The sequence below is a fragment of the Rhinopithecus roxellana genome, chromosome 16 (assembly GCF_007565055.1).
Source record: "Rhinopithecus roxellana isolate Shanxi Qingling chromosome 16, ASM756505v1, whole genome shotgun sequence".
Classification (NCBI taxonomy): domain Eukaryota; kingdom Metazoa; phylum Chordata; class Mammalia; order Primates; family Cercopithecidae; genus Rhinopithecus; species Rhinopithecus roxellana.
This window is the reverse complement of record NC_044564.1, coordinates 58,030,109-58,173,875: the sequence shown is the minus strand read 5'-3', so window position 1 is coordinate 58,173,875 and position 143,767 is coordinate 58,030,109. Positions and strand designations below refer to the sequence as shown.

The window sequence follows — 143,767 nt, the reverse complement described above, 5'->3', positions numbered from 1 at the left end:
ACAAGAGCAAAACTCTATCTCAAAAAAAAAAAAATTCTGAGACTGAAGAATTGATGGCCTTAGCAAGAGGAAGCATAAGGACTCTGATGGCAGCAGCAGCATATGTGGAGAAATGATAACGAAAGTTGCTCAGCAGTTTGAGGATTTCATGCTAAACGGTTTTATAGTAGTTTTATACCTTCAAGTATAGGAAAGAGGGGCATTTCAGGGTAGAAACTCTTCCATCTCACCATAGCCTCTGAGGAAGACAGGGAGATGGGAGAAATGGCCTCACAGTAGCTCCTCACAAGCCTCTCACTGTCTCATATTCTGGGAGCATCATGAGGCAGTTTACCAACACTTAGCTCAACTGAGGTTAAGTCCTTTCTATGTGGTCTATATGGATACATGCAAGGTCATTAGGACACCTCACAGAGCAGTTTCCCTACTACTGCACTTCCTGTCCTTTTTTTAAAAAATTAATTTATTTTTTTCTTTGAGATGGAGTCTTGCTGTGTCACCCAGGCTGGAATGTAGTGACATGATCTCAGCTCACTGCAACCTCCACCTCCCGGGTGGAGGTGATTCTCCTGCCTTAGCCTCCGGAGTAGCTGAGATTACAGGCGTGCACCACCACACCTTGCTAATTTTTGTATTTTTAGTGGAGGTGGGGTTTCACCATGTCGGCCAGGCTGGTTTTGAACTCCTGACCTCAGGCCAACCTCAGCCTCCCTAAGTGGTGGGTTTACAGATATGAGCCACTGTGCCCAGCGTGACCTTTTTTTTTTGAGATGGAGTGTCAGTCTGTTGCCCAGGCTGGAGTGCAGGGACGTGATCTCGGCTCACCACACCTGACCTTCCCTTTTATTTATTTATTGATACGAAGTTTTGCTCTTGTTGCCCAGGTTAGAGTGCAATTTCAGCTCACTGCAACCTCTACCTCCCGGGTTCAAGCGATTCTCCTGTCTCAGCCTCCCAAGTAGCTGGGATTACACACCTGGCTAATTTTTGTATTTTTAGTAGAGATGGGGTTTCTCCATGGTGGCCCGGTTGGTCTCGAACTCCTGACCTCAGGTGATCCACCCACCTCGGGCCTTCCAAAGTTCTGGGATTACAGGCATGAGCCACGATACTCGGCCGTGTACTACCATCTGATACGTGTAAAGGACAGGTGTGAGCCACTGCCCTGGCTGCAAATTGATATACTTCTAAATAATAGTCTAATTTTGAATATATTGAAGTACATTATGCTTTTTACAAATATAAAGAATCGGACCAGGCACAGTGACTCACACCTATAATCCCAGTACTTTGGGAGGCCGAGGCAGGAGGACCACCTGAGGTCAGGAGTTTGAGACCAGCCTGGCCAAAATGGCGAAATCCTGTCTCTACTAAAAATACAAAATTAGCCAGGTGTGGTGGCACATGCCTGTAATCCCAGCTACTCAGGAGGCTGAGGCAGGAGAATTGCTTGAACCTGGGAGGCAGAGGTTGCAGTGAGCCCAGATTGAGCTACTGCACTTCAGCCTGGGAGACAGAACAAGACTCCATCTCAAAAAAGAAACCCAAAAACCCATAGATGGATAAAAAGATTAAGGCAATTCTTTTAGTAGTGCAAACATGATTGTCAGTGATGAATGGCACCTTGGGAGGTAACCTCGGAGGAGGAGGAGGTATTGATGGGACCACCTGCCCAAGAGTGGAGAAAAGCAGTGTGGAGGGTGACCATGGTAACCAATGAGAAGCGGAGGAAGGCGAAGGTGTTTCCAAGACAGGAGAGCACTGTGGTCTTGAAGCATTCCCTGGTGAAAGTGGTTGAGGAGACAGCTTTGAGCTGGTGGCAGCCAGATGTGTTATCACTGACTTAGCTGGCCAGAAGGACAGGGAAAGAGAACTTGCTGACAGTGGGACTGATTGAGCGAGCAGTCTCAGGTGGGCACAAAACTATTAGAGATTCTTGCTTACATTGAGTCAGCCAAGAAAACCTTCAAAACATTTACACTTCAGACAAATAGAGAATCTCGGAAGTCTCTCTGAACCTATTCTGGTTTGAGGGGCTGACCAGTTTTAAAAACAGAATCTGGGCTGGGCGCAGTGGCTCACACCTGTAGTCCCAGCACTTTGGGAGGCCGAGGTGGGTGAATTGCCTGAGGAGTTTGAGACCAGTCTGGCCAACATGGTGAAACCCCATCTCTACTAAATATACAAAAAAAATAGCTGGGTGTGGTGGCGTGCGCCTGTAATCCCAGCTATTTGGGAGGCTGAAGCAGGGGAAGTGCTTGAACCAGGGAGGTGGAGGTTGCAGTGAGCCGGGATCATGCCACTGCACTCCAGCCTAGGCAACAGATTGAGACTCTGTCTCAAGGAAAAAAAAAAAAAACCATCTCTACTAAAAATATTTTTAAAATTAGCCAGATGTGGTGGCAGGTGCCTGTAATCCCAGCTACTTGGGAGGTTGAGGCAGGAGAACTGCTTGATCTGGGAAGACAGAGGTTGTAGTGAGCCAAGATGATGCCATTGCACTCCAACCTGGGCAAAAAGAACAAAACTCGTCTCAAAAAATAAATATAAAAAAGAGAGAATCTGTGACATACGACAGAGAAGATGGATAATTAGTCAACAAAAGAAACATTATACAAGGCAATTACCACTATCCAGAAAAATATCATAAAGGTTGATAGGCAAGTCTCTGATACTAGAGCAGAAACAGAGAAAATCACACATACACTAGATGCACTCCAGCAAGAGCCCAGTGTATTCACCCTCAGTTGCTACAAGTCAAGGTCGTCCCTTCTGCACCATCTCCAAACACACTGCTCTATCCCTCCAACATGCTACCTGGTGGAACATAGTCACAGCAGCCTTGGCCTCGATCTTCCTCAAGGATAAGTGAATCACATTAGATTTTTTAAAACAAAGAGGCAGAAGGAGATTCGACTCCAAAAGAGGAAGTAGCAGATGTGAGGATGAAAGCAAAAGATTGAAACAATGTGAGGAAGGTGTCATGACCCAAGAAATGAGGAGAGCCTCCAGAAACTGGAAAAGGCAAGGAAATTGATCCTCCCCCACAGCCTCTGGAGGGAATGCAGTCCTGCCAACACCTTGATTTCAGCCCAGTGAAACTCATTTTGTACTTTTTTCAGGACTGCAAGACAATAAATTTATGTCATTTTAAGTCACTAAATTTGTAACAGTGGCAATAAGAAAGTAATATACCCAGTGGCCGGACGCTGTGGCTCACGCCTATAATCCCAGCACTTTGGGAGGCCAAGGTGGGCGGATCACGAGGTCAAGAGATCGAGACCATCCTATTCAACATGGTGAAACCCCATCTCTACTAAGAATACAAAAATTAACTGGGAGTGGTGGCGCATGCCTGTAGTCCCAGCTGCTCAGGAGGCTGAGGCAAGAGAATCACTTGAACCTGGGAGGTGGAGATTGCAGTGAGCCAAGATCACACCATTGCACTCCAGCCTGGGTGACAGAGCAAGACTCCATCTCAAAAAAAAAAAAAGTAATACATCCAGTTTACTTCTTTCTTGGATATACCATTTCCATTAAAAAATGATGCTTGCTGAACATTACCTCCTTTGTTGATGTTTTCATTTTTGATCCATCCAAGAATGGACATGTCAGAATATAACAATACCTGCTGATGCTTTGTTAGCTTCTAAGTGTCCAAAAGGACTCACTAGCAAGCCAACAATTGCTGCTTAAATGGAGTATACCAGGCAGCAGTGTCAGGCAAATGCTGTACCCAAAACCCCATATGGCACTTACTGCTTATTGCCACAGGCTCCAGTCAGCATAACTGTCAGTCACCATCACTTGCAGATGAAAAGGCTCATTAGAACTGTTCCAGGCCGGGCGCGGTGGCTCAAGCCTGTAATCCCAGCACTTTGGGAGGCCGAGACGGGCGGATCACGAGGTCAGGAGATCGAGACCATCCTGGCTAATATGGTGAAACCCCGTCTCTACTAAAAAATACAAAAAACTAGCCGGGCGACGAGGCGGGCGCCTGTAGTCCCAGCTACTCGGGAGGCTGAGACAGGAGAATGGTTTGAACCCGGGAGGCAGAGCTTGCAGTGAGCTGAGAGCCGGCCACTGCACTCCAGCCTGGGCGGCAGAGCAAGACTCCGTCTCAAAAAAAAAAAAAAAAAAAAAAAAAGAACTGTTCCAAATGAGAGGTCAGTCTCAACAGCCTGCTGGATAGTTTCCTTAAGCACTCCTCTTTCTTCTAGCTCCTTCATCAGTATAGTGATATTATCCCCTCTCCTCCCTTCCTTCTGGCATCCTGTACTGTTTTACTAGTATGAAGGTAAGTTCTTCATACTAATATTCATCCCACAATCACTGTTTTAATTATGGAATTTCCCCACTGGGAACATTCCTTACAATCAAAAGAAGTGTTATACATACTTAACACTTCTGTTCTTACAATATATTCAGCAGTATCAGTTACAACCATTTGGGTATGTGAACTGTTCACCAAATAAAACATAATACAGTAAGTTTCAAGGGCCACAGTGGTATGGCCTCTTCTACCACAGACAAAAATACTAATTTTGGCAGGAGTTGGAAATCTGGCAGGTCATGGTAGCTTCATCAGAAACATGCAGTCCTTTCCTTTGTAAGAGGCGTCAGTTCTTAGACTGCTGGAGGGCTTCAGTGTAGTAAATCTATCCACCTAGTCCCCATTCTTTTTTTTTTTTTTGAGACGGAGTCTTGCTCTGTTGCCCAGGCTCTCTTCAGGGAGTGCAAGGCAGTGCAGAAGACACCAGCAGTGGGGTTGACTGGAGCAGAGTGGACATTTCTTTCCTTAACGGAACAGAGGTCAGGGTAAGAGAGAGGAAGAGATCAGGGGGTGTGACAGGAGCAGTTCCACACCAGTAAGCACAGTTTTGGACTTACTTTCAGATTTAAGCTGCCTTCTGCTCAGCATCTACAAACTTTTTTTCTTCTTTTTTTTTTTTTTTTTTTTTTGAGGAGTTTTGCTCTTGTTGCTCAGGCTGGAGTCCACTGGCGCGATCTTGGCTCACTGCAAGCTCCGCCTCCCGGGTTCACGCCATTCTCCTGCCTCAGCCTCCGGAGTAGCTGGGATTACAGGCGCCCACCACCATACCCGGCTAATATTTTGTATTTTCAGTAGAGACGGGGTTTCTCAATGTTGGGCAGGCTGGTCTCAAATCCTGATCTCAGGTGATCCACCCACCTCGGCCTCCCAAAGTGTACAGCACCCGGCCAAGCATCTACAAACTTTTACAACTAAGACACCATCAGGCAGCTGCTTCAATCCTACCACTGTAAATCTCTTGTTTTTTGAGTTTTGTTGTTTTTGTTTTATTTTTGTTTTTGAGACAGTGTATTACTCTGTCGTATATTGCTCTGTTGCCCAGGCTGGAGTGCAGTGGTGCGATCTCAACTCACTGCAACCTCAACCTCCTGGGCTCAAGCAATCCTCCCACCTCAGCCTCCCAGGTAGCTGAGACCACAGGTGTGTGTCACTACACCCAGCTTAATTTTTAAAATATTTTTTGTAGGCCGGGTGCAGTGACTCATGCCTGTAATTCCAGCATTTTGGAATGTGGAGGCAGGCAGATCACCTGAGGTCAAGAGTTCGAGACCAGCCTGACCAACATGAAGCCACATCTCTACTAAAAATACAAAATTAGCTGGGCACGGTGGTGCATGTCTGTAATCCCAGCTACTCTGGAGGCTGAGGCAGGAGAATCACTTCAATCTGGGAGACGGAGGTTGCAGTGAGCCGAGATCGCGCCATTGCACTCCAGCCCGGAAAATGAGCGAAACTCCATCCCCAAAAAAAAAAAAAAAAAAAAAAAAAAATGTAGAGATAGTGTTTTGCCGTGTTGCCCAGGCTTGTGTCAAACTCCCGGGCTCAAGCGATCTGCCCGCCTCAGCCTCCCAAAATGCGAGGAATACAGGCGTGAGCCACCGACCCCAGCCTCTAAATCTCCAAATATTCGCTGACGGGTAGTATGTACTATCAGATCCTGGGAAATCTTTTCATTTCATCTAACCCAGCCCACACAGTCTAGTAACAACTAGGACACTGGGAAGAAACTTAATCCTCCCAATTCACTGTTTAGACAAGAGCATGCACTACAAGATCCCAGGGAGTCTTATCATGGCGCTTAATCTGGCCCGCATCCCTCTTTCTTCCAAAAAGTCTTCGTGACCTTACCAGGCTCAGGTTGGATGCGAAATTTGTCAAGGCTAACAGAGTTGTCCAGTAATAATATCTAGGCTGTTGGGGAACCAGCATGGAGCAGTTCCTCTATAACTACAAAAACAATTTCTAATTTGTAATTGGATTTAAACATTGCTTTTAGGCCAGGCACGGAAGCTCATGCCTGTAATTCCAGATCTTTGGGAGGTCAAGGCAAGAGGATTGCTTGAGCTCAGGAGCTCAAGACCAACCAGGGCAGCATAGTGAGACCCAATGTCTACAAAAATTAAAAAATGGGCTGGGCGGCCGGGCGCGGTGGCTCAAGCCTGTAATCCCAGCACTTTGGGAGGCCGAGACGGGCGGATCACAAGGTCAGGAGATCGAGACCATCCTGGCTAACCCGGTGAAACCCCGTCTCTACTAAAAAATATAAAAAACCAGCCGGGCGAGGTGGCGGGCGCTTGTAGTCCCAGCTACTCGGGAGGCTGAGGCAGGAGAATGGCGTAAACCCAGGAGGCGGAGCTTGCAGTGAGCTGAGATCCGGCCACTGCACTCCAGCCTGGGCGACAGAGCGAGACTCCATCTCAAAAAAAAAAAAAAAAAAAAAAAAAAAAAAAAGGGCTGGGCACGGTGGCTCACTCCTGTAATCCCAGCATTTTGGCAGGCCAAAGTGGGCAGATCACAAGGTCAGGAGTTTGAGACCAGCCTGGCCAACATGGTGAAACTCAGTCTCTACTAAAAATACAAAAAAGTAGCCAGGTGTGGTGGCAGGCGCCTGTAATCCCAACTACTCAGGCAGCTGAGGCAGGAGAATTGCTTAAACCTGGGAGGCGGAGGTTGCAGTGAGTTGAGACCGTGCCACTGAGCTACAGCCTGGGCAAAAGAGAGACTCTGTCTCAGGAAAAAAAAAAAGAGGGCCGGGCATGGTGGCTCATGCCTGTAATCGCAGCACTTTGGGAGGCTGAGGTGGGCAGGTAGCTTGAGGCCAGGAGTTTGAGACCAGCCTGCCCAACATGGCAAAACCCTGTCTCTACTAAAAATACAAAAATTTGTCAGGTTGGTGGCACATGCCTGTGGTCCCAGCTACTTGGGAGGCAGAGGCACAAGAATCGCTTGAACCTGAGAGGTGAAGGTTGCAGTGAGCCCAGATTGCGCCACTGCCCTCTGTCCTGGGCGGGAGAGAGAGAGAGAGACTCTGTCTCAAAAAAAAAGAAAAAAAGGCCGGGCGCGGTGGCTCAAGCCTGTAATCCCAGCACTTTGGGAGGCCGAAACGGGCGGATCACGAGGTCAGGAGATCGAGACCATCCTGGCTAACAGGGTGAAACCCCGTCTCTACTAAAATATACAAAAAAACTAGCCGGGCGAGGTGGGGGGGCCTGTAGTCCCAGCTACTCGGGAGGCTGAGGCAGGAGAATGGCATAAACCCGGGAGGCAGAGCTTGCAGTGAGCTGAGATCCAGCCACTGCACTCCAGCCTGGGCGACAGAGCGAGACTCCGTCTCAGAAAAAAAAAAAAAAAGAAAAAAAAATTGTTAATTTAAAATTAAGAAAAAAAAAAAAAAGCCAGGCATGGTGGCATGCACTGGTAATCCCAGCTACCTGGAAGACTGGAGTGGGAGAATCACCTGAGCCTGGGATGTTGAGAGTGCAGTAAGCTGTGATTGCACCGCTGCCCTCCAGCCTGGGCAACAGAGACCTTGATTCTAAAAAAATAAAAATAAAGGCTGGGCGCAGTGGCTCAAGCCTGTAATCCCAGCACTTTGGGAGGCCCAGGCAGGCGGATCACGAGGTGATCAAAAACAACAACAAAAAAGAGGTTCACCATGGCAATGCAAAAAAAATTTTTTTTTTGAGACGGAGTCTCGCTCTGTCGCCCAGGCTGGAGTGCAGTGGCAGGATCTCGGCTCACTGCAAGCTCCACCTCCCGGGTTCATGCCATTCTCCTGCCTCAGCCTCCCGAGTAGCTGGGATTACAGGTGCCCACCACCACACCTGGCTAATTTTTTTTTATTTTATTTTTTTTTGGTATTTTTAGTAGAGACCGGGTTTCACCACCTTGGCCAGGTGATCCACCTGCCTCAGCCTCCCGAAGTGCTGGGATTACAGGCGTGTGCCACTGTGCCCAGCCAACAATGCAAATTGATAGCTTATCTTTACAGGTGCGGTCACCCCAGCTCACCAGACACAAATGTATACCTGATTGTTCCCATACCCCATTTTGTCCGTATTGTCTTATGTAAAAAAAAAAAAAAATCCACATTTTTTCCCAGCCTCTTTTGTTTATGTAAAAACTGTGTGCTTCTCAATATCCTGCCCTTTCCCCTTTAAATTTGGAACCCTCAAAATCATCTTCGGAGAAAGCACAGACCAGTCTCCTGGGCGCTTTCTTAACTTTGGCAAATAAATCTCCTAAAATGATTGAGACTTGTCTCATCATTTTCCTCCACTGACATCTGGTAATCAGGAAGGGATCCTAGATGAAAGTGGCCCAGCCTGCATCAGTTCGCCTCTTGGTGCTTGGTGTTGGCTTGGGCACCTTATAGCCCAAACTGACAAGACAATTTGCCAAAGTCCAGGACCTCTTTCCTCCAGGAATCTCTGATCTTCCAGCATTTTCCAGGTGGGGGTCTGAGGTTTATTTGCTGTTAAAAAAAAAAAAAAAGACCTCCCTTTTTGTGGGAGTTTTTCCACTCGCTTCCACCAAGGAAGGCGAGTTCATCTGCTTCTGCGTCAGTGGAGAGCTTGGGCCCCATCACTAGATAAGAAACTGGTTTGGGATTCTGTCTTCCTGCAAATTCTCTTAAATGACTAAAATTAGCATGAACAACCAGCTGGTGTTAGCTTCTGCTTACACTTAGAGCACTCAAAAATAGTATAATTTGTGTCATCATTGTTAGTTGTGCTTAACTGTTTTTGTTGTTTGTTTCTGTCTTGGTCAAATCAGAAGGGGAACCCTAAATTACTGGGAACAAGGCCTCTGAAATGGGAGGAAAACAGTCAACAAGAGGGGAAAAAGTAAGAGAAAAGAAAATATTTTTAATTTTAACTATTAAAGGGGCTTTATTTACATAACAAGGCCACCTTTTTTGCCAGCCAAGACCAAACTGAAAGAGCAATGGCTGTATCTCTGAAATAACAGCATTTTGTCCTAGCTGAAATATGGTAATAAGATTTTAAAAAGACCGGGTGCAATGACTCACACTTGTAATCCCAGCACTTTGGGAGGCCGAGGCAAGTGGATCATGAGGTCAGGAGTTCAAGACCACCCTGAGTAACATGGTGAAACCCTGTCACTACTAAAAATACAAAAATTAGCCAGCCGTAGTGGCGCACACCTGTAGTCCCAGCTACTCGGGAGGCTGAGGCAGGAGAATTGCTTGAACCCAGGAGGCAGAGGTTGCAGTGAGCCGAGATTACACCACTGCACTCCAGCCTGGGTGACAAAGCAAGACTCCGTTTCAGAAATAAATAAATGAAATAAAAATAGCTAGGCATGGTGGCATGCCTGTAGTCCCAGTCACTTAGGAGGCTGAGGCAGGATTCTCTGAGCCCAAGAGTTCAAGGCCACAGTGAACTATGATTGTGCCACTGCACTCTAGTCTGGGAGACAGAGTGAAATCCTGTCTCTAAGAAAAAAAAGAAAGGCCTGAAAACTTTTTTTTTTTTTTGAGAGTTTCATTCTGTCACCCAGACTGGAGTGCAGTGGTGTGATTTCGGCTTACTGAAACCTCCACCTCCCGGGTTCAAGTGATTCTCATGCCTCAGCCTCCCAAGTAGCTGGAATTACAGACGTGTGTCACCACGCCCGGCTAATTTTTGTATTTTTAGTACAGACACAGTTTCACCATGTTGCCCAGGCTGGTCTTGAACTCCTGATCTCAAGTGATTCGCCCGCTTTGGCCTCCCAAAGTGCTAGGATTACAGGAATGAGCCACTGTGCTCAGTCAGTAATTAAAATTTTTAAAAAGAACACACACACACACACACACACACACACTAAAAAGAGCCAGGAATGCTACAAGTGTATTATAGTTTATTGAAGTAAAAATTATATTTCTGACATCATGAACAACTGTCTTATGACTCAGTGACAAGGCTTGAAATTTAAAAAAGCAAAAAAGGGAACAATTGACTGTTTGCCAGTCCATTAACATACTGCTGGCCGGGCATGGTGGCTCATGCCTGTAATCCGAGCACTGTTAAACCACTTATCTCTTTTTTTGATAAATTAATAAATCACATTTATTCATTCCAGCTACTTGGGAGGCCGAGGTATGAGAATTATTAATGAATGTGATTTATTAACGAATTCCAGCTACTTGGGAGGCTGAGGTATGAGAATTATTAATGAATGATTTATTAATGAATAAATGTGATTTATTAATGAATCACATTCTCTAAAATATTCCAAATCAGAAAATGTTGTGTTAAATACTTGTCAAGTTTCACAAGGTGATTAAACAGACAATTGTAGGGTCCCACTCAGAACACCGGAGTTAGTATAAAGATTATTTTAAGCTGAAGACATCTGAGATGGAACAGATGCAGCAAGAAGCTTCCTTGGGACTTCCCTTATTTGATTAAAAGTAGAAACTTCTGAGAAATGAGGACTGACATAAATTTCCTGTTTGGGGTGGCTTCTACTCCCAGGGGAGAGACCAAGAGTAAACCTACCATAAATTCCGTCTCTGGCCGAGTTTTATGACCCTGAAAAAGACCACTCACAGCTATATATGAAAGTTTGTGATAATGTTTGCATGTCTCCCATTTGTTCTTCTAAAAATACATTTGTCTTTTTTAGAGAAACCTATTTGTCCTTCCTATAGAAGTCCTTTTTTTGGCTAGGCATATCGGCTCACGCAGGTAATCTCAGCACTTTGGAAGGCTGAGGCAGGCAGATCACCTGAGGTCAGACGTTCAAGACCAGCCTGGCCAACATGGTGAAACCCCGTCTCTACTAAAAATACAAAAATTAACTAGCCATGGTGGCGGGCACCTGTAGTCCCAGCCATTCAGGATGCTGAGGCAGGAGAATTGCTTGAACTTGGGAGGCAGAGGTTGCAGTGAGCTGAGATTGCGCCACTGTACTCCAGCCTGGGCAACATAGTGAGACCCTGTCTCAAAAAAAAAAGAAGTCCAGGCCGGGCACGGTGGCTCATGCCTGTAATCCCAGCACTTTGGGAAGCTGAGGCGGGAGGATCACAAGGTCAAGAGATTGAGACCATCCTGGCCAACATGCTGAAACCCATGTCTACTAAAAATATAAAAATTTGCTGAGCACCTGTAATCCCAGCTACTTAGGGGGCTGAGGCAGGAAAACTGCTTGAACCTGGGAGGCAGAGGTTGCAGGGAGACGAGACGGTACCACTGCACTCCATCCTGGTGACACAGTGAGACTCCGTATCATAAAAAAAAAAATTAGCAGGCCGTGGTGGTGCGTGCCTGTAGTCCCAGCTACCTGGGGGGCTGAGGTGAGAGGATCACTTGAGCTCTGGCAGTCAAGGCTGCAGTGAGCCGAGATCACACTACTGTACTCCAGCCTAGGTGACAGAACAAGAGCCTGTTTAAAAAAAAAAAAAAGATAAAAAATAATTTAAAAAGAGAGAGAGAGGGTTCCCACTCTCTTGCCCAGACTGGTCTCAAGTGGTCCTCCTGCCCCAGCCTCCCAAAGTGCTAGGATTACAGGTGTGAGCCACCGTGCTGGGCTGTGAGACTCCTGTTTTTACAGAAAATTAAAAATTAGCCAGCATGGTGGCACGTACCTATAGTCCCAGCTATTTGGGAGGCTGAGGTGGGAGGATTGGCCAGGCCCAGGAGATCAAGGCTGCGGGGAGCTGAGATTGCACAAGTGCACTCCACCCTGGGCAACAAAGCAAGACCCTTCCCAAAAAATAAAATAAAAATAAAAATGAAAAATCAATTGGAGTCAGGCAAGGTGGCACATGCTTGTAATCCCAGCACTTTAGGTGGCTGAGGCAGGAGGATCCTTTGAGCCTGGGAATTTGAGACCAGCCTGGGCAGCATAGTGAGACCCTGTCTCTATAAAAATAAATTTTAAAAGTTAGCTGGCCACGATGGTGCAGGCCTATGGTCTCAGCTACACGGTAGGCTGAGGTGAGAGGATTGCTTGAGCCCAGGAGATCTAGGCCGTGGTGAGCCATGACTGTGCCACTGCAAAATCAGACCTGGGCGACAAAGTGAGATTCTATCTCAAATAAAATAATTGATGGCTGGGTGCAGTAGCTCACGCCTGTAATCCCAGCACTTTGGGAGGCTGAGGCAGGTGAATCACCTGAAGTCAGGAGTTCAAGAACAGCCTGGCCAACATGATGAAACCCCATCTCTACTAAAAATACAAACTTAGCCAGGCCTGGTGGCGTGTGCCTATACTCCCAGCTACTTGGGAGGCTGAGGCAGGAGAATAGCTTGAACCCGGGAGGCGGAGGTTGCAGTGAGCTGAGATTGTGCCACTGCATTCCAACCTGGGCAATAGAGTGAGGCTCTATCTCAAAAATAAATAAGTAAAATGAAATAAAATAAAATAATAGTAACTGCTATCATGTCTGTTGATTCAAAGTTCTATTTTGGCAGTATTATAAGTCTTGTGATTAAAACAAAGTGAAAACCATAATTATTTTCTAAGTTGTGCTTCTTTGGGTAGTCAAAAGTTCTTGAAATCTGCTGCATAACAATAAGATCAATAAAAACAGTTCTTGGGATAGAAAACCTCAAGATTAGTGTGTCCGGACATATTTTCAGAAATGAACACTAGATGTCAGCTTTCAGGCAAGCTTTTCTGAGTCACTGACCCATTTTTTCCTCCTGACAAAACCCAAGCCAAGTCTTTTCTGAACGTAGAAACTTTCCTCCCCAGGGAACCCCACTTCCCCAGGGCTCTCCCACTGACACCCCTGTTAGGGTAACAGTTGAGCTATTAAAGTTAGCAGGAACTAAACTAGAAAGTGAAGCACCATGGAGGTTTCCAGGGAGACATTAACTAAAAAACAGAGAAACAAACAAAAAATCTAACCTGCAGTTCCCTCCCTCTCCCTCTACTTTACTATCCTTTAAAAGAATAAACACAGGGTGTGTGCATCGGCTTATGCCTGTAATCCCAGCAATTTGGGAGGCCGAGGCTGGAAGATCACTTGAAGTCAGGAGTTCAAGACCAGCCTGGGCAACATGGCGAGACCCCCATCTCTACAAAACATAGAAAAATTAGGCAGGTGTAGTGTTGTGTGCCTGTAATCCCAGCTACTCGGGAGGCTAAGGCACGAGAATTGCTTGATCCCAGGAGGCAGAGGTTGCAGTGAGCCAAGATCATGCCACTGCACTCCAGCCTGGGTGACAGAGCAAGACCCTGTCTCAAAAATAATAATAATAATAATTTAAAAAATACACGCCTGTAATCTCAGCACTTTGGAATGCCAAGGCGGGCAGATCACGAGGTCAAGAGGTTGAGACCATCCTGGCCAACATGGTGAAACCCCGTCTCTACTAAAAATACAAAAATTAGCTGGGCGTGGTGGTGGGCACCTGTAATCCCTGCTACTCGGAAGGCTGAGGCAGGAGAATCGCTTGTACCCGGGAGGTGGAGATTGCAGTGAGACAAAGACAGTGCCACGGCACTCCAGCCTGGCAACAGAGCAAGACTCTATCTCAACCATCATCATCATCATCATCATCATCATCATCATCATCATCATAGGCCACAGCTGGGCATGGTGGCTCAAGCCTGTAATCCCAGCACTTTGGGAGGCCAAGGCGGGTGGATCACCTGAGGTCAGGAGTTTGAGACCAGCCTGACCAATATGGTGAAATATGGTGAAACTTTACTAAAAATACAAAAAATTAGCCGGGTGTGGTGGCAGGTGCCTGTAGTCCCAGCTACTCAGGAGGCTGAGACAGAAGAATTGCTTGAACCTGGGAGGAGGAGGTTGCAGTGAGTGAAGATCACATGACATTGCACTCCAGCCTGGGCAACAGAGCGAGGGTCTGTCTCAAAAAACAAAAACAGGCCGGGCGCGGTGGCTCAAGCCTGTAATCCCAGCACTTTGGGAGGCCGAGGCGGGCGGATCACGAGGTCAGGAGATCGAGACCATCCTGGCTAACACGGTGAAACCCCGTCTCTACTAAAAATACAAAAAACTAGCCGGGCGAGGTGGCGGGCGCCTGTAGTCCCTGCTACTCTGGAGGCTGAGGCAGGAGAATGGCCTAAACCCGGGAGGCGGAGCTTGCAGTGAGCTGAGATCCGGCCACTGCACTCCACTACAGCCCGGGCGACAGAGCAAGACTCCGTCTCAAAAAAAAAAAAAAAAAAAAAAAAAAAAAAAAAACAAAAACAAAAAAAGCCTAGGTGCAGTGGCTCACGCCTATAACACCAACACTTTGGGAAGGCAAAGGTGGGTGGATCACCTGAGGTCAGCAGTTCTAGACCAGCCTGACCAACATGGCAAAACCCCATCTCTACTAAAAATACAAAATTAGCCAGGCATGGTGGTGCATGCCTGTAATACCAGCTACTTGGAAGGCTAGGCAGAAGAATTGCTTGAACCAAGGAGATGGAGGTTGCAGTGAACCAAGATCATGTCATTGCACTCCAGACTGGGCAACAAGAGCAAAACTCCATCTCAATCAATCAATAAATATTCGACACAAAAATAATTTCATCTTTGTAATGAAGAGGGTGGAGCATGGGAAGAAGGAAATCTTCCTGAACCAATTCCAAAGACCTCATGTCGTGCGTGCAGGGTAACAGCAAGTTTTATCAGCATTTGCTCTTTTTTGTTAAAAAACCAAAACAAAACAAAACAAAAAAAACTCTACTCTCTGCCAATTTATGCCTTCAATAACTATTTATGAAGTATTTACAGGGTACAGCTTAGTACACGTGTCAGTCTATGGCAGATGGTGGAAGGCTAGAAAACACATTTGGACAAGGTCGATCCTCTACACTTCAGACCACTGCAGTCTCATGGAGGAAATAAGACAGTTACATAAAATGTCATAGTGTAAAGTACAGTTTCTGGCATGCACATTTTTTTGGTGGCACAGCACAAATTAAGTATTTTTTTTATTTTTTAGAGACGGATTTTTGCTGTGTTACCCAGCCTGGAGTGCAGTGGCGCGATCTCAGTTCACTGTAACCTCCACCTCCTGGATTCAACTGATTCTCATGGCTTAGCCACCTGAATTGCTGGGATTACAGGCACCACCACCACGCCTGGCTAATGTTTTTTGTATTTTTATTAGAGATGGCGTTTCACCATGTCGGTCAGGCTGGTCTCGAACTCCTGACCTCAGGTAATCCACCTGCCTCGGCCTCTCAAAGTGTTGGGTTACAGGTGTGAACCACCGTGCCCAGACAGAAATTAAGTCTTACTAAGAGGCATTTTAGGCTGGGTGCAGTGGTTCACACCTGCAATCTCAGCACTTTGGGAGGTCAAAATGGGTGGATAGTCTAAAGTAAGGAGTTTGAGACCAGCCTGGCCAACATGGTGAAACCCCCTCTCTAATAAAAATGCAAAAAAATTAGCCAGGCAAGGTGGCAGGTGCCTGTAATCCCAGCCAGGCAAAAGCAGGAGAATCGCTTGAACCTGGGAGGTGGAGGTTGCAGTGAACCTAGATCACACCACTGCACTCCAGCCTGGGCAACAGAGCAAGACTCCATCTCAGGAAAAAAAGAGAAAAAAAAAGAGGCATTTTACTATTTTATATTGGGTAAGCGTGGAAAAGGAGGTAAACTAATTTATTTGAGTGTGCAGAGAAGAAAAAGCAAGTTTTCCTTACCCATCGTAAGGCTCATGGCTGAGACTCCTATAACAAAATACAGATTAACAAGAGAAAAGCATATACATTTGTGTAATATAAGTTTTACATGATGGGGATTTTTCCTAAGGAAATAAAGACCCAAAGAAAAGTCTGTGTAAGCCGGGCGCGGTGGCTCAAGCCTGTAATCCCAGCACTTTGGGAGGCTGAGACGGGCGGATCACGAGGTCAGGAGATCGAGACCATCCTGGCTAACACGGTGAAACCCCGTCTCTACTAAAAATACAAAAAAACTAGCCGGGCGAGGTGGCGGGCGCCTGTAGTCCCAGCTACTCCGGAGGCTGAGGCAGGAGAATGGCGTAAACCCGGGAGGCGGAGCTTGCAGTGAGCTGAGATCCGGCCACTGCACTCCAGCCTGGGAGACAGAGCCAGACTCCGTCTCAAAAAAAAAAAAAAAAAAAAAAAAAAAAGAAAAGTCTGTGTACTTTTATGCATAGGGTTGAGAAAGTGGATAGTTGTGCAGAAGTATGACTGAACAAAGTGGGTATGACCTCATGGTAATAAATTGGGGGCATGAGATTAGCAAGACCTGTTTGTTCAGATTCTTCTTGGCATCCCTGTATGACATTCTTTCCACCCTGATACAGGGCAGGACACCTGTCACATGAGGGTTTTCAAGGGAGATAAGAGGATGACCTTCCTAGGCTTTATGGCCTGCTTCAGAGAAGGATGAGGGAGATGTGACAGTGGCCTTCCAGCGTATGCTGTTTTCTCAACTTCCAAGGTGCTATGCTTGGGGGTTGAGTTTCCTATGCCATATCAGTGCTTACAGTATGACAAGCAGCATGATGAGTGCTTTACAAAGCCTGTAGTATATATCAGGTAGTTTTTACTCATTTGTAAGATGAGCAATCTTCTTATCTTCATTTTAGAAAGACTGATCAAAGGCCCATAGTCATACAGACAGATGGCAGAATCCGGAATTGAAACTACTTTCCTTTTTTTTTTTTTTCTTTTTGAGACAGAGTCTCGCTCTGTCGCCCAGGCTGGAGTGCAGTGGCCGGATCTCAGCTCACTGCAAGCTCCGCCTCCCGGGTTCACGCCATTCTCCTGCCTCAGCCTCCAGAGTAGCTGGGACTACAGGCGCCCGCCACCTCGCCCGGCTAGTTTTTTGTATTTTTAGTAGAGACGGGGTTTCACCGGAAACTACTTTCCTATGCTACCATGGAGTGATGCAAAAAAAGGAACTAAAACTAGGTCTAGGCTCGTAGGCTGGGTGCAGTGGCTCACGCCTGTAATCACAGCACTTTGAGAGGCCTAGGCGGGCAGATCACCTGAGGTCAGGAGTTCAAGACCAGCCTGGCCAAGATGGTGAAACCCCATTTCTACTAAAAATACAAAAATTAGCCAGGTATGGTTGTGTGCGCCTGTAACCTCAGCTACTCGGGGGGCTGCGGCGCGAGAATCACTTGAACCTAGGAGACAGAGGTTTCAGTGAGCTGAGATTGGACCACTGTATTCCAGCCTGGGCAGCAGAGTAAGACTGTCTCAAAAGCAAAGAACAGAAAAGAAAAAAAGAAGAGAAAAGAAACTAGGTCTAATGCTTCCTAAGACATATTAATGTTCTTTGTATTTTTTGAAGAGTTTTTCTTTTTCTTTTTATATATATATATTTTTGAGACGGAGTTTTTTTCTTGTTGCCAAGGCTGGAGTGCAATGGCACAATCTCAGCTGAGCCTCTCAAGTAGCTGGGATTACAGGTGCCCGCCATCATGTCTGGCTAATTTTTGTATTTTTAGTAGAGACAGGGTTTTATCATGTTGGCCAGGCTGGTCTTGCACTCCTGATCTCAGGCAGTCCACCGCCTTGGCCTTCCAAAATGCCGGTATTACAGACGTGAGCCACTGCTTCCGGACATGACCCTTATGAAAAAATAAACTCTTGTCCGGGCGCAGTGGCTCATGCCTGTAATCCCAGCACTTTGAGGAAAAAAAAAAAAGTCTTAAGTGTTTGTCTTAGGACACATCACAGGTCACAGGTATTTGTGTGTGTGTGTGTGTGTGTGTGTGTGTGTGTGTGTATGTGTGTGTGTTTTGAGAGGAGTCTTGGCCAGGTGCAGTGGCTAACGCCTGTAATCCCAGCACTTTGGGAGGCTGAGGCGGGCGGATCACGAGGTTAGGAGTTTGAGACCATCCTGGCCAACATGGTGAAATCCTGTCTCTACTAAAAATACAAAAATTAGCTGAGCATGGTGGCGCATGCCTGTAATCCCAGCTACTCAGGAGGCTGAGGCAGGAGAATCGCTTGCACCAGGCAGTCGGAGGTTGCAGTGAGCTGAGATCGAGCTACTGCACTCCAGCCTGGCAACAGAGTGAGACAAAACAAAACAAAAAAAAACAGAGAGAGAGGAGTCTTGCTGTGTTGCTCAGGGTGGAATTCAGTGGCTCGATCTCAGCTCACTGCAACCTTCGCTTCCTGGGTTCAAGAGATTCTCCCACTTCAACTTCCCGAGTAGCCGTGACTACAGGTGTGCACCACCATGCCTGGTTCATTTTTGTATTTTTAGTACAGACAGGGTTTTGGCACGTTGGTCAGGCTGGTCTCAAACTCCTGACCTTGTGATCCACCTGCCTTGGCTTCCCAAAGTGCTGGGATTACAGGCACGAGCCACCGCACCCTGCAGTCACACAGACTTTATTCAATACTATCTTGATAGATCTAGGGACGACTGCAATGGGATTTTGCAATGGAGAGACGGGCTCACCCTTATAATCCCAGCACTTTGGGAGGCCAAGGCAGGTGGATCACCTGAGGTCAGGAGGCGGGTGGATCACCTGAGGTTGGGAGTTCAGGCCAGCCTGGCCAACACGGTGAAACCCCGTCTCTACTAAAAATACAAAAATTAGCCAGGCACAGAGGCTCACGCCTGTAATCCCAGCACTTTGGGAGGCCGAGGCAGGTGGATCACCTGAGGTCGAGTTCAAGACCAGCCTGACCAACATTGTATAACCCTCTCTCTACTAAAAAATACAAAAATTAGCAAGGCATGGTGGCGGATGCTTGTAATCCCAGCTACTTGGGAGGAGAATCACTTGAACTTGGGAGGCAGAAGTTTCAGTGAGCCGAGATCACACCATTACACTCCAGCCTGGGTGAAAGAACAAGACTCTGTCTGAAAAAAAAAAAAAAAAAAAAAAAAGTTAGCCGGGTGTGGTGGCGGGCCACTGTAATCACATTTACTTGGGAGGCTGAGGCAGGAGAATCACTTAAACCTGGTAGGTGGAGGTTGCAGTGAGCTGAGACCATGACGTTGCACTCAACATTGCACTCTAGCCTGGGCAACAAGAGCAAAACTCCATCTCAAAAAAAGAAAGAAGTCTTGGCTGGGCATGGTGGCTCATGCCTGTAATCCCAGTATTTTGGGAGGCTGAGGTTGGGGGATCACCTGAGGTCAGGAGTTTGCCTGAAATAATTAAGTTCCTCTTCAAATTCCCTTGTTGGTTGTAACCGCTAGTGTCATTTCATGCTGCTAAAAACAGTAAGTCCTTTTTCTGTAAACAACCCTTCCTGCCTTTGCCGAGCCCAAACATGCCTTCCCAGCTAATTGGTAACAGACATTCTCTTCCTCCCCTCCTCTCTTTGCAAATTATGCGTTCACCCTATTTGGAAAAATTTAAGTCTTAGCTAATCGGGTTAACTTGGATTGTGGGTTCCAACTCCAGCCAATGGGGAGAGGACACAGAAACTGGAGCTGTGTTAGGGATAAAAATCCTTCTCTCCTTTGTTTGGTGTGTTCTTGCAATCATGACAGACGCAGGCAGCAGCCTTCTGCAGAAGTAAGTTTGCCTTGCTGAGAAACTTTCTAAGTGCTGATTTTCTTTGTGGCATCGAGCACTTGTTCCTAACAAGTTAGAGACCAGCCTGGCCAACATGATGAAACCCCGTCTCTACTAAAAATACAAAAATTAGCTGGGCATGGTGGCAGGCACCTGTAATCCCAGCCTCTTGGGAGGCTGAAGCAGGAGAATAACTTGAACCCGGGAGGCAGATGTTGCAGTGAGCCAAGATGGTGCCATTGCACTCCAGGCTGGGTGACAACAGCAAAACTCTGCCTCAAAAAAAAGAAGTAAGTCTTGGCGGGGCACAGTGGCTTGCACCTGTAATCCCAGCGCTTTGGGAGGCCAAGGTGGGAGGATGACTTGAAGTCAGTAGTTTGAGACCAGCCTGGCCAACATGGCGAAACCCAGCTCTACAAAAAACACAAAAATTAGCCAGGCATGGTGGCGTGTATCTTTAATCCCAGCTACTTGGGAGGCTGAGGCACGAGAATCGCTTGAACCCTGGAAGCAGAGGTTGCAGAGAGCTGTACACCAGCCAGGATGATAGAGTGAGATGCCATCTCAAAAAAAAAAAAAGAAGAAAAAAACCTATGGCATTTATTTATCTAATGTGAAATATAACACACATACCAAAACTGCATAGAACAATATGAACCATAATAACTATAAAATATCACCCTCATAAACACTATTTATATATATACCAGTTTTGTGAGCAGCCCCAAAATGCGCCCCCTCCTCCCAGGATCACACTCCATTTCTCTCCTCTAGAGGGAGGTAAACGCCACCCTGACTTTCTCACAAATTACTTTCTTGCTTCACTACACCCATTTTTTTTTTGGCATCTTCACTTTATTTATTTATTTATTTATTTATTTTTTTTTTGAGACGGAGTCTCGCTCTGTCGCCCGGGCTGGAGTGCAGTGGCCGGATCTCAGCTCACTGCAAGCTCCGCCTCCCGGGTTTACGCCATTCTCCTGCCTCAGCCTCCCAAGTAGCTGGGACTACAGGCGCCCGCCACCTCGCCCGGCTAGTTTTTTGTATTTTTTTTAGTAGAGACGGGGTTTCACCGTGTTAGCCAGGATGGTCTCGATCTCCTGACCTCGTGATCCGCCCGTCTCGGCCTCCCAAAGTGCTGGGATTACAGGCTTGAGCCACCGCGCCCGGCCGGCATCTTCACTTTAATGTGCATACCTAAACAATGTGGTTTTGGTTTGACTGTTTTTTTGTTTGTTTTTTGTTTTTAATAACAAAAGACAGGGGTTTGCCATGTTGACCAGGCTGGTCCCACTCAGCCTCCCAGAGTCCTGCAATTACAGGCATGAGCCAGTGAGCCTGGCCAGTTTTGTCTGTTTTTGAAGTTTACATATTTAGACTTATACTCTATGTATTTTCTTTATGTATTGCTCTTTCCCTGAACATCGTGATATTTATGCATGCTGTATTCAACTGTAATTTGTTACTTTCTATTGCTATTCTATTACATTAATACAGCACACTTTATCTCTTATGTTCATGGATAATGGGTTTCTGTTTGGGGCTATCAAGAATGTTCTTGTCCACCTATCCTGGGGCACAGGTGCTTCTCAAATATTAGTGTATATATGTATCACATAGGGATCTTGTTGAGATACAGATTCTAATTCAGATGGTCTGCTGCTGGGCCCATGGAATTTTTTCCTTCTCTGTTGCCCAGGAATGCCTGCCTGCCTGCCTGCCCGCCCGCCCACCTGCCTGCCCGCCTGCGCGCCTGCCTGCCCGCCTGCCTGCCCGCCTGCCTTCCTGCCTGCATTTCTGCCATCCTTCCTTCCTTCCCTCTCTGTGGCCCAGGCTGCAGTGCAGTGGCTCACTGCCAACTTCCACCTCCCAGGTGTGTGCCTGCCTGCCTGCCTGCCTTCCCTCTCTCTCTGTTGCCCAGGCTGCAGTGCAGTGGCTCACTGCCAACCTCCACCTCCCAGGTTCAAGCAGTTCTCCTTACTCAGTCTCCAGAGTAGCTAGGATTATAGAAGCCCACCACCTCACCCGGCCAGATTTTTTGTTTGTTTGTTTGTTTTTAGATGGAGTTTTGCTCTTGTTGCCCAGGCTGGAGTGCAGTGGCACAATCTCAGCTCACTGCAACCTCTGCCTCCCAGGTTCAAGGGATTCTCATGCCTCAGCCTCCCAAGTAGCTGGGACTACAGCTGCCCGCCAACATGCCTGGCTAATTTTTTTGTATTTGTAGTACAGGTGGGGTTTCACCATGTTGGCTAGGCTGGTTTTTAACTCCTGAGCTCAAGCGATCCACCTGCCTTGGCCTCCCTAAGTGCTGGGATTACAGGCGTGAGCCACCTTGCCCGGCCTGCAAATCCTTTTAATAGGAGGCAGAATTAATATTTAAAACTAATCTATAGGCTGGGCACAGTGGCTCATGCCTGTAATCCCAGTACTTTGGGAGGCTGAGGCAGGTAGATCGCCTGAAGTCGGGAGTTCGAGACCAGCCTGGCTAACATGGTAAAACCCCCTCTCTACTAAAAATACAAAAAAATTAGCCAGGCATGGTAGTGGGCACCCGTAATGCCAGCTACTCTGGAGGCTAAAGCAGGAGAATTGCTTGAACCTAGGAGGTGGAGGTTGCAGTGAGCCTAGATCACGTCATTGCATTCCAGGCTGGGCGACAGAGCAAGACCCTGTCTCAAAAAATCAAAACAAGCACAAAAACCTAATGTATAAAACAAACGCATAGGTGGGCACCCTTGTAGCCTCAGCTACTCTGGAGACTGAAGCAAGAGGACTGATTGAGCTTAGGAGTTCGAGGTTGTAATGGGTGATGATGACACCCATGAATAACCACTGCACTCCAGCATGAGTAACACAGCAAGACCCTGTCTCTAAATAAAAAAAAAAGAGAGAGAAAAATAAATGTATTTATGTTTCCTTGATCATGCATAAACTGACTCGAAATAGTTGCCTCTGGATGCATTGGGAAGTGGACAAATGGGTTACGATTTTTCACTATAAGCTCCTGAGTGCCTGGGATAATAGGCTCCTGCCACTGCACCTGGCTAATTTTTGTATTTTTAGTAGAGACGGAGTTTCTCCATCTTGGCCAGGCTGGTCTTGAATTCCAAACCTCAGACAATCCACACACCTCGGCCCCTCAAAGTGCTGGGATTACAGGCATAAGCCACCCAGCCCGGCCTCAAAGTCTTATCTGTATTGTTAACATAGGAATTTCGCTGTTGCACATCTGAAACAGAGACAACTTTGCTTTAAAATAGTCGTGCAGCTAATAAAAACATTCTTGTGGCTGGGTGCGGTAGCTCACGCTTGTAATACCAGCACTTTGGGAGGCTGGCAGACCACCTGAGGTCAGAAGTTCAAGACCAGCCTGGCCAACATGCAGAAACCCCGGCTCTACTAAAAACACAAAAAATAAACCTGGAAAGCAGAGGCTGCGGTGAGCCGAGATCACATTCCTGCACTGCAGCCTGGGTGACAGAGCAAGACTCTGTCTCAAAAGAAAAGAAAAATTATTGCTCTTGTTAGGGATATGTTTGAATTGTTGAAAATGACAGGGTAGCGAAGGGAAAAGTATGTGCTAATAAAATGGCAAGCCTAATTACCAGGGTAAATATTTTCAAGATTTTGAAATGTGTTTGAACGGCACAGCTGGAGAAAGTTATGTCAAATGTCTTGAGGACATGGAATGCCAAACACAAGGATCTAAAAATGGTAGTAGTGCTTTAATCCCACTGCCTTGGGACAGTGACAGAAATCAGGGACAAGAAGAAACACATTTCTTGAATTGGGCAGCTGAAAACCTAAACAAATCACTATCAAGTCCGTTTATTTGTGTGTGTACATTTATTTATTTGTATTTTTTTTTTTTTTTTTTTTGAGACGGAGTCTCGCTCTGTCGCCCGGGCTGGAGTGCAGTGGCCGGATCTCAGCTCACTGCAAGCTCCGCCTCCCGGGTTTACGCCATTCTCCTGCCTCAGCCTCCCGAGTAGCTGGGACTACAGGCGCCCGCCACCTCACCCGGCTAGTTTTTTGTATTTTTTAGTAGAGACGGGGTTTCACCATGTTAGCCAGGATGGTCTCGATCTTCTGACCTCGTGATCCGCCCGTCTCGGCCTCCCAAAGCGCTGGGATTACAGGCTTGAGCCACCGCGCCCGGCCTATTTATTTGTATTATTATTTGAGACGGAGTTTCGCTCTGTGTGCAATGGCTCAGTCTCGACTCACTGTAACCTCCGTCTCCCGGGTTCGAGCGATTCTCCTGCCTCAGCCTCCCGAATAGCTGAGATTACAGGCAGGAACCACCACGCCCAACTAATCTTGTATTTTTAGTAGAGGTGGGGTTTCTCCATTTTGGTCAGGCTGGTCTCGAACTCCCAAACTCAGGTGATCCGCCCACCTCGGCCTCGGGAAGTGTTCGGATTACAGGTGTGAGCCACTACGCCTGGCCTGCATTATTATTTTTTAATGAGACGGGGGTCTCACCATGTTGCCCAGGCTGGTCACTAACTCCTGGGCTCAAGCAATCCTCCTGCCTCGGCCTCCCAAAGTGCCATTTGTATTTTATATACTCTTAAGGACCACGGGGCAGATACAGCACAAGTGGAAAGTTAGCTTTGAGTTAAGCCAAACATCTGTTGGAGATGTAGCAATACCACGCAGAAACACAGAAAGATGGGGCGTAGGGCTGGGTGCAGTGGCTCACGCCTGTAATCCCAGCATTTTGGAATGCCAAGGCTGGCGGATCACTTGAGACCAGGAGTTGAGACCAGCCTGGGCAACAAGGCGAAACCCTGTCTCTACCAAAAATATAAAATTGGCCGGGCACGCACCTGTAGTCCTAGCTACTCAGGAGGCTGAAGTGAGAGGATCGCTTGAGCCCGGCAGGCGGAGGTTACGGGGGGCCAAGATCGCGCAACTGCACTCCAGCCTGGGTGACAGAGTGAGCCCCTGTCTCAAGAAGGAAAGGGGAAGGGGAAGGGGAAGGGAAAGCGAAAGGGAAGGGAGGGGAAAGGGAAAGGAAGAAAGAAATGGAAGCGGTGTAGGACCGAAGGCAACTGGGACGGAAGCTCACCCCCTGGAAGGCCTAGGGAGAGAGGCGCCGGCGACTTGTCTCCACCACGCGTCACCAGCACGCGCGGTCCACACTCCAGCGCCGGCTCTTGCGATAGCCCCGAGCAAGAAACCGAATCTGCAGGTGGTCCACCCTTTGCCTGCGGCACCCTTCCTCCCGCTGTCAAGGTGATGGTCGCGATAGTTGCACCAGCAGATGAGGGCGAAAACCTCTTGTGCTGCCTCCCAGTGACTGCCAGTTCCCGGACCACGTTCTCCCCAGGAGCCCAAGAAGGGCGGACAACCAGGCGCGCTTGGCCGGTCTCGGGAGGAAGAAGTGGCGGAAGTGGGATTTGGGAGACAATCCTGGAGTCGGTGTGCTACGCATGCGCCGATGGAAGCTGCCAGGCGGGTGGAGGCGGTGACCGCTGGCAGGCACCAGCGTCCCAGAGGGCTATCGTCTCGCGCGCAGAGCCGCGCGGTACGCGGCGTCACAGCACATCCGAGCTAGAGTCCAGTCAAGTGACCCGCTCGTGGCAGTCCGTGTGGGGCGTTGTAGTAGCATTTAGTGAGTCAGGCGAACCTAGCGGGCTGCCGCCCTAGATCAGTTTCTCCGTCAGATTCCATTTCCTCCAGCGGCATCTGAACCGGCGCGGCCCTCTGTGTCTTCTTGCTCCCTGGGGATGGGGCCCATAGCCCCCTTCTTCACAGAAGGGAACCATATTTGAAGAGGTGCCTGGGACGCTGTCCCGACGCCCACACGATGCGCTGAGACCTGAGCTTACCCTCGCGTGTCCCATCGTGCGGTGGTTCTGTCGCGGCCCTGTGGGGACTCTGCGTCTTTTGCGGTTTTCCTTAGTCCTGTAGCCCGAGACCTTTGCAGTCTCCCTCCCGCAATGGAGACGTCCTAGGAGGGTCTTCTGTTTCCATGTTTAGGGAAATGGAAAACCTACATAGTGTAGTAACGAATTGAAAAAGTAGTCCAAAGTCTTCCCACAAAGACGACTCCAAGCCACCATGGCTTCCCTAGCAAATTGAACGATATATAAGAGGAAAACATAATTCCAGTATTAAATAGTTCCAGAATAAAAGGGGGAAGGAAGACGAAAGCGGGGAACACTTTTTAACTTTTTAATGGCCTAGCATAACCCTGATAGGAAAACCTGACAAGAACAGCGAACGGAAGGAAAAGTGTATGCAAGTTTTGCTCATGAGTGTAGACGGAAAAATCTGTAAGCAAATATTAGCAAAATCTAGTATTATGTGAAAGAAATAATACCATACCCAAGTTAAGTGGTGTTTTGTTTTTCTGAGATGGAGTCTTGCTCTCTCTTGAGGCTGGAGTGCAGTGGCGCGATCTCGGCTCACTGAAACCCCCACCTCCTGGGTTCAAGTGATTCTCCTGCCTCAGCCTCCCGAGTAGCTGGGATTACAGGTGTGCATCACCATGCCCGGCTAATGTTTTTGTATTTTTAGTAGAGACGGTGGAGGGGTTTCACGATATTGGCCAGTCTGGTCTGGAACTCCTGACCTCAAGCGATCCAACCTCCTGGGCCTCCCAAAGGGGTGGGATTATAGGCGTGAGCCACCTCGTCCGGCCAAATTAGGTTGTTTTTAACATTAGAAGACAAATTACTGTAATTCAAGATATTAATTAATGGAGAAAATATCATCTTAGTAAATGTAGAATAAATTATTAAATTTAACACTTATTCATGATAAACACTCATGGAAAACCAGGAATAGAAGAGAAATTAATCTTATAAAAGGTATCTGCAAAACACCATACACCAAACATCCTACTTAATGGTAAAGGATTGAAAGCGTTTATCTTTAAGAACTTGGGGCCTTTAACTCTACAGAGTTTCCCCCAGTTGTGACTTTGCTGATTCCATATACATAGATCATTTCAACATGTTTCTCTGTCCTGTTTCCTGCTAATTGGTATGGTTGGATTATTTTATTCCTTGGAACATAGTAATCATAATTATTTTGTAATCTGTATTATGATAATTCCAGTGTCTGAATTTTTTTCAAGTTTCTTTTTTTTTTTTTTTGAGACAGAATCTCACTCTGTCACCCAGGCTAGAGTGCAGTGGTGTAATCTCAGCTCACTGCAACTTCTCTCTCCAAGGTTCAAGCAATTTTTGTGCCTCAGCCTCCTGAGTAGCTGGGACTACAGGTGTGCACCATCACAGCTGGCTAATTTTTTTTTTCTTCCTGAGACGGAGTTTTGCTCTGTTGCCCAGGCTGGAGTGCCGGAGTGCAATGGCACGAACTTGGCTGACTGCAACTTCTGCCTCCTGGGTTCAAGTGATTCTCCTACCTCTGCCTCTCAAGTAGTTGGGATTACAGGCGCCTGCCACCACACGTGGTTAATTTTTGTATTTTTAGTAGAGATGAGGTTTCACCATGTTGGCCAGGCTGGTCGTGAGCTCCTGACATCAGGTGATCCACCCACCTCAGCCTCCCAAAGTGTTGGGGTTACAGGCGTGAGCCACCACGCCCGGCCTTTTTCAAGTTTTTTTTTTTCTGCTGCCTGATGTTTATGTTGTGTATCATCCATGGTGTCTTTTCATTTTGCCCAAGCTGGACTCAATCTCCCAGGACTCAAGAGATCCTCTTTAGCTTCTCAAGTGGCTGGGACTACAGGTGCATGCCAGCACACCCATAGTGTCTTGTTTCTTTGTGTGTTTACTTTTTGTTCTTGAAAAAGTATTTATGAGAAAAAGTACTTGTGGCTTCTTTTGGAGAAGATCTTTGTTTGCTTCTGCTAGGTGCCTTGAAGTCCTTTCAGTCTGAGACTAGCTTTCATGGGTTGAAGTTCATTGGGTCAAAGCAAATGCAGGTTACAAACATGGGCGAAAGCTGCCCAGTGACCACATCTACTCAAAGATGGGATTTGATTTCTTTATTTATTTGTTGAGACAAAGTCTCACTCTTTTGCCCAATCTGGAGTGCAGTGGCGCAATCTCGGCTCACTGCAACCTCCCAGGTTCAAGCAATTCTGCTGCCTCAGCCTCCTGAATAGCTGGGACTACAGGCATGCACCACCATGCCAAGCTAATTTTTGTAATTTTATTAGAGATGGTGTTTCATTAGTTGGCCAGGCTTGTCTTGAACTCCTGACCTCATGATCTGCCTGCCTCGGCCTCCTAAAGTGCTGGGATTACAGGCGTGAGCCACCACACCCGGCCAAAGATGGAATTTTAAAAATTTTGCTTTGCCTCCTCCCCACTCCCATTATAGTCAATGCAAAAGCAACCTTTCCCAATGTTCTGAGATGCTGGTCCACCTTCACTCTTAGGGCATAGCCTATGGAGTCCCAACTTAATATAGAAAGAGTCACCTAGTAGCATTTTTACCATGGAAAGCCCTAGACGTTGGATGCTGTTTCCATGGATGCTGTTTCCATGCCCTGTGAGGCTACCAAAAACAACTAGATGTTGCCTGACTGCCAGATATCCTCAGGGTAAGAGTAGCTTTTGTGCTCTTCTGTTCCATTTGCTTCTCTGGGTTCTCACCTTCTCTTAGCTTTTATCCTAATAATTTCTTACTATCAACAACTTGATGTTTTGGGAAATGTGCCTTATATTTTATTCAGTATGTTTATTTTATTTTATTTTACTTTTTTGTTTTGTTTTGAGATGGAGTCTCACTCTCTCACAGTCTGGAGTGCAGTGGCGAAATCTCCTCTCACTGCAACCTCTGCCTCCTGGGTTCAAGCGATTATGCTGCCTCAGCGTCCTGAGTAGCTGGGATTATAGGTGCCCGCCACCACGCCTGGCTAATTTTTGTACTGTTAGTTGACACGAGGTTTCACCGTGTTGACCAGGCTGGTGCTGAATTCCTGACCTCAGGTGACCCGCCCGCCTCAGCCTCGCAAACTGCTTGGATTGCAGGTGCAAGCCACCATGTACAGCCTGTTCAGCACCTTTAGTCATTATCATTGGGCACATTGGTTGAATAAACCAGCTTATCATAACTGGAAATAGATGTTTGACATTTCATTCATTTTCTTCAGTCTGTTTATTTTATATCTGAAGATACATTACTGAAGGCTAAGTTCCTATATCTTTTTTTGGTTTTTGTTTTGTTTTTTGAGATGGAGTCTCGCTCTGTGACCCAGGCTGGGGTGCAGTGGCACGATCTCAGCTCACTGCAACCTCCGCCTCCCTGATTCAAGCAATTTTCCTGCCTCAGCCTCCTAAGTAGCTGGAATTACAGGCATGTGCCACCACACCCAGCTGATTTTTGTATTTTTAATAGAGTTGGGGTTTCACCATGTTGGTCATTGAATTTTGATAGGGAGATAGCCAAAGTCAGACTGATTTTCCTTATCCTTTTTAGTTGACACGTTCTTTTTATATGGATAGGCCATTTTTTTCAGGGTCAGACATGGAGAAGATTTACTGTAATTAGTCTCTTAGCTATTGGGTCCCTCTCCCACTAGCTAAGTAGGCAAAGAACAACCCCCAACTTCCAGGGAGAATGCAGGAAATCAGCTAATTTTTTTGTGTTCCAGTTTTGTATGTTTTAGTGTTCACATGTGCATATACACATAGATATGATTGACGATGCAATATGGGTGATTATGGACATTCGTTATTTACCGCATCCCCACTATGTGCCTTAAACTCTGCTGTGCGCTTGATTTATACCTTTGAATATAAGTTCTTGGACTTACGAAGCATATGGTCAATTAAAGAGCTAGATTTTTGAGAATAGTGAAGCAACCAATTTTTTTCTTTTTAAGAGAGGGTCTGGTTCTGTCGCTCAGTCTGGAGTGCAGTGGTGCCAATCATGGCTTACTGCACCCTCGACCTCCTGGGATCAAGTGACCCACCCGGGCCTCCCATAGTGATAGGCATGAGCCACCACACATGGCCAAGCAACGGTTAATTAGAATTGTCATAAGTGCAGCCGTGACAAAGTACACAGTGTTATAAAAGTATAAAACAGAAAGACATAACCTAATTTGGGAGATTTGGGTAGGTTTCAATGAATAAGTTACAAATAAATGAGAGAACTGAAGGAGGAACTGGCTAGGTGAAAAGTTGTGAAGTGAGCCTTGTGGGCAGAGGGAATGTAATGTGCAAAGGTCCTGAGATTGAACAGAGCTCAAAAACTTACAGAAATTGAAAAAAGGTTAGTTGCAGCATTCTGAGCACAGAGGAGAGTTGCCAAGATGAATCTGGCCACATCATATAGGACTTTGTGGGCAATGTTAAAGAACTGTGACATTGGCTGGGCATGGTGGCTGATGCCTGTAATCCCAGCACTTTGGGAGGCCCAGGTGGGCGGTTCACATGAGGTCAGGAGTTCGAGACTAGCCTGACCAATATGGTGAAACCCTGTCTCTACTAAAAATACAAAAAAATTAGTGGGACGTGGTGGCTCACACCTGTAGTCCCAGCTACTCAGGAGGCTGAGACAGGAGAGTTGCTTGAACCCGGCAGGCAGAGGTGGTAGTGAGCTGAGATTGCACCACTGCACTCCAGCCTGGGTGACAGAGCAGGACTCCCTCTCAGGAAAAAAAATTAAAAAAAAAAAAAGGAATTGTGACACCATCCTGTTAATATAATTATTAGAATTTTTTTTAAAGTAGTAAGTTTTTTTAATCCACTGAAAAATACAAGAGCACAGGCCAGGTGTGGTGGCTCATGCCTATAATCCCAACACGTTGGTAGGCCAAGGCAGGTGGATCACGAGGTCAGGAGTTTGAAACCAGCCTGACCAGCATGGTGAAACCCCGTCTCTCTGAAAATACAAAAAAATTCGCCGGGCATGGTGGCGTGTGCCTGTAATTCCAGCTACTCAGGAGGTTGAGGCAGAAGAATTGCTTGAACCCGGGAGGCGGAGGTTGCAGTGAGCCAAGATCGTGCCACTGCACTCTAGCCTGGGCGACAGAGCTAGACACCCTCTCAAAAAACAAAACAAAACAACAACAACAACAACAACAAAAAACAAGAACACAAATCTACGTTTATTTATTGACTTTTCATTAGTTTAAATCCTTGAGGGATCCAGCATCACTCGGATTCTGTGTCCAATAGCCTTAGCAGGAAGATTGCTTCGGAATTTGCCACGAATCAGGTCACTGTTTCCATGGGCCCAAGTTGCCTTCTCCCAGATTACTCTGGTTTTGTTTGGTTTGCTGCCAGGAGTCAATGTATTGTTCTTTGCTTTGTGTACATAAGTTCATCTCTTGCCCAAATAGAATTCTGTTTCATCACGGGCATAAACATCTTCAATTTTAAGAAGAGTTGTCTGCTCCCTTAGGTTCTGGAGATGCCGCTTATAGCTGGCAAAAATGACCTTGGACCACAGCTTTCCAGACATAGTTCCTTTTAGAAGTCCTGTTCCCAGCAGACCTCCACAGGAACCAAGATGGTGGGAAGAGAATTATTAGAAATTTTTTTAAGGCAGGGGGAGATGTGCTCAAATTATGTTTTTTTGGTGTTGTTTTTTTGAGATGGAGTTTCGCTCCTGTTGCCCGGTCCGGAGTGCAATGGTGCAGTCTCGAGTCACTGCAACCTCCTCCTCACGGGTTCAAGCGATTCTCCTGCTTCAGCCTCCCAAGTAGCTGGGATTACAGTCATGCACCACCATGCCAAGCTAATTTTGTATTTTTAGTAGAAGTGGGGTTTCTCCATGTTGATCAGGCTGGTCTCGAACTCCTGACCTCAAGTGATCCACCCACCTCAGCCTCCCAAAGTGCTAGGATTACAGGCATGAACCACAGTGCCCGGCCAAATTTTGGTTTTTATAATGCAGTATTACTTAGCAAATGGAGGATGGGCATGGGCACAAGTGGAAATGCAGACTCCAGTGAGATGACTGAGAGTCTAGCAAAAGATGAAGGCATTTGATAGTGAAGTCTAAAGAAGTGTATAGATTCACAAAGCATTTAAAACGTAGCATCAGGCCGGGCGTGGTGGCTCATGACTATAACCCTAACACTTGGGGAGGCTGTGGTGGGAAGGTTACCTGAGTCCATGAGTTTGAGAATAGCCTGGGCAACATAGAGAGACCCCCATCTCTACAAAAAAATAAAAATATTAGCCAGGTGTGGTGGTGTGTGCCTGTAGTCCCAGCTACCCAGGAGGCTGAGGTGAGAGGATTACTTGAGCATGGGAGGTTGAGGCTGCAGTGAGCCATGATTGTGCCACTGCACTCCAGCCTGGATGATGCAGTGAGACCCTATTTCAAAATAAAGTAAAATAAAATAAAAAGGTAGGATCCTGGGAGTGTGGGGATAAATTTGATATGATGAGATGATCAAGAGAGCTGCCGTACTTTTCTGAAGGAATCTAGGTTCCTCTCACTCCTCACAGGAAAACGAAAGATTTATATTTTCTTTCTGGAATAAGGCTTTATACTATTCAGGAAGCAGAAAGTAAACATTGAAAGTTTGGTCAACATGACACATAACCTAGGCAAACATAGTTGGAGGAAAGAGGGAAATGCCTATAAAAGGAGCTAAGTAAAAGCTATACAGCTCGGGGGCTTTTTGGGGGAATCAAAGGAATTAGAGGAGTTTCCATTAAGGACCTACTTTTTGGACTCAACCCATGGCTGTGCTCCCCTGTGTCCTCTCACCCTTCCTGGGCCTCATGGGTCACCCTGGTTTCTGAGACCTAGCCTCCCATGGTCTGACCCTCACCACTGTCACCTGCATCCCTTTTGTGAACCTTGGGATTGAGGTCTATCTAGTTTCAGCCTCTGAGGCCAAACCACAGTGCCTCTTCTACCCTAATTAGATATAACTGTGTTTCCTGGTTAATAGCTATCAGTTATTGAACACCACACTCCATACCATCCGCTTTACTCTGCATGGAAGCTATCCCATATCACGTTTAATCCTTCTAACAACTTTGAGGAAGATTCATTACCATTCTGCATTTTAAGATGAGGAAATGTGGAAAAATGAAGGTCAAGGAGTTTAAATATCTGGCCCAAGTTAATAATTCCTGTAATTGGAGGTCTGAGATTCCAACGCTGATCCACCCCACTCCATAGCCCTGACTTTACAGGGTACTGTGTCTGGTTTATCCTCTCTGCTTCACCTCAATCTTAACTCTGCCTAAGATTTGTGAGCCTGTCTGGAAACATCACTTGGATTTCTGATCATTTCGTTTGCCTGGCAGTGTTGAGAAGTGGGGCCTGTAAGAAGTGATTATGTCATAAGGGCTGTACTCGTGAATTGGATTAATGCCATTATCTCTGGAGTGGGTTAGTTATTAAGGGGGTGGGTTTCTGATATAAAAAAATGAATTGGGGCCAGGTGCGGTGGCTCACGCCTATAATCTCAGTACTTTGGGAGGCCGAGGCGGGTGGATCACCTGAGGTCAGGAGGATGGTCAGGCTGGTCTCAGGTGGATCAGCTGACCAATATGGTGAAACTCCCGTCTCTACTAAAAATACAAAAGTTGGCCAGCATGGTGGCGTGTGCCTGTAGTCCCAGCTACTAGGGAGGCTGAGACAGGAGAATTGCTTGAACTTGGGAAGAAGAGATTGCAATGAGCCGAGATTGTGCCACTGCACTCCAGCCTAGGCGACAGAGAGATATTCTGTCTCAAAAAAAAAAAAAGAGTTGACACCACTTCCTCTCCCTATCTCTTGCCCATCCAACAAGGCCCTCACTGGCACCTTGATACTAAACTTCCCAGCCTCCGGAACTGTGAGAAATAAATTTCTTTTTAAAATAAATTACCAGTTGGTGGCATTCTGTTATAACAACACAAAGCAGACTAAGAGAGCTTGCCATTCTTGTACTGCATCCTGATTGCTTCTACCTTTGCCATGATGGGACACAGGAAGAGCCAGAGTCCAGTCTCTGAGAAAACAATTTCTGTCAGTGTAACTTTGATTGGGACATTTAGGGCAAGAGGATTAATTATTGGGCAGCTTTACTGCTTAGTTTACTTTTCTTTTTAAGACAGAGTCTCGCTCTGTCACTCAGGCTGGAGTGCAGTGGCGTGATACTGGCTCACTGCAACCTCCACCTCCCGCCACCTAATCCCGCTCCTGCTTAGTCTGCTTGATTATTCACTATTTTTCTCTTAAGTCTTTTCTTGTATGCTTGGTTTTCTTCAAGACCGTTTTGATTAAAGCCACTTTTTGTTTCACTGCTGTTTTTCTCTGAATGTGAACACAGAAATATGTGTTAGGTTTATATATGCAGCTGTTTATTCCTGCATTATCTTGTATTTGTAAAAATCTGAAATAAACTACATGTCCGTATTGAGTCTGGTTAAATAAAAGATGATAACATATGGCCCAGAGTGGTGGCTCACGCCTGTAATCCTACCACTTTGGGAGGCCAAGGTGGGCTAATCACTTGAGCTCAGGAGTTCAAGACCAACCTGGCCAACATGGTGAAACCCCATCTCTACTAAAAATACAAATATTAGCCGGGCATAATGGTGCATGCCTGTAATCCCAGCTACTCTGGAGGTTGAGGCAGAAGAATTGCTTGAACTCGGGAGGTGGAGGTGAGCCGAGATAGCACCACTGCACTCCAGCCTGGGCGACAGAGTGGGACTCCATCTCAAAAAAAAAAAAAGAAAAAATTAGCCGAGTATGAAGGTGTGTGCCTGTAGTCCCAGCTACTCCAGAGGCTGAGGTAGGAGGATCGCTTGAGCCCTGGAGGCAGAGGTTGTGGTGAGCCAGGATTGTATCGCTGTACTCCAGCCTGGGCAACAAAGCAAGGCCCTGTTTCAAAAAAAAGAGAGAGAGGTTATTGGACTTTAGATTGATCGGAGCTTCGAGATTTTTGTTATTTTTTTTAAGTTTTCTTTACCCCTTAAAAAAAAATTACCATTGAGAGTAAGCTTATTTTAAAATTAGATTTGTTTGTTTTTTTTTGTTTTTGTCTTGAGACGGAGTTTTGCTCTCGTCACCCAGGCTGAAGTGCAATGGTGCAATCTCAGCTCATTATAACCTCCGTCTCCTGAGTTTGAGAGATTCTCCTGCCTCAGCCTCCCAAGTAGCTGGGATAATAGGTGACTGCCACTACGCCTGGATACTTTTTTTTTTTTTTTTTTTTTTGAGACGCAGACTCGCTCTGTAGCCAGGCTGGAGTGCAGTGGTGCAATCTCCACTCGCTGCAACCTCTGCATCCCAGGTTTAAGTGATTCTCCTGCCTCCGCCTCCCGAGTAGCTGGGATTATAGGCACCCACCACCACGCCCGGCTAATTTTGTATTTTTAGTAGAGAGGGGGTTTCTCCATGTTGGTCAGGCTGGTCTCGAGCTCCTGACCTTAGATGATCCGCCCATGTTGGCCTCCCAAAGTGCTGAGATTACAGGCGTGAGCCACCGCACCTGCCTGCCACTACTTTCATTGCTGAAAACCACAATTACTTTTGCACCGACTACACCTAGCAGCTACTGTTTCTAACTTACATATCTAAAAGTATTGGTTCAGGTCTCAATGGTACAATGTATTCAATGACATTAATATGCAAAGGGTTTTGTGTTTCTGTGGTGCAGTGGGTTCTCAAAGGACATTGTCAAAATCTCTAAGGAGATTAACCCAAGTTTGTGGGCTGTTTCTGGGATTTCCAAAATGTAACAGGTGCTGGGGTACAGAAGAAAAAGCATAAAGGTAGAAGCTGATAGACATGGGTATAAATCCTAATTCATCTCTCAGTTAGTTTCAAAGCAGAAGCAAAGTTAAACAGTCTAGGCTTTATTTTCTCATCTTTAAAATAGGGAAAGAAATATTAACTCAGAGGGTTGTGGGGAGACCGGAATTAGAGTATGCCCATGGAGCAACTGGTGAATGGAAGGTGCTCAAGTCCACAGGTGTGTCCTCACCTCCTCTAGTAACAAAACAGTGCAGTAGGCCTGCCACACTTGCAGTTTACATCCTAGATCCAACCAACTCCAGATCAAAAATGTTCAGAAAAAAATAAAAAGCAATAATACAACAATAAAAACCATACAAATAAAAAAACAGTATAACAACCATTTAAATCGCACTTACATTGTATTAAGGTATTATAAATAACCTAGAGATTTAGAGTATTTGGGACATACAAATTTGACACCATAGTATATGCACCAGAGTATATTAGGGACTTGAACATGCACAGATTTTGGTATCCGTGGGGAAAGAGGAGGGTGTCCTAGAACCCTGGAGGCTTGTGTTAAAAATGCTGTTTGCAGGCCGGGCGCGGTGGCTCAAGCCTGTAATCCCAGCACTTTGGGAGGCCGAGACGGGCGAATCACGAGGTCAGGAGTTCGAGACCATCCTGGCTAACACGGTGAAACCCCGTCTCTACTAAAAAATACAAAAAAAAAAAGCTAGCCGGGCGAGGTGGCTGGCGCCTGTAGTCCCAGCTACTCGGGAGGCTGAGGCAGGAGAATGGCGTAAACCCGGGAGGCGGAGCTTGCAGTGAGCTGAGATCCGGCCACTGCACTCCAGGCCGGGCGACAGAGCGAGACTCCGTCTCAAAAAAAAAAAAAAAAAAAAAAATGCTGTTTGCGGCTCGCCATGTTGTGCGGCAGCGCCGGCGGCCGTGGGGCCTGATGAGTCTGGCTCTGGCTTCCGCCAGCGGAGCCCCAGCCTGAGGCAGGAGCGTCAATGTCTCAGGCTGTGCAGACAAACGGAACTCAACCATTAAGCAAAACACGGGAACTCAGTTTATATGAGTTACAATGAATACCTCAGTGGCTCTCTTACAGGAGGCAATAACACATGGCTTAGAAATTGTGGTTTCAGCTGGGCGCGGTGGCTCACGCCTTTAGTAATCCCAGCACTTTCGGGGGCCGAGGCGAGCGGATCACGAGGTCAGGAGATCGAGACCATCCTGGCTAACACGGTGAAACTCCGTCTCTACTAAATATACGAAAAATAAGCTGGGCATAGTGGCGGGCGCCTGTAGTCTCAGCTACTCCGAAGGCTGAGGCAGGAGAATGGCGTGAACCCACGGGGCGGAGCTTGCAGTGAGCAGAGATCCTGCCACTGCACTCCCACTTGGGCGACAGAGTGAGACTCTGTCTCAAAAAAAAAAAAAAAAAAAAAAAAAAGAATTAGAAAAGAAAAAGAAAAACAGAAATTGTGGTTTCACCTCGAAGTCTACACAGTGAATTAATGTGCCCAATTTGTTTGGATATGTTGAAGAACACCATGACTACAAAGGAGTGTTTACATCGTTTCTGTGCAGACTGCATCATCATAGCCCTTAGAAGTGGCAACAGAGAATGTCCTACCTGTCGGAAAAAACTAGTTTCCAAAAGATCACTAAGGCCAGACCCAAACTTTGATGCCCTCATCAGCAAAATTTATCCAAGTCATGATGAGTATGAAACTCATCAAGATAGAGTACTAGCCAGGATCAGCAAGCACAATAATCAGCAAGCACACAGTCACAGCATCGAGGAAGGACTGAAGATACAGGCCATGAACAGACTGCAGCGAGGCAAGAAACAACAGATTGAAAATGGTAGTGGAGCGGAAGATAATGGTGACACTTCACACTGTAGTAATGCCTCCACACATAGCAATCAGGAAGCAGGCCCTAGTAATAGACAGACCAAAACAACTGATGATTCTGGGCTTGAGCTTGATAATAACAATGCAGCAATGGAAACTGATCCAGTAATGGATGGTGCTAGTGAAATTGAATTAGTATTTAGGCCTCTTCCCACACTTACAGAAAAAGATGACAGTGCACAGGCAAGACACAAAAAGACTTCTGGTAATGCCACTGTTGATCACTTATCCAAGTATCTGGCTGTGAGGTTAGCTTTTATATATATATATATATATAATATATATATAATAATATATTATATATATATATATATTTTTTTTTTTAGTAGAGACGGGGTTTCAACGTGTTAGCCAGGATGGTCTCGATCTCCTGACCTCGTGATCCACCCATCTCGGCCTCCCAAAGTGCTGGGATTACAGGCTTGAGCCACCACGCCCGGCCGAGGTTAGCTTTTTTTTTTTTTTTTTTTTTTTTTTTTTTTTGAGGCGGAGTCTCGCTCTGTCGCCCGGACTGGAGTGCAGTGGCCGGATCTCAGCTCACTGCAAGCTCCGCCTCCCCGGGTTTACGCCATTCTCCTGCCTCAGCCTCCCGAGTAGCTGGGACTACAGGCGCCCGCCACCTCGCCCAGCTAGTTTTTGTATTTTTAGTAGAGACGGGGTTTCACCGTGTTAGCCAGGATGGTCTCGATCTTCTGACCTCGTGATCCGCCCGTCTCGGCCTCCCAAAGTGCTGGGATTACAGGCTTGAGCCACCGCGCCCGGCCCGAGGTTAGCTTTTAAAGAACTTCGAAGCAGGGCTGGGCATGGTGGCTCACGCCTGTAATCCCAGCACTTTGGGAGGCCGAGGCAGGTGGATCACCTGAGGTTGGGAGTTCAAGACCAGCTTGACCAACATGGAGAAACCCTGTCTCTACTAAAAATACAAAATTAGCTTGACATAGTGGTGCACGCCTGTAATCCCAGCTACTTGGGAGGCTGAGGCAGGAGGATCGCTTGAACCCAGGAGGCGGAGGTTGCAGTCAGCCAAGATCGCACTATTGCACTCCATCCTGGGCAGCAAGAGTGAAACTCCGTCTCAAACAAACAAAAAAACTTCGAAGCAAAGGTGAATCAAACCAGATGAACCTTGATACAGCCAGTAAGAAGCAGTATACCATTTATATAGCAAGAGCTAGTGGCCAGTTCCCTCTATTAAATGGCTGTTTTTCTTTGGAATTGGTCAGTGAGAAATACTGGAAAATCAACAAACCCATGAAACTTTACTATGCACATACAAAGGAGCACAAATGAGCTTTTAAAAACCAATTCTGAGACTGAAGTTTTTTATAGCCCATTTATTTAATATTAAAGATGTACTGGCATTACTTTTTTTTTTTTTTTTTTTTTTTTTTTTTTTTTTTTTTGAGACGGAGTCTTGCTCTGCCCCCCGGGCTGGAGTGCAGTGGCCGGATCTCAGCTCACTGCAAGCTCCGCCTCCCGGGTTCACGCCATTCTCCTGCCTCAGCCTCCCGAGTAGCTGGGACTACAGGCGCCCGCCAGGTCGCCCGGCTAGTTTTTTTTTGTATTTTTAGTAGAGACGGGGTTTCACCATGTTAGCCAGGATGGTCTTGATCTCCTGACCTCGTGATCCACCCGTCTCGGCCTCCCAAAGTGCTGGGATTACAGGCTTGAGCCACCGCGCCCGGCCTGGCATTACTTTTATGGACAGATCTTGGATATGTTGTTCAGTTTTCTTTCTGAGCCAGATTTGTTTACGCTATTCAAATATTTTCCCCTTAAGATTTCCTTTTTGGAAGGGACTACAATTATTCAGTACTTTTTTCTTTCCTTTAAAAAAAAATATCTAAAGTTTCTTGTGGTTTTTTTCCCCCACAAAGTGTGGTTCCACTTTGAGCACCCTTTGACCCAGGAATTTTTTTTTTTTTTTTTTTTTTTTTTGAGACGGAGTCTTGCTCTGTCGCCCGGGCTAGAGTGCAGTGGCCGGATCTCAGCTCACTGCAAGCTCCGCCTCCCGAGTTTATGCCATTCTCCTGGCTCAGCCTCCGGAGTAGCTGGGACTACAGGCGCCCGCCACCTCGCCCGGCTAGTTTTTTGTATTTTTTTAGTAGAGACGGGGTTTCACCGTGTTAGCCAGGATGGTCTCGATCTTCTGACCTCGTGATCCGCCCGTCTCAGCCTCCCAAAGTGCTGGGATTACAGGCTTGAGCCACCGCGCCCGGCTGACCCAGGAATTTTTAATAGTTTCTGTATTCTTGGCCGGGCGCGGTGGCTCAAGCCTGTAATCCCAGCACTTTGGGAAGCCGAGACGGGCGGATCACGAGGTCAGGAGATCGTAGACCACCCTGGCTAACACGGTGAAACCCCGTCTCTACTAAAAATACAAAAAACTAGCCGGGCGAGGTGGCAGCGCCTGTAGTCCCAGCTACTCGGGAGGCTGAGGCAGAAGAGTGGCGTGAACCCAGGAGGCGGAGCTTGCAGTGAGCTGAGATCTGGCCACTGCACTCCAGCCTGGGTGACAGAGCGAGACTCCGTCCCAAAAAAAAAAAAAAAAAAAAAAAAAATAGTTTCTGTATTCTTAAAGATTCAGTTGGCTGTCCTTTTCCCGCTCCCCTCAAAAGATTTTCAGTCATACAGAATGTTAAATATTATGTATTCTGACTTTTTTCCCCCCAGAGTCTTGTATATTTATACTTTTCTATATAAACTGTAGTATCTTCTTGAAGACCCAAGGCTCAAATTTACTGTCCTGAAAAACAATTCTCATAGGATTATTCTTTTCCTGGTATTTTCTTCCATAATATCTCATTTTAAAAAGAAGTTCTTTATGAACTTAGTGTCCATTGTCATGCAATGTTATTTTTTTTTCCATTCTTTTTCCCTGTAATTTTGGAATTTCTGGTCCTGGAAAGAATCAAACAAAATCTTTTTTTTTTTTTTTTTGAGACGGAGTCTCGCTCTGTCGCCCAGGCTGGAGTGCAGTGGCGCGATCTCGGCTCACTGCAAGCTCCGCCTCTCGGGTTCACGCCATTCTCCTGCCTCAGCCTCCAGAGTAGCTGGGACTACAGGCGCCCGCCACCGCGCCCGGCTAATTTTTTGTATTTTTAGTAGAGACGGGGTTTCACCATGGTCTCGATCTCCTGACCTTGTGATCCGCCCGTCTCGGCCTCCCAAAGTGCTGGGATTACAGGCGTGAGCCACCGCGCCCGGCCAGAATCAAACAAAATCTTAAGTTCCATGAGAACTTGGTTCAGTGACAGATTTTGCCGAGGAAAGAAAAATTAAATTGGTAGTAAAATATATTCAATATTATTCAAGTATTTAAAAAAATGCTCTTTGCAGAGGGAAAACACTGGATTAGTTAGCGTGCATCTAATTTTTTAATGTGACCATTAGATGGCAACGTTCAGGAGGGATTTCCTGTATCAGACCAAACAAGTTCCTCCCCTCTCCCCACTTCCACCAAAAACACAAAAACAAGCTATGCTTCTGAGTGCCTCAGTTGGAACAGCAATTGAGGGATCCTGTTTAGGAATGCAATTGCCAGAGAATTCTACCTAAAAGAATTCTCCTAGGTAGAGTTATAGTATATAATAATAAGAGTTGATAGTATTTACATGAGCTAGGCATTCACTGTTCTAAGCACTTTTACATATGGTAAAATAAAGAGTAGGTAAATACATTAACAAAACTCCAGTTCACAAACCCCCCTCTGATATAGAGGGGAACTATAAATTTTTTGTTGTTGTACAGACAGGTCTCACTCTCACCTGGGCTGCAGTGCAGTGACATGTGATCATAGCTCATTGCAGCCTCCAACTTTTGGGCTCAAGCAATCCTCTTGACTCAGCCTGCTGAGTAGCTGGGACTACAGGTGCCTGCCACCATGCCGGCTATTTTTTATTTTATAATAAAATAATAAAGTACATAATATATATTTCATATTGTTAAATAGAATATTTATATTATATATAAACATAACATTTATAAATATATTAACATAACATTTGATATAATTAAAATAATATTTACATAATTATTATATAATATAATAATAAGACTGGGGGCGGTGGCTCATTCCTGTAATCCCAGCACTTTGGGAGGCCGAGGCGGGTGGATCACTTAAGGTCAGGAGTTCTAGACCAGCCAGGCCAACATGGTGAAACCCTGTCTCTACTAAAAATACAAAAAATAGCTGGGTGTGGTGGCAGGCACCTGTAATCCCAGCTACTCTGGAGGCTGAGGTAGGAGAATCACTTGAACCTGGGAGGTGGAGGTTGCAGTGAGCCGAGATCACACCACAGCACTCCAACCTGGGCGACAGAGCAAGACTCCATTTCAATAATAATAATAATAATAATAATAGCCATCATGGCCGGGTGCAGTGGCTCACGCCTGTAATCCCAGCACTTTGGGAGGCCGAGGCGGGCTGATCATGAGGTCAGGAGTTCGAGACCAGCCTGGCCAACATGGTGAAACGCCATGTCTACTAAAAATACAAAAATTAACTGGGCATGGTGGCGCGCACCTGTAATCTCAGCTACTGGGACAGCTGAGCCAGGAGAATGGCTTGAACCCAGGAGGTGGAGGTTGCAGTGAGCCGAGATTGTGCCACTGCACTCCAGTCTTGGTGACAGAGCAAGACTCCATCTCAAAAATAAATAAATAAATAAATAAATAAATAAATAAAATAGCCGTCATGGTGCCAGGCACCTGTAGTCCCAGCTACTCAGGAGGCTGGGCAACCACCTTTGCGAAAAGGCTGTCTAGTCACAACTGCTTTTTCTTTTTTTTTTTTTTAAATAGAGACAGAGTTTTGCCATGTTGCCCAGACTGGTCTTAAACTCCTGGGCTCAACCCATCTGCTCGCTATGGCCTCCCCAAAGTGCTGGAATTACAGGCTTGAGCCACTGTGCCCGGCCTACAAATATTATTATTATTTTTTTGAGGCAGAGTTTTGCTCTTGTTGCCCAGGTTGGAGTGCTATGGTGTGATCTAGGCTCACTGCACCCTCCACCTCCCGGGTTCAAGCGATTCTCCTGCCTCAGCCTACCGAGTAGCTGGGACTACAAGTGCGTGCCACGACGCCCAGCTAATTTTTGTATTTTTAGTGGAGACGGGGTTTCACCATGTTGGCCAGGCTGGTCTCGACCTCCTGATCTCAGGTGATCTTCCCGCCTCGGCCTCCCAAAGTGCTGGGATTACAGGCATGAGCCACCGCACCCGGCATGAACGAGTGACCTTTGGAAACTGACTGAGACTGTTCCTCTTCTTGGGAGCTCTTTCTTTTTTTATTTTTATTTTTTTGAGACAGAGTCTCGCTCTGTCACACAGGCTGGAGTGCAGCAGCATGATCTTGTCTCACTGCAGCCTCCACCTCCACTTGGGAGATTCGTATTGCTCCTCTGCGCTGAGAGGGAGAGATCCTAGGCCAGGCCCAGCTCTTCTCCAACCCTGCTTCTGCCCCGGAAAAACCACTGCCTAGAATTGGAGAATCCTAATCCTCTGATGCCCACCGATTCAGAGACCATGGAGCCTGAGAATTATGACTGGATGTTGAGGAGCTAGAATGCCACGATGGATTAGCCCACTCAGATTCCAAGTGAGATCTCAGTGCCCAGGGCTGAGGCGGAAATGTAGCTTTGGAAATGACTGACCTGGTTCAGGTCCCAAATACCTCTTACTTCATCCCTGACCCTCCCCAGACTCAGATTAATCCACTAATCTGGTCTCCAAACAGGGGAAATACTTAGGCATCTTGTTTTCCTGCTTAGTACAGGGTGGGGGTAGCAATGAGACCTTGTTTCCTGGTTCCAGTAACCGGGATTTTGCCTGGAATGAGGGTCTGCCTTTTACCTCGGTTTACTAAAGTGGACACTCTATCATTCAGTGATCCCCCACCCAAATGATCTGCCTCTCTGAGTGTTCTTCAGTCCAGTGTCTCTAAGGTCTCACCACCGGTTTCTCAAGTGTCTGGACCTTTCTTCGGAGTTACTGCTTGCTAGAACCTCTGCCTAGAACAGCTTAAAAGACAGAAAAAAAGATCACTTGACACCAAGTTCGGGCTGCTGGTTGTGAAAGATGTTCTCCCCACCCCACAGTGGATGTCACTAACAACCGAACCTCCCAGATTCCAACCTCCTAAAGGACCCCCACCCACACCCTTATGCAACCCTGTGAATTCTAAGCTGGCCCTATGACCCTCCCCATCTCACAGGCTTTCCAGGCCCCTCTGCCAGAGGCCCTACTCTCACCACCATCAGCTAGTAACAGCCTAACAGAGGTGCTTCCATCATGTGTCTGCAAAGGTACCAGAATATGCCACCCCAAAATATGCCTCTTTAGCATGTGGATTATTTTGAGCTAAAGGCCATTGAAAACCAGCAGATGAAAGAAAAGTTCTAAAAGCAGGGCACAAGTTTTCCTCTTGAAAAGGAAATTTACATTTATAAATTATCATGGTAAAAGTTGCCTCCCTCTTCCTATAAGGAAGAGGAAGAGGCCAGGCACCATGGCTCGTGCCTGTAATCCCAGCACTTTGGGAGGCTGGGGTGGGCGGATCACCTGAGGTCAGGAGTTTGAGACTAGCCTGACCAACATGGCGAAGCCTCATCTCTAGTAAAAATAGAAAATTAGCTGGGCATGGTGGCACATGCCTGTAATCTCAGGTACTCGGGAGGCTGAGGCAGGAGGATTGCTTGAACCTGGGAGGCAGAGGTTGTGGTGAGCTGAGATCGCGCCATTGCACTCCAGTCTGAGCAACAAGAGCGAAACTCCCTCTCAAAAAAAAAAAAAAAAAAAAAAAAGGAAGAGGAAGACTCTTAACAAATCTTGTCAATTGGAAAGGCACTGACTCAAATCTGCAGAACAAATCTTACCAAACAAGCATTGTTTACTATGCTTTCACTGGTCATCTCCCCACTGCTTGCCTCCCCACTCCCAGAAACCCAAAACTCCTTTTCTTCTGTTTAGTCTGAGATGTTATATTAGTCCAAGTTCTAACCGGCCCTTTGGATTACTAGTATGGGTGTTTCCACGTGTGCATGCAAGACGCACAAGTTAGTGAACTTCTGTTTGTTTTACTCATGCTAATCTGTCTTTTGCCGGACTAGTTTACGGGAAATCACCTGGAGACCCTAAGATGAGTAAAGGAAAATTACTTCTTTTCTCCCATACATGTTTCATCTTCACTCTGCTTGACCTTTTTCCTCTTCACTTTTTGTGAAGACTGTATTTGTCTGGGCTTTAATATTTTCAAATGTATGGATGAGTTGTTCGTCTTCTTGCAGTATTTTTTTTGATTTTTGTTTTGTTTTTTTTTGTTTGTTTGTTTGTTTTGAGATGGAGTCTTGCTATGTCACCCAGGCTGGAATGAAATGACATGATCCTGGCTCACTGCAACCTCTGCCTCCCAGGTTCGAGCAATTCTCCTGTCTCAGCCTCCTGAGTAGCTGATATTAAGGACACCTGCCATCATGCCCAGCTAATTTTTTGTAATTTTGTAGAGATGAGGGTTTCACCATGTTGGCCAGGTTGGTCTTGAACTCCTGACCTCAGGTGATCCAACCACCTCAGCCTCCCAAAGTGCTGGGATTATAGGTGTCAGCCACGGCGCCTGGCCATTGCAGTGTCTTTATATCCAATGCACTCACTTTCTAAAATGCATGGAGGATGTTCTATGTGCTATTCCAGAGGTCATTTTTGCAGAGATAATGGCATTTGAGATAAAACACCCATGGTTTATTTGCTCTTTTCACAAGCTGGCCACTGAGTGAACTTTGGAATTCACTCTGATATCTGTTGGTGCTGTCCAGGCAGTGCTGGATTACAGCAACGCCAGGAAACTCCATGTGGAAGGGAAAGGCCTCTAGTGAGGTGACCCTCTTAAGTGTATTGCCCAGTGCCACAAGGGGGGTCAAAGTCTGACCCTTCCGAAAACTTGTTCCTGTTCCCTTGAGCCACTGTGGGATTTCTTCCCGTCTTTAATCACTGGCCATCATAAGCAGTGATTGGAATCGGGTGCATCCCTTCCTTGTCATTCGCTCTGTAGCCTTGCACGAATGGGCTGAGCTGGGGGTAGTTGTTATCTCGGAGGTCACAGGGATCTCCTGGGCACACATTCTGTGGAGTCTTTTCCTATTTCCCTTCCCTCTGACCTCACCGGGTTGTCTGGTCACAGTGTTCCCACCCCATTTATGACATTTTCTCCTCTTTGGTCTCCAGGACTCTATGCTGTCCTGCCTCCTCTCTCTCAAGACTTCTTTGCTTCCTTAAGGAGCTTTGCTCTCTCTCCTCAAATATAGGTGACCCTCAAGGTTTGGTTGGATCTGTGTGGTTGAATCCTTTCCCAAATAGCCTGCTTGAACACTGTATAAACTCACTTCCCCTTACCCCACCCCTGGGGATAGCTCTGAAGCTCAGATCCCTCGACCTGACCTCTGACCTCCACCACACAGTAGCACTGACCTGCTCTGTCCTTCCCCTTCTGTGCTCCCACCAACCCCCAAGCTCACCTTTCTAGATCTAGTCAGCTTCCTACACCCTGGACCCACTCTCTTTATGGACAGCCCTGTTTCCATTATGGTGGCCAAAACCCTCCCATTTGTTAGACTCAAATCTCAGGAATGACCTTTGATCATTCACCTATAAGTAGTAGTAAGGATCTTCATTGCATTTTACTAATATCAAGTAACTGTTGTTTGTTTTGTTTTGTTTTGTTTTGTTTTAGACAGAGTCTCACTCTGTTGCCCAGGCTGGAGTGCAGCGGCGTGATCTCGGGTCACTGCAACCTCCACTTCCCAGGTTCAACCAATTCTCTTGTCTCAGTCTCCCGAGTAGCTGGGACTGCAGACACTTGTCACCACACCTGGCTACTTTTTGTATTTTTAGTAGAGCGAGGTTTCACCATCTTGGCCAAGCTGGTCTTGAACTCCTGACCTCAGGTGATCTGCCTGCCTTGGCCTCCCAAAGTGCTGGGATTACAGGCATGAGCCACCGCGCCTGGGCAAGTAACTGGTTTTTGTTTGTTTGTTTACAAGTAGGACATTTTGTCACTATTAAAAGTCTGAATTTTAAACAGATACTTGACTTGGTGGTTCATATGTATCAGCTCATTCAACGTTAGCACCTGTCTTGTCCCCAGGAGCTTTTCCAGAACTACTACCTTGACCATGAAGCTCCATGAATTTTCCCAATTCAAACTTAGGCTTCTTCTGCATTTTCATTTTTTCTTTCTTTCTTTTTTTTTTGGAGATGGAGTCTTGCCCTGTCACCCAGGCTGGAGTGCACTGGTGCAATCTCGGCTCACTGCAACCTCTGCCTCCCAGGTTCAAGAGATTCTCTTGCCTCAGACTCCTGAGTAGCTGGGATTACAGGCGCGCCACCACACCCAGCCAATTTTTGTATTTTTAGTAGAGACGGGGTTTCACCATGTTGGTCAGGCTGGTCTTGAAATCCTGACCTCGTGATCTGCCCATCTCGGCCTCCCAAAGTGCTGGGATTACAGGTGTGAGCCACTGCGCCCGGCTGCATTTTCACTTTTCTAATCAGAACATCTGGGAGAGTATAAACAGACTGGTAAGCCTTCTCTTTGTCTTTTCCAATGCTATCTGGAATCAATTTATTGATTACCTTTTCAAGTCAATTTTCTGCACCTCTCAGGCATGGTTTTAGTCATCTCTTTGGCAGTTGGTATGAGCATAAGAGGTCTTCTGTATCTGACTGTTTTTTTTGTTTTTTTTTTTTTGAGATGGAGTCTTGCTCTGTTGCCCAGGTTGGAGTGCAGTGGCACGACCTTGGTTCACTGCAAACTCTGCCTCCTGGATTCAAGCAATTCCCCTGCCTCAGCCTCTCAAGTAGCTGGGGTAACAGATGTGTGCCACCACACTCGGCTAATTTTTTTTTTTTAGTAAAGACAGGGTTTCACCATGTTAGCCAGGCTGATCTTGAACTCCTGACCTCAGGTGATCCACCCACCTCAACCTCACAAAGTGCTGGGATTACAGGTGTGAGCCACCGCACCCGGCCAACTGTTGTGTTTTTTAGTAAAACCAATACAGAACAGACAAATCAAATAGTAGTAGTCTTGGTAAGCAAGACATTGGTAGTCTTGTCATTAACACGAGCTGCAATCATTGCCCTTTTTTGACCATGGAACACATTTTGTCACTGGTAAGATCCATGCCATGCAAGCTGGGTGTTTTTGCTCTGAACATCCTCAATAATAAACTTGAGTTTTCTAAATGTAACTTCATCATTCAGCAAGGCTCACTTCAAACAAATGACCCTTGAGCCAACAGAGACAATTTTTGTTCCTTGAGTCCTGGTGACTAGTATTTCCCAATATTTCTCACATTGAACATAGCAGGTGCTTCTGCATCATACCAATCTTTCTTAGAAGATGGATCAAATACCTTCTTCTTGGCTCCCTTTTTGCTGCCTTTCATAAGGAGCTTGTTCTTGCCAACCACCAGGTCGTTGCCCAAAGAGCCAGAAAGGTGGAAATGCAACTCATATGAGAATTTAGGCATAGAGGGCAGGGTGTGCCATCTATGTGACCTCTCATGTAATATTTTCATTGTTAAATTTTTATTTGTACTTTTTAAGCCTTGCCTAACTAAGCAAGATCTTAAGAAATTTGGCTACCAACTCACAACTGTTCCTTTCAATATTTTTGTATACAAAATTTTTTCAGGAGTGTATTCCTCCACCACTAATATTAGGCTTAATTACATACATTTTAAAACTTAATTTTGGCTGGGCGTGGTGGCTTATGCCTGTAATCCCAGTATGTTAGGAGGCCGAGGTGGGCGGATCACCTGAGGTCATGAGTTCAAGACCAGCCTGGCCAACATGTTGAAACCCCCGTCTCTACTAAAAGTACGAAAAATAGCTGGACATGGTGGCGCATGCCTGTAATCCCAGCTACTAGGGGATGCTGACACAAGAGAATTGCTTGAACCCAGGAGGCAGAGGTTGCAGTGAGCCAAGATCACACCACTACATTCCAGCCTGGGCGACAGAGCAAGACTCCATCTCAAAAAAGAAAAACCCAACTTAATTTTATCTATTTTTTTTCTTTTTTTTGAGATGGAGTCTCGTCTCTGTCACCCAGACTGGAGTGCATTGGTGCGATCTCGGCTCACTGCAACCTCCGCCTCCCAGGTTCAAGCAATTATCCTGTCTCAGCCTCCGTAGTAGCTGGGATTATAGCCACCACACCCAGCTATTTTTTGTATTTTTAGTAGAGAAGAGGTTTCGAACTCCTGACCTCAGGTAATCTGCCTGTCTCAGTCTCCCAAAGTGCTACGATTACAGGCATGAGCCACTGTGCCTGGCTTTTTTTTTTTTTTTAAGAGACAGAGTCTCACTCTGTTGCCCAGGCGAGAGTACAGTGGTACAATCATAACTCACTGCACCCTTGAACCCCTGGGCTCAAGTGATCCCCCACCTCAGCCTCCCAAGTAGCTGAGACTACAGGTGCATGTCACCATGTCTTGCTAATTTTTTTCTTTTTCTTTTCTTTTCTTTTTTTTTTTGAGACAGAGTTTCACTGTTGATGCCAAGGGTGCGATCTCGGCTCGCTGCAATCTCCGCCTCCCAGGTTCGAACAATTCTCCTGCTTCAGCCTCCTGAGTAGCTGGGATTACAGGCACCTACCACCAGGCCGGGCTACTTTTTGTATTTTTAAGTAGAGACAGGGTTTAGCCATGTTGGCCAGGCTGGCCTTGACTTCCTGACCTCAGGCAGTCCGCCCACCTTGGCCTCCCAAAGTGATGAGATTACAGGCATGAGCCACCGCACCAAGCCAATTTTTTCTTTTTTGTAGAGATGGGGGTCTTTCTCTTTTTTTTTTTTTTTTTTTTTTTTGAGACGGAGTCTGGCTCTGTCGCCCAGACTGGAGTGCAGTGGCGCGATCTCGGCTCACTGCAAGCTCCGCCTCCCGGGTTTACGCCATTCTCCTGCCTCAGCCTCCCAAGTAGCTGGGACTACAGGCGCCCACCATCTTGCCTGGCTAGTTTTTTTGTATTTTTTAGTAGAGACGGGGTTTCACCGTGTAGCCAGGATGGTCTCGATCTCCTGACCTCGTGATCCACCCGTCTCGGCCTCCCAAAGTGCTGGGATTACAGGCTTGAGCCACCGCGCCAGGCCAGGGGTCTTTCTCTATTGCCCAGGTTGGTCTCCAACTCCTGGCGTCCAGCAGCTGTCCTGCCTCAGAGCCTCAAAGTGCTGGGTACAGGCATGGGCCACCATGCCTGATCAATCTCTCCTTTTTAAAATGATTTAATTATTAGCATTTAAATATATAACCATATTAATTTATTCTGACCTAAGAGAGTCCCAACTTTCTTCTCCTTGACCTATCTGTAAATACAGAGGCTAGAAAAGTACAACCCGAGGCCAGGTGTGGTGGCTCACACTTGTAATCTGAGCACTTTGGGAGGCTGAGGTGGGCAGATCACCTGAGGTCGGGAGTTCAAGACCAGCCTGACTAACATGGAGAAACCCTGTCTCTACTAAAAATACAAAATTAGCCAGCGTGGTGGCGCATGCCTGTAATCCCAGCTACTCGGGAGGCTGAGGCAGGAGAATCGCTTGAACCCGGGAGGTGGAGGTTGCAGTGAGCTGAGATTGCACCACTGCACTCCAGCCTGGGCAACAAGAGCAAAACTTCGCTCCAAAAAAAAAAAAAAAAAAAAAAAAAAAATAGAAAAGCAGAACCTCCCCAGCATGTAGGTGTGTAAGTAGGTCTTTTTGAAAACCTGTGTAAAAGGATGCCTAAGTGCTGGTTTGTTTCTTCCTCATGGTCCAACCTCTAGGATTCGTGCTCAGGCTAGGGTTTGAGTGGCTCCTCTTGACCTGGATCTTGCAGGAGGAGTTTGCAGAGGTTGCACAACTTGCTGAATACCTAGGTGACTGGCATCAAATCAGCTTGGGGCTGCCCATCAATGATGTTTAATATAAAGATATGTATCAGAGATTTGGGGGTGGCTAAAGTACCCCCTAATTCTCTTATTCTGTACCAGACATTATTCTGGATTTATAATACTCAGATCTTTTGAATGATATAGTTTTTGCCATTTGATATCTTGTGAGCATTTATTACAAGATTTCAGCCCAGTAAATGACCAAAGAGGTCTTGATCTTATTGCATCATGTTGATTTACCCAAGTTAGGACACTGTGATAAAAGCAAATAAAAATAGCAGTCTCTTTAAATATTTGAGTTTGCAAAGACTAACACTCTGGTAGTATAAGAAGAAGAAGGGAAGGAAATGATGACTTATTCAAAACTCACAATGACTGTATTTTACAAATGAGAAACAGAGGCAGAATAAAGTTAAGTAATCTGTTACAACGTACATTTTCAGTAAGTGGCAGAGCCCGGACTCATCCACAGGGATCTTGGTCAGGACCGAGATCCAGCTCCCATTCCCACAGCAAATCGCCATTTACTTGGGGTAGCCCCCTGGCTTGGCCAGGGCATGAAGGTCTTCTGTGTGATTCTTTTTTTTTTTTTCCATTAAAAAACACATTGGGCCAGGTGCAGTGGCTCACACCTGTCATCCCAGCACTTTGGGAGGTCAAGGTGGGCTGACTGCTTGAGGCCAGGAGTTTGAGACTAGCCTGGGGAACATGGTGAAACTCCATCTCTACAAAAAATACAAAAATTATCTGGGCATGGTGGTGAGCACCTGTAGTCCCAGCTTCCCGGTGGGGAGGGCAGGTGCTGCTGAGGTCAGAGGATTGCTTGAGTCTGGGAAGGCAAGGTTGTGGTGAGCCAAGATCGCACCACTGCACTCCAGCTTGGGCAATGGAGCAAGACCCTGTCTCAAAACAAAACTAAACTAAAAAACCCATTACATTAAAAAAAGTTTTATTAAAACGACAACAACAACAACAAACTTCAAAGCTGGGAGTGGTGGCATGTGCCTGTATTCCCAGCTACTTGGAAGGCTGAAATGGAAATATCTTTTGAGCCTAGGAGTCAGAGGCTACAATAAGCTATGATCATGTCACCGTACTCCAGCCTGGGTGATGGAGGGAGACCCTATTTTTAAAACCACACAAGGACGGGCGCGGTGGCTCAAGCCTGTAATCCTAGCACTTTGGGATGCCGAGACGGGCGGATCACGAGGTCAGGAGATCAAGACCATCCTGGCTAACATGGTGAAACCCGGTCTCTACTAAAAAATACAAAACACTAGCCGGGCGAGGTGTCGGGCCCCTGTAGTCCCAGCTACTCGGGAGGCTGAGGCAGGAGAATGGCGTAAACCCGGGAGGCGGAGCTTGCAGTGAGCTGAGATCCGGCCACTGCACTCCAGCCCGGGCGACAGAGCGAGCCTCCGTCTCAAAAAAACAAAACAAAACAAAACCACACAAAAGGACGGGCGCGGTGGCTCAAGCCTGTAATCCCAGCACTTTGGGAGGCCGAGACGGGCGGATCACAAGGTCAGGAGATCAAGACCATCCTGGCTAACCCGGTGAAACCCCGTCTCTACTAAAAATACAAAAAACTAGCCGGGCGAGGTGGCGGGTGCCTGTAGTCCCAGCTACTCCGGAGGCTGAGGCAGGAGAATGGCGTGAACCCGGGAGGCGGAGCTTGCAGTGAGCTGAGATCCGGTCACTGCACTCCAGCCCGGGCGACAGAGCAAGACTCCGTCTCAAAAAAAAAAAAAAAAAAAAAGAGAAAACCACACAAAAAAATTGGTTGGGCGTGGTGGCTCACACCTGTAATCCCAGCACTTTTGGAGGCCGAGGTGAGCGGATCACCTGAGGTCAGGAGTTTGAGACCAGCCTGGCCAACACAGTGAAACCCTGTCTCTACTAAAATACAAAAATTAGCCAGGTGGGGGGGCATGGGCCTGTAGTCCCAGCTACTCAAGAGGCTGAGACAGGAGAATCATTTGAAACCGGGAGGCAGGGGTTGCAGTGAGCTGAGATCATGCCACTGCACTCCAGCCTGGGCAATAGTATTTTTTTTTTGAGACACAGTCTTGCTCTGTCACCCAGGCTGGAGTGCAATGGTACGATCCCGGCTCACTGGAACCTTCGCCTCCCAGGTCAAGTGATTCTTCTGCCTCAGCCTCCTGAGTAGTTGGGATTACAGGCACCCACCACCATGCCCGGCTAGTTTTTATATTTTTAGTAGAGATGGGATTTCACCATGTTGGTCAGGCTGGTATCGAACTCCAGGCCTCAGGTGATCCACCCGCCTTGGCCTCCCAAAGTGCTGGGATCACAGGCACGAGCCACCAGGCCCAGCGCTAAAAAATTTAAATGTAAATAAAGTTTCAAGGAAAAGAGCTAGAACCAAAAAAAAAAAAAAGTCTATTTTCCATTGGATGTATAGAAAGAGCAGTACCTATTACGCAGTGAAACTTACAATTTGAATGAGACAGTTCAGAGCCAGGGGGTTGTGCTGAGCCACTGGCCAGCTGTGCATTAGAATCCTGATACACAGACACACACAAACACACAAAATAATAGCCAGGTGTGGAAGCAAATGCTCTATGCACATTGCCTGTGTGTCCTTAACAGTACATTAGTGGCCTCTGGGCTTTGAATCGGTCTTTGGCTTTCTGTCCTTTCACAATCCTGTGCTGGTCAACGAGATACTTGAAGGCGGGTTCTCCTCTAGTGCATTTTCTCTACCACCTATGACCACAGTCATCTTTTCGAATCTGCCTTCCCTCTTTAATCGTAATAAATGAAGACGTATCTACTTCGTAAATTTGCTCTTCGGTAAATCCAGGGACTCGAGCTGGACCCTCACAGGGCCAGTTAAGAGCTGAGTGGATTGTCTGTTTAAAAGAAGTCATACTGAGTTGTTAATGAGGCTTGACATGGCAGTAATTGCTTTCAAAGGAGAAACTAGTTAACACAAATGTATCTTTAATTAGTTTACAGTGGGAAGTGATATTTTTGGACAGGGCCCCTGGTATCCCTACATTCCCTCCTTCCCCACTTCACACTTAGCCAGCCAGGGAAGAAAATTAAGGTACCGACCTTGCATCTAAATCTTTTGTAATTCTGCTTCTCCTGGGAAAGAAAGTATCACCTGGGAGCCAGTCCTGCTTGACTGTTTTATTAGGAATCTAGAATCTATATATGTCATATCTCATCTTTAGTAAAAGAATCTGAGAGGTCACAGCATGGCATTAAACCTAGTGCAATAACATTGACATTCATGTAGAAACTTCACTTCTGGCTGGGTGCGGTGGCTCACCTCACTGTGGGAGGCTGAAGCAGGCAGATCACTTGAGGTCAGGAGTTTGAGACCAGCCTGGCCGACAGGGTGAAACCCCATCTCTACTAAAAATATAAAAATAAGGCCGGGTGCGGTGGCTCACACCTGTAATCCCAGCACTTAAAGGAGGCAGAGGCTGGCAGATCACCTGAAGTTGGGAGTTCGAGACTAGCCTGACTAACATGTAGAAACCCCATCGCTACTAAAAATACAAAATTAGCTGGGCGTGGTGGCACGTGCCTGTAATCCCAGCCACTCGGGAGGCTGAGGCAGGATAATCACTTAAACCCCGGAGGCAGAGGTTGCAGTGAGCTGAGATCGCACACTGCACTCCAGCCTGGGAGACAGAGCGAGACTCCACCTCAAAAAATGAAAAAGAAAGAAGCTTCTTCACTTCTGCCTGGTATCTCACACTCATTTAGGAGCACTCTTGGAAAAATAAAAAAGGGTAATGTGACAGAAATTGTAAGGCTTGGGATCTACATGCTAAATCCTGGTTTCCACCCCTCCTTCCTGGCTTTGTGGTCTCAGAATCTTAGGCAAGTCACTTCATTTCTCTGGAATTTATTAATATGTTTGAAAGTACTGGGCACATAGTAGGCCCTTTGTAAATATTAGTTTCTTTCTGCCTATAATTGGGATCTGCCAGGAAATACACGCTAAAATCAGGAAGGGAGATTGGATTAAGAGTCCTTGTTGGGCCGGGCGCGGTGGCTCAAGCCTGTAATCCCAGCACTTTGGGAGGCCGAGACACGTGGATCACGAGGTCAGGAGATTGAGACCATCCTGGCTAACATGGTGAAACCCTGTCTCTACTAAAAAATACAAAAAACTAGCCGGGCGAGGTGGCGGGTGCCTGTAGTCCCAGCTACTCGGGAGGCTGAGGCAGGAGAATGGCAGAAACCCGGGAGGTGGAGCTTGCAGTGAGCTGAGATCCGGTCACTGCACTCCAGCCTGGGCAACAGAGCGAGACACCCTCTCAAAAAAAAAAAAGAGTCCTTGTTGAGTGCTGTAGGGGAGGAAAAGTAATTTTCTCTCAGCATTTCACTGTTCTTAGTTGGAATGAACCCCTGTAAACAAAAACCAGATGAATGAGAGAAAAACAGAAGTTCATTAACCTGAATATTTTCTGTATATAGGGGAGACATGCAGGGAAAAATGAGTAAATCTCCCAGAGTAAAAAAAAATCTCAAAGAGGTGGCTTTGAATTCAGGCTTCAATATTTGAGACAAAGAAAGAAAGGTGTGGGTACAGTCCTGAGGGAGGTGACCAGGAAAATCAGCTAAAGGGTAAGGTTTGTTCCACAGATTTAAGTTGATGCCTTCTCCATCGATTAGTTTCTAGAGGGCGCTGTGGCCCATGCCAGTAATCCCAGCTACTCTGGAGGCTGAGGTGGAAGGATCTCTTGAGGCCAGGAGTTCGAGACTGGGCCGGGCAAAATGGTGAGATTTACCCCCACTACTACACAAAAGACAACATGGATCAACAGATGTTTTCTTCTAGCCATAAGACAATGATAATCTCTAGTGAGGTAAAATAGTGGTACATGAAAAGTACATGTAATTTTATAAGAAACTCATGTCAGCTAACTGTATGGTAAAGTTAGGCTACCTTCTTTCTTCTAGATTCTCAGATACGTAAGAGCTCAACCTAAAGACTCTCAGGTTATTAGAATTTAAACAGTTCAAGCCAGCTGTGCAGAGGGGATTTTTGAAACTTATGGAGAAACTGTCAGCTACTAGGACTTACTCCCCAAATCATGGCTGTAATGAGCTTTAGATGTGTTCATTTGACATAAGAGAGGAAATCCATCAGAGTTCAAGCAGGAAAACAGAAATCACTCTGGGTATTTCAAGCAGAGGGGTTGAACTGGGGAATCAGGTGTTTATAACAAAGTTGAAGAACAGGAAGTCAAGGGAAGCTGCCAATGGCTTCCAGGTTTACAGTGTTGCTGTGGTGCTGGATGCCAGTCAGTTGTGGCCGTCACACAAGAAAAAAACCCCCCAAAACAAAAAACAACTAAATTGACCTTTCAACCACAGCCCACAAAAGTGGGCCAGGACATGTATTCTGAGCCTAAATAGTTTGACTGTTGGGAAAAACAATCTTCCCTGTACACTTTTTTTTTTTTTCAGATGGGGTTTTGCTCTGTCGCCCAGGCTGGAATGTGGTAGCACGATCTTGGCTCACTGTGACCTCTGCCTCCTGGGTTCAAGCGATTCTTCTGTCTCAGCCTCCCGAGTAGCTGGGATTACAGGCACCTGCCACCATGCCCATCTAATTTTTGTATTTTTTTTTTTTTTGAAACGGAGTCTCGCTGTGTCGCCCAGGCTGGAGTGCAGTGGCGCCATCTCGGCTCACTGCAAGCTCCACCTCCCAGGTTCACGCCATTCTCCTGCCTCAGCCTCCGAGTAGCTGGGACTACAGGCGCCCGCCACCACGCCCAGCTGTTTTTTGTATTTTTAGTAGAGACGTGGTTTCACCATGTTAGCCAGGATGGTCTTGATCTCCTGACCTCGTGATCCACCCGCCTCGGCCTCCCAAAGTGCTGGGATTTCAGGCTTGAGCCACCGCGCCCAGCTTAATTTTTGTATTTTTAGTAGAGACAGGGTTTCACCATGTTGGCAGGCTGGTCTCGAACTCCTTACCTCAGGTGATCCACCCACCTCGGCCTCCCAAAGTGTTGGGGTTACAGGCGTGAGCCACCATGCCCGGCCTCTTTCCTGTATTCTTCCATACAACACTTGTGATATCAGATGTGTGGGGGTTTTTACCACCACACCAGGCAATTCTATGGCAAACACCAACTGGGTGGCCTATAATTCACTTCAATTCTGATACTATCTAACTGGAGATAGTGTCAGATCCCACAAGTTAAGGGCTCAGTCCCACAAGCTGCCTCCGCTTCAGACACCAATTACAAGTCCCACTTTTGACCTACTGGCTATAAATTGGGGGTCCCACGATCCCCTTCTAAGGTTCAATAATTTGCTAGCATAACCCATATAACTCAGGAAAACATTTTATTATATTGACTGGTTTATTGCATATGGTATTATAAAGGATATGGATGAATAACTGGATGAAGAGGTACATAAAGCAAGGTCCAGAAGGGTCCCAAGCACAGGACCGTCTGTCCCTGTGTACTTGGGGTGTACCACCCTCTCATCACCTCCACCTGTTCAACGTGGAAGCTCATAAAATGTTGTCTTTCAGGGTGTTTGTGGAGCTTAATCTCTAGCTCCCTTCCCCTCCACTCTTTCCTGGAGGTTGGTAGGTGGGCTAAAAGTTTCGACCCTCTAATCACTTGGTCCTTCTGGTGACCAGCCCCATCTTGAGGCTATCTAAGGGCACCCATCTTAAGCCACCTTATTAGCATAAACTCAGTTGTGATCAAAAGTGGCTCCTTATAAATAACAAAAGACAATCCCAGCACTCAGGAAATTCCAAGGGTTTTAGAAACTTTATACTAGGAACCAGGTATAATATTTCTTATTATACCAGAATTCCCTTCTAAACTAGATATTTAAATAAGAACCAGAGTGTCACAGTACTCAGAATCATATCAAGGGCCAGGTACCATGGCTCATGCCTGTAATCCCAGTACTTTAGGAGGCCCAAGCAGGAAGGTCACTTGAGGCCAGGAGTTCAAGACCAGCCTGGGCAACAAAGCAAGACCCCCGTCTCTACAAAAATATAAAACAAAATAAAATAAAAACAAAACCCAAAGAAATAAAAAACAAAATTGTATGAAAAACCAACTCAAATGAGAAAGAAGAACAGATGGAAATTTTAGAACTGAAAAATATAGTCATATAAATAATTAAAAATCCAAATCTATGACTGGGTTTAACAGTAGAATGTAAAGCACAGAGGAAAGAATCAGTGAATGCATATGTAAAGCAATAGCAATTACCCAATCCGAACAAGAGAGAGAAAACAGAAAAAAATGAAGAGACCTTCAGCAACATGTGGGACTACAACAAAAGATCTAACATTCATGCTACTGAAGTCTCAGAACAGAGGACTAAGAGGGCAAGGCTGAAAAAGTAATCAAGAAATAATGACTGAGACTGGGTGCTGTAGCTCATGCCCGTAATTCCAGCACTTTAGGAGGCCTAGGTGGGCAGATTGCTTGAGCCCAGGATTTCAAGACCAGCCTCCGTCTCTAAGAAAAAAAAAAAAAAACAAAGATGAAAACTAGTCAGGTGTGGTGGCATGTGCCTGTAGTCCCTGAAACTGGAGAGGCTGAGGTGGGAGGATTGCTTGAGCCCAGTAGTTTGAGGCTGCAGTGAGCCACAATCACACTACTGCACTTTAGCCTAGTGATGGAGCAAGACCCTGTCTCCTAATGTAAGAAAACAACAACAACAACAACAAAGGCCAGGCACAGTGACTCACACCTGTAATCCCAGCGCTTTGGGAGGCCAAGGTGGGCAGATCACCTGAGGTCAGGAGTTTGAGACTAGCCTGGCCAACGTGGTGAAATCCTGTCTCTACTAAAAATACAAAAATTAGTCAGGCATGGTGGCGCATGCCTGTAATCCCAGCTACTCAGGAGGCTGAGGCAGGAGAATTGCTTGAACCCGGGAGGCAGAGGTTGCAGTGAGCCAAGATCATGCCATTACATTCCCGCCTGAGCAACAAGCGTGAAACTCTGTCTCAAAAAAAAAAAGAAAGAAAAGAAATTTGTCTAGACAAAAAGCAAACGACAAAAGAAGGACTCTTGGAACATCAGAAAAGAATAAAAAAAAGTGAGAAAAAGTGTAAATACAATCAACTTTCCTTCTCTTGCATTTTCTAAATGCATCCTTAAGGGATGCATTCCAATATCCCTAGTCAATGCCTGAAACCTTGAATAGTACTAAACTCCATATATACTATTTTTGTTTTTCTTTTTATTACTTCTTTTTATTATACTTTAAGTTCTGGGATACATGTGCTGACCGTGCAGATTTGTTACATAGGTATACATGTGCCATGGTGGTTTGCTGCATCCATTAACCTGTCATCTAGGGTTTTTTTTTTTTTGAGACGGAGTCTTGCTCTTGTTGCCCAGGCTGGAGTGCAGTGGCACAATCTTGGCTCACTGCAACCTCTGCCTCCCAGGTTCAAGCGATCTTCCTGCCTCAAGCCCCCTAGAAGCTGGGATTACAGGCACACGCCACCACACCCAGCTAATTTTTGTATTTGTAATAGAGACAGAGTTTCACCATGTTGGCCAGGCAGGTCTTGAACTCCTGACCTCAGGTGATCCTCCCACCTTGGCCTTCCAAAGTGCTGGGATTACAGGCGTGGGCCACCGAGCCCATCCCCATCATCTAGGTTTTTTTTTTTTTTGAGATGGAGTCTCGCTCTGTCGCCCAGGCTGGAGTGCAATGGTGCGATCTCGTCTCACTGCAAGCTCCGCCTCCTAGGTTCATGCCATTCTCCTACCTCAGCCTCCAGAGTAGCCGAGACTACAGACGCCCACCACCACACCCAGCTAATTTTTTGTATTTTCAGTAGAGACGGGATTTCACTATGTTAGTCAGGATGGTCTTCATCTCCTGACCTCGTGATCTGCCTGCCTTGGCCTCCCAAAGGGTTGGGATTACAGACATGCCCATTATCTAGGTTTTAAGCCCTGCATGCATTAGATATTTGTCCTCATGCTATCCCTCCCCTTGCCCCCACTCCCTAACAGACCCCAGTGTGTGATGTTCCCCTCCCTGTGTCCATGTGTTCTCATTGCTCAACTCCCACTTATGATTGAGAACATGTGGTGTTTGGTTTTCTGTTCCTGTGTTAGTTTGCTGAGAAAGATGGTTTCCAGTTTCATCCGTGTCCTTGCAAAGGACATGAACGCATTCTTTTTTATGGCTGCATAGTATTCCATGGTGTACATATTATTAAGTCAAGAACTTTCACCTTTTCATTTAAAGGAAGTGCTTTACAGCTTCTCTGTGGGATATCCAAATTGCTAGCATCACTATTCTGAAATTTTGGGCCATTATTAAGTAAAACACAACATTGCAATATCCTGACAGTCAATCTGAGAATGGGACAACTGAGAAGGCTACAAAGTGACTGAGGGTGCACAGCATAAGAAGCATGGATACACTGGACGAAGGGACGAATCACATCCCAGGCACAATGGAGCAGGACAGTGTGAGATTTTGTCATGCTCCTTGGAACAGCACGTAGCTTAAAACTTACGAACTGTTGGCCGTGCACGGTGGCTCATGCCTGTAAACCCAGCACTTTGGGAGGCCAAGGTGGGTGATTCACCTGAGGTCAGGAGTTCAAGACCAGCCTGACCAACATGGAGAAGCCCCGTCTCTACTACAAACACAAAATTAGCTGGGCACGGTGGCACATGCCTGTAATCCCAGCTACTCAGGAGGCTGAGGCAGGAGAATCGCTTGAATCCGGGAGGTGGAGGTTGCGGTGAGCTGAGATCTTGCCATTGTACCCCAGCCTGGGTAACAAAAGCAAAACTCAGTCTCAGAAAAAAAAAAAGAAAGAAAACAACTTACGAACTGTTTATTTCTGGAATTTTCCATTTATGGTTTCAGAAGGTGGTTGACTGCAGGTAACTGAAACCATGAAAAGCGAACCCACACATAAGGGGGTCTACTGCACTCTTCCTCAGGGGCAGTCTGTGTATTGCAGCACCTTCAGTTGTTACTCTGAAAGCCCTGCTGGTGCTGTAGTACGTTTTGGAAACAGGGAGTGTTCTATAATGTTCCGATTAAATATTGGTATTTTCACAGCCCTCTGTCTTGGGCTATGAACTTCACAAGCATTTTTCTAGTGATACAGTTCCTTTCTCTTCTGCCCTGTACTCTCTCTCTGGCTGCAGAGTCGATGGTTGATTTCCTCTAAGCCCTGACCCCTGTTTATTCTGCTTTGTTTTGTTTTATTTTTCCTTCATTATGTAAAACAAGAAGGCTGGAGGAGGCTAGAGTAGGAGGCATTCCATTCCTCAGCTGGGATAAAGCTCTGGCAAAGTCCTTTCCTTCGGAGAGTAGGCTTTTGCTATGAAGAAAGCTCTGGACATGCTCCTCAAATCTGTCCACACTCAGCCTTCCTTAATTTATCAAAAATATTACCATTTACATGTTCCTACCTAATGTGTCAAAAAATTTTATTGATTTTCAATCTGTTCTTTTTTTTTTTTTTTTTTTGGAGATGGACTCTTGTTCTGTCGCCCAGGTTGGAGTGCTGTGGTGCCATCTCAGCTCACTTAAACCTCCATCTAGTAGCTTCAAGCGTTTCTCATGCCTCAGCCTCCTGAGTAGCCGGGACTACAGGCACAAGCCACCATGCCTAATTAAGTTTTGTATTTTTAGTAGAGATGGGGTTTCGCCATATTGGCCAGGTTGGTCTCGAACTCCTGACCTCAAGTGATCCACCCACATTGGCCTCCCAAAGTGTTGGGATTACATGCATGAGCCTAGCCTTTATTATTATGTATTTATTTTTAAGACAGGGTCTTGCTCTGTCACTCAAGTTGGAGTGCAGTGTCAAAATCATAGCTCGCCAAAGCCTCAAAATCCTGGGCTGAAGTGCTCCTCCTGCCTCAGCCTCCTGTGTCCAGCCCAGAGTGGTTTTAGATATGTAAAGTTTACCATTGTCTTAGAGTCAGGTTCTAGTAATCCACCCAATGCCTGGGTATTTTTGTTTCCTTAGTAAATGGCCACAGGTATCTTTGGGGAGTTCAGGAGGAAGATTTATAGTATATACTCATAGTAGGGTAAGATCTTTTTTCAATAGTCCTTCTTCAATATCCCCTTCATCTGGGTCTATGAACTGTCCGAAGTCAGGGAATTGATTGAGAAGCTGGGTCTCTCAATTTTGGTGACTTATATCAAGTTTTTGTTCACCAGATCAAATTATGTCTTTAGTAGTCTACCCATCAATTTGTGAACACCAAAGATCCCTGTGGATGATCTGACAGGTTACCCCTCTGATCCACTGCCCATTATGACAACATTGCTCATCTTTCTCTATTGACTAGTGCTGCCACTTGGCTTCTACCACTCCAGGATTCCACCATTAACATTAGAATCAAGGAGCCCATCTCAACAGTTCCGTTGTGTAACACCATTTTATACCTGTAGAGGACAGCAGCCACAGAACTTTTCAAAAACACTGGTGCTCCTCTTACCAAAGGACTTCTCAATACTCTTGTGAAGGGATTGTCCTCTGGTTTCTTCTGAGGGATACACTGAAAGGGTGGAAGAGTGTGTTATTCATGACAAATCTACTCCAACATTCCTTTCTCACCAAGACTTAGATCCTTCTCTATTACTCCAAGAAACTTCTAGTATATATATATATATTTTTGGAGACAGGGTCTTGCTCTGTCACTCAGGCTGGGGTGCAGTGGCACAATCATGACTCATTACAGCCTCAACCTCCCAGACTCAAGCAATCCTCCTGCCTCAGCCTCCAGAGTAGCTGGGATCACAAGGGCGTGCCACCACACCCAGCGAAGTTACATATTTTTTGTAGAGACAGAGGTCTCATCATGTTGCTCAGGCTGGTCTGGAACTCCTGGGTTCAAGAGATCCACCCTCCCCAGCCTCCCAAAGTGTTGGGATTACAGGTGCAAGCCACTATGTGTCCAGACAGAAGTCGTAGTATCTTAACCTAATTTAATGAAGGCCACTGTTAAGTATGGTTTCATCAACCAACTCAGCAAACTAAAAAGCCACTCCTGGCTGATTGAGCTAACACACTGAATCCAGAATCTCTCATACTACAAATAAATCAATAATTTCAACTTTACATTCCTTTTTGTCTGGTTTAGAATCCACTCCCGCATAGAAATCCTCTGGTGATAATATATATTAGCAACATTTTGCAATTCTTTCCTTGTATAAGCTTCTCCTCTGGTGTCAAATGTTCTACTCATCTTCTAGGGGTATGCGAAGATCTGATTCTGGTTGTGGATCTGAAAGCAAAGAAGCATTGACATTCCATCGCAAGGTTAGTGCCTTTAGCCAAGTCATTACAGGATCTTCATGCAAAGTATGGCCAGTTTAAGAAAGAGGGCAGGAGGAATGGGTTTACCTATCAAAGGAGACTCAGTGGGATTTGGGGTTTCAAGACAATAGAATTCATTCCAAGCTATAAAAATGTTCCCATTCCAAGTTCAAGGATTTCTTTTCTTTCTCTCTCTCTCTTTCTTTGAAATAGAGTCTTGCTCTGTTGCCCAGGTTGGAGTGCAGTGTCTCAATCTGGGCTGACTGCAACCTCCACCTCCCAGGTTCAAGCAATTCTCCTGCCTCAGCCTCCTGAGTAGCTGGGATTACAGGCGCCTGCCACCAAGCCCGGCTAATGTTTGTATTTTCAGTAGAGATGGGGTTTCACCATGTTGCCCAGGTTGGTCTCGAACTCCTGACCTCAAGAAATCCACTCATCTCAGCCTCCGAAAGTGTTGAGATTACACACATGAGCCACTGCACCTGGCCATTTCTTTCTCATTTAAGAGATGGAGCCTTACTGTTGCCCAAGATGGAATGCTGGTGTGATTATAGCTAGGACCACAAATATGTGTCACAACACCTGGCTTTTGTTGTTGTTGTTGTTGTTGTTTTTTGAGATGGATTCCCACTCTGCCACCCAGACTGGAGTGCAGTGGCGCGATCTGGGCTCACTGCAACCTCCACTTCCCAGGTTCAAGTGATTCTCCTGCCTCAGCCTCCTGAGTAGCTGGGATTACAGGCACCTGCCAGCACGCCTGGCTAATTTTTGTATTTTTAGTAGAGATGAGGTTTCATCATGTTGGCCAGGCTGGTCTCAAACTCCTGACCTCAGGTGATCCACCTACCTTGGCCTCCCAAAGTGCTGGGATTACAGGCATGAGCCACCATGCCCAGTCCTGGCTAATTTTTAAATTTTTTGTAGAGACAGCCAGGCTATGCTGCCCAGGCTGGTCTCAAACTCCTGGTCTCAAGCAATGCTTCTTCCTCAGCCTCCTGAAGTGCCGAGATTATAGGACTACAGGCATGTGCCATCATGCTCAGCCCCATAAACAACTTCTGTATGTATAGCTGTGTGTAAAAAGGCGACCGTCAACTGCACATATATAAGTTCATTTATTCATTTCATTTTTTTTTATTCGAGACAGAGTCTCACTCTGTTGCCCAAGCCTTTTTTTTTTTTTTTTTTTTTTTTTTTTTTTAATTTTTAAAGAGCTGGGACTCCTGGAGCAGTACTCCCAAGACCTCATGGATACCGAGGGTTTCCAATTAATTCCAAAATTTCACATATGGTCCAATTTCATCACAGTGCCCAAGAAGTTCATCTGAATTTATGTCATGTTACCCATAGCCAGAATTCAGAGCAATTCTGGAATCAGGCAATTTGACACCTGTAAACTGTTCAAGTCTAGGGTCTGCATCAACTCTCCCCAACTTTTTTGACATGGGGTTTTGCTGAGCTCCCCAGGCTGGTCTAGAGAACTCCTGGGTTCAAGCAATCCTCCCACCTCAGCCTCCCGAGTGGCTAGGACTACGGGCATGTGCCATCACACTCAGCCCCATAGACAACTTGTATATGTATAGCTCTGTGTAAAAAGACCATTGTCAACTGCACATATATAAGTTCATTTATTCATCTCTTTTTTTTTTTTTTTTTTTTTTTTGAGGCGGAGTCTCGCTCTGTCGCCCGGACTGGAGTGCAGTGGCCGGATCTCAGCTCACTGCAAGCTCCGCCTCCCGGGTTTACGCCATTCTCCTGCCTCAGCCTCCCGAGTAGTTGGGACTACAGGCGCCCGCCACCTCGCCCGGCTAGTTTTTGTATTTTTAGTAGAGACGGGGTTTCACCGTGTTAGCCAGGATGGTCTGGATCTCCTGACCTCGTGATCCGCCCGTCTCGGCCTCCCAAAGTGCTGGGATTACAGGCTTGAGCCACCGCGCCCGGCCTTTTTTTTTTTTTTTTTTTTTAATTTGAGACAGAGTCTCACTCTGTCTCCCAGGCTGGAGTGCAGTGGTGATCTCGGCTCACTGCAACCTCCACCTCCCAGGTTTAAGTGATTCTCTGCCTCAGCCTCCCAAGTAGCTGGAACTACAGATGTGTGCCACCACGCCTGGATAATTTGTGTATTTTTTTGTAAAGATGGGGTTTCACCACATGGCCAGGCTGGTCTCAAACTCTTGACCTCAGGTGATCCACCCACCTTGGCCTCCCAAAGTGCTAGGATTACAGGGGTGAGCCTCCGCGCCTGGCCCGTTTATTCATTTCAAGGGCCGTGGTTCCCGAAATATCACCAAGTTTGTTATGTTATTGTCCACCAGATTCTAACAACCTCAAACTGGGTTTCTTCATCCTCTGCTCTTTTTCTTTTCTTCTCTTTGCTTTTTTTCTTCTTACTTTTAAGTCTTCATTCTTTTAGACTTCACATAAGAATATTCTGATGAATGCTGGTTATGGTGGCTCATGCCTGTATCCCAGCACTTTGGGAGGCCGCGGCCGGTGGATCACGAGGTTAGGAGTTCGAGACCAGCCTGGCCAACATGGTGAAACCCCATCTCTACTAAAAATACAAACAGTAGCTGGGTATGGTGGTGGGCGCCTGTAATCCCAGCTACTTGGGAGGCTGAGGCAAGAGAATTGTTTGAACCTGGGAGGCGGAGGTTGCAGTGAACTGAGACCACGCCATTGCACTCCAGCCTGGGCAACAGAGCAAGACTCTGTCTCAAAAAAAAAAAAAAATTAGTATTCTGATAAGACTTCTGAATAAGAGGTGGAAGCTGGCTCAGGACAAAATATTTGTACTAGAGCAGAACAGGCAGGAGAGGAACAAAAGTGTAGGCAGGCCAGGTGCAGTAGTTCACGCCTTTAATCCCAGCACTTTGGGAGGCTGAGGCGGTGGATCACCTGAAGTTGGGAGTTTGAGACCAGCCTGACCAACATGGAGAAACCCCGTCTCTACTAAAAATACAAAAAAATTAGCCGGGCGTGGTGGCGCATGCCTGTGATCCCAGCTACTCGGGAGGCTGAGGCAGGAGAATCGCTTGAACCTGGGAGGCGGAGGTTGCAGTCAGCTGAGATCAGGCCATTGCACTCCAGCCTGGGCAACAAGAGCAAAACTCAAAAAAAAAAAAAAAAAAAAGGAGGCAAAGGAAAAAACTCCCTGAAAGCTCACACAATGGCAGGGAGTGAATGTGTCTCTCAGGAATCTCTTGCCTTTTTCACCCAAACATTAGGCCCTCCTGAATCTGCTTTTGGCTTCCATTATAGCTTTGGGTTTATTCGGAAAACGAATTGTTTTGAAAAAGCACCATAACTGTGCTTCCTCTGGTCTCACACCACACTACAACAATCAACACGGAAGACTTCCATGATCAGGCTGGGCGTGGTGGCTCATGCCTGTAATCCCAACGCTTTTGGAGGCCAAAGCAGGTGGATCACTTGAGGTCAGGAGTTTGAGACCAGCCTGGCCAACATGGGGAAACCCCGTCTGTACTAAAAAAAAATGCAAAAATTAGTTGCGCATGGTGGTATGTGCCTATAGTCCCTGCTACTCCGGAGGCTGAAGCAGGAGAGTCACTTGAAACTGTGAGGGGGAGGTCACAGTGAGCCGAGATCACACCACTGCACTCTAGCCTGGGCAATAGACCAAGACTGTCTCGGTGGAATAAAAAAAGAAGATGATGACTTCTGTGATCCCAAAATATATGGGGATTTCTCCCCAGGAACAAGCAAGCAGTTGGTTCTGAGGCAGACAGCAGCTGGGTGCCCTCCGCTTCAATTCTGACACTCTATCTAGAGATGGCGTCAGATCCCAAGGGTGGAGGTCTCAGTCCCCAAGACACCAGTTGCAATTCTAGACCTCCAGAACTTCTAACAGATCAGCTTCAAGCTGGGGTTTCCATGATGTCTTCTTTGGGTTTGATTAATTTGATCGAACAGCTCACAGAACTCAGGGAAACACTTATGTCTACTGATTTTTTTATAAAAGATATTACAAATAACACAGATGAAGACATAAGCAGGGTGAGGTAGGTATGGGAGAAGGGGCGAGGACCTTCCATGGCCTCTCCGCATGTGCCACTCTGTATATATTCAGCTATCCAGAAGCTCTCTGAAACCTGTCCTCTTGGGTTTTTGTGTGTGTGTTGTTTTTGTTTTTTTGAGACAGTCTCGCTCTGTCGTATAGGCTGGAATGCAGTGGCACGATCTTGGCTCATTGCAACCTCTACCTCCTGGGTTCAAGTGATTGTCCTGACAGCCTCTTGAGTAGCTGGGACTACAGGCGCCCGTCACCACGCCTAGCTAATTTTTGTATTTTTAGTAGAGACAGGATTTCACCATGTTGGCCAGGCTGGTTTCAAACTCCCGACATCAAGTGATCTGCCCGCCTTGGCCTCCCAAAGTGCTGGGATTACAAGCGTGAGCCAGCCTTTGGTTTTTATAGAGGCTTAGTTAGGAGCCATCCGTCACATTAGCATACAAAAAGGCAGGAGTCTGGAGATTCCCAGGACTTTAGGAATTGTAGGCCAGGAAATGGGATGAATACCAGATATGTATTTCACAACATCACACACACAAATAAACAAAAAACTCTCAATGCATTTCAAGCAGAGGAGAATTAAATGTCAGGAATAGGTGCATACAAAACCACTCGAAAAACTGGAAGAGCAAAAACCAGGGAATACCAACACTATCTTCAAGTCAATCACTGAAGCTCTAGTCTAGTACACAGAAATTCCTGCTGGGGAACTGTAGGACATTCCCATTGGTGGACACAGCTTCCCAGCTACGTCAAGGTGGGGTGCTGGTAAGGAAGCACATCATGTCTGCAGCGGTCTATGCATCTGTCTGCTGCAGTCAGAAAATAAGAAAACAGTTTTTACTTTTGTTCCATTTCCCAGTTCTCTCTCTCTCTCTCTCTTTTTTTTTCTTTTGAGGCAGAGTCTTGCTCTATCACCCAGGCTGGAGTGCAGTGGTGCGCTCTCGGCTCACTGAAACCTCTGCCTCCCAGGTTCAAGTGATTATCGTACCTTAGCCTCCTGAGTAGCTAAGACTACAAGCACAGCCACCAAACCTGGGTACATTTTTTTGTATTTGTAGTAGAGATGGGGTTTCACCATCTTGGCCAAGCTGGTCTTGAACTCCTGTCCTCAAGTGACCCGCCCGCCTCAGCCTCCCAAAGTGCTGGGATTACAGGAGTGAGCCACCGCACCCAGCCCCAATTCTCATTCTTATATATATATATACATACACACACACACACATATATTTTTTGGCAGAAAGCAAATAACATCCATCACCGTGGAGCCAAAGGGATCTGGAAATTATTGTTCCCTGGCTTCCAGTCCCTCTGATACATAGAAAGAACACAGACAGGAATAAGAATAAATGCAGATTACCCCCTCCCTCCAATCCTTCCCCACAACCCCCACCATCTGGCACTGAGGAGATCTCCCAACTTTTATGAAGGCTGTAATTTCAATTCCAAATGACTGAAAATCTTTTCAGAGACACTCAGCCCAGCCCTCCTAGCTCACCACTCGCCTCCACCTGCCACACAGACATTTTACCTACTGTTCTTTGTGGTGTATTTTCCTGCCCTCTTTTCCATCTCTACTTTCCTGCCTCTCTGGATAGTCTGTGCCTCCTGGGTACAGAGCCCAGAATCTATTAAGGGTGATTGGAGGAGGAAACTTAGCAGATAAGCAAGAACGAGAACAAGTTCTATTTTCCCCTAGTCTAAGTACAAGTATGTTCTGATTTCTCTGTCCTCTCTTCCCCATATTAGAACAACTGGAATGTTAAAAGTTCATTCTCGCCGTGCGCGGTGGCTCAAGCCTGTAATCCCAGCACTTTGGGAGGCCGAGACGGGCGGATCACGAGGTCAGGAGATCGAAAGCATCCTGGCTAACACGGTGAAACCCCGTCTCTACTAAAAACTACAAAAAACTAGCCGGGCGAGGTGGCGGGCGCCTGTAGTCCCAGCTACCCGGGCGGCTGAGGCAGGAGAATGGCGTGAACCCGGGAGGCGGAGCTTGCAGTGAGCTGAGATCCGGCCACAGCACTCCAGCCTGGGTGACAGAGCGAGACTCCGTCTCCAAAAAAAAAAAAAAAGTTCATTCTTTTGCTAAAACTGTCATGAGACAGCTGGAGATGGTACATTTACAAAATATCCAGTTCTAGATGACTAACTTTCAAAGTAAGATGACAGTAAAAATGTATATCTTAATATCCTTTGTACTCTTGCCGGGCACAGTGGCTCACCCCTGTAATGATAGATCACGAAGTCAGGAAATGGAGACCACCCTGCCTAACACGGTGAAGTCCCGTCTCTACTAAAAATACAAAAAAAAAAAAAAAAAAAAAAAAATTGGCTGGGCATGGTGGCACGTGCCTGGAGTCCCAGCTACTCAGGAGCCTGAGGCAAGAGGATTGCTTGAACCTGGGAGGTGGAGGCTGCAGTGAGCCAAGATCACGCCACTGCACTCCAGCCTGGGCGACAGAGCGAGATTCCGTCTCAAAAACAACAACAACAAAATATCCTTTGTACTTTTACACACATACATATATGTATATACAGTATACACACACACACACACACACACACACACACACTTCTTTTTTTTTTTTTTCCTGAGTCTCGTTCTGTGGCCCAGGCTGGAGTGCAGTGGTGCGATCAGATCTCACTGCAGCCTGAAACTCCCGGACTCAAGCAATCCTCCCACCTCAGCCTCCAGAGTAGATGGGACTTCAGGCGGAGGCAACAACCCCCGACCAATTTTTGTATTTTTTGTAGAGACAGGGTTTCACAATGTTGCCCAAGCTGATCTCGAACTCCTGGGCTCAAGCTATCCTACCTCGTGGGTTTCCGAAACTGTCGCGATGACAGGCGTGAGCCATAGCGTTACATATGGGGGGCGGGGAAAGAGAGACAGAGAGAGAAGAAGAGAAGAGAAAACATACATAGAGAGAGTGTTCAAATCTACTTTCAAGTGCTTTCCATGTACATATAATCTCTTTTTAAAATCCCATCCAGCTCCGTTGAGATGAGAAAACTGAAGCTCTGAGAGGTTGAGTAACTTGATCACGCTCCCGCAAAGATAAAAGAACCGCCATCTGCCCATATTAATTTCCCTAACATGAAATATGACAGGGAAAGATACCTCAAAATTAAGGAAATGGAGAGCTTCGAGAATTATATTCTATCTCCGCTGAGTCCCCCAGGAAGTTGGCCCGGAGTCTTTGGGCTGTCCCACCTGATCCTGCACCAATGCAGCTCCACACCCTGGCAGGGGGCGTACGGAGCGTCCCGGCCCCAGGCACCAGCCAGCGTCGGAGTGGGCAGGACTGGAGACGGCAGCCTCCGGTCCAGGGAAAGCTGGACTCTACGGAAGGGCTGGGAAGAGGGTCGGGAGAGGGGGCGGGGGCGGGAACTGTTCCGCCCCTCCCCTCTGTCTGCTTTCATTGGCCAAGGCTTCCTGGCCCCAACCCACTTCCCGCCTCCAGGGCGCCGCTTAAAGCGTGCGGAGCAGGTGCCTTGGGTGGAGCCACAACTTTGCGCGAGTGTCTTGGTTGAGCGCAGCGCCCATTCATTGCCCGCGATCGTCCATCCATCTGTCCGGCCGGCGGTCCAGCGAAAGGGGCTCCAGGCCGGACGCAGCAGCCAACCGGGGGACCCAGGCCAGGAAAGGGGCCGAGACCGCGGCTGAACCTTGCGGGCCGGGGCAGGGGACTGTGGCCGCAGCCATGCAGTCCTGTGCTAGGGTGTGGGGGCTGCGCCTGGGCCGCGGGGTCGGGGGCGGCCGCCTCCTGGCTGGGGGATCGGGGCCGTGCTGGGCGCCGCGGGGCCGGGACAGCAGCAGTGGCGGCGGGGACAGTGCCGCGGCTGGGGCCTCGCGCCTGCTGGAGCGCCTTCTGCCCAGACACGACGACTTCGCTCGGAGACACATCGGCCCTGGGGACAAAGACCAGAGAGAGATGCTGCAGACCTTGGGGCTGGCGGTAAGGACCTCCATCCGGCCCTCCGCGGCCTCCCCTCCACCCTGCCCGGGTTCTGCCTGCGCGGCCTCCCGGCTCCTGCCCTGAGCTCTGCTGCGCTCCGCGTGGTCCCCGCACGCTGGGTCCCGGGCCGTGGCGTGGAAGCGAATTCGTGCCTTTGGTCCTCGTGCCTTCTCACGTCTTAACTGCTTACTTTCTCCTGCACCCAGTCTTCGTGCCTCAAAAGTGTACGTTTTTAAACCACCCCCAGCCCATGTAGCCCTGTAGATGAACCTTAACTTTGCAAGAGGAGGAAGACCCCCGGGTTAAGAGTGGGCTTACCGGTTAGCTCCGGTTGCAACTGAAATCCAACCCCGAGTGGCGGAATCTCCACCCCGCTTCATGATTTTCTTTCCTCCAAGTCATTCTGGCTTGCTCAAAATTTTCCTTTTCTCTTTAAAAAGAACCCTAATTAGGCGATTTAAATGAGGTTCCCACAAGCCTTTGTAGTCGCAAAACACAGAGGTGACTCTTTTAACTCAGAGGCACTTTCCTCTGCCTTGCGTTTTAATTTTAGAGCATTGATGAATTGATCGAGAAGACGGTTCCTGCCAACATCCGTTTGAAAAGACCCTTGAAAATGGAAGACCCTGTTTGTAAGTGGCCGGGAGGGCTCCCTTGGATTCGGCTTATTCTGGCCTGTTTGCCTTTTGTAGTTTCCTGAAGATCCAGCTCTGGGGTTAGGATTGCTCAGGACTGGGAATGTATGGATTAAAATAAAACAGTGGCGGGTACCTCCGGAACCATGAGAGGGTGGAATATTTGATTCTTGGAGCAGACAGTTTTGTATTAGGACGGAGTCGATGTTGTGCGGTTCTTGGTCTTTATCCTAGGGCCCCCGCGAGGTTCCCCTGCGTTTTGTAGCAGATTCCCCACTTCCCAGGCACCCTCTCACCGGCCAGGGTGCTCTCATACTTTGGGTTGAGAGGTGCCATCACCTGCGCAGATCTGGATAGACTTAAAGGATCTAGGAATTGCCTAAGGTTGTGCAACTGGAGAAGTGACCAGACATCTGGCCTCCCTCCCCCACGCTTCTTTAGATCACAGTAGCTTCCAGTTGTTTTCTTATCTCACGTCCACATTTTATTATTTCCCAACTGAAAGGCAGCATTACTTTCTGAGTCCGAATGGTTTTACTTTTCTTTTCTTTTTCTCTCTCTCTTTTTTTTTTCTTTAAGACAGAGTCTCTGTCGCCCAGGCTGGAGCGCTGTGGCTTGATCTCGGCTCACTACAACCTCTGCCTCCCCGGTTCAAGCAATTCTCCTGCCTCAGCCTCTTGACTAGCTGGGGTTACCGGGGCACGCCACCACACCAGGCTCATTTTTATATTTTTAGTAGAGACAGGGTTTCTTCATGTTGGCCAGGCTGGTCTCGAACTCCTGACCTCAGGCAATCCATCCGCCTTGGCCACCCAAAGTGCTGGGATTACAGGCGCGAGTCACTGCACCCAACCCCAAATGGTTTTTCTAGAAAAACACACAAGCAAGATTTACATTGGGTTAAGAAAGGTCAGTTTAGTCATAGAGTTTCTTAGAATTTTATTTTAGGTTTAAAATATTTTTAATGGTCCAAGATTGCTTTTCACAGGTATTTTTATGTGGGTATTTGACTTGCATGGGGTGGGGAGACAATCCATAAGTCAAGGGCACAGGCAGAGCTCTTAAAAAAAAAACTCATCTGGTTATCTCACTTTCAATCACGGAGATACTTATCTCTTTTTCTTCTAGAGTAAAATGAAGACACAGCAGCTGTTTTATTTTGTTGCTATGATAGAAAGGATATAGCGTGCAGATGGCAAGCTTTATTTTGTGTGAAGGTGGACATTTGAGGTATGGAGTCTATCTGCTTCAAGTTGGCTGCTCAGGCTATGCTGAGGGCTGCTGCCTTTGTTAGTTTCCAATCTGATGGTCATTGAAGAAAAGCTGCATGTTTTGTTGCATTGAACTAATTGAGATGTAGGGATAGCTGGAAGGAAGCCTTATCTATTTCCATTTTAGAAAATCAGAATCCTGGCTGGGCACAGTGGCTCACGCCTATAATCTCAGCATTTTGGGAGGTCTAGGCAGGTGGATTGCTTGAGGCCAGCAGTTTGAGACCAGCCTGGGCAACGTGGGGAGACCCCATCTCTATAAAAAATACAAAAATTAGCCAGGCGTGATGGTGTGCACCTGTAATCCCAGCTGCTCTGGAGGCTAATGTGGGAGGAACACTTGAGCTGGGCAGTAGAGATTGTAGTGAGCCAAGATGGCTTCACTGCACTTCAGCCTGAGTAACAGAGTGAGACCCTGTCTCAAAAAAAAAAAAAAAAAAAAAAAAAAAAAAAAAAAAAAGAAAGAAAGAAAGAAAAGAAAAGAAAATCAGAATCCTAATTCATTTGATGTGTGAAGAGTGAAAAATTGTGTATCTTTAAAGCAGGGTATTTTAGGTGAATATTTGAACAAGTGAATCCCTTCCTGAGATTTTTAAAGTCAGGGAACGTTTAGGTTAGCTATTTTTATAATATATATACTCTAAAATAAAATGTTCTTTTCAGAGCATTAGAGCCTGGGAAACATGGAGAAGTTGTGTATCCTTTTTTAGTTTAGTTCTTGGTTCCAGCTGAATAATTTGAACATCAAGGGATTCTGATTCTTCACTGTGGAAGCAGCTCCTGAAAAGTAATTTGCAACTTGAGTATAAACTTTATTTTTTTATTTTTTATTTTTGAAATGGATTCTTGTTCTGTTGCCCAGGCTGGAGTGCAGTGGCACGATCTCAACTCACTACAACCTCTGCCTCCCTGGTTCAAGCTATTCTCCTGCCTCAGCCTCCTGAGTAGCTGGGATTACAGACGTGCACCACCACTCCTGGCTAATTTTTTGTATTTTTAGTAGAGATGGGATTTCTCCATATTGGCCAGGCTGGTCTTGAACTCCTGACCTCAAGTGATCCATCCGCCTTGGCCTCCCAAAGTGCTGGGATTATAGGCGTGAGCCACCATGCCCATGCCATATAAACTTTAAATCTAGTAGCTTCTGTGACATTTTGGGCTTGTTCCATCTAGTTTGGGATGATTCACGCAGAAAATATTGCACAATCAGAAGTCCCCCCATTCCCTGAAATGGACCAGTTCTCCAACAAAGCTTGCTTCTTGGAATAGTGAGCTGGGTTGTTGGGAGAGTGGAGGAGAATGCATCTGCAAAGGAGGAATTTTGACTCTGAGGTGTGAGCGTGTCACAGTGAATGAATATTCTCCAGGTAGGGAGAGCAAATCGGTGCATGTAAGTTCTGGTAGTAGCATTTCCATTTAATAGTGGAGCACCATTACTCAAACTTGGTTTCATGTGAATGCCTGTGTTCTAGTGTAGTCAGAGAGGAATTCTGGATTAAATATTTGTTTGCCATGTACAGAGAAAGCTGTAGTGAGAGCTAGTTATAAGAGTGTTAAATGTCCTCATTGCAGAGTAAAGATTGTGAGGGTTGTAATCAGTTAGGAAATACTTGGGTTACTTATTACACATAACTCAGTAATCTCAGACATTTACGTAATGCTTACCATGTACTGGACACTCTTTAACATGCTCTTGTGTATTAATGTATATTACAATCCTATGAGGAAAATACCATTAATACTTCTGTTTTAAAAATGAAGAAACCATGATATTCAGATGATGCATGACTTGCCCAAGGTCATAACTGGTAAGTGGTGGAGGCAGAATTCAAACCCAGGCAGCCCAGCTCCACTGTCCACACTCCATCCACTACTTTGCTCTCTCTCTTCATTTTGTCCTTTGTAAGGTTGTGGGTGTACAAAGTAGAAAACTTCTGTCCTGACTCACCTGGAATGTCCAGTTTACAGATGTGCACAATCCCAGTTGCACTAGAAGCACGCTGCCATATGCCAACTGCCTCAGCAGAATTGTAGCAGCTTCCTGGCAGCACAGATGTGGGAACACTAAAGCCTGCTGCCAGGGCGAGGGAAGGGGTCACGGAAGTGCAATACTGAAGAATGAGCAGTGATGCTCTGCTAGATATATCTGGAGGAGGCTGCTGGAGGTAGGGGGATTAACATGTATAGGACAGAATGGCCGAACAGAACCAGGGAAGGACGGGTGGTTCATCAGTCATAAAGGATGCTCTCCCTCTTCTTGGACAATTCAGGAAGTGCCTTGAAAAAATACTGTGATCATGAACTGGCTGCTAAGTAAGTCATTATTCAGAGAAACAAGCAAAGCTATTCAGTTCAAAATCCTATCCTGTTCAAGTGAATCCCCCATTCCCCAACCACACGCACTCAACAACAACAAAAGACTAGAAGGATATGTGTCATTGGGAACACTGGTTTCTCTGAATGGTGCCCTTATTAGTGGTTTTAGCTTTCCCTTAATTACTTTGCAGTTTTGGAATTTTCTGCAGTGTAGGTATTCATTTTATAATTAATTCAAAGTTAAAAATTACTTTATGACCAAAGCCAGTTACTTTTAGCTATGGTATGCCTGGCTGTGTAGTCTTTCCAGTGAATTCATCTCAAGGTAACTAGACTGAACTAGAGTGAACTAATCTTAGATAAACTGCAGGGATTAAAGTTTACACAAAATTGCACATTGCTTGTGGAAGAGAGAGGAGAAACTAAACCCTCCAATGTTCACATTATTCAACTAGAGCTGAGGAGATGAGTTGTCAGAATGGTGGACATGTGCCAGCTGAATGTTCCAGAGTGATTTCTACTAAATGGTTAATGGAGGGCAGTGAGCGGAGGGAGGGAACATTGTGTAATGCAGCTGCAGGTGTTGGCTTTGTCACCCTCGTTGGGTTGTGCACTCTCCTGAGCTGACCCCAGGGGCAACTAGGCCGGGGCAGCTGTTCCCCAGTCTGAGGACACGACTTGTCTTTAGCCAGATGATGCCCATTGCCAGGTCCTGCCTGCAGGCCCCGCAGTCTGTGACAAGGTTTTTTCCTTTGGGCATTCCTGGCTCATCAGTTCCCAACTTACATGAATTATGATTTCTTCTTTAGGATGATTCCAATAAATTTCCATTAAACGACTGTGGCAGTAAAGACTAGCTAAATGAGAGAAACAAAGGCTATAATGAACTTGCTGTAGCAAGGGAGTCAGAATTCCATTTTGACAGAGGAGAGGAAAGCTTTATTGTGGAAAAAAGGAAAGGCTTTAGGTATGTTCTGATTGGAGGTTGTTTACAAGGGAAGCTGTCTGAGGGTTAACTAGAAGTCGGGCATCTGATATGATTGGGTATGGGTACATATTTGGCTTCGCCTGATTGGTCCTATGTTGGAAGTGGGACAAAAATTAGGGAAGCTATCAGTTATTAATCAAGTTCTGGCCATTTGGGGCCAATTGTTATGGAAGTTATTGTTTGGTTTCCTGGATTGTCACTAGAGATAGCAATCTGGCTTTCTCTGCAAGTCTAATTTGTAGCAGGCTGGCTTCCTGGATTGTTTATTCTAAGTAAGTGGGTTAGTTTCCTGGACAGGTGTGGGTGAAAGTTCTATTTTTGAATATGGTCTGGTATATGTAGTCCCTCACAGCAGAATCTGCTTTGCCCTTATATTTTTGTCATTAATTTTCAATAGGCAGATACTTGACTGATAACCTTGGACAGTCACTCTGTTGCCTAAATTGTTAAACGCTTACCGATTATTATTGGAAGACACTCTGAGGATATACATTTTTTTTTTTTTTGAGACAGAGTCTCGCTCTGTTGCCCAGTCTGGAGTGCAGTGGCACAGTCTTGGCTCACCACAACCTCTGCCTCCTGGGTTCAGGCGATTCTCCTGCCTCAGCCTCCCAAGTAGCTGAGACTGCAGGCGCACACCACCATGCTCAGCTAATTTTCATATTTTTAGTAGAGACAGGGTTTCACTATGTTGGTCAGGCTGGTCTAAAACTCCTGACTTCGTGACCTGCCTGCCTCGGCCTCCCAAAGTGCTGGGATTACAGGCATGAGCCACCGTGCCCAGTGAGGATATACATTTGAATAAACATAGGAGCTCACTATCTCCAAGGAGCTTACATCTTACCTTCTTAATATAAATAGGTCAGACAGTTAAAAAGTTCCAGGTGCCATGAGAGCTGTGGGTAAAATGTCATGAGTGTTCAGAAATGATGTGAAATGGGACGGAAAGACAGAGTTAGGAGTTGGAATATATCTTCTCAATGTAAAGAAGCAAAGATGAAGCTGGACTCAGTGGCTCACACCTGTAATTCCAGCACTTTGGGAGGGTGAGGCGGGTGGATCACCTGAGGTCAGGAGTTCAAGATCAGCCTGATCAACATGGTGAAGTCCTGTCTCTACTAAAAATACAAAAATTACGAAAAATACAAAAATTAGCTGGGCGTGGTGGTGCATGCCTGTAATCCCAGCTTCTTGGAATGCTGAGGCCAAGGCAGAAAAATCGCTTGAACCCGGGAGGTGGAGGTTGCAGTGAGCTAAGTCGCGCCATTGTACTCCAACCTGGGTGACACATGGTTATTTGAGGGATGGCAACCTGGGATTACATAGACAGATTGTTTATGTTAGGACAGAGACAAAACAGATTCTGCTGTGAGGGACTACATATACAAATGGGCAATTACCAGACCATATTTAAAAATAGAACTTTCTTTTTTTTTTTTTTTTTTTTTTTTGAGGCGGAGTCTCGCTCTGTCGCCCGGACTGGAGTGCAGTGGCCAGATCTCAGCTCACTGCAAGCTCCGCCTCCCGGGTTTACGCCATTCTCCTGCCTCAGCCTCCCGAGTAGCTGGGACTACAGGCGCCCGCCACCTCGCCCGGCTAGTTTTTGTATTTTTAGTAGAGACGGGGTTTCACCGTGTTAGCCAGGATGGTCTCAATCTCCTGACCTCGTGATCCGCCCGTCTCGGCCTCCCAAAGTGCTGGGATTACAGGCTTGAGCCACCGCGCCCGGCCGAAAAATAGAACTTTCACCCACACCTGTCCAGGCAACTAACCCACTTACTTAGAAAACAATAATAAACTTTGTCTCAAAAAAAAAAAAAAAAAAAAACCTCAAGGAAAGGCAGTACCTTCACTGAGAAAAAGGAAGTGGAAAAATGCACTGTGCAAGACGTAATTCGGCAAGCACTTGAGTATTGTTGAAGGATCACCTTGATGGAATCTTAAATAATTATGCTATCAATTATTTGGGGGATATTCAGATAAATGTTGAAGTATATCATGGTAAAAGTGGAGGGGTGAAAATATTTGTTTTAAAAGTGATGAGGCGCCGGGCGCGGTGGCTCAAGCCTGTAATCCCAGCACTTTGGGAGGCCGAGACGGGCGGATCACGAGGTCAGGAGATCGAGACCATCCTGGCTAACACGGTGAAACCCCGTCTCTACTAAAAAATACAAAAAACTAGCCGGGCGAGGTGGCGGGCGCCTGTAGTCCCAACTACTCGGGAGGCTGAGGCAGGAGAATGGCGTAAACCCGGGAGGCGGAGCTTGCAGTGAGCTGAGATCTGGCCACTGCACTCCAGCCTGGGCGACAGAGCGAGACTCCGTCTCAAAAAAAAAAAAAAAAAAAAAAAAAGTGATGAGGCTAGGTGTGGTGGCTCACACCTGTAATCTCAGCACTTTGGGAGGCTAAGGTGGATGCATTGCTTGAGCCGAGTAGTTCAAGACCAGCCTGGGCAACACATCCTGTCTCTTTAAAAAAAAAAAGTAAAAAAAAAAATTTTTTAATGTGTTGAGTCCTAAAATAAATTATGATCAGTTTTTCCTTTCTTATTAAAACTAGAATCCCAAACTAGAAATCTCAGTCTTGGCTGGGCGTAGTGGCTCATGCCTGTAATCCTAGCACTTTGGGAGGCTGAGGCGGGTGGATCACTTGAGGCCAGGAGTTCAACATCAGCCTGGACAACATGGCAAAACCCTGTCTCTACTAAAAATACAAAAATTAACTGGCTGTGGTGGTGCATGCCTGTTGTCCCAGCTGCTCAGGAGGCTGAGGCAGGAGAATTGCTTGAACCTGGGAGGTGGAGGTTGCAAGGAAGAGAAGGTTGCAGTGAGCCATGATTGCGCCCTTGCACTCCAGCCTGGGCGACAGAATAAGACTTCATCTTAAAAAATAAAAAACAAAACAAAATTTAAAAAACTCTCAATCTTGATAAAGTAATAAAGCATCTTTTTTGTTTGTTTGTTTGTTTGTTTGAGAGAAGTCTCGCTCTTATCCCCCAGGTTTGAGTGCAATGGCTCCATCTTGGCTCAATGCAACTTCCGCCTCCTGGGTTCAAGTAATTCTCCTGCCTCAGCCTCCCGAGTAACTGGGATTACAGGCACCCACCACCATGCCCAACTAATTTTTGTATTTTTAGTTGAGACAGGGTTTCAACATGTTGGTCAGGCTGGTCTTGAACTCCTGATCTCAAGTGATCTGCCCACCTCAGCCTAAAAGTGCTAGGATTACAATCGTGAGCCACTGTGCCTGGCCAATTTTGGGTTTTTTAATTTTATTTTTGAGACGGTGTCTCATCTGTTGCCCAGGCTGGAGTGCAGTGGTGCGATCACAGCTCACTGCAGCCTCAACCTCCTGGGTTCAAGTGATCTCGCACCTCAGCCTCCCAAGCAGCTGGGACTACAGGCGCATGCCACCATGCCCAGCTAATTTTTGTATTTTTTCTAGAGACAGCCTTACTGTGTTGCCCATGCTGGTCTCAAACTCCCAGGCTCAAGAAATGCTTCCAATTCTACCTCCCAAAATACTAGGATCGTAGGCATGAGCCACCTTGCCGGACCAACTTTATTTTTTAGAGCAGTTTTAGGTTCATAGCAAAACTGAGTGAACGTACAAAGATTTCCCATTAAACCCACTGCCCCCACACAAGCGTGGAGTCTCCCATTATCAGCATTGCCTACCAGAGCATTTGCTACAATTGAACCTGTGTTAATGCACCATTATCACCCAAAGTTTTTATTTATTTATTTATTTTTTGAGATGGAGTCTCACTCTGTCACCCAGGCTGGAGTGCAGTGGTGCAGGCGCAATCTTGGGTCACTGCAACCTCCGCCTCCTGGGTTCATGCGATTCTTCTGCCTCAGCCTCCCGAGTAGCGGAGACTACAGGCATGAACCACCAGGCCTGGCTAATTTTTCTATTTTTAGTAGAGATGGGAGTTTCACCATGTTGGCCAGGCTGGTCTTGAACTCCTGACTTCAGGTGATCCACCCACCTTGGCCTCCCAAAGTGCTGGGATTACAGGTGAGCCACTGCGCCTGGTCTCACCCAAAGTGAAGATTGTTTATGTTAGGATTCAGTCTTGGTGTTGTACATTCTAGGGGTTTAGACAACTGTAGTATAACATCTATTCATTATTATCTTTTTTATTTTAAAACATTTTATTTTTATTTAATTTTATTTATTTTCTTTGAGACAGTATCTTGCTATGTCACCCAGGCTTGACCACAGTGGCATGATCACAGCTCTGTGCAACCTCGACCTCCCTGGCTCAGATAATCCTCTTACCTTAGCCTGCCAAGTAGCTTAGACCACAGGGAGGACCACCACACCTGGCTAATTTTTAAAATTTTTTGTAGAGATAGGGGTCTCAATATGTTGCCCAGGCTGGTCTCAAGCTCATGGGCTTAAGTGATTCTCTCATTTTGGTCTCCCAACATGCTGGGATTATAAGTGTGAGCCACCATGCCCAGATCCTATTATTATTATTATTATTATTATTATTATTATCTAGAGACAGGGTCTTGCACTGTCACCCACACTAGAGTGCAGTGGTGTGACTATAACTCACTCTAACCTCAAAACGTATTCAGTGCTATCAAATTGAAATCAGTTATACTGTATTATAAATATAGTGCTATTCTTGAGGACTATTACGGTACATAGGACCATTTGCCCATACATAAAGTGCCCTAGACTACTCAGCTTTTGGTTTTTGGATTGGTGTTTGCTATCACATTTGTTATCAGTGGGTTATTAAGCTGCTATTTCCAAATCTCCTTCTACAGCTTCCTCCATCTGCTTACATTCTGCACTTATTGAGAGTCAGTTGTAGAAGATAAGATACTGCTTTAGGCACTTGGTGTACAAAAGTCAGGAGGTAAAAGACGATAAAGATATCCCCAGCTATAGGTTATAACTTATAAGGAAATAGATATTGAATAATTTGATGGGTCTGCAAATAGGATGAAGACTTAGTCTGAAGTTATGGCACGAGCAGAGGCATGAAAGTATGGAAATACATGGTTATTTGAGGGGATGGTGAATAGACCATGTGGTTAGAATGTTAGATTGCAGAGGCACATGGTAAACAAGGTGTGGGGCCACAATATGGAGGGCTCAGAGCCAAAAGGGATTTATTTTTCCCCCTCTAAGTAATGGGTAGACAGGAAAAGTTACTATAGAGAGAAGTGGAAGGATTGATCCTGTGTTTTGCAGAGTGCCTCTGAGATCAGAGGCAGTGAAACCAAGTGGGAGACTATTGGAGACGTTAGATATGAGATGTAAATGTGCATTATTTCAGGTCCACCAGGTAGCAGACACCAAAACAATGTTAGATACACAAGACATTTTTACTGGTGGTAGAAGCAGGAGAGGGCAGGGGAGCCTCCAAACTAATGCAGGTCTAACTTTGGTGGAAAGGGAGAGAAGTAGAATGAAGACCGGGTAGAAAGAATCTTACAGTACAGAACAGATCTAAGAGAGTTTCCATCAGGCCCACATGGAGTTCTGGAGCTACAGCTGCCCGTGGGAGGAGTCTCATACCTCTAGAGAATGAATGAGTCTGCATTAGTTTTCCTGCAGAGCTTAGTCACTGGCTTGGGGCAGCCCAGGAGAAGCATGGCGAGTTTTTTTGTTTTTGTTTTGTTTTTGTTTTTTTGAGACAGGGTCTGGCCATGTCACCTAGGCTCAAGTGCAGTGGTACGATCTTGGTTCACTGCAATCTCTGCCTCCCAGGCTCAAGTGATCCTCCCTCCTCAGCCTCCCTAGTAGCTGGGACTTGTTGGCATGAGCCATCACGCCCGGCTAAATTTTGTATTTTTTGTAGAGACAGAGTTTCACCATGTTGCCCAGGCTGGTCTTGAACTTCTGAGCTCAAGCAATCTGCCTGCCTCGGCCTCTCAAAGTGCTGGAATTAGAGGCATGAGGAGCATGGTTTTGGGTTTGTTTGTTTTTTTCTTTTTGAGACAGAGTCTTACTCTGTTGCCCAGGCTGGAGTACAGTGGCACGATCCCAGCTCACTGCAGCCTCCACCTCCCAGGTTCAAGCGATTCTCCTGCCTTAGCCTCCCAAGTAGCTAGGATTACACACCTAGCTCATTTTTGTATTTTTAGTAGAGATGGAATTTTGCTATGTTGGCCAGGCTGGTCTCCAACTCCTGACCTCAGGTGATCCACCCTCCTCAACCTCTCAAGTGCTGGGATTATAGGTGTGAACCACCGTGCCTGGCCAGGAGCATGGTTTTTGTATAGACATGGTGGTTGATCCAGAGAGGCAGGAGGTGAGGTGTCAGTCAGTTTCTAGATGGGGTAGTGATATTGATGTCATTCATTAACAGAGGGGTAACAGGGAGAAGAGGAAGGAGAGATTGGGTCTTGAGCAGAATTGGGTTGGAGATATTCGTGGAATATGCATTTGGAAAAGTTGAAGCAAGAGTTGGAAAGTAGAGTCTAGAGATCCAGGGAGAGAAGAGATGGAGTTGCAGATTTAGTGAGTTCTCTGAATAAATTCATGAGAATTAGTGAAATTTCCCAGGGATGGAGTGTGGGGAAGAAAGCAGAAACCAGGATATAGGGAAATAAAACATGCAGAAGAAGAGAGGCAGGGCAGTCTGAGATGAAGTCATCAGAGGCAGGAGGATATATTTTCAGGAAGCGAGTTGTGGACCCCTTTGTCGTATTCTGGACCTTTCTTAGGCAGAAGAGGGAAGAAAGTCTGCATAAAGACATAAGGATCCTCCGAGGTGGGAGGAGTTGAGGGGCTACAGGTCTGATGATCTCTCTGCATGAGAGACAGGAAGCTGAGACTGAGCGCTAGGGAAAAGTGAATTTCAGAAGAGCTATTGTGTGCATCTGGGTGGCGAGGACCCTTGATCGGCCTGCAGGCAGGGTCTGCTGAGAGCATCTGGGTGGCGAGGACCCTCGATCGGCCTGCAGACAGGGTCTGCTGAGATTGAATGGTGGGAATTTGTAAGGCATGTTTGAGTGTTCTCCACCCCACCATCGGTCAGTGATCTGGAAGTAGGAACAGAGAAATGTGGTGACTGAGTTCAGCCAAGGGGAGGACTTCAAGGTCCGTTAGTCAGCTCAGTGAGGTTGAGAGAGAGGTGGGGCAGTCCCACCCACATTCTGCCTGGAAGCTCAGTGACCTGCCTCAGGAGGCTGGGAGTGAGGGCCCAGGCTGCACGAGGGCGGGTGCTAGAGAACAAGGACGTGAGCCACTGTGGGCGAATCTGTGTTGTGACTTCCATTCTTTATGTCCTCTTCCCACCTCACTAAATAGCACTGTGCCTTGCTTTAACAAGTGTCAGTTGTATGATGTACGAATAACTTTGATCTCATTTTGACTCAAATTTGCTTTACTTTTTGTAAGTCCAGAGTATTTATACAAAAATGCAAACTGAGAATTTTAGTAAGAATTCTCAATGCCTGTATCATCAACATGCTAATTGACTGAACAAGGAAGAAATAAAATTTTGGAAAATCTGAAATTATTGTAGACACTGCATTATTTTATACAACTTTCTTAATAGCTGCAGGTTTCCACTGATAAATGTTTCTCTGAGGCTCATGCACTTTGAGATGTAGTTGAACCAAATGTGGGAACAATTTGTGCATTATTTATCATCATGATTCTGTAACGGGTGAGTTCATGGGAATATTGAGCTAGCTGTATGTGGAAGTTTAGGTGAATTTTCATTGCAACACATTGATTCACCTGTATTTTCTGAGCATTTACTATAAGAGATTACAATTCACTTGGTGTGATTCTGGGTTGGACTGCAAATTTCTCCATATGCCTTTTTTTTGAGACGGAGTCTCGCTCTGTCACCAGGCTGGAGTGTAGTGGCACAATCTTGGCTCACTGCAGCCTCCAACTCCCTGGTTCAAGCTATTCTCCTGCCTCAGCCTCCTGAGTAGCTGGGATTACAGGCACGTGCCACTGTGCCCAGCTAATTTTTGCATTTTTAGCAGAGATGGGGTTTCACCATATTGGCCAGGATGGTCTTGATCTCCTGACCCCTTGTGATCCGCCCGCCTCGGCCTCCCAAAGTGCTGGGATTACAGGCATGAGCCACTGCGCCCGGCCCCATATGCTTTTTTTTTTTTTTTTTTTTTTTCTTTGAGGCAGGGTCTCACTTTGTCACTCAGGTTGGAGTGCAGTGGCATGATCATGGCTCACTGCAGCCTCAACCTCCTGGGCCCAAGAAATCCTCCCACTTCAGCCTCCCAAGTAACTAGACTACAGGCATGTGCCACCACATAGACTAATTTATTTTATTTTGTAGAGATGGGGGGTCTTGCTGTGTTCCCTAGACTGGTCTCAAACTCCTGGGTTCAAACCATCCTCCCCACTTAGCCTCCCAAAGTGCTGGGATTACAGGCATGAGCCACCATGCCCGGCCCATATGCCTTTGATCTATAAAAAATGATCTTTTTCTCAAGCATGATACATTGTTTGAGTTGGACTCTTAGGATATAGCCTTCCCTTCTTGTTCTTGCTCTGCAGGCCATGGCAATGTACCTTTGGGGCAGCAAAGAGAGAAAACAAATCCTCTGGGACTTCCACTGATTCTCATTTCAAACTCAGCATTTGGCCTGATTACATGGGTCAGTTGGTACTCCAGATAAATACTATGAATTGCGATGTTTCTCTGTACATTTCTTTAAAAAACATTTGTAGATTAAATGAAAAGGGGCCTCCCACAGGAAGGAGTATGATCCAAGTTCAAGGAGTAAAATAACAGACATAGCATCACTTGTCCCACTCCCCACTGTGAATGTTGTTTTGGTTTTGCTACAGCTGGTAGGGTCTTGAAGTTGTGCATCTCTCGGGTGATCAGGAATAGCTGCAGAGACTGCTCACTCCTACAGAGACAAGGAACCAAGGAGTCATCAGAAACACAGATGGGACACGCCTCAGCTCCTTTTGAGTGGAGATGTCCTGAGGAGGGCGGTAACCCCTGAGGGTCATGAAGGACTGAAGGAGATGTGGTATTAATTGACTGAGCAAGAAGACAGGGAAGAGCCTGGCAGGATTAGAGCAAGGAGACTCAGAGCCCCAGGTTGGGCCGGCATGCTGCTGCCCTGACCACATCCTCACACATGGCAAAGCTCTGCCGCTCTGCAAGGATTTTAGGTTCAGTTTCCTCTGTACTCTGTGCAGAGCGTATGGATTGGCTTGGCTTCCTGGAATGATTCAACACATTCTGTGATTCAGCTGACTTAGGCAGTGAAACCCTCCTCTGCCCAGGGAGGAAACTTGACAAGTAATAGGGAGTTGGGTCTATGGACTGGGTAAGTGGGGTTGATCCAGGTGGCTGTAGGGGAGAGAAAAGAGTGCTATAAATGACTGGATGATGTTGGGGAAAGGCTCAGCATGCAGATGGAATTTGCATCCAAATTCTGAATTCCCTTCAGAAAGAAGAGAAAGTCCTGCCGTGCTGTCATTCATGGTTTGTTTATCTTGATTGACACCCAGCCCCATGCCATGGTTCCTGTGCAGATTTACAGCCAAGGATTAGGATGTTGGCAAGAACAATCTGCCCAGGCAGTCTCTGTCCTCACATTCTGGCCCCAGCTTTCCCCTTACCCTCTAGCAGAGAAAGGCCTTTCTCAAATTGGTGACATTGGGCAAATTCAAATATGAGTGTGTTGGTTTTCAGTCCTGATGACTTCCTTGGAGACCTTTTCCTAGTGTCTTGCCAAGCACATGGAGGGCGAAGAGTGAGGGAGGCGCTCACGCAGTTAGTGGCTGCTGTGTGTGAGGTGCTGCTGGCTGGGCCCCCCCAGAACCATGCTTTGTGGATGGCCTGCCGAAGCCCAGGACTGATGGCATATACACCCACGTACCCATGTATTTTACAAGGAGGATTTCATTCTACATGCAACATTTTAATGTTAATTTCAAATAAACAATATAGACACATTGTTCAAAACTCAAAAGCACAAAAATATATACAGGGAGGCCAGGCAGGGTGGCTCATGCCTGTAATCCCAGCACTTTGGGAGGCTGAGACTGGAAGATTGCTTGAGGCTAGGATTTGAAACCAGCCTGGGAAACATAGCGGGACCTTGTCTCTCTTAAAAAAAAGAAAAAAAAAAGATATATAGTGAAAAGCAAGCCTCCCTCCCACATCTATTATCTTCTATTTATTATCAATTTCTTGTGAATCATCACAAAGATGTTCTGCTAACATATAAACATATGCATATATAATAATAATAATAATAATTATTATTATTATTATTTTTTTTGAGAAGGAGTCTCGCTCTGTCACCCAGGTTGGAGTGCAGTGGCCAGATCTCAGCTCACTGCAAACTCCGCCTCCCGGGTTTACGCCATTCTCCTGCCTCAGCCTCCCGAGTAGCTGGGAGTACAGGCGCCCGCCACCTCGCCCGGCTAGTTTTTTGTATTTTTTTAGTAGAGACGGGGTTTCACCGTGTTAGCCAGGATGGTCTCGATCTCCTGACCTCGTGATCCGCCCGCCTCGGCCTCCCAAAGTGCTGGGATTACAGGCTTGAGCCACCGTGCCCGGCCGCATATATAATTATTTAAAAATATAAATGATAACATAATATTGTATGTGTATATGTATATATATAGTGTAAAACTTTAGGTATAGCAATTTTAGATTGTCAAAGAAGCAAAAAGCAAAACCTGAATACATTTTCCCTTATAATTGAGGCCAAAAGAAATTGTAGGGTTGTGTTTGGGGTAATGGGTTAAGAATGGGAAACAATGTGTGTATGTGTGTGTGTGTTTAGTTGTAGCAGGAATCTTGACTCATACAGATTGCCTGTCCATGTTAATGACACTTTTCCAGTTCTTGTGGAAATTTACATAAATAGGATATTAAAACCTAGTCCTAGTAATGTATTGAAAATTTAACAGCTGTTGGGGGCCAAGGTGGGCAGATCACCTGAGGTCAGGAGTTCAAGACCAGCCTGTCCAATATGCTGAAACCCCATGTCCACTAAAAATACAAAAATTAGCTGGGCGTGATGGCGGGTGCCTCTAATCCCAGCTACTCAGGAGGCTGAGGCAGGAGAATCGCTTGAACCCAGGAGGCGCAGGTTGCAGTGAGCCGAGATCGTGCCATTGCACTCCAGCCTGGGCAACAGAGTAAGACTTCATCGCAAAAAGAAAAAAGAAAATTTAACAGCAAAATCATCTTATTGCTATTGGAAAGCATTTATTTGGTGCATTGGTTAGTGCAAAACTGTTGCTATTTTAGGCATAATGGCAAGGGAGTTGCTCTAGCAAGGCTCTTATTTGGAATGATGTAAAGAGGAAATTCTGAGAAGCAGCAGCAGTGCAAGTTCTTACCTGCAGTTCTTAGGAAGTGATACCTAGAGGCCACTGAACTCTGTTCTTGGTACATTAGGACCAGGAGATTATGCAATGCTCTGAGGCAGAAGAATAAACAAGGTCAGAAGCAGGCATTTATTCTGCAAGAAAAGAACTTACTGTGTAGGTTCCTGAAGGATTGCCTGAATTCCTTCTTGGCCGAGAGTGCAAAATAATGCACAGTTGCTGGCTGCCCTGCATAGCTGTAGGCAAGCATCTGGAAGACGACATCTTGTCTCCAAGTGTTTCTTTTTCTTTAGGCAGGGTCTCACTCTGTCACCCAGGTGGGAGTGCATTGGCGCAATCACAGCTCACTGCAGCCTTGACCTCCTGGGCTCAACCAATCCCCCTGCCTCATTCTTTGATTTTTTTGTAGAGACAAGGTCTCACTGTGTTGGTCAGGCTCATACTCCTGGGCTCAAACAATCCTTCTGCCTCGGCCTCCCAAAGTGCTGGGATTACAGGCATGAGCCACTGTCCCCTGCCTTCAATCATTTCTTAATGGACGTCCCCCTTTCTCATTTGGTCTCTTTCCCCGCTGGTCAGTTTCGTTTTAGTTCATGTTCAGGAATTAGGCTTGTGCACAGGAGCAAGCTGGTTTTGTCCAGTTGAAAGCAAAAGTGTGAGGAATGTGCTCTGCTGTGAGCTTTGCTCTGGTGGGAAAATCTAGTTTTCTTTTTCCCTTTTCCCATCTGCTGCCCAAGGTTTGGATGGCACAATCATTTCTCAGAATGCTTCTTTTACTACGCAGGAGGAAAAGGCTGCCACTTTGGGATTTAAGGACCCCATACTGTTTGCTCTAGAAAGGGAGCTCTTTTCCACAGGAGAAGAGATGTACAGTAGTAGGAATTGTATGCTTAGTTAGGATTTGGGGTTTTATTTAGACATCATCATGTCCCTTAACTTGGACTTAAAGACTGGATTCTATGAAGTTCAATTTCATGTTGGTTCAGCAGGTAGATCTCTGAACATGGACTTTTCTGTCTTCTCTCCTTTTCTCTGCATGTATTGCTGTCTTGATATCAAAGTAACTCAAACCCTGGGCTTCTAGGTACACTGGGCTGGTTCTCCTGCAGATCTGGCATTTCATGAGTGGGTCTGAGAAATGGCAACCAGTGAACAAACATTTGAAACAATTCAGACACTCACTAGGCTGTATGTTTGGGGAATTATTTTTATTATATGTGGCTGTGGAAGCCTGAGGTCTTAGATTTTATCACAGTAAGAAGCAGCTTACCCCTCTGTTCATCAAGTCACAGACCGTCTTGGCTTCTAGCTGGGAAGTTTTCCTTGGGAAGTTTTGTAGCGTTGGGCGATGGATGAGTGAATGGAAAGAAGCATGACTAGGAACCTACCCTTAATGGCTCAAAAGTGTCCATTAACTTGTTGTATAGGGGACAGCTCATTCTATTAACTCACTTTGTTCTCAAGGTAAAATTGGGCATAACTACCAGGCTGTCATGAGAACCAATCCAGGAAAACTCATTAGTCCCAAGCTGGATAGGGACAGAGTTCACAGGTACTTGAGAAGTTTGGCTAGTCCTATAGAGACTAGAGTATGTATTTATCGCCTTAGAAACTTCTTTGTCTCATGTTTGACATCTTTTATGCTTCTGGGTCTTACAGATATTTTGTTCTTTATTTAAGCTAGTTTGCCTTTTTTTTTTTTTTTTTTTTTCCTAGATGGAGTCTTGCTCTGTCGCCCAGGCTGGAGTGCAGTGGCGCGATCTCGGCTCACTGTAACCTCCCTCTCCCTGATTCATGCCGTTCTCCTGCCTCAGCCTCCTGAGTAGCTGGGACTACAGGCGCCCACCACCACCCCTGGCTAATTTTTAAAATATTTTTAGTAGAGGCGGAGTTTCACTGTGTTAGCCAGGATGGTCTTGATCTCCTGACCTTGTGATCCACCCGCCTTGGCCTCCCAAAGTGCTGGGATTACAGGCATGAGCTACTGCACCCGGCCCACTAGTTTGCCTTTTAAAATTTTCAGGTGTTTGATTCAAGCGTGTAAGACATCAGTGGCTGCTCTGCAGGTTGCTGATTTGTATCTGGAGACCCGGAACTCATGTGGATCGGGCCAGTGGGTTCCTGGCTGGTCTAATGTGACATCTTCTCTTCCTTAACTGTTTGAGGACATGGGACAGGGCAGGAACACTGCCTGAGTGGCAGGTGGAGACTGAAGGGAGGGAGATGGGAACTGGGCTGTACTCAGGGCTCTCTCACAAGGGGCTTAACCTTTACCTCTTACCTCCTGGACAGCTGTGCAGAGAGGTATAAGGGAACGGGTTTTCGTGTGAAAGGAAAATTCAAATCTCTCTTCTACCTGAGAGTCTAGGGACTCCAGACATCACCATCCCCTATAGTAGCTCTGATGATTTTCACATTTGAATGAAACACTTGAAATTTTTAAAAGGCCAATTAGTATAAATGAAGAACAAAACAATTAGTTATAAAGACCCGGCAGCATGTAAGTGGTCAATCTTGAAACAGTGGCAGGCACCATCTTAGTTCTTGTGTTCCTTCTTCTGTCAAGTGAAAAAATAAACTACCATTTTCACCTTCCACAACACTCCCGTTCAATTGAGCTGCTTCTTTTTATTTTTTGTCTTTCATTTCAATCCTGCTCCTTCTGTAGTCAATTAAGCTTTTTGACTGGTCTCCCAGAGCTAATTGTCAGGACTAGGGTGGTGCTCCACCCCCTTCCTGGGATCCTACCTAGCCTCCCCCTTCTTTTGGGTGAGATCCTATCTACTCCTTCCCAAGAGGTGGCCTCTGCTGACCTGTAAAACTTTAACCCCACCTTTCCTATCAGTGAGAATGAACATAACAGCTAGGGCTACCATCACAGAAGTGGAAAATAAAACCATAGTAAAAAGACCTCCAAAAGTCTACAAGCAAAATCTAAACACATTTGAGCACCTCTATATGGGGCGACAGTGTAGATTTTTGCTGAAGGCAGGCAGAGGGGTAGCATTTTGTGTTCTCAGAGGGAAGCGATCTGGAGTTTGGTTTAGTTCAGGATTCTTCTCAGCTTCTAGCCCCGAGCTCCAGGCCTTCTGTCACCTCCATGACTTTCCTGAATCTGAGTCCTTGAAGTGCATTTTTCAGAAAACGTGGATCCTACTCTTCCCCTTCCTTTGGGTGAGAGCCTATCTACTCCTTCCCAGGAGGTGGCCTCTGCTGCAGACCCATACAACTTTAACCCCACCTTTCCTATCAGTGGGAGTTAACCTAACAGCTAGGGCTACTATCACAGGAGTGGAAAATAAAACCACAGTAAAAAGACCTTCCAAAAGTCTACAAGCAAAATCAAAACAACACATTTGAGCACCTCTATATGGGGCGAGAGCTAGATTTTTGCTACAGTCCCTTACTAGGGATTGTGGCTCTTGGCACAATAGCCAAATTCCTATCTCTCTAATCCTATTTTGTCTCCTGGGGCTGAGTATGAGGAAGGAGAGTCCTGCACTGGAAGAATTAGGTTAGCAGTTTCACTCACCATGAGGACAGTTGGTTTAAATAACCCTTTTGGCTCCCACCAATGTCCATTTAGCTATTTCTAATTATTTCAACTACTATTATATTATTTTTCTCCAGGCATGCAGCCAATTAAAAGTCAGCCATTGAGTTGGTTCTCTCAGCCATGCTGCTTGTGGAACAACCTGACTGCAAGGCTTTCCTTTCCCATGCCAGGCCATGTGAGTGAGAGAGCAATCAGTGCAAATCTTTGGGCTAGATAACTGGTGGTGCTGGTTTGGCCTGCTGGTTTGACCTCTGGCTGCGTCACTCTGAGGCACTGTGGGGGAGGTTGCTGCACCCCTCTGCACAGACTTCCAACACATTCCAGATCCGTAGCACCAGCTGTCTTACGCCAGTGGATGATGTTGGTTAGTAAAGAGAATGGTATTATTGGGGTCGATTACTTCCACTAGTAGAATCTTAATGATGTGTGGGAAACCGTGTCTGGCAAAGTGCTGGAGTTCACCTGAGTGTTTTTTTTTATTTTTTATTTTTATTTTTTTTAATTTTTTTAATTTTTTATTTTTCATTTTTTTATTATACTTTAAGTTCTAGGGTACATGTGCATAACGTGCAGGTTTGTTACATATGTATATTTGTGCCATGTTGGTGTGCTGCACCCATCAACTCGTCAGCACCCATCAATTCATCATTTATATCATGTATAACTCCCCAATGCAATCCCTCCCCCCTCCCCGCTGAGTGTTTTTTTTTTTTTTTTTTTGGAGACAGTGTCTCGCTCTGTCGCCCAGGCTGGAGTGCATTGGCATGATCTCGGCTCACTGCAACCTCCATCTCCCGGATTCGAGCAATTCTCCTGCTTCAGACTCTGAAGTAGCTGGGATTACAGGCGCATGCCACCAGGCCCAGCTAATTTTTGTGTTTTTAGTAGAGACGGGGTTTTACCATGTTGGCCAGGCTGGTCTTGAACTCCTTGACCTCAAGTGATCCTCCTGCCTCAGCCTCCCAAAGTGCTGGGATTACAGGTGTGAACCACTGCGCCTGACCAACCTGAGCCTTTTTTAACTGGCCAGCTGGGCCCAAGAGTATTACCATGTCTCCTAAAAATGACTGATATAGTTTCTTTATTAGTTTTCTGTGGCTGCCATGTAATATAGTACCACAAACTAGGTGGCTTAAAACAACAGGAGCCTGTTCACTCCCAGTTCCATAGTCAGAAATCAAGATGTTGGCAGGGTTGGCTCCTTTCTGGAAGCTCTGAAGGAGGAACAGTTCCCTGCCTCTCTCCCAGCTTCTGGGGGTTGCTAGCAGTCCGTGGCACTCCTTGGCCTGTGGATGCATTGCTCCAGCCTCTGCTGCCATCAAATGTGGCATTCTTCTTGCGTGTGTGTCTGCATGTCCCAATTTTGCTCTTATTATAAGGACACCAATCATTGGATTAGGGCTGACCCTAATCCAGCATGATCTCATTTTAACTTGATTACATCAGTGGAGACCCTATTTTCAAGTAAGGTTATAGTCAGAGGTACCATGGGGTTAGGATTTGAAAGTATCATTTTTGGGAACACAATTCAACTCGTAACACTCCTCTTACCCATCTCTCTCCTGAACTATAGTGCTGGCCTCTTACCGTATCTCCCTGGGCCAGGGTCTCCCCTCAGTGACCTTTCCACACCAGCAGTAGAATTATCTTCTTATATTGTAAAAAGAATCATATTCTCCAGCTTGATTTCCAAAGGCTAAACTCAGTTTGACAGACAGAGCCCTTCACAGGCTGTTGTCATTGGAGAGCTGGACCGGTGTGGAACAGGGACCTGTCCCCCCTGCACAGGATCATAATTGAAGCCGGACTTGCCTACAAGGCACTGCTAATTAATCTTTCCTCCTACTGGACATCTGAATCATTCTGCCCCTAAGAAGATTATTTGGGAGGTGATTGGACTTCTTGCATGATTGTTCCTAGGGATGCTGTCCTTGCCTATCTTCTCAGATGTGGGTTTATTGCATTTTTACTTGTTTCCTAAACTTTCAGTGGAAGAAGGCAAGATCATCTTCCATAAGGTAGTTAGATTATATTACTCATGAAACTAATACCTTCAAGACTATCCTCTCTTTTCTTTCTTACCCTACTCTGGCAAAGTACCATATCTCCTGTGAATTTATTTCCCGGGAAAGCACGTGGAGTGGTGTGTGTGTGTGTGTGTGTGTGTGTGTGTGTGTGCGTGTGTGTGGTGGAGGGTGAAAGTATTTTACTTGAGGATAAAGATTGATGCAAATAATATTCAGATAGAGTTCAGTAGGGTTAAAACATGTTAAGTGTCTTCCTTGCCAGTTTGCTATCTTAGATTTTGCTGTATCTACATTTTTCTCTGATAGAGGAACAATAAAATAAATCATTTCCCAGGGTTAAGTGACTGAGTCCCTAAGAAGATCTTAAAGAAGACAGACATTTGCCTAAGTAGTTAAGTCCCAGTTAAATTTTAGTAACACGATCTATCTCTATGCAGAGAGGCAAATAAAGAACCATATGTTGTCCTTTGTATCTAAAAAGTACCCTTCAGTGGCGGGGCATGGTGGCTCACACCTGTAATCCCAGCACTTTGGGAGGCCGAGGTGGGCGGATCATGAGGTCAGGAGTTTGAGACCAGCCTGGCCAATATGGTGTAACCCTGTCTCTACTAAAAATACAAAAATTAGTCGAGTATGGTGGTATGCACCTGTAGTCCCAGCTACTCGGGAGGCTGAGGCAGAAGAATCACTTAAACCTGGGAGGCAGAGGTTGCAGTGAGCCAAGATCAAGCCACTGCACTCCAGCCTGGGTGACAGAGCAAGACTCCCTCTCAAAAAAAAAAAAAAAAAAAGTTACCCTTCAGTGTAAGAGCTGTCCATGTAGCAGCTCTCAATTTAGTCCAATGAGTTAAAGTGTGAGACTGGATTACTAATCCTTTCATTTAAAGTCGTGTGACCCCGGCCAAGTGACTGTCTTCAATCCTCAGTGTCCTAGGCCGCATGAAAAGCATATGGTACAATTCCTGGCAGAATAATTTTCAATAAATGTCAAATGCTATTATTATTTTGTTATTATACGAATGACCTGAGAAAGGGTCCCACCTGCATCCAAGTACGTTTATACTTCTTCATTACCAAAGTGCCTTCATGAGAATGCTGGTAGAAACTGCATGAGGGTGTTTTGTTTTTGTTTTTGTTTTTGAGATGGGGGTCTCACTCTGTCACCCAGGTTTGAGTGCAGTGGCGCCATCTTAGCTCACTACAACCTCCACCTCCCAGGCTCATGTGATCCTCCCACCTCAGCCTCCCAAGAATCCTGGACCACAGGTGTGAACCACCACGCCTGGCTAATTTTTTGCATTTTTGGTAGAGATGGGGTTTCACCATGTTGCCCAGGCTGGACTTGAACTCCTGAGCCCAAGCGATCTACCCACCTCAGTGTCTCAAAGTTCTGGGATTACAGGTGTGAACCACTGTCTCCAGCCTTGCATGAGGGTCTTTGATTACAACTGATATGTTCTATTTTTGGGTGATGGCCTTTTTATAAGTTGCCCTTTCAGTGACACAAAGGAAGAATGTGTAACTGAGTATAACAGTTTTAGAGAAAATGTAGGTTATGTGTTAATTAGACTGAAGCCGTGTCTACTTCCAGAGAGTATAAGGCAGTTTAGAAGGTAAAACACAGTATTTTACTGGGAGTAAGACAGAATTTTTATTTAGCGTATATACAGCAGAAACAGAAAGGGAACAGAAAAAGCCTGGAATGAGACAAGTGTAAAAATGGCCAATTCTAGCAAACAGAACTGAATAAGGAAGAGTCAAAACAATGACGAGGGGCCAACCTAGAGGAGAAATTGAGTGTTGTTTGGGAATTTTTTTTTTTTTCTGAGATAATCGCATACAGTACTTAGTGTTGGTTGGATGGATGACTCTTAACATTTTCCATATAGTTATTCTCTCATAAATATTCAAACAAAGTGAGGGTTTTAAACTGTAATTAGAACTCCTTTCTGAGACATCTTCTCTCTGTAACATTTCTCTTTTTCCCACAATCAGGTGAAAATGAAATCCTTGCAACTCTGCATGCCATTTCAAGCAAAAACCAGATCTGGAGATCGTATATTGGCATGGGCTATTATAACTGCTCAGTGCCACAGACGATTTTGCGGAACTTACTGGAGAACTCAGGATGGTAATGTATTTCTCAGTTCAGGAACAGGACTACTATGATTTGCATAATTCTCTCCATCCTCCATCTGTCCCCTGGCAGTCTCAGGGACTCCACACTGACACCCACCCCCCAGTGCTGTCTCCAGCCTCCGGGAACCTACCAGGTTTCTCCGGATTGGGAGATGTTCTTGCTCAAATGTTGAGGAAATAGAAATTTCTTCCCACTTCTAGTCCCATAAAATCTGCTAGGATGCTAAATTGTGGATCTGGTCATCTCTTCCTCTTCTCCAACTTAATTTCTGTGCTGTATTTGAGTAAGATGTGAAACCCGCAGGTGGGTAGATTCAGGGCTTTACTCCTCCTTGGAGACCCTGGGACTTAGGCTACTTCTGAGCTATCTCAGTGAGTCAGTGGTGGAGTCTGGGAGAGAATCTTGGTCCACTGTCTTCTGTCAGGATTCCACCTGACCACCCTGCTCAGATGGAGTCTTGCTGTGTATCCCAGTCTGGAGTACAGTGGCGTGATCTTGGCTCACTGCAACCTCTGCCTCCCAGTTTCAAGCAATTCTCCTGCCTCAGCCTCCCAAGTAGCTGGGATTACAGGTGCACGCCACACGCTGGACTAATTTTCTATTTTTAGTAGAGAGGGGTTTCACCATGTTGGTCTTGAACTCCTGACCTCAGGTGATCTGCCCACATCGGCCTCCCAAAATGTTGAGATTATAGGCGTGAGCCACCACACCTGGCTCTTCTGTCAGGATTTCTAAGGGGGACAGATAATCATGTTCCCTTCCCCTTCCACCTCCAAAATTTTTGATTCACAAATGACTGACAAAAAGACATAGTGTTGGAGACCATAATATCAGCTTTATTGCTAGTACTTTCTAGAGAAAGAGAACATGTGCATTCTGTAGATAGGCTCTTCTAGAAAAGATAAGAGAGAGGCCTGAGCTATGCATGCTCAGTTACTTATTCCAGTCTCACCTCAACAGTTAGATAAGTCACACCTTTTTTTTTTTTTTTCTCCCTGAGACAGAGTCTCGCTCTGTCGCCCAGGCTGGAGTGCAGTGGCACATCTCAGCTCACTGCAACCTCTGCCCTCCAAGTTCAAGCGATTCTCCTGCCTCAGTCTCCAGAGTAACTGGGAATATAGGCGCCAGCCACAGCGCCTGGCTAATTTTTTTGCATTTTTTAGTAGAGACGGGGTTTCACCATCTTGGCCAGGCTGGTCTTGAACTCCTGACCTTGTGATCCACCCGCCTCAGCCTCCAAAGTGCTGGAATTACAGGCGTGAGCCACCGCGCCCGGCCGTCACTCCTACTTCTAGGGGTGTGTGTGTGTGTGTGTGTGTGTGTGTCCATCTGTGTCTGTCTCCTGTCCACTCTGGTCCTCACTGATAGTGGGGTGTGTGTGTGTGTGTGTGTGTGTGTCTGTCCATCCATGTTTGTGTCTCCTGCCCACTCCAGCCCTCACTCATAGAACAATACTGAAAGCATTTGTCCTGCATTTGAGAAAATACTTCTAGTCCACTTTCATGCTATTTCGTTGTTTTCCATTGCTGTTTGCTGTATGATGTAAATAATCAAATAGGCCAGGCACGGTGGCTCATGCCTGTAATCCCAGCACTTTGGGAGCCTGAGGCGGGTGGATCACCTGAGGTCAGGAGTTTGAGACCAGCCTGACCAACATGGAGAAACCCTGTCTCTACTAAAAATACAAAATTAGTCAGGCATGGTGGCACATGCCTGTAATCCCAGCTACTCGAGAGGCTGAGGCAGAAGAATCGCTTGAACCTGGGAGGCGGAGGTTGTGGTGAGCCGAGATTGCAGCATTGCACTCCAGCCTGGGGAGTTCAGGACATCTGCCTCTTCTGTTCATTGGGAAATAATATCGAACTGTGGAGGAGGAAAGGTGGGGACTCCTAAGCCCTTCTTTCCCATCTTTTTGGATTGGTGCCATTTTAGACACCAGAAACATTGAATTAAAATTTTATTTCAAATGAAATTTTAAGACTTAAAATTTTTAGTCTTAAAAGGAAGACATCTTGTTTGAAAATATAAGTGTATACTTCTCATTTCCAGCTTGGAAACAAATCAAATATAGATGAAGTATGATGATAATTCCTAGGTGATTTTTTAAAAGTTAGTTTGTGGAAGAGGTAACTTTAATCTCTAGCAGGATCATCATGATATGAGGACAGAGTAAATTGTTGCCTCTGCAATTCAAAGGTATTCCTAGCAAGGAGCACATATTGGCTTTCAGATTAACATATGTAAAAACCAACTTTCCTAAAGGGAATTCAGGTTTCACTAATGGGAAATCATTAGTTGCATCAACAGGAGCCTTTGAAATACCCAAGTACATGCTCCCAATCAATGAGTGTTAACAATTTGATCAACACTTTGCATCTTTGTCTGCTTTTCCATCATTCCAAATGTAATCTTGGTGCATGCATGCTCTTTGTCCTAGATGCAATTATTTTTATCATTATAGGAGCCAGATGTCTCAGCACAATCATTCCTGTATTGCTGTCTCTGTACATAACTCTTAGTTTCAGTATGTTCCACTTTATTAATAAGGGGACAGGAAAATCAAAGAACTAATTTCTCTGTAGTGTATGTGAATGCATTTGCATTCACAAAGGCTTCTTTTTCATTGTGGTATTGGTAAAAATTTGAAAGGTAAACTCCAAGGTTAATTTCAAAAGAAAATGGCCTGTTTCTTTTCCCCCTTAAGAAAAGCCTCCAAAGTACATGAACGGGCTGCAGCATTCCAGCCGTCTGAATACTGGCCAGCAGCCTTTGCTCTTGGTGACTATACAGAATATTCACCATATTGCTTTCTGGCTGTGGGCGGATGTTAATTTACTGTAGTAGCAGCCAGTGTTTTGAGAAGGAGATGATGTTGTCCTGTACTTTTCATTTGCTTTTCGGGTGCATTCTAAATACTGTTTCTTTCCATTCTCTGAAAGCTGATCTGAACCAGAGAGTGATACTGTGCCCCACCAGTGCTGATAGGGAGGGCTGTGCATATGTGGGTGGTAGACTTCACATTATCATCTTCTGAATGGTTTCCATAGAGATGGAACCAACAAATTCCGGTGACGTGAGGGGAAAATAAATGGATGACATAGCCTCGAAAGAAAACAAACATTTGGGCTCTTGAAAGACAATTTACATCAGGTCTAGAATTTATTTTACGGGGTTCACTATTCCAAATTTTTAACTACTGATAACATCAAAACATTTACATTTTCCTTGTAGCTATTTCTGTTTGTTATAATTTTGGCAGCAGGGTTAAAATGAGAGAATCTCAGGAGTGTTTGTCCTGCAAACCCCCATGACCCCCTTTCCCAATTAATTCCAAAAGAAAGTAACAGCCAAAATGATAGAGAACACTGAATATTTGGGTGAAATGTTAATGCCATGTTGAATATATCAAGCCTCCTATTTGAGCTGAGCTAAATGCCTTCTTGGATGTGCAGATACCTTTTTTTTTTTTTTTTTTTTTTTTTTTGAGACGGAGTCTTGCTCTGTCACCCAGGCTGGAGTGCAGTGGCCGGATCTCAGCTCACTGCAAGCTCCGCCTCCCGGGTTCACGCCATTCTCCTGCCTCAGCCTCCTGAGTAGCTGGGACTACAGGCGCCACCACCTCGCCCGGCTAGTTTTTTGTATTTTTTAGTAGAGACGGGGTTTCACTGTGTTAGCCAGGATGGTCTCGATCTCCTGACCTCATGATCCGCCCGTCTCGGCCTCCCAAAGTGCTGGGATTACAGGTTTGAGCCACTGCGCCCGGCCGCAGATACCTTTTTATATGTTAAAATATATTTAGGAACAAACCAGTTGAGTTAGTCAGTTGGAACATAGACATTATAGATCACAGACACATTTTCTTAATCACCATGTTTTACCTAATTGAGTCAAACTCTTGTAAACATGATGGCAGGCCTTTTGATAGCATTTTTCTCCTGAAATGAGGGTTATTTATCATCCCTCAGATCCGAGGCTCACTGTCCTTTAATAGATCATTGTTAAGAGCATTAATACCTGTTTTATTTCAGTAGTGCCAAACACCTGTAGACTAATACAAGAAGTTTACAGTGAAAGGAGTGAGATTACATATTTGGCATCTTTGCAAAACAACAATTTTAAAGGTCTCTACCTTTAGCAGTGCTAAATAACATTAACCTCACCTTGGACTTATAAAAGGGTTGAGAGAGAAATATTACATAAGGGATGAAAAAGATGTAACTAATTAGAATAAATAGTTTTTTTGTTTGTTTGTTTTTGTTTTTGTTTTTTTCTGAGACGGAGTCTTGCTCTGTCGCCCAGGCTGGGTGCAGTGGCGCAATCTCAGCTCACTGCAAGCTCCGCCTCCCGGGTTCCAGCCATTCTCCTGCCTCAGCCTCCCGAGTAGCTGGGACTACAGGCGCCCGCCACCTCGCCCGGCTAGTTTTTTGTATTTTTTAGTAGAGACGGGGTTTCACCATGTTAGCCAGGATGGTCTCGATCTCCTGACCTTGTGATCCGCCCGTCTCGGCCTCCCAAAGTGCTGGGATTACAGGCTTGAGCCACCGCGCCCGGCCCTAGAATAAATAGTTTTTAAGTGGAAATATGTAATAATATCTAAATAGAATTCTGGGGAAGTCCTTTTGGGAAAGGTCTATCAGCATATGCTTTAAACATTTTTTTGAAGATGAAAATGAAAAAAACTCCAACTTTTCAAGAGCCAGTGGCTCATTGAAAATACTGATCTTAAGCCAGGCATGGTGGCTTGTGCCTGTGGTTCCAGCTCCTTGGGAGGCCGAGGCAGGAAGATCACATGAGTCCAGAAGTTTGAGGCTGTAGTGCCCAATCATTGCACCTGTGAACAGCCACTGCACTCCAGCCTTGTAGCATAGCACAAGCCTGTATACAAACAACAGAAAAGAAAATACGGGTGCGGTGGCTCACACCTGTATCCCAGCACTTTGGGAGGCCGAGGTGGGCAGATCAGTTGAGGTCAGGTGTTTGAGACCAGCCTGGCCAACATGGCGAAACCCTCTCTCTACAAAAAATACAAAAAAAAGTAGCCAGGCATAGTGGCGGGCACCTGTAATCTCAGATACTCAGGAGGCTGAAGGAGGAGAATCACTTGAACCCAGGAGGAGGAGGCTACAGCGAGTGGAGATTGCACCACTGCACTCCAGCCTGGGTGACAGTGAGACTCCTTTTCAAAAAAAAAAAAAAAAGGAAAGAGAAAGGAAAAGAAAATACTGGTTAAATACTAAGTTTCTTTTTTTTTTTTTTTTTTAGACAGGGTTAACTAGCATACAGTGGTGCTCTAATAGCTCACTGTAAACTGGAACTCCTTGGCTCACATAGTCCTCCCACCTTAGCCTCCTGAGTAGGTGGGACTTACAGGTTTCTCGGCAGGCTAATTTTTTTTTTTTTTTTAATTTTTAATAGAGACAAGGTTTCTCTGTGTTGCCCAGGTTGATCTTGAACTACTTGCCCCAAGAGATTTTCCTCCCAAAGTGCTGACAGGTGTGAGCCACCACACCTAGCCTGTATACTGAGTCTTAAAACACATACAGACACATATAGTCAGAAAGCTAGGGATTTTAAAAGTTTTTGAGTGTTCTTATAAATTCAAAATAATTTACAGACGCTAATTTACAGTTGCTATTATTCACTTGAATAATCTTTGGACAGTACATTAGTCTGATTTGAGCGTTAAGAAAAATCTCTCATATGGATGATGTTATTTCCACTGAGCGCCAAGACATACTGGCTAGAGCGAGATTTAGTTATTTGTCCCCGTTCACAAGTACACTCATGCCCTGTGTAGTGATATTTTGGTCACTGACAGATTGTGTATATGACAGTGGTCCCATAAAATTGTATTTCTGTATTTTTACTGTAGCTTTTTGTATTTAGAAACACAAATACTTGGCCGGGCGCGGTGGCTCAAGCCTGTAATCCCAGCACTTTGGGAGGCCGAGATGGGCGGATCACGAGGTCAGGAGATCGAGACCATCCTGGCTAACACGGTGAAACCTCGTCTCTACTAAAAATACAAAAAACTAGCCGGGCGAGGTGGCGGGCGCCTGTAGTCCCAGCTACTCCGGAGGCTGAGGCAGGAGAATGGCATAAACCCGGGAGGCGGAGCTTGCAGTGAGCTGAGATCCGGCCACTGCACTCCAGCCCAGGTGACAGAGCAAGACTCCGTCTCAAAAAAAAAAAAAAAAAAGAAACACAAATACTTACCTGTAGTATTCAGTACAGTTACGTGCTGTACATATTGGTAGCCTGGGAGTGACAGGCTGTGCCATGTAGCCTAGGTGTGTAGTAGGCTACACCTTCTAAGTACGTGTAAGTACACTCTTTGAGGTTCACACAACAATGACTAAATCACCTAATGATGGATTTCTCAGAACACATTTCTGTTAAGCCATGCATAACTGTAGAAAATTAGTAAGATTAAACCTTGGCACAGTGGCTCACTCCTGTTATCCCAGAAGTTTGTGAGGCTGAGATGGAAGGATCACTTGAGCCCAGGAATTTGAGACCAGCCTGGACAATAGAGTGAAACCCTGTCTCTATTAAAAAAAAAAAAAATAGATTAAAACCCAGGGCTTCAGCTGGGTGTGGTGGCTCACACCTATAATCCCAACATTTTGGGAGGCCGAAGTTGGGGGGGTCATTGAGCCCAGGAGTTTGAGACCAGCCTGGCCAACATGGTGAAACTCCATCTCTACAAAAAAATATAAAAATTAGCTGGGCATGGTGGTGCATGCCTGTAGTCCCAGCCACTCGGGAGGCTGAGGTGGGAGGATTGCTTAAGCCCAGGAGGTGGAGGTTGCAGCAAGCCAGGATCAGGCCACTGCACTCCAGCCTGCGTGATAGAGCAAGACTCTGTCTCAAAAAACAAAACGAAAACAAAAACTCAGTGCTTCTTAATACTTAGTAGTTTTGAAGATGCAGGGATACCTGTAAATCACTGTACTGTTTAAGAGAATGCAGACAGATATGCTCTTTCTGGAGAGGAACATGGCACTATGCGCTGGGAGCCTCAGAACTAATTATCAGACTGGGCGTGATAATTACACGTGACTCACACGTGTAATCCCAGCACTTTGGGAGGCCAAGGTGGACGGATCACCTGAGTCAGGAGTTCGAGACCAGCCTGGCCAACATGGTGAAACCCTATCTCAACTAAAAATACAAAATTTAGCTGGGTGTGGTGTCGCAAACCTGTAATTCCAGCTACTCGGCAGGCTGAGGCAGGAGAATGGCCTGAACCCAAGAGGTGGAGGTTGCACTGAACCGAGATCATGCCACTGCACTCCAGGCTGGATGACAGAGCAAGACCCCATCTAAAAAAAAAGACCCAAAAAACTAATTATCACATATAATTTGGAATTCTACTTCTAAGAATGTATCCTTAGGAAATAAGACAGAGATAAGGATCTTCACTATTATGCTATTTCTAATATTTGAAATCAAAAGTGATATTCAACTAGAAGGAATGCATTAAATAAATTAAGATTTACATGAAGAAATTATAGCTTAATAATAACTTAAATAATTTATTTAATAATATTTATTATTTCATATTATTTAATACCATAGAGCAGTTAAAATTATGATTTTGAATTGTATTTAAAGATGTTAGACATTGTTCATGGAATAATGTTAACTGAAAAAAGTTAAGATACAAAAACTTCTTTTATTTTTAGTAGAGACAGAGTCTTGCTATGTTGCCCAGGCTGGTCTCGAACTCCTGGTACAAGTGATCCTCCCACCCTGGCCTCCCAAAATGTTGTTATTACAGGTGTAAGCCTCCATGCCTGGCCAATACTACTTTTAGTATAAATAGTTTATGATGTAGAAAAGAGATCAGAAAAATGCACCTGAATGTTAACTGTAGTTATGTTAAAGTTTGGAAATTGAGTGATTTTATTTCTCAATAGTTATCTGGGTTCTTTTGTTGCAAAGAACATATATAATATAATCATAAAAAAGGTAGTAAATATGTTCCTGACACATAAGAGATGGTTAATGAATGGTAGCTGGTTTCTTTAACGTTTGAAACACACAATAAAAAAAAAAAATTAGTGTTAATAATCTCACCACCCAGAGAAAACCAGCTTACATTTCAGTTCATCTACTTGTTCTTACAAACTTATAAAAGCGAGATCATTTTGTATTTTATGTATTTATTTTTTGAGACAGGGTCTCACTCCCGTCACCCAGGCGGGAGTGCAATGGTGTGATCACGGCTTGTGTGATCACAGCTCATTGCAGCCTCAACCTATCCTCCAGCCTCATGTGTTTTTTTTTTTTGTTTGTGTTTTGAGACGGAGTCTTGCTCTGTCACCCAGGCTGGAGTGCAGTGGCTTGATCTTGGCTCACTGCAACCTCCACCTCCTGGTTTCAAGCGATTCTTCTGCCTCAGCCTCACAAGTAGCTGGGACTACAAGCACACGCCACCATGCCCAGCTAATTTTTGTATTTTTAGTAAAGACCGTTTCACCGTATTGGCCAGGCTGGTCTCGAACTCCTGACCTCGTGATCCACCCGCCTCTGCCTTCCAACGTGCTAGGATTACAGGCATGAGCCACTGCACCCAGCCTTATTTTTTTGTAGGGGGGAGGTTTCATATATTGCCCTGGCTGGTCTCGAACTCCTGGGCTCGAGTGATTGCCCACCTCAGTCTCCCTAAGTGCAAGGATTACAGGTGTGAGCCAGCGCGCATCCAGCCTCCATCTACTTTTCTTTCTTTCTTTTTTGAAAGCTTTGAAACCAACATCTTCTTATCTTTGACAGGGAGTGTGGTGGGGATGTTGCCTTTCCAAGCAGTACAATATCAGGACTTTGAAATAATTTCCTGAGACTTGTATTGGGGTGTTGGTGTGTGGGTGTGTGTATGTGTGTGAGAGAGAGAGAAAGAGAGTATGTGTGTGACAGAGAGTGTGTGTTTGTGTGTGTGTGTGAGAGAGAGACAGAGTGCGTGTGTGTGTGTGTGTGTGTACAACAGAATGGATTTTTGCTTGAACAGACTGGCTCAGCAACTGTAAATTAGTTTGCCAAATTCTAAGTGGGTGGTGAACTGGAATGAATGAGGCACACAATACATGGTGTAGGCAAATAGAAAGGGAAATCTGAACAGAAATGGGGTCATATAAAAGGCATAGACAACAGGCAGGCAGTTGTGATCTCGAATCAGACAAGAGCTACACACATGGCTTGACACCGTGAAGACAGATGTGGCACTACTCCAGCCAAGTGCTTAGATTGCTTGACTAATAAAAAACTTTCATTTTACTCAGAATCATTATTTGCTGTGTAGAAACACGTACACACGCAGGTATACACACATATAAGTTAGTCCATCTGTTAAATAGGAAAGACTTAGTGTATCCATAAAGACAGGCACAGGATGTACAATACGAAGAGAGAGAACAATGTTCCAAAGAATTCATCACAGCACAAAAGAGAACAGGAAAAACAAGCAGTGTCTGCTAAAGGAAATGATAATTAGACAATATGAATATAATACTATGCACTCATTGAAAATGATGCTGTAAAAAATATTTGCTGATGAGGGAGATGTTCATGATATACTAATTTTGTTTTTTTTTTGAGATGAAGAGTCTTGCTCTGTCGCCCAGGCTGGAGTGCAGTGGTACGATCTCAGCTCACTGCAAGCTCCACGCCCCCAGGTTCAAGTGATTCTCCTGCCTCAGCCTCCCAAGTAGCTGGGACTACAGGCGTGTGCCACCACGCCTGGCTAATCTTTTGTATTTTTAGTAGAGATGGGGTTTCACTGTGTTAGCCAGGATGGTCTCAATCTCCTGACTTCGTGATCGGCCCGCCTCAGCCTTCCAAGTAAAATAGGTCAGACGTGGTGGATCTCGCCTGTAAGGATGAAGGAAGTCAATTGGCTAACTCACATATCCAAAGCCACATTCTTGGCTAATAATTGAAGGAGATAAAGTTAGAATCCATGTTTATGTTGCCTTCTAAACATTTCCATCCTGGAATTTCAATAGCCATAGAGTTAACTGCCATGGACTCTTAGTAACCGGATAATGAGAATTCTTAAGTAGACCTCTATTAATTTCTTAGCATGTAGAACTTCTCCTGGTTAACATAAAACAAATTTCCTAATAAATATATAAATAAAATATTTGAGTATTACATGTTAGATTCTTGGATGCTTTCCTATTGTAAACTGTGAATGAGGTCTTTTATCTAGGGGAAAGATAATAGCAAATGAAATTTCTGTTTATAATATTATAGGTAGCCTCAAGTGCAGTGGCTCTTGCCTGTAATCCCAGCACGTTGGCAGGCCGAGGCAGGTGGATTGCTTGAGCTCAGGAGTTTAAGACCAGCTTGGGCAACATGGTAAAACCCTGGCTCTACAAAGAATCAAAAATTAGCCAAGCGTGATGGCACGTGCTTGTTGTCCCAGCCACTTTGGAGACTTAGGCCAGAGGATCTCTTGAGCCTTGTACATTGAGGCTCAGGGAGTCGTGATCATGCTATTGCACTCCAGCCTGGGTGACAGAGTGAAACCCTGTCTCAAAAAAAAAAAAAAAAGGAAAACCAGAGACAGAAAAATAAGTACTGCTTATCCCCAAACAAAGGGTAATATTGTTACTGTGATTTAATTCTAAGCTTCTTTACAAAGGCCAAAAAGAAGCTTACTGATGTGTTATGTAATTCTCTTTAAGATAGGCTAATTATTTTCAGGTACTGAATCCTAAAACGAAGGTATTTTGTGTGCTTCTCTAAACAGCAGAGTCAGAGTTTGGACAAGACCTTTTGTTTCCCTTGCAGGATCACCCAGTATACTCCATACCAGCCTGAGGTGTCTCAGGGGAGGCTGGAGAGTTTACTCAACTACCAGACCATGGTGTGTGACATCACAGGCCTGGACATGGCCAATGCATCCCTGCTGGATGAGGGGACTGCAGCCGCAGAGGCGCTGCAGCTGTGCCACAGGTGAGAGGCCTCCCAAAGTGCTGGGATTCCAGGTGTGGGCCACCTCATTCGGCCTTGTTTTCTTTTTATAGTATATTGTGATATTACTTTAGTCAGCTTTCTAGAGTATGACTTTTTAAAGAAACTGAAAAACTCAAGAGGTTCAAAAACCTAGAAGTTGGATATTTCCTCCCAGGGTCCTTCTTGGTGTCTCTGCCCGGATTTTGGTTGGGGTTGGGGAAGATTAGACGGGAGGGCTGAGGTTGGCAGGTGAGGGGTGAAGACATCTGCGTGTTTGGTGAGGGTACCATTTTTGGGAGGAAGGACAAGGAGCCGGTGCCAGGTCCCCCACTGGGAAGTGCTGGCATGGGGAAGCAGCCAAGCGCATGCCTAGGGGCTGCGAGGGTGGCTCCAGGGGCCAGCGGGGTTGTTTGGGGGACAGGGTGAGGTCTCTCAAGGCAAGGCAGTGAGGTTAGGGTGGCAATGTGACCTTAAACAGCTGACTCGGCGCCTTGCTTTGGGAGGACAGAGGGCAGGAGCAGGGGAGGGGGAAGCTCAATTAGAAGTGGACTTTGGATAGATGTGGTTGGGGGGTGGGGGTGAGGGTGCTGCTTTGAGGGCAAGTGTGGGTTAGTCGTGAGGATCCCCCCATAACACACACATCACTGAGCACTTGGGAGCCTCTCCGTTGTTCCAAACCTTAACAGCATAGCTGAGTGGAAAGGTGTGAGGGTGTCCATTTGGTGGGGTTGTAAGAGCGACAAAGGTCCTGGCACTGTGGTCGAGGGTGGATTCTCAGGCCCATAGAGTAGGACTTCTATTATCTCCATGGCACTTGCATGGAAGTGCCATTAATTTATTTAATCTCTTGTCTATTACACATTTAGTTTATTTCCATCTTTTACTGTTATTAATAGTGCTTCATGTGCATCCTTATAATAAATCTTTGTCAAAACTTCTGATTATTTCCTGAAGAGCCATTTCTAGAAGTGGAGTTACTGAATTGATGGACAATTCACAGTGGTTCTCCAGCTCATCCCCTTCCCTCATTTGCCTTGCCAGTACTTAGGAGCATACCTTCCTGGTGGAATTCTCATGTAGATGGTCATCTGGTTGGGAAAGGTGCACACATTCATGCTGTGTCTTAGGTCTCGTGCCCCTAGCTCTGAATGCCCATGTAAGCCTCTTTTTTGGCTTCTGCAGACTTGGAGTAGGGAGTGAGCTCCATACTTGTTCAGCAGGTTTAGGGGCCTCTGGTGCATTCCAGCCATTGGCCTTTCTGATTCCTGAGCAGCCGTTGGGGGTGGGTTCAGGTTCTCCCTTCTGTCAGGGACACACAGCAACAAAGGGGTGCCGTCACCTGCCTCTCTGGTTATTATTCTTAGCTTTTCACTAATTTTCATCTTCCCTCTTTTTTTAAAAAAAATTGCTTTCTATTTCATTTATTTATTTATTTTAATTTTTTTTTTTCCCCCGAGACAGAGTCTTGCTCTGTTGCCCAGGCTGGAGGGCAGTGGTGCAATATCAGCTCACTGCAAACTCCACCTTCCGGGTTCACGCCATTCTGCTGCCTCAGCCTCCCGAGTAGCTGGGACTACAGGTGCCCACCACCACACCTGGCTAAGTTTTATTATTATTATTATTATTATTATTATTATTATTATTATTATTTTTAGTAGAGATGGAGTTTCTTTTTTTTTTTTTTTTTTTTGAGAGACGGAGTCTCGCTCTGTCGCCCAGGCTGGAGTGCAGTGGCCGGTTCTCAGCTCACTGCAAGCTCCGCCTCCCGGGTTTATGCCATTCTCCTGCCTCAACCTCCGAGTAGCTGGGACTACAGGCACCCGCCACCTCGCCCGGCTAGTTTTTTGTATTTTTTAGTAGAGACGGGGTTTCACCGTGTTAGCCAGGATGGTCTCGATCTCCTGACCTCGTGATCCGCCCATCTCGGCCTCCCAAAGTGCTGGGATTACAGGCTTGAGCCACCGCGCCCGGCCCGAGATGGAGTTACACTGTGTTAGCCAGGAGGGTCTTGATCTCCTGACCTCGTGATCCACCCACCTCTGCCTCCCAAAGTGCTGGGATTACAGGCGTGAGCCACCGCACCCGGCCTTCATTTATTTTTTTGAGGCAGGATTTGACTTTGTCACCCAGGCTGGGGTGCACAATCTCAGCTCACTGCAGCCTTGACTTCGCTGGTTCAAATGATCCTCTTGCCTCATCCCCCCAAGTAGCTGGGACTGTAGGCCTGTGCCACCATGCCCAGCTAATTTTTGTATTTTTTGTAGAGATGGGGTTTTGCCATGTTGCCCAGGCTGGTCTTGAACTCCTGAGCTCGAGCAATCCACTCGCCTCAGCCTCCCAAAGTACAAGGATTACAGGCATGAGCCACCATGACTGGCCAATTTTATTTTATTTATTTATTTATTTATTTTTTTTGAGGCGGAGTCTCGCTCTGTCGCCCGGGCTGGAGTGCAGTGGCCGGATCTCAGCTCACTGCAAGCTCCGCCTCCCGGGTTTACGCCATTCTCCTGCCTCAGCCTCCCGAGTAGCTGGGACTACAGGCGCCCACCACCTCGCCCGGCTAGTTTTTTGTATTTTTTAGTAGAGACGGGGTTTCACCGTGTTAGCCAGGATGGTCTCGATCTCCTGACCTCGTGATCCGCCCGTCTCGGCCTCCCAAAGTGCTGGGATTACAGGCTTGAGCCACCGCGCCCGGCCAATTTTATTTTTTTAATACAAAAATTGGCTGGGCATGGTGGCACATGCCTGTAGTCCCAACTATGTGGGGGCAGTGTGCTGAGGTAGAAGGATCGCTTGAGCCTGGGAGGTAGAGGTTGCAATGGGCTGTGATTGCACCACTACACTCCAGCCTGGGCGACAGAGTGAGACCCTGTTCCCCCCCGAAAAAATAAAATAAGACCAGGCGTGGTGGCTCACACCTGTAATCCCAGCACTTTGGGAGGCTGAGACGGGCGGATCACAAGGTCAGGAGATCGAGACCTTCCTGACTAACACGGTGAAACCCCGTCTCTACTAAAAATACAAAAAAATTAGCCGGGTGTGGTGGTGGGTGCCTGTGGTCCCAGCTACTCGGGAGGCTGAGGCAGGAGAATGGCGTGAACCCGGGAGGCGGAGCTTGCAGTGAGCCGAGTCGCGCCACTGCACTCCAGCCCGGGCGACAGAGGGAGACTCCACCTCAAAAAAAAAAAAAAACATAAAAAAACGAAAGAAGAAGAAGAAGCAGAGGGGTGTGAGCCACGGCACCTGTCCAGTTTACACTAGTATCTAATCACTGTCCTTTGCTTTATTTTCTTTTTCCTCATGGCATATTTTTAAAATTTTGAACCATTATTAAATAATTGTTATTGAATAAACATAGAAATTGAACCATCTTAAGACTGACTTTCTAAATGGGGTTAGAATGGGAATTGGATCTATGAGCAATGCTAATCAGTAAATGCCATTAGTTATTGATGGCTCAGTGTTGTTGTTGTTGTTGTTGTTTTGAGACAGAGTTTCGCTCTTCTTATGCAGGATGGAGCACAGCAGTGGTGCGATCTTGGCTCACTGCAACCTCCACCTCCCTGGTTCAAACAATTCTCCGGCCTCAGCCTCCCAAGTAGCTGGGATTACAGGCATGCACCACCACATCCAGCTAATTTTGTATTTTTAGTAGAGACAGGGTTTTATCATGTTGGCCAGGCTGGTCTCGAACACCTGACCTCGGGTTATCCGCCCACCTTGGGTTCCCAAAGTGCTGGGACTACAGGTGTAAGCCACCGCACCTGGCCTACTCAGTATTTTTTATACTGTGCTTAGACTTACCCTCGGTACCATGTTTGCTTTGCATTCTTAGAAGATGGTCTGATTTATTTAATGTTCATGTTGGAATGTGCTTTTTCTTTTCAACAGACACAACAAGAGGAGGAAGTTCTTTGTTGACCCCCGTTGCCACCCACAGACAATAGCTGTTGTCCAGACTCGAGCCAAGTAATTAATTTTATTCGTGTTTTAAACTCAGGATAATGTCATGTTCATCTCTGCTGTTTCTTTCTCTTTCTTACTTCCAAACTGATTGGAGGTGAATCTGAAACAGGCTTTTTTGCTGTTTAAATTGGGGTTGCTGAGTTTTGCCTTCCCTCTCACTTTCTTCCGGGGATCTCTCTGGTAAGTAAGCTGTGTCAGAATTGAGTGGGGAAATACACAGTTGCCATTGCTTTATAGTAAGTTGTTGTGTTTTGTTTCCTTTTTGTGAAAACAAAATAAAAATATTGTTTTGATCAGGTTTTGGAAAGTTTGAAAAAAAATGGGACTCACATACAACTGTTAGGATTTTGTGTGTATTCCTTGCAAACGTAGTTTACAGAGGATGCACAGAGTCTCTAGGTGAGATGCGATGTAGTTTAAAGTGTGGTGCTTTTCGTTCGTGCTGTAATCAGGTAAAACAAACCTCGCAACGACCACTATTTGTAGATATTTGCTTGCTCCTTTGTAAAAGTTGAGCATTCTTTCCCCTACCCACACCACCATCCCTTCAGAGGAGGGTTTCTGACATATAATTGGCATTAGTTTCAGCAATCTAAGGAAGTTCTTCCTCCTTGTCTTTTTTTTTTTTTTTTTTTTTTTGAGACAGAGTCTCGCCATGTCGCCCAGGCTGGAGTGCAGTGGCACGACCTCTGCTCACTGCAACCTCCACCTCCCGGGTTCATGCCATTCTCCTGCCACAGCTTCCTGAATAGCTGGGACTACAGGCGCCTGCCACCACACCTGGCTAATTTTTTTGTATTTTTAGTAGAGACGGGGTTTCACTGTGTTAGCCGGGATGGTCTCGATCTCCTGACCTCATGATCCACTCACCTCAACCTCTCAAACTGCTGGGATTACAGGCGTAAGCCACCGCACCCGCTCGGCTCCCTCCTTGTCTTACTGATGGTTTTCTATTCACTTGAGAGTGATCCCAGGTGAAAGAGGCGATGGCTCTGTTGTTACAAATATTGGCTCATTAGCCCTAGGAAGCAATGCTCCTGGGTCTCTCTCAGGAGCAGATTGTGACAGGAAAAGGCAAAGGGGAGTCATAGATAGAAGAGAGGAACAGAAGCAGAGCTGTCGGATGCTCTTGAGTTGCTGTGATGCGGTTACCACTGCAGGGCCTGGTGTGGGATGGGATGGGGCAGGGGTGGGAGGCCACTGTGGGAGGGCACAGAAAATGAATGCTGTCTTACTGAAAAAGAAGCGTTAGTTAATTAATTTTCCCTTGTAAACCAAAAGCACGATTCTTTGTTGTCTGTCTTTCCAGATACACTGGAGTCCTCACTGAGCTGAAGTTACCCTGTGAAATGGACTTCAGTGGAAAAGACGTCAGCGGAGTGTTGTTCCAGTACCCAGACACAGAGGGGAAGGTGGAAGACTTTACCGAACTCGTGGAGAGAGCTCATCAGAGTGGGGTAGGCATACCTTTCTTGTGGGGGTCCATGGAGGTGTATCCCAACTTGTATCTGTCTGTCTACCTGTCTCTCTCTCTGTCTTTTCATGTGCTTTAATTTCTTTACCATTATCACATGCGATGGTAAAACTCTCCTTCCTGCCTCCTTGCTGCAACTTTGTTCTGTTCACTGATTCCTGGCACATCATGGGCACTCAGTACATATTTACTGAATGAATGAATGAATGAGCAAATGGTGTTCACAGGATGTGAACATACTCTGCCAGTCTTCCTGTAGTTAAGATAATTTGCTACTTTCCCACTACTCTCAGGGAAAGGTAGTGATCTTATTCCTTTTCTCTTTTCTCTCATTTCCTTTCTAGAGCCTGGCCTGCTGTGCTACTGACCTTTTAGCTCTGTGCATCTTGAGGCCACCTGGAGAATTTGGGGTAGACATCGCCCTGGGCAGCTCACAGAGATTTGGAGTGCCACTGGGCTATGGGGGACCCCACGCAGCCTTTTTTGCTGTCCGAGAAAGCTTGGTGAGAATGATGCCTGGAAGAATGGTGGGGGTGACAAGGTAAAGGGGCTCATGGTTCTCTCCTTTTATTGTGATTATGATTTGCTTGATTCCTTCTGACCACAGATGTTGGTTTCTATCTGAATTCAACTGGGCCATGTTGAGTCAGTCAAGGAAACGTAGATTCAGAAGAACAATTCCATTTGGGGTATGAGCTAGTACTTCTCAAATACCGTAAATTTGTAAAGTTTTGAAAAAATTTGTGTATAATTTATAATGTATCGAAGTCATATAACGCATTTGCTTAGGTTGATGGAAGCCTTGAAAGACTAAATATTTTAGGCATGTTTTGTGTTTAGACAGTTTTGTTCTCAAAAGCATTATGCCACACGGCTCTGTAAAGACAAATGCGCTGAAAGACTACAAAGCACACACTGAGTTTGCTCCGCGTTCCTTCCTAGAGGCTTCTGCCACGTGGCCGTTTGAGTAATTTCCAGATTTCCAAACGTGCTTTCTTGATTGCTTCTCGCTGGTGAAACTTCTCAGATTAAAAACGTAGATGTTCAGAAGTAGTCTTTGTTCCTTAAAAAAAAAAAGAAAAAAAAGGGCTGGGTTCAGTGGCTCACACCTGTAATCCCAGCATTCTGGGAGGCCGAGTTGGGCAGATCACAAGGTCAGGAGTTTGAGACCAGCCTGGCCAATATGGTGAAACCCTGTCTCTACTAAAAACACAAAAATTAGCTGGGCGTGGTGGCAGGCGCCACTACTGGGAGTAGTGCCAGCTACTCGGGAGACTGAGCCAGGAGAATCACTTGAACCCTGGAGGTGGAGGTTGTAGTGACCCGAGATCGCGCCGCTGCACTTCAGCTTGGGCGACAGAGCGAAACTCCACCTCAAAAAAAAAAAGGAAGAAAAAAAAGGAGCGGGGGACCTAGATGCATTCCAGGATTATTACTGGGGAAATTTAGAGAAAAAATTATCTTTTTGATCTTTCATAAAAGCTGAAGTTTAACGTGAGTAGCCTGAATTAGTGAATGATGTGATGATAATGTGAAGTGTGTGTTTTTTAAAATTTTATTTATTTACTTATTTATTTTGAGACCAAGTCTCACTCTGTCACCCAGGCTGGAGTGCAGTGGTGTAAACATGGCCACTGTGTCCAACTAATTTTTAAAATTTTTTGTAAAAACAGAGTTTCACCATATTGCTCAGGGTGGTCTTAGGGCCCAAGTGATCTTCCCACCTCAGCCTCCCAAAATGCTGGGATTACAAGTGTGAGCCACCATGCCTGGCCCCTGTATACTTTAAATCATCTTATAACACTAATGTTATGCTCTAGTTGTTACACTGTATTGTTTTTAAAAATTTGTGTTTTTTTTTTTTTTTGAGACGGAATCTCACTGTCACCCAGGTTGGAGTGCAGTGATACGATCTTGGCTCACTGCAACCTCCGCCTCCCAGGTTCAAGTGATTCCTGAGCCTTAGCCTCCTGAGTAACTGAGATTACAGGTGCCTGTCACCATGTCTGGCTAATTTTTGTATTTTTAGTAGAGATGGGGTTTCACCATGTTGACCAGGCTGGTCTCGAACTCTGGACCTCAGGTAATCCGCCCACCTTGGCCCTGCAAAGTGCTGGGATTATAGGCATGAGCCACCATGCCCGGCTCATAAAATTTGTGTGATTTTTAATTGTATTATTTTTTATTTTTTCAAATGTTTTCAGTCCGTGATTGGTTGAATCTGTGGTGCAGAATCCACAGAGAGCCAACTCCTTTCAATTTCGTCAGCTATTTCCACTTTTCCTGTGTCTCCTGAGAAGTTCAGAGTGAAACTTAATCCTCCCAGTCACCATTATTATATTTATCTGGGAAATTCCTGCAAAATTTTCTTTCAAAATTCCTAGACTTATTGTATATATCTTGGTGTCTCAGAGTACAATCTAAAAATCAGTAATTCTGCTGGGCACAGTGGCTCATGCCTGTAATCTCAGTGCTTTGGGAGGCTGAGGAGGGTGGATCACCTGAGGCCAGGAGTTTGAGACAAGCCTGGCCAACATGGTGAAACCCTGTCTCTTTTTTTTTTTTTTTTTTTTTGAGACGGAGTCTCGCTCTGTCGCCCAGGCTGGAGTGCAGTGGCCGGATCTCAGCTCACTGCAAGCTCCGCCTCCTGGGTTTACGCCATTCTCCTGCCTCAGCCTCCCGAGTAGCTGGGACTACAGGCACCAGCCACCTCGCCCGGCTAGCTTTTTGTATTTTTTAGTAGAGACGGGGTTTCACCGTGTTAGCCAGGATGGTCTCGATCTCCTGACCTCGTGATCCGCCCGTCTCGGCCTCCCAAAGTGCTGGGATTACAGGCTTGAGCCACCGCGCCCGGCCGGTGAAACCCTGTCTCTACTAAAAATACAAAAATTAGCCGGGCGTGGTGTCGGGAGGCTGAGGTAGGAGAATTGCCTGAAACCAGAAGATGGAGGTTGCAGTGAGCCAAGATCATGCCATTGCACTCCAGCCTGGGCAAAAGAGCTAAACTGTCTCAAAAAAAAAAAAAAAAAAAAAAAAAAAAAAATCAGTAATCCTGTTTAGATGAGGAACATTTAGAAATTGTTTCTTTATGAACTTGCACCCAAGTACGTTTGCTGAATTAACTTCAAGCTGGGAAGGAAAGAAGTAATTCTATTTATAGCAGCCCCTAGTGCTGTGATTATCTGTGCTAACTGGATGCCTTATTCTTGGTGTAGAGACACTACTGGGAAAGAAGTGTATCGTCTTGCTCTTCAAACCAGGGAGCAACACATCCGGAGAGACAAAGCTACCAGCAACATCTGTACAGCTCAGGTAAATCACATGTCTGACCTGACTACTGAATGCCTTATGATATACAGAAATGAGCTACTCATTCATTCATTCATTTATTCACCACCTCCTGAGCAGTGAGCACACTAGAAATGGCAAGATCTTATTGGTGTAGAAGGCTCGTTGTCTTATGAGAACCAAAATACTGGTTGATTGGGTGCGGTGGCTCATGCCTATAATCCCAGTACTTTGTGAGGCCAAGGCAGGCAGTTTGCTGGAGCCCAGGAGTTGGAAACCCGCCTGGGCGACATGGCAAAACCCCGTTTCTATGAAAAATAAAATAAATTAGCTGGCAGTGGTAGTATGCTCCTGTAGTTCCAGGTGCTAAGGAGGCTCAGGTAGGAGGATCACCAGAACCTGGGAGGTTGAGGCTGCAGTGAGCCATGATCATGCCACTGCACTCCAGCCTGAGTGACAGAGGTAGACTATGTCCCCAACTCCTGCCCCCACAAAAAAAGTTGAAAAAAATACACTGTGTTTTACTGGTGTTCTTTCTATGCACACCCTTTGCCTATGCATTCTCTTCACCATAGATGTTTTAATATTAAAAAAATAAAGGGCATTATTGGTTTCATTTTACCCATAATCACATCTTCATATCCTGAGTAGGCTAAGCTTAAGAAAGGACAAAAGAGGCTACTCTTCACTTTTACATACACACTTAAAATATATGTAAATAGAAAGATGGATATCAGGGTCTCTAGTGTTCTTGGCATCTGGCCAGGTTTGTTGTGGGTGACAATTGAGACACCCTGTCTTACGGCTGAGAAGGAGCCTCTCCAGGAATGGGTTGAGGAAGGCAAAGTGAGGGCATTTGAGATGACTGCTTGAGGGGATGGTGGTAGTCACGAGGCACTCTTACTTGGAGATTATGACTGGCATTCTTTTTTTTTTTTTTTGAGACAGAGTCTCACTCGGTCGCCCGGGCTGGAGTGCAGTGGTACAATCTCAGCTCACTGCAACCTCTGCTACCCGTGTTCAAGCAATTCTCCTGCCTCAGCCTCCAGAGTAACTGGGATTACAGGCACCTGCCACCACGCCACGCTAGTTTTTGTATTTTTAGTAGAGACAGGGTTTCACTGTCTTGGCCAGGTTGGTCTTGAACCCCTGACCTCGTGATCCACCCACCTCAGTCTTCCAAAGTACTGGGATTACAGATGTGAGCCACTGCACCCGGCCATGTCTGGCATTCTTTAAAAGGATGGGATAAGGCAGGAAGAGCTTCCTGGGTTCTGACCAGGGTTCTGGGTTCTGCTCCTTGAAGTTGCTCCAGGGCTTAGGTCGATGTGTTTGTGAAACCCAGCCAACCCCTAGGGTCAGTTGGAGGCCCACTCCTGGGCATAGGGTCCATTCTAAGTACATCTCTCTCTCTTTTTTTTTTGCTTTGAGACAGAGTCTTGTTTCTCTGTCATCCAGGCTGGAGTGGGGTGGCGCAATCTTGGCTCACTGCAACCTCTGCCTCCTGGGTTCAAGTGATTCTTGTGCCTCAGCCTCCTAAATAGCTGGAATTACAGGCATACGCCATCACACTCAGATAATTTTTGTATTTTTAGTAGAGGCGGGTTTCATCATGTTGGCCCGGCTGGTCTCAAACTCCTGACCTCAGGTGATGGTCCTGCCTGGGCCCCCCAAAGTGCTGGGATTATAGGTGTGAGCCATAGCACCTGGCCTCTTTTTTTTTTTTTCTTGAAACAGATTCTTGCTCTGTTGCCCATTCTGAAGTGCAGTGGCATGGTCATAGCTCACTGCAGCCTCAACCCTCAACCTCCAGGGCTCAAATTATTCTCCAACCTCAGCCTCCTAAGTAGCTGGGACTATGGGTACATTCCACCACACCCAGCTGATTTTCAAAAAAAAGGTTTGTAGAGACGAGGTCTCGCTTTGTTGCTCAGGTTGGTCTCAAACTCCTGAGCTCAAGTGATCCTATCTTGGCCTCCCATAGTGATAGGATTATAGGCATGAGCCACCGTGCCTGGCCATTGTAATTGCATCTCTTCTATGAAGTGTCAGAGAGAGATACCGCAGATACTTCAATGGGAGGTATAGTGCTCTTTCGTCTCAGGGCTTTGGCATCTAGAACCACTTCTGAAAAGCTTCTCCAGGAAAGCAGTGGTCAATAAGATCTTCTTATAGTTGGTTCTGCAGCCACGGGTCTTTGGAGCCATTTCCTCAGTTGGTCCTTTTGTATTATGTTTTGCCTCAGGAAAGTGCCACCTCTTTTCAAATAAGAGCTCTTCCAGTATCGTAGGAAGGAAAGCTGGTTGGCATAAGCTTTTCCTCTGTTAAACAGCAAGCTGATCTTTATTTATTTGTGTTTTTGTTTTTTGGTTTGTTTGTTTGTTTTTTGAGATAGACTCTTGCTCTGTCACCCAGGCTGGAGTGCAGTGGCGCGATCTCAGCTCACTGAAACCTCCGCCTCCCGGGTTCAAGCGATTCTTCTGCCTCAGTCTCCTGAGTAGCTGGGATTACAGGCACCCACCACCATGCCTGGCTAATATTTTTTGTATTTTTAGTAGAGATGGGGTTTCACCATGCTGGCCAGGCTGGTCTCGAACTCCTGGCCTCAGGTGATCCACCCACCTTAGCCTCCCAAAGTGATGGGATTACAGGGATGAGCCATTGTGCCCAGCCTTATGTTCCTGTAGCTTAATTTCTTCCAGTTCATGTATAGCTGATAATTTATTATTTAACTTGGGTTGAAAGGTCTGTATCTTTTCCAGCAATTGTTAAAATGTTTGCCCTGGAGATGGCCATACTCCAGCTTGTGTGATTTTCATCCTCTTATTTTGATGATCTTCTAACTCTTCATTGTCTAATTCACTGCATATGTGTCATTTCATAATTGATTGCATAAAAGAATTACTCATAACTGCAGTTTCACTCTTTGTAAGCATGCAAGTCTCCCTGTTTTGTCAGGAGATGACAGGTGTCTTTTGAGTTGCTCCTTTTGTGCTGTAGGTCTTTGACCCACGTCTTCTGTTGTAGCAGCTGTTCCACATTCTTCTCACTCTTGTTCTTCTGTCTTGGCACTGGGGGGGTCCACTCTTAGTTTTGCATCATTGATGGGGTATAACTCTTTTTTACTCTGAAAGTGTGTTAATGAATTCTTTTTTAAATAAAATTTTCTCTAGGGAGTCTCTCTGAGCCTATTCTGGCTCAACAGGCCTCATTCTAAAACAAAACCAAAAAAACAGGGTGTGATGGCTCACGCCTGTAATCTCAACACTTTGGGAGGCCAAGGCAGGAGGACTGCTTGAGTCCAGCAGTTCATATCTATCCCAGGCAACATAGTGAGACTGCTGTCTTTACAAAAAAGTACAAAAATTAGCCAGGCATTGTGGTGCACACCTGTATCCCAGCTACTCAGGAGGCTGAGGTGAGAGGATTGCTTGACCCTGGAAGGTCCAGGCTGCAGTGAGCTGTGATCATGGCTCTGCACTCCAGCCTGGATGACAGAACCAGACCCCACCTCTACAAAACAAAAAGGAAAAGAAACAATTTTTCTATAAATTTGTGGTGTTACTACAGATGTCTGAATTTTCATTATGTTCTGTTCTTTATATTCTCTTATTTCTTTGCCTCTACCACAATGAGCAGCTCTTTCATTAGCTGTTCTTATTTTTAACATAAAAATCTTTCTAAAATAGAGATGGGAGTCTTACTTTGTTGCCCAGGCTAGTCTTGATCTCCAGGCCTCAAGCGCTCCTCCTGCCTCGGTCTCCCAAAGTGTTGGGATCACTGGTGTGAGCCACTGCGTCCGGCCTTGTTGGCTTTTCTAAAGTCAGGTGTAGTAAGGAATAATTTACGTTTTATTAGTTTTTTTATTGAGATGTAACTCACCATAAGTTTCACCCATTGCAAGTATACAGCTCAATGGCTTTTATTATATTTACAAGGTTGTGCAACTATCACCATTATTTAATGTCAGAATATTTTTATTACCCCCAAAATAAATTCTAGTCCTATGAAGTAATCACTCCTCATCCCTCTCCTCTTCCTATAGCCCCTGGCAACTGCTATTCTACTTTCTGTCTCCCTGGATTTGCCTATTCTGAATATTCACATAAATGGGATCATACAACGTGTGGCCTTTTGTACCTGGCTTCTTTGGTATCAGGTTTTCAAGGTTCATCCATATTGTAGCATGAATGTGTACTTAATTCTTTTCTATGGCTGGGTAACATCCCATTGTTTGGACATGCCACATTTTGTTTATCCATTCATCAATTGGTAAACATTTGGAGTGTTTTAAATAAGCTTGCTGTGAACATTTCTGTGTAAATTTTTCTGTGGATGTAATGTTTTAGTTCTCTTGGGTATATTCCTAGCCGTGAAATTGCTGGGTCATACAACTCTACATTTAACATTTTGAGGAACTTCCAGACATTTTCCAAAGTGGCTGCATTATTTTACTTTCCTACCAGCAGCATATGAATATTCTAATTTGTCCGTATTTTCACCAGTGCTTATTACTGCCTATCCTTTGGTTATAGCCATCCTATTGGATGTGAAATGATAGTCTCATTGTGGTTTTGTTTTGTATTTCTCTAATAACTAATGATTTTGAGCATTCATTAGCTTTTGATGCTTTTAAGTACCTTAACTGTATTATTGTTATTTTATTTATTTATTTTAGAGATGGGGTCTTGCTATGTTCTTCTTGCTCATCTTGAACTCCTGGGCTAAAGTAATCCTCCCACCTTAGCCTCCTAAAGTCTTGGAATTACAGGCGGAAGCCACCGATTCAAGCCTATTGTATTTTTAAGTTTGTCCAATGTGTGGAAGAAATTGTCATTTTCTTGGTCTCTATTTTAATTTCTTGGTTCTTCTTTTGATATTCTAATGCCCTTTGAAGTTTTTAAAAAGTGGTTTTATACTTCTCATCAATGTGTTGTTCAGCCGTGTGATATAGCCTTCTGATTATGGAAGGAATGATCTCTAGATTAAAAAGAGACATGAACCAACCTCTACAATATGGTGGTGGAGGCTTCCAGGGCATTCTGTGAATGTCAGGCCTGGGTTTCTGTTCCCCAGCAACACAGCCATGAGCATTTGGGCACAGTGTGTCACAGAATCTTTACCTCAGCCTTTCCTTCTCCACAGTTGTAAAGTGCTGTGGATTTTCTGTATTTATTTCTGATTTTGTTTGTTTGTTTGTTTGTTTTAGACGAGTCTTGCTCTGTCCCCCAGGCTGGATTGCAGTGGTGTGATCTCGGCTCACTGCAAGCTCTGCTTCCCAGGTTCAAGCAATTCTCTGCTTCAGCCTCCTGAGTGGCTGGGACTACAGGCACCCGCCACCATGCCCAGCTAATTTTTTTGTATTTTTAGTAGAGATGGGGTTTCAGCATCTTGGCCAGGCTGGTCTTGAACTCCTGACCTCGTGATCCACCTGCCTCGGCCTCCCAAAGTGCTGGGAATACAAGCGTGAGCCACCGTACCCAGCCTATTTCTGATTGTTGTAAGCAGTTCACAAGAGTGTTTACACTTTGTCTAGGACTTTTAGTACAAGAAGTACAAGAACATCTATTTCTGTGTTTTCAGATGTTTCTATCTCCTCATTTACTTCATTGTCTACTGACTTCACCTTTGGAAACTTTCTTATTTTGCATTGGCTCCATAGAGATTTCCTCTAGCAGTCTAGCAGAAAAAAAGATGTACCTAACAAAATGGACTCAGTATTGAACATCAACTGTATTGTGCAGAAACAGGGTTTTGCGTTGTCAACCAGGCTGGAGTCCAGTGGCGCAATCATAGGTCACTGTAACCCCATAATCCTGGGTTCAAGTGATCCATCTCGGCTTCTGGAGTCACTGGGTCTACAATTGCACACCACACTGCTCCCAGCTGAAGTGCACATTTCCATTTTTGCCAGTCCTTTGCCAAAAATTCTCCATTCTACTGTTGGTTGGCAGAAGTTCAGCCTCTGGTGTTTTATTTAAGGTCTTAGGAGAATTTTATTCCCGAAGTTCTTCAATGTTTGAAAATTGCTTGTTCCTTTTTATTCTTGAAGAATTGCCTGATTGAGTGTAAAATTCTCAGATCTCACTTTTTCTCCCTGAGATCTTTTTTTTTTTTTTTTTTTTTTTTTTTTGAGGCGGAGTCTCGCTCTGTCGCCCGGACTGGAGTGCAGTGGCCAGATCTCAGCTCACTGCAAGCTCCGCCTCCCGGGTTTATGCCATTCTCCTGCCTCAGCCTCCCGAGTAGCTGGGACTACAGGCGCCCGCCACCTCGCCCAGCTAGTTTTTTTTGTATTTTTAGTAGAGACGGGGTTTCACCGTGTTAGCCAGGATGGTCTCGATCTCCTGACCTCGTGATCCGCCCGTCTCGGCCTCCCAAAGTGCTGGGATTACAGGCTTGAGCCACCGCGCCCGGCCTCCCTGAGATCTTTATTGCTTCACTGTCTTCCAACATTAAATATTGCTTCTCAATATCTGATGGTAGTGTGGTCTTTGCCCTTAAGGGTGACATGATTTCTTTGCATAGAAGAAGCCCTTTGTAATGGTCAAATGTGAAGGTTTAGTATAGTAATAACTCCAGGGTGTCTTGGATGCTAGTTCCCTTCAGGTAGTCAGGCAGATTATACATTAATTGTCTACAACTATCAAAGAATGTAGGAAATCTGATCATTTTGTTTTGTCCCTGTCTTCAGTTTTGGCATCCCAAGTCAGGTAATTACTCCCTCCCACTAATTGTCCTCCATCACGTGATTCTTTAAATGATTCTTTAAATGTTCTTATCTTTTAGGCCCTCTTGGCGAATATGGCTGCCATGTTTGCAATCTACCATGGTTCCCATGGGCTGGAGCATATTGCTAGGAGGGTACATAATGCCACTTTGATTTTGTCGGAAGGTGAGTTGGTAATCTGTCTATAACATTTGGGCATAATAAAATTGATAAAGTTGAGTAAGTAAAATTGGAAATATTGCATCTCCAATACTGTATGCAAAATTAAGTCAAATGAGAAACCAGGAAAAATACTTTCAACACCTATGATTGAGTATTTTGTTGTTGTTTTCTTTCTTTCTTTCTTTCTTTCTTTCTTTCTTTCTTTCTTTCTTTCTTTCTTTCTTTCTTTCTTTCTTTCTTTCTTTCTTTCTTTTCTTGCTTGCTTTTTCTTGCTTTTCTTTCCTTTTTCTTGCTTTCTTTTTTACTTGCTTGCTTGCTTTCTTGTTTTCTTTCTTTCTTTCTTTTTCTTGGTTTTCTTTCCTTTTTCTTGCTTTCTTTCTTTTTTACTTGCTTGCTTGCTTTCTTGTTTTCTTTCTTGCTTGCTTGTTTGCTTGCTTGCTTGTTTGATGGAGTCTTGCTCTGTCTGTCTCCCAGGCTGGAGTGCAGTGTCACGATCTCGGCTCACTGTAACCTCCGCCTCCCGGATTCAAGTGATTGTCCTGCCTCAGCCTCTCAGGTAACTGGGATTAAGGTACATGCCACCAAGTCTGGCTAATTTTTGTATTTTTGGTAGAGACAGGGCTTTGCCATGTTTTCCAGGCTGGTCTCGAACTCCTGACCTCAAGTGATCCATCCACCTCAGCCTCTCAAAGTGCTGGGATTACAGGTGTGAGCCACCATGCCTGGCCTAGACTGTTAACATTTTTTTCTCTTTTATTCCTGGCAAGCTGTGATATTTTTAATATATAGGACTCTTACTCTCCCACCAGCCCCAAACATATAAGAAGGATGAACACCTTAATAGAAAAATAGGCAAAAGACATTAAATGTAATTTTAAAAGAAATAAGTATACAAATAAATGGCCAATAGACATAGAATTTTAGCCTCACTATTAATGAAAGAGATATAAAATAAAGCAATAAACTAGTATTTATCCTGTTACATTGACAATCAGAAGAACGCTGCTGTGTAGTGAGTTGGACATGGTTACTCGTGTCTGTAATTTCAGCTAGTCTGGAGGCTGAGCCAGGAGAATTGCTTGAGGCCAGGAGTTCAAGACCAGCGTGGGCAAGAGTGAGACCGCATCTCTACAAAAAACAAAAATAGGCCAGGCACAGTGGCTCACATCTGTAATCCTAGCACTCTGGGAGGCTGACGCAGGTGGATCACTTGAGGTCAGGAGTTCAAAAGCAGCCTGGCCAACATAGTGAAACCCTGTCTCTACTGAAAATACAAAAATCAGCTCGGTGTGGTGGCACACACCTGTAGTCCCAGCTACTCGGGAGGCTGAGGCAGGAGAATCGCTTGAACCTGGAAGCGGAGGTTGCAGTGAGCTGAGATCACTCCACTGTACTCCATCCTGGTGGACAGATTGAGACTCCATCTCTCAAAAAACAAAAAAAAAGTGATTCAATCGTGGTGCATCTATATGTTTGACTATTATACAGCCATTAAAAATGATTTAAGATAGTAATCTATAGGAAAGCATAGATGAGACCAGGTGTGGTTGTTCACACCTATAATCCCATCATTTCCAGAGGCTGAGGTGGGAGAATTGCTTGAGTCCCAGAGTTCAAGGCCAGCCTGGGCAACATGGCAAGATCACTGTCTTCAAAAATTAAAAAAAATTATTAGCCGGGTGTGGTGGCATGAGCCCTTAATCCCAGTTACTTGGGAGGCTGAGGCAAGGGGATTGCATGAGCTTGAGCCCAGGAGTTTGAGGATGCAATCAGCTGTGATTGTACCACTGCATTTCACCCGGGACAACAGAGTGAGACCCTATCTCTAAAAAAAAAAAAAAAAAAAAAAAAAAAAAGGCCGGGCGCGGTGGCTCATGCCTGTAATCCTGGCACTTTGGGAGGCTGAGGCAGGCAGATCATGAGGTCAGGAGATCGAGACCATCCTGGCCAACACGGAGAAACCCCGTCTCTACTAAAAAAATTAGCTGGGCATAGTGACGGGCGCCAGTAGTCCCAGCTACTCGGGAGGCTGAGGCAGGAGAATGGCATGAACCCAGGCGGCGGGGCTTGCAGTGAGCTGAGATCATGCCACTGCACTCCAGCCTGGGCGAAAGAGCGAGACAAAAAAAAGGAAAAAAAAAAAGGAAAAAAGGATATATATATCTGATATTACCTGCTCCCCCATTTCTTGAGAAATAATACACCAAAATGTAAGCAGTAATGCAATGGTATGGTGATTTTCCTTACTCTTTAATGTGTATTTCGTAATTTTCTACAGCGTAATAATAAACATGTTTAGTTTTTTTTTTTTTTTTTTTTTGAGACGGAGTCTTGCTCTGTCGCCCAGGCTGGAGTGCAGTGGCCAGATCTCAGCTCACTGCAAGCTCCCCCTCCCGGGTTCACGCCATTCTCCTGCCTCAGCCTCCCGAGTAGCTAGGACTACAGGCCCCCGCCACCTCGCCCGGCTAGTTTTTTTTTTGGTATTTTTAGTAGAGATGGGGTTTCACCATGTTAGCCAGGATGGTCTTGATCTCCTGACCTCGTGATCCGCCCGTCTCGGCCTCCCAAAGTGCTAGGATTACAGGCTTGAGCCACCGCGCCCGGCCACATGTTTAGTTTTTTAAAAAGCAGTCACCAAAGCACTCCCCAGGACCAGCAAGAGTCTAGTAGAATTTATCTCTATTATTCTGTGACATGTCAATGGCTGAGGAGCAGGTTTCTATATCAGAGATTGGGGGTTCTCCTATCTTGCGTAGGTCTCAAGCGAGCAGGGCATCAACTCCAGCATGACCTGTTCTTTGATACCTTGAAGATTCAGTGTGGCTGCTCAGTGAAGGAGGTCTTGGGCAGGGCTGCTCAGCGGCAGATCAATTTTCGGCTCTTTGAGGATGGCACGGTAAGTCAAATTATCAGTATTTTTACCAGTTTTTCAAATTTTCACATCCCTTCTCATTAAAAGCTTTTCTCTTTGTTTTTAAAAAATCAAAAGTAAAACTTTAGGCACAGTCTATTTTTTCATGAACAAGTGTTATTTACAATATGCAATACTGTGATCTTTTCAGTAAAGGATCATTCACCCTTTGCTTTCTTTTAGACTTTGTGTTTTCATATGTGGGACTGAAATGCACATATTTTGCTTATAATTGAAGGGGTGGCCTGCCCCTCCACACCTGTGGGTGTTTCTCGTTAGGTGGAAGGAGAGACTTGAGAAAAGAAATGAGACACAGACAAATAAAGAGAAAGAAAAAGTGGGCCCAGGGGACCCACGCCGGCACCGGTCTCTGAGTTCCCTCAGTATTTATTGATCATTATCTTTACCATCTTAAAAAAGGGAAGTGGCAGGATAATAGGATCATCTTAGGGAGAAGGTCAGCAGTAAGACATATGAATAAAGATCTCTGTGACATGAATGAGTTTAAGGAAAAGTGCTTTGCCTTGATATACATATGCAAACATCTCCATAAACCTTTTTAGTGCATAAAGAGCAGCATTGCACCAGCAAGTCCCACCTTTCACCCTAAGGCGGTTTTCTCCCATCTTAGTAAATAGAACATACAATCGGGTTTTACACTGAGATGTTCCATTGCCCAGGGACAGGCAGGAGACAGATGCTTTTCTCTATCTCAACTGCCAAGAGGCCTTCTTTCCTCTACACTAGTCTTTCTCAGCACAGACCCTTCACGGGTGTCAGGCTGGTGGACGATCAGGTCTTTCCCTTCCCACGAGGCCATATTTCAGACTATCACATAGGGAGAAACCTTGGACAATACCTGGCTTTCCTAGGCAGAGGTCCCTGCGACCTTTGGCAGTGTATGTGTCCCTGGGTACTTGAAATTAAGAGAATGGTGATGACTTTTCACAAGCATACTGCCTTCAGGCCCTTGTTTAACAAAACACACCCTGCATAGCCCCAAATCCTTTAAACCTTGAGTCACCACAGCACACGTCTCTTGCAAGGACAAGGTTGGGGGTAGGGTCACAGATTAATAGCATCTCAAATACAGAACAAAATGGAGTCTCTTATGTCTACTTCTTTCTATATAGACACAGTAACAGTCTGATCTCGCTTTCTTTTCCCCACAATAATACTCCTCTCTTCACAGTATGACTGACTTTAAGATAAAGACTCTGATAACTGATATGGTAAAGTAGGTTAAGGGAAGAAAAGATAAGCATGTCTAGCTTCAAAAGGAGTGTCCTGAAGCCATGGAATGTTAGAGTTCAGAGGTGGCTGGCAAAACACGAAGCCTTGGGAAGCCTAGGACTGGTCTAGCCACCTTCCTCTAAGCCTTAGCTTGGATATAATTGTACCCTGATATTTCTCCCCTTTGACCTCTCTTGGGATTCCTCCAGTGATCTTGGAGTTTAGAGTTGATGTTTTCCATTTTGTTTTTGTTTCTGTAGCTTGGTATTTCTCTTGATGAAACAGTCAATGAAAAAGATCTGGACGATTTGTTGTGGATCTTTGGTTGTGAGTCATCGGCAGTAAGTAAAATAAAAGCATGCATTCCCCGTCATAGTTATTAGAGGTGGTAGCAAAGGTAGCTTTTCCCCTGAGTGTGAGGGAGAAGGGGCCCAAGTGTGACACTGGTAGCTTGTTAAAATTATTCCACTGACTGTCGCTTGCTGGTCACTGCTGACAGCTGGAGGTCACTGCTGTAGGGCTTCAGCCAGTATTATGCAGCCAGGCTAGTTGTAAAGATTGTTAATGGTGTTTCTTTCATTGAATGTGCTTCTAGGCTGGGTACGGTGGCTCACATCTGTAATCCTAGCACTTTGGGAGATCAAGGGGGGATGGATCACCTGAGGTCAGGAGTTCGAGACCAGCCTGACAAACATGGAGAAACCCTGTCTCTACTAAAAATACAAAATTATCCAGGCGTGGTGGTGCATACCTGTAATCCCAGCTACTCAGGAGGCTGAGGCGGGAGAATCACTTGAACCTGGGAGGTGGAGGTTGCAGGGAGCTGAGATTGCACCATTGCACTCTAGCCTGGGCAACAAGAGCAAAACTCCATCTCAGAAAAAAAAAGAAAAAAGAAAGAAACTGCCTCTAATATAAAGATGCAAGACATTGGTATCTTGGTTATGTCATTCATTGGAAAACTATGATCTTCATTTAATACATATTTATTGAGGACCCAATATGTGTCAGGTGCTATGCTAGGCCCTGAGGACACAGTGGTGAATTAGACATGCTTCTTGTCCTCATGGAGCTTACAGTTTATTAGGGATTCAGACAAGCTTAAGATTAGAATCCAGGTGGGTGATGTGTGAAGATGTTCTGGGAGCTCACAGGATGAGCTCCTTACCAACAAGATGAGCAGGAGTTATCTAGACCAAGATGGCACAATAGAGGGAAAGGAAGATGGGGTCCCAGTGTTCTAGACACTGGAGAAAGCAGTCACAAAGGCTGGGAGAGTGAGTACATGAAAGTTATAAGCAGTTCAGTGTAAGGAGTTGCTTTCTAAAATATGAAGAAGCAGGGACAAGCAAGAGAAGGGTTACTATTCCATGGGATGAGAGTGAAAGCAGACAGTAGCTACCTAGACCTATGGCAAGGTGTTAATCACGACAGCCTACACTGCCTGGTGTGTATTAATCACTAAGTAAATATGTGTTAAATGGATAGATGAAAGGAAGTAGAAAGACCTTGCAGAGTGCTGGGTGGTGCTGTCTTGCTTATCTGTGCCCTCTTTGAGAGAGGGCTTCAAAGGGTTAAAACAGATAACATTCATAAATCATCAAAGAAGCATCACAGTGTTCTCTTTTAAAGCTCAATTAATAAACAGGACTGAGTGAGCTCCTTCTGTGTAGAATTCTGCACTACATTTAATCGGTGGTTAAATTTGGTTCATGCATTTCAGAAATGTTTCTGGAGCATCACTAAGGGGTCAAGAGGGCCATTGTTTTAGTTCATTTGCATTGGAGTACCTGAGGCTAAGTAATTTATAAATAAAAGAGGTTTATTTGGCTCATGGTTCTGCAGGGTGTGCTGTGCAAGAAGCATCTGTTTCTGGTGAGGGTTTCAGGAAGCTTCCTCTCGTGGAAGAAGGGGAAGGGGAGCAGGTGAAAGAAAAAGGAAAAGAGAGAGGAGGGAGGTGCCAGGCTCTTTTTAGCAATCATTTCTCATCAGTTCTCATGGGCACTAGTAGAGTGAGAACTCACTCATTATTGTGAAGACAGCACCAAGCCCATCTTCAACATTGGGGATCACATTTCACCCTGAGATCTGGAGGGGACAAGTATTCAATCTGTATTAGTCATATTACTAGCCTGGCAAGGAATGAGGATCAAGCCATGTATTAATTATATATTCTGGATATTCAACCCTTATCAGATATATGACTTACATATATTTTCTTCCATTCTGTGGGTAGTCTCTTAACTTTCTTGATAATGTTCCTTGATGTACACACATTTCAAATTTTATAGAAAGTCAATTTATCTAATTTTTTTGTATGTTTATTGTTTATTCCTTTGGTGTCAATTTAAGAAACCATTGCCAGATCCAAGGTCATGCAGATTAGCACCTGTATTTTCTTTTTTTTGAGTTGGAGTCTTGCTATATTGCCCAGGCTGGAGTGCAGCGGCTTGATCTCAGCTCATTGCAAGCTCCGCCTCTCAGGTTCACACCATTCTCCTACCTCAGCCTCCCAAGTAGCTGGGACTACAGGCGCCTGCCAACAAGCCCAGCTAATTTTTTTGTATTTTTAGTAAAGATGGGGTTTCACCATGTTAGCCAGGATGGTCTTGATCTCCTGACCTCATGATCTGCCTGCCTCGGCCTCCCAAAGTGCTAGGATTACAGGCGTGAGCCACCGCACCTGGCCTATTTTCTTCTAAGCTTCAGTAGTTTTAGCTTTTAAATTTACATCTTTGGCCAGGCACAGTGGCCCATGACTGTATTCCCAGCACTTTGGGAAGCCAAGGCAGGCAGATTGCTTGAGCCAGGAGTTCGTGACCAGCCTGGACAGCATGGTGAAGCCTTGTCTCTAGAAAAATACAAAAATCAGCCAGGTGTGGTGGCATGCACCTGTAGCCCCAGCTACTCAGGAGACTGAGGTAGGAGGATCGAGCCCAGTAGGGCCGAGGCTACAGTGAGTTGAGATTGTGCCACTGCACTCCAGCCTGGGTGCTAGAGCAAGACCCTGACTCAAAAAAAATAATAATAAGTAGATAAATGAGTACAATTATATATTTGATCCATTTTGAATGCTTTGTGGCCCAGCCACCCAGAAGCCTGGATGTCCACATGTGGCTCCAGGCACAGCTCTGGCCCTGTCATCTCTGTGTTTCTCCTTCAGGAACTGGTTGCTGAAAGCATGGGAGAGGAGTGTAGAGGTATTCCAGGTTCCATGTTCAAGAGGACCAGCCCGTTCCTCACCCATCAAGTGTTCAACAGGTTTGTGTGTCTTGTGTGACTTCTGCGTTTTGTGCTTTGGCAATCAGCTAGGGAGCTCGGCAGAGTGTTGCTGCTGACTTCGCCTGCTGTGGCCTGGTTATTGTGGCTCAGCCGTGGCTCACAAGTATCTCATCCTCGTAAGGATCCCGTTCCTGACTTGGGAAAAGCACACTTTGTTTCCTGGTGGCTCTGCTCCCTTGGCACAGTCAAGAAGCAGGGATGTGGGATGAATAATTGCCAGGCTGAAGTTCATTCCCAAGAGCCCTATATCCTCTTCTTCCCAACCTTCAACTCATACCCACAGTCAGCTTATTGTCCAAGGCATCCTCTGAGGTTTGTGGGGGTCTGTGCCCTTCTCTCTGAGTGTAGTTGACATATTATCCATGGCCAAAATTGATCTGCATTTTGAAGGTAGATTTTGGTGTGTCTTATATTTCAGGAGGATGTGCATGGACTCATATCTACTTTTGGGGCCCCTAATTCTATGTTTTGTGTTCACAGTTACCACTCTGAAACAAATATTGTCCGGTATATGAAGAAACTGGAAAATAAAGACATTTCCCTTGTTCACAGCATGATTCCACTGGTAGTTATTTGTGGCCTTTTTTCTCATTTCCAAGCTACCCCAATCCCACCTCTCTTGGTCCTGCCTAATATGCTCCAAGAGCAACAAAGGGGTGGCCATGCTGGGAGAATGGAGGGTTGATTGATGGACTATAGAAAATCACTAATGTGATACATTTTGGATGTGCTTCTTAAAGGGATCCTGCACCATGAAACTGAACAGTTCGTCTGAACTCGCAGTAAGTAGCTCACTTCTATAAGTGGATACTCAGCAAGGGGCAGTGTTCTGGCTTCCACCTAAGCCCAGAACTAGTGAAATCTACTGGGAGTGTGATTCTGTGATTGAAGAACTATTTTAATAATTCTTCACCTTGCTATTCACCAATCTTGGGAGAATCCCTGTATTTCTCACTTCATCATTTAAATGTATGAGTAAACTTATTTTTTTAATACTTTTTTTTTTTTTTTGAGGCGGAGTCTCGCTCTGTCTCCCAGGCTGGAGTGCAGTGGCGCGATCTTGGCTCACTGCAAGCTCCGCCTCCCGGGTTCCCGCCATTCTCCTGCCTCAGCCTCCTGAGTAGCTGGGACTACAGGCGCCTGCCACCTCGCCCGGCTAATTTTTTGTATTTTTAGTAGAGATGGGGTTTCACCGTGTTAGCTAGGATAGTCTCGATCTCCTGACCTTGTGATCCGCCCACCTCGGCCTCCCAAAGTGCTGGGATTACAAGCGTAAGCCACCTCACCAGGCCTTTTTAAATAAAATTAATTAAATATATATGGTATTTATGCCTTTCTATCCTATCCCTCACCCACCCCCACCCGCTTTAAACCTGTCATATTAAAAGCTTTTTGAAAAAAATTGTTTATAGTTCTAAATCTCAGGTAGAATTAAGAACCTTAAGCCTTCTTTCTAGGGATCCATTCCTGTATCAGAAAGATAGGGGTTCAAGTCAACAGAAGATTTGTGCAACTTGCTGTTGTGGTTGGCAAGTATCTCTACTAGGCCAGGATCCATTTTAGCAAAGCTTTTTTTTTTTCCTTTCATTTCTTACGTTTATTCTGATGTGACAAATCATATCAGACAAAAGAAATCATTTTATATCGTGATAAGATTTCCCTCTCCACTTTAAAAAAAAAAATAGAATCAGGGTCATGCTATGTTGGCCAGTCTGATCTCAGACTCCTGGCCTCAAGCAGTCCTCCCACCTCGGCCTCCCAAAGTTCTGGAATTATAGGTGTGAACCACTGCGACTGGCCTACCCATTTACTTTTGTGTTTGTTTCTTGTTCCACTTAGTGAAGAAAGAGAACAATATATTGCTATGTAAGAGTTTGTGCCAAGCATATCTGAAGCAACCCATTGTGTTTCATGGAAAGAAATCTATTTGGGGGGCTTTTTTTTCCCTGAAAAGCTAGCAAAACATTGCATTTTGTATAAGTTCCCTTTCTGGGCAACTATGTCCCACTTTTAAATGAAGACAGTAATGGTACTTACCTTATAAGGTTGTGGTGGAACTTAAATAAATTAACATATGTATAGCGTTTACAACAATGCCTGGCACATAGCTTTTCTCATCATCATCATTATTATTAAAGTTATGATTGCTATTGCTATTATCATATGTATATATGCGTTTTTGTTTTCTGTCTTTTCAGCCTATCACATGGAAAGAATTTGCAAACGTCCACCCCTTTGTGCCTCTGGACCAAGCTCAAGGATATCAGCAGCTTTTCCGAGAGCTTGAGAAGGATTTGTGTGAACTCACAGGTTATGACCAGATCTGTTTCCAGCCAAACAGGTAAGGGCATTTCTTTTCTTGTTGTTTCAGCAACCTATTGTTTTATAGCATACACCCCAAAACTTAAAGGCTTAGAACAACAACTTGTTATTTATGTTATTCTATGACTTGCTAGACAGTTCCACTCCACTGGGGAGGGCATGGCTAGAAGGTGCACCATGTTCTCCCTCACATAGCTGGTGAGGAGCTGTGGGCTGGGAGTGCATTTGAGGATGTTCACTAGGGCCTTGGTTTTTCTCCATATGGGGCTCTCCTTGTAGTTCCTTGAGCTTCCTTGTTCCTTACAGCACAATGTCAGGGTTCAAAATGCGTGTTCCCAGATGAAGCATGCAGAAGCTGCGAATCTCTAATGGCCCAACCTCCTAAGTTACACTGCATTCTTTCCAGATTAGTCTATCTATTAAAGCAAGTCACAGGGCGAGCCCAGATTGAATCAGGGAGGGGCAACACCTGGGTGTGAATGTTGGGAGATGTGGTTCATTGTGGGCTGTCTTTGGAAGCTAGCTTACTACACCTGTCAGTGACACAGCATAAGAAGAAGAATCAAGCACACATGCTGAATTCCAACAAGTGTCTCAGTTTAGCAGGGGCAGGAGAACCTGGATCCTGCTTTGGTAATGTCACTAACTTTGAAAGGTCCTGTCTCCTCTTTCAGCCTCAATTTCTTTGTAAAGGAAAGACTTTGAAGAAGAACAGTGATTTTCAAAAGCAACAGCCTCCAGCAAAATCTCCTGGACACTTGTTAAAAGTACAAATTCCAGGCCCCACTCCAGACGTACTGATCATAACCTCCAGGGGTTGAGACTAAGAATCTTTATTTTTATTTTTTATTTATTTATTTATTTTGACACGGAGTCTTGCTGTGTCGCCCAGGCTGGAGTGCAGTGGTGCGATCTCGGCTCACTGCAAGCTCCGCCTCCCGGGTTCACGCCATTCTCCCGCCTCAGCCTCCGAGTAGCTGGGACTACAGGCGCCCGCCACCACGCCCGGCTAGTTTTTTTTTTTTTTTTTTTTTGTATTTTTAGTAGAGACGGGGTTTCACCATGTTAGCCAGGATGGTCTTGATCTCCTGACCTCGTGATCCACCCGCCTTGGCCTCCCAAAGTGCTGGGATTACAGGGTTGAGCCACTGCGCCCGGCCCTTTATTTTTATTTTTAAATTTATTTTTATTTTTATTCATTTATTTATTTTTTGAGATGGGGTTTTGCTCTTGTTGCCCAGGTTGGAGTAAAATGGCATGATCTCGGCTCACCGCAACCTCTGCCTCCCGCATTCAAACGATTCTCCTGCCTCAGCCTCCCAAGTAGCTGGGATTACAGGCATGCGCCCCCACACCCAGCTAACTTTGCATTTTTGGTAGAAATGGGGTTTCTCCATGTTGGTCAGGCTGGTCTCTAACTCTTGACCTCAGGTGATGTGCCTGGCTTGGCCTCCCAAAGTGTTGGGATTACAGGCATGAGCTACCACGCCTGGCCTAGAATCTTTATTTTTAAGACAAAACCAAGTGATTCTAATACCCGGTCAATTTGGAATCCCCTGGATTTGTGGTCTTTCTGCCTTCATGATGATAGATGACAGATAGACAGATGATAGATTGATAGATACATAGATAGATGAATAATAGATGGGCAGGAAACATATTATCAGTGTGTGAGTTTGCATGTTAGAACATCTTCAGAAAATGAGTTATGGTATCTGCCCCTAGGTTCTCCACCTCCTACTGCTCAAAGTGTAGTTCTCTACCAGCAGCCTCAGAGTTGATCCCTCTGGGAGCTGGTTAGTAACACAAAATTTCTGTTTCAAGATGCCGTTCCTCCTGTTTTGTAACATAGACTACACAGCAAAGCCATGTACTTTGTAAAAACAATACACCCTATAAAATACAAACCCTTTGGGAAGAGGGTATGTAGCAATGAAAGGATACAGTGCTCTCAATTGTGTCTTAAAGTCTCACTTCATAAATAGGTAGGAGCTGATAGCATGAAAGTCAAGCTTTAGTATACCTTCATTAGAACTTCATGACTCGTTTTTGTTTTGTTTTAAGAGAGGAACCTCAGTGAATTCTTAACCTTGAGGCAATGATAGTTGTTAAATGTTGAAAATTAAGAAATTTCGCCCTCTAGTGACGGAATATAATCACATCTTCACTGTCATTTTGGAGAGTGTTTTTTCAAGACTATTTTAATTCTGGTTATTAGCTCTTGCAGTAAATTGTGATTCCAGCCAGGCTCCCAGAAGACTGACCTAAGAATCAGGAAATTTGTCTTTTTAAAGCAGTGGTTTACAACCTTGGCTAGGAATTACATCCCATGGTGACTTTATAACATTCCTGATGCCCGTATCACAATCTCAGATTGAATCATAATCTCAGTGGAAAATGACTGGGGTGATGGAAGGGACCCAGGTGTGAGTATTTCTTTACAGTTCCCTACATGATTCCAACTTGCAGCCAAGGTTGAGAACTAGTGTCTCCGTTGCTTTTCCTTATACACCTGGTGTTCTTTCTTTGTCCTAATTTTTCTCATTTGTATGATGGACAGTGAGACTCCATACCCTATCCCAGTCTTGCAGAGGGCAAGAGATCTTTATCACAATGTCATTCCTGGTAATGATGTCTTCTCCGGTTCCTAAGATTCCCAGCTATAACATCCATTCCCAAGAGCTGATTTGAGCATGGCAGGGGCTTTGCATAAGGTTTAGGCTTAGATGAAGGAATGAAGGATGTCTCTGGTCATCAGCAGAAGCTGCTGTGACAGATGGGAAAATGCCTTATTCTTTGTTGAGAAAGTACAAGGGCCATTCTTCTAGTGAGTAAAAGCAATTTGGTGTCTTAATTTGCAGAAAAAAAAGAAGGGATACACCACCTATTCCATATATAAGTGATTTCTTTTTGACCGTGTTTCAACTCCTATTTTGGCTTATTTGTGCTAATCGCTGCACAAGTGGATGACAAGTTCCTTGTCTTATAATTATTCTGTGTCTACAACAGGGCTTATATGTTGGCTAGTTTGTCATGATGTACTGCTGGCTGGAGTCCAGTGAAGTCTCGGGGACCTATATGCACTTCACGTTTTTTGTAAGAAGAAACACAGGCTTCTTCACTACTCTGCACAGAGTAAGACTTTCTAATACCATGTCAGCCACTGACGTTATACTCAAAATAGCAGGCGCAGTCACAGGTATCATCAAGGAACCATTTCCTGGTAATTTCATTTATACCTGACTAATTAGAGTCAGTCAGTGTGTCTGTAGAGTTCTGTAGTCACAAAAAGTTTTGGATTTGAATGTTTCCTTTCCTTTTCATTATTGTGCGATATTTCAGATGTAAGCATGATGTACTTTTAGGAGGTGGCCTTACTAGTATTTCACAACTCTAAAGTATTTTTTATTGTGGTAAAATATACATAACACAAAATTTACTGTTTCAAGTATTTTTAAGTGTACAGAGGCATTAAGTATATTCACATTGTTGTGCAACCATCACCATTATCCATCTGAGAGCTTTTTAATTTTCTCAAATTCAAGCTCAGAACCTGTTAAACAGTAACTCTTCGTTTCCTCTTTCCCCTTTTACCTGGCCCCTGGCGGCCACCATTCTACTTTCTGCCTCCATGAATTTGACTACTTTAGGAATCTCATATAACTGGATCATACAATATTTGTCCTTTTTTGTCTGGCTTATTTTAGCATAATGTCTTCAAGGTTCATCAATGTTGTGACGTGTGTCAGAGTTTACTTCCTTTTTTCTTTTTTTCAGATAGGGTCTCATTCTTTTGCCCAGGCTGGAGTGCAGTAGCAGGATCTTGGCTCACTGCAACCTTGGCCTCCCAGGCTCAAGCGATCTTCCTGCCTCACTTAGCTTCCTCCCACTTAGCTGGGACTACCGGCACGCACCATTATGACTGGCTATTTTTAAACATTTTTGTAGAGACAGGGGTCTCGCTATGTTGCCCAGGCTGGTCTGGAACTCCTGACCTGAAGTGATCCTCCTGCCTTGGCCTCCCAAAGTCCTGGGATTACAAGCATGATCTCCTGCGCCTGGCCTACTTCCTTTTAAGGCGGAATATTTCATTGCATATATATAGCACATTTTGTTTATCCATTTATCCATCGAGGGACACTAGGGTTGTTCCATCCTTTCGGCTGTAGTGAATAATGCCACTTTACATTGATGTGCAAGTATCTAGTTGAGGCCCTGCTTTCTGCTTTTGTTTTGGTGTATATCCAGAAGTGGATTGCTGGATATAGGGCAATTGTATGTTTAATTTTTTGAGGAATAGCCATTCCCACCAGCAGTGCACAAAGGTTCTGATTTCTCCATATCCCCCACCAACATTTGTTATTTTCTGTTTCTTCAAGTAATAGCAATTGTGAGAGGTGTAAAGTGGTATCTCATTGTGGTTTTGATGGCCATTTCCCCAATGATCAGCGATGTTGAGCATCTTTTCATATGCTTACCATGCATTTGTACATCTTCTGCGGAGAAATGTGTATTCAAGTCCTTTGCCCTTTTAAAAATTGGGTTTCTTAGGAGATTTGTTGTTGAGTTATAGCAGTTCTTTGTATCTTTTTTTTTTTTTTTTTTTTTTTTTTTGAGGTGGAGTCCCGCTCTGTTGCCCAGGCTGAAGCACAGTGGCACCATCTCGGCTCACTGGAACCTCCACCTCCCAGGTTCAAGCAATTCCCGTGCCTCAGCCTCCCGAGTAGGGACTACAAGCGCCTACCCCCATGGCCAGCGAATTTTTTTGTATTTTCAGTAGAGACAGGGTTTTGCCATGTTGGCCATGCTGGTCTCAAACTCCTGATCTCAGGTGGTCCGCCCATCTCATCCTCCCAAAGTGCCGGGATTACAGGTGTGAGACACCATGCCTGGCTTTTTTGTTTTTGTTTTTGTTGAGACGGAGTCTCGCTCTGTCGCCCAGGCTGGAGTGCAGTGGCCGGATCTCAGCTCACTGCAAGCTCCGCCTCCCGGGTTCACACCATTCTCCTGCCTCAGCCTCCCAAGTAGCTGGGACTACAGGCACCCGCCACCTCACCCGGCTAGTTTTTTTTGTATTTTTTTTAGTAGAGACGGGGTTTCACCGGGTTAGCCAGGATGGTCTCGATCTCTTGACCTTGTGATCCGCCCGTCTCGGCCTCCCAAAGTGGCAGGATTACAGGCTTGAGCCACCGTGCCCGGCCTTTTTTTTTTTTTTTTTTTTTGAGACGAAGTCTTGCTCTGTCGCCCAGGCTGGAGTACAGTGGGGTGATCTTGGCTCACTGCAACCTCTGCCTCCCAGGTTCAAACAATTCTCCTGCCTCAGCCTCCCAAGTAGCTGGGATTACAGGTGCCCGCTACCACGCCTGACTAGTTTTTGTATTTTTAGTAGAGATGGGGTTTCACTATGTTGGCCAGGCTGGTCTCAAACTCCTGATCTCAGGTGATCCTCCCGCCTCGGCCTCCCAAAGTGCTGGGATTACAGACATGAGCACCATGCCCAGCCTATGTATTCTTAATTCCTTATCAGATATATGATTTACAAATATCACCTCTCATTCCATGAATTTCCTTTTCACTGTTTTTTGATGCACAAAGGCAACTCTAAATATACAATAAACATAAAGGATTTGCACCTTATCTAGCACAATGTCTGTGGCCTTCTCTGGTAAATATTATCTTTTGGTCAACCCAGATAGTCTAACATTTACCCACTCTTAGTCCTTTTTATTTACATTTTCATTCCTACTATTCATGATCTACCATGGTGCAATTTAGATTTATATTCTGTATTATCTGCATTGACCTGACCCATGAAAGAGACATAGACCCTGACTGGAGAGAAGGGCCCTGCACTGAAAATGCTGTTATTGACCCAGATGCCAGTTGGCCCCGAATGCTGGTAACTGTCAGAGATGCCACTATGCCTCTGGTATGTTGTGTCTTATTTGGGGTTTCCCAAAATCAGACCCTGAAACAGGGACTTCAGTACAAGAATTTTATCTGGTTGCTGATCCCAGAAAGCACAGTGGAGAAGTACAGAGGTGAGACAGGGAAGTGAGGACATCTGGAAAAGGTTGTATTAGTGACCAGGTTATCACCATCACTGTGTGGGGTTCTAGAGCTAGGTCCCACTGGGGACACTGTGGGAGACTGGATGGAACATGCCTTTGATTTGTCCCAGTGAAGAGCTGAGGAAGCCAGAATATTTACCAACTGCTCCTTCATTGCCCAGGAAGGACTGAGAGGCTGGAGTCAGCAATACTTGTTCTTCATTTGTTGAGGGCCTCTCCCCGGAGGCCTTAACCCCTCAATACTTGAGGCTTGGTAGTTATGGCCTGTCTTTTAACCAAGCACATGCCTGGCAGAGAATGTCCTCAGGTGGAGAGACACAGATGCTTGAGTTCAGATACAGTCATTTCATATCAGAACTGTCCACAGAAGCTGGAAGTGAGTTTCAGGATGAAACAAAGACCTCTGAGCAGGACAATGATCCTGTCTGCTACAGGTTGCCTATAGTAGGCATGGCTTTTGGCAAATGGATAATAAGTATTATATAACTAGATTAAGGAAGGAGAAGAGATGCTAGTGCCTTTCAGGGGAAGATGGCAGCCTGAATGGGTCCTGAATGGAGAAGTGGACTGACAGGAGGTAGGATCAGGAAGTGTTATTGAGCAAATGGGCTTGCTGCCTGATGTGCACAGAAGCCAATAACTATGGCACCAGCTTTTGAGAAAAGAAGGGCTTTATTTATTGCAAAACCAGCCCGCAAGGAGACAGGAGTCAGCTGAAATTTCTCTCCCCAATTTGGGGTCTGGGGCAGGTTTTAAGGGATCAGAAGGCAGGGGAAGGAATTTGGGAATGCTGGCTTGGCAAGGTCTAATTAGAGTGCTTCAGATTTGACAGCTTACGGTAAGGTATGCCGAGTCCTACATCTTCCAGGTCTGTAGACCCCTCACTTCTGAAGAAGCTCTGGCATGCAGGGTCTGGTTCTGTTCCAGTCTTGTTGGTTCCAAGGGGAGGAATCCCTGGTTCTTGGTGTTGTTAGAAGTCAAAGCTTTTTCTATTGCACATGCCCAGGCTACATGACTTGCAGCTGTGGACCCTGTTATAAGGTAACTCAACATTTTGTTATCAACAGAATAGGCCCAGTGTGGGCTGGTCCTGTGATTATAGAAGCAGAGAGCCTGCAGGAGTCAGGGAGCCCTAAGGTGAGGGCAGGAGTTCTTTGGGGCCTGAAGAGAACTTGGCTTATGGAGATCCACAAACCCTGAGAGGAAAGGCAGTTGTCTGAAGGAATGTTCCTGGGTTGAAGGTCTCTGGCCCTCAGAGTACTTCAGGGGGAAGGAAGAGTGGGGCCAGGTCTTCCGTAGTTCTGAGACTGTGGATTCTAGCCTTTGTAGGTGAGGAGATTCTCCCAGTGATGCTCCCATAGCCCCCAACAGAGGACTGACAGCTTGCAGACTGGTTCTGCTGCTTCAGATACTGCAACAACCTGAACTCAGCCCTAAGGGTGAATGGAGCCATAGCCAGCAAAGGGAAAATAGCTGCGCACCTCAGTGGACCCAGTAACAGAGAGGAATCACAGGGAGAGTGCTCAGAACAGGTTGCCCGGGCAGCCAGCACTGTAGGCACTGGCATGAGGCAAAGTCAACTAGTTATAGCAGTACAATTTTGATCTCAGAGCTGGCTGACATTCAGTATTAAGTAAAAAGGACATTCTGGAACTAAAATCATGAGTTTTAATTTTAAACAATCAGGACTGGGCACGGTGGCTCACAATCCCAGCACTTTGGGAGGCTGAGATAGGAGGATCACATAAGGCCAGGAGTTTGAGACCAGCCTGGGTGACATAGCAAGACCCCATCTACAAAAAAATAATAAAATTATCCAATAAGTAATCAAGATGGGATACTCTTGAAAACAAAATTAGTGACTTGGAAAATTACTTAGAGGAAATATTCCAAAACAAAAACCCAAAATACAGATTAAAGCTGTGAGGGAAACGTTAAGGAACTCAGAAGACAGATTCAGAAGACCCAGCATTTGGGGATGAGAACATGGAAGAGTTAATTAATACTCATCTGAAGAAGTGAGAAAAAATCATATAACCAAAATGATGGTAAAAAATGAAACGATTAAAGATAAAAGCTAGAATGAATGACCTAGAAGATAAAATAGTCACAAGGATTAATAAATACAAAAACTGATTATTTGAAAAATCCAGTGAAATCAGTTAACTTTTTTCTTGCCTAAGGAAAAAATATGTATATACAAATAAGAAATGAGAGAGAACATACTCAGATATAGATAAGATCAAAAGAAGTATAAAAGAATAGCATATGCTACCCAACATTTTTAAAAACAAATTTAAAAACATAGAGAAATAAATGATTTCTTAACAAACATTTAGGAACATAAGGGCATGTTGAAAACAGATTAACAGAGGCTGATCACATGGAGTGAAACTGGAAATAACAGAAAGATGAGCAAAATTCACAAATATGTGGAAATTAACTAACACCCACATAAATAACCAGTGGAACAAAGAGGAATCACAAGGAAAACTAGAAAGTACTTTGAAGCCAGGTGCAGTAGCTCATGCTTATAATTGCAGCACTTTGGGAGGCTGAGGCAGGAGGATCACTTGAGCCCAGGAGTTCAAGACTAGCCTGGGCAACATAGCAAGACCTCATCTCTCCAAAAAAATAGCCTAGCATGGTGGCAAGCACCTGTGGTCCCAGCTACTCTGGGGGCTGAGATGGGAGGATCACTTGAGTCCAGGAGATTGAGGCTGCAGTGAGTCATGATCACACCACTGTACTCTGGCCTGGACAACAGAGTGAGACCCTGTTTCTAAGAGAAGAAAAAAAGAGAGGAAGTACTTTCCAATGAATCAAAATGAAGATACAACATGTCAAACATCATGGGCTGTAGCTAAAACAGTGCTAACAGGAAAGTTTATAGCTGTAAATGACTACATTAAAAAAGAAGAAAGAGCTGGGTGCCATGGTTCATGCCTGTAATCCCAACACTTTGGGAGTCTGAGGTGAGAGGATCACTTGAGCCCAGGAGTTCAAGACCAGCCTCGGCAACATAGTGGGACCCTGTTTCTACAAATTAAAAAATTAGCCAGGCATGGTGGCATGCATCTGTGGTCCCAGCTATTTGGGAGGCTGAAGTGGGAGGATCACTTACACCCAGAGGTCTAGGCTGCAGTGAGCCATGATCACACCATTGCATCCCAGCCTGTGACAGAGCAAGATCCTGTCTTGAAAAAAAAAAGAAGAAGCCTGGACCAGATAGTGAGACTTAGTATCTACAAAAAATTAAAAAAGTAGCCGGGCACAGTGGCAAGTTTCTGCAGTCCCAGCTACTCAAGAGGCCGAGGCCAGAGGATTGCTTGAGCCCAGGAGGTTGAGGCTGCAGTGAACTGTGATGGTGCCACTGCACTCCAGCCTGGGTGACCCTGTTTTAAAAAAAGAAAAAGGAAGAAAGATATTAAACTAACCTAATCTTCCACCCTACAACAGAGAAAGAAGTAAATTAAGCTCAAAGCAAGCAGAAAGAAGGAAAGAATCAGGATTCAAGCAAAAAAGTCAATAACATAGAGACGGGGAGCAGGAGAGGAGGGGAATTATAAGAAAATAAAATATAGTGAAATAAAATTTAGAACAACAGATCTTAGCTGTGTAAAACTGCGTATGTGTTTGTGCACAGGGGCATAGGTGGAAAGATGTATGAAAAGATGGGACTCAAACAGTTGTCTCTAGGTGGTAGAATATCAGGTGATTTTACTTTTTGTCCTTATGTTTTCAGATTATTTAAATTTTTTAGAGCCTTGATCATATGTTATTTAGTCAATTCAAAAAAGAGATATTTTTATGGTGGAGAACATGCGTATTGTGAAACAACTAAATGCATAGTAAGTTGGTTATAGGCTCATTTGCACCTGGTTCTCCTGAGCTCAGAGGGTTTCTCCATCAGCTGATGGATGTGTGATAAAGTTGGCTTTGAAGCTTGCCCTGGGGCTGAAGGCAAAACGTATCACCATCTACCTTACCAGCCCTCCATCCTAATAAATATAGTGAGGAGGTCTCCCAAGGCTCCCAGTTCAAACTCTGCAGAATAGGATAACATTTAACATCAAATGGACTCAAAATACAACTCCCTGGTTCTCAAATGACCAAGTAGCAGAATGAAATGTTACTTTCAGGCCTGCATCTGGATTTCTCTGCGCGTGGCCCTGCTGGCTCAGCCTCATCCTTGCTGCTGCGTCTTTCCGCGCCGTCTTCTTATCCAGGGCGTTTCTGTGTTATGCGAATAGAAGGCTTTTGTTCTTTCTGCAGTCATTCCCTGCTCACATATATACTGCAGCAGGGACCTTTCTCATCAGTGATTTTTCTTTCTAAGAGAGAATTCATCAGCTCAAGGGAAAGGTTAAGATCTAGAAAACGTGAGGTTTTTGAAGAGTCTGTTACGTGGCTTCCTACCAAGTCATGTTGTAGGTTTCTCTCCTAGCAACAGAAAAGTGAATGAGATTTAATTCAGGAATAGACAGTCAATATGGATCATAAAAAGGTTTTATAAGTGCTATAGTTGAATGTTTGCATTCCTTCAAAATTCGCCTATTGAAATCCTAACTCCAGGCCAGGCGTGGTGGCTTACACCTGTAATCCCAGCACTTTGGGAGGCTGAAGCAGGCAGATCACCTGAGGTCAGGAGTTTGAGACCAGGCTGGCCAACGTAGTGAAACCCCATCTCTGCTGCAAATACAAAAATTAGCCAGGTGTAGTGGCAGGTGCCTGTAATCCCAGCTACTTGGGAGGCTGAGGCAGGACAATTGCTTGAATCTGGGAGGCAGAGGTTTCAGTGAGCCAAGATCACGCCACTGCACCCCAGCCTGGGCGACAAGAGCGAAACCCCATCTCAAAAAAAGAAAGAAGAAAAATTTTAACTCCAAGGTGATGGCATTAGGAGGTGAGAGCTTTGGCAGGTAATTAGGTCATGAGGGTTGTACACTCCTGAATGGGATTACTGCCCTTATTTTAAGAAAAACCCCAGAGAGCTCCTTACCCCTTCTACCACGTGAGGACACAGCAAGACCACAGCCATCTATGAACCAGGAAGTGCGTCCTCACTAGACACTAAGTCTGCTGGCTTCTAGGATCTTGGACATCTTGGCCTCTAGAACAACGGGAAATAGCTTTCTGTTATTTATAAGCCACCAGTGTTTGACATTTTGTTATAGCACCTGGATGGATTAAGACAATAACTATACATTTTGTCAAGAAAACTTTGCTTGATATAGCCAAGTCTTCACAGGTCTTCCTAGTTTCCTTAGGACATTTTGATCCCAAGGGTGTTTGAAGGGCCTGAAAGAAAAAATGTCAAGAAGCTTATCCCTATTTTCTCCTATTTATTTGTTCAACCCATAAACCCCGGGGAGGATTTCCAGCTTGGTGTAGAAAACAGCCAAATAATATTTATTTAATTACCTTTTCATTTCCCACTGAGCCCAGCGGGGCTTGCTTCAGCTTTTTCTCCATAACACTTTGCCACTCTTTAAATCATTCAGCAGCTCACAAGGACATTCTAGGAATTGCTGGTTTAGAATTATAATGTGATGCTAAATAAATTGGAAACAAAAGGTTGCAACATGACAAAAAAACTGTGTAGTATTTACCAGCACCATTCAGTAATACAGCCTTAACCATACCTCCTTGAACTACTTCGTAACTTGTCAAGAAAAGCAGTTTGCAGCAAGGGCATGTGGTGTGCACCTAGTATTAAAATTGCTTTGTCTTAAAATTGAACATGAGGACATTAAAAATACATTGTGAAGAAGACTGCTTATCTCAGAGTGAAGATACTGCGGCTGAAAAGCACTAGTTTGATATAAAATTAAAATGACCAAAACCCTCCAGCTTTGAAGCTAAAAAAAAAAAAAAAAAAAAAAAAAAAAAAAAAAAAAAGAATTATAATGTGATGTTTAAGGCAGACAGAAAGAGTAATTAACACCTCCCATGGATATGTAAAGTGAAAGACAAGTTGGAATTATTATTAGCTCGCTTGGCTTAAAAAATTGAGGTAGTTGTTTTTGTCCTTAAAAACTGCAAACTGTGATTGTGAATGTAGACGGAGGTGGCCATTGCTTTTCTCAGAATCTCCTTCATGGGAAGATTCTTAAATTGAGGTGTGAACAGGGCTCTCAATGGCTGTCAGAATTAATCGTGCATGAGAATCACCTGGAGGGCTTCTGCAATTACTAAGCCTCGCCCTGCAGAGTTTCTGATTCAGGAAGTCTGGAGTAGGGCCCCAGAATTTGCATTTTTAACAAATTCCCAGGTGATGCTGAGGCTGCTGGTTTGGCCACCAGCCTGTGAAAACCACTGGGTTTACAGAAGTTCTTGGACCTGGCTGCATGTTAGAATTACCTGGGGAGACTTTGAAGAACCCAGATGCTCTACCTACTGCACAAACCAGTTACCTCAGAATCTTCACTGGGGGTGGAGCTCGTGTGGGAGAGTTTTGGGTTTTTTTTTTTTTTTTTTTTTTTGCTTTTTTTGAGACGGAGTCTCACTCTGTCACCCAGGCTGGAGTGCAGTGGCATGATTTTATCTCACTGCAACCTCTGACTCCTGGATTCAAGCGATTTTCCTG

General features: G+C 45.4%; 1 protein-coding gene and 3 pseudogenes across 1 annotated transcript; 3 read left to right on the top strand and 1 right to left on the bottom strand.

The window, feature by feature from the left end:
* The window catches only part of LOC104657670, a 1,533-nt pseudogene extending 1,417 nt beyond the window's left edge, over positions 1-116 (top strand).
* Positions 117-30,830: 30,714 nt separating this feature from the next.
* Positions 30,831-31,163, bottom strand: LOC115893848 (annotated as a pseudogene).
* Positions 31,164-36,412: 5,249 nt separating this feature from the next.
* On the top strand, positions 36,413-38,614 carry LOC104657669 (annotated as a pseudogene).
* Positions 38,615-70,005: 31,391 nt separating this feature from the next.
* On the top strand, positions 70,006-141,431 carry LOC104657668 (glycine dehydrogenase (decarboxylating), mitochondrial). The gene is made up of 17 exons (XM_030919180.1): positions 70,006-70,537; positions 71,091-71,169; positions 94,639-94,774; positions 105,578-105,742; positions 109,634-109,711; positions 111,018-111,165; positions 111,527-111,723; positions 114,398-114,494; positions 121,257-121,362; positions 124,116-124,255; positions 125,764-125,844; positions 128,667-128,764; positions 129,266-129,350; positions 129,526-129,567; positions 130,984-131,126; positions 136,883-137,036; positions 141,321-141,431. The coding sequence occupies exons 1-17, from the start codon at positions 70,283-70,285 to the stop codon at positions 141,429-141,431; spliced, it is 2,115 nt and encodes a 704-aa protein (XP_030775040.1). The 5' UTR covers positions 70,006-70,282.
* The last annotated feature ends 2,336 nt before the right edge of the window (positions 141,432-143,767 follow it).

Excerpts from the sequence above, each read along its gene's own strand:
- LOC104657668 (XM_030919180.1), top strand. The coding sequence starts at position 70,283 with ATGCAGTCCTGTGCTAGGGTGTGGGGGCTGCGCCTGGGCCGCGGGGTC. Across the intron at positions 70,538-71,090 it reads TGCAGACCTTGGGGCTGGCG|AGCATTGATGAATTGATCGA; the intron begins GTAAGGACCTCC and ends TTTTAATTTTAG. Across the intron at positions 129,568-130,983 it reads ACAGTTCGTCTGAACTCGCA|CCTATCACATGGAAAGAATT; the intron begins GTAAGTAGCTCA and ends CTGTCTTTTCAG.